The sequence below is a fragment of the Folsomia candida genome, unplaced genomic scaffold, assembly GCF_002217175.1.
Source record: "Folsomia candida strain VU population unplaced genomic scaffold, ASM221717v1 Fcan01_Sc016, whole genome shotgun sequence".
Taxonomy (NCBI): Eukaryota; Metazoa; Arthropoda; class Collembola; order Entomobryomorpha; family Isotomidae; genus Folsomia; species Folsomia candida.
In genome coordinates, this window is record NW_019091208.1 from 1,323,953 (window position 1) to 1,433,689 (window position 109,737).

General features: G+C 36.6%; 10 protein-coding genes and 3 long non-coding RNA genes across 21 annotated transcripts; 10 read left to right on the forward strand and 3 right to left on the reverse strand.

Moving 5' to 3' along the window:
- Positions 1–15,981: 15,981 nt before the first annotated feature.
- LOC118437793 lies at positions 15,982–16,823 on the forward strand. Its single transcript, XR_004836359.1, has 2 exons — positions 15,982–16,452; positions 16,538–16,823. It is a non-coding gene; the product is annotated as an uncharacterized LOC118437793 (long non-coding RNA).
- A 2,436-nt stretch (positions 16,824–19,259) lies between these two features.
- Positions 19,260–22,157, forward strand: LOC118437766. Its single transcript, XM_035857100.1, has 5 exons — positions 19,260–19,382; positions 19,524–19,616; positions 19,991–20,642; positions 20,946–21,489; positions 21,571–22,157. Exons 3-5 carry the CDS (start codon positions 20,602–20,604, stop codon positions 21,589–21,591), a joined length of 606 nt encoding a protein of 201 aa, XP_035712993.1. The 5' UTR covers positions 19,260–19,382; positions 19,524–19,616; positions 19,991–20,601; the 3' UTR covers positions 21,592–22,157.
- A 410-nt stretch (positions 22,158–22,567) lies between these two features.
- On the forward strand, positions 22,568–31,729 carry LOC110856472 (UDP-glucuronosyltransferase 1A1). The gene is made up of 4 exons (XM_022104952.2): positions 22,568–23,466; positions 26,490–26,718; positions 27,307–27,529; positions 28,936–31,729. Exons 1-4 carry the CDS (start codon positions 22,639–22,641, stop codon positions 29,018–29,020), a joined length of 1,365 nt encoding a protein of 454 aa, XP_021960644.2. The 5' UTR covers positions 22,568–22,638; the 3' UTR covers positions 29,021–31,729.
- Positions 31,730–32,686: 957 nt separating this feature from the next.
- LOC118437784 lies at positions 32,687–37,985 on the forward strand. 5 transcript variants are annotated; one of them, XM_035857140.1, is made up of 6 exons: positions 33,124–34,253; positions 34,331–34,552; positions 34,612–34,684; positions 34,753–34,958; positions 35,028–35,187; positions 35,269–37,985. In XM_035857140.1, the coding sequence occupies exon 6, from the start codon at positions 35,432–35,434 to the stop codon at positions 37,349–37,351; it is 1,920 nt and encodes a 639-aa protein (XP_035713033.1). In that variant the 5' UTR covers positions 33,124–34,253; positions 34,331–34,552; positions 34,612–34,684; positions 34,753–34,958; positions 35,028–35,187; positions 35,269–35,431; the 3' UTR covers positions 37,352–37,985. The 5 variants fall into 5 exon arrangements, with proteins under 5 accessions (XP_035713035.1, XP_035713036.1, XP_035713033.1 ...); XM_035857142.1 differs by having other exon boundaries at positions 32,687–34,552; positions 34,654–34,684; positions 35,269–37,162; XM_035857139.1 differs by having other exon boundaries at positions 33,124–34,552.
- A 346-nt stretch (positions 37,986–38,331) lies between these two features.
- Positions 38,332–41,513, reverse strand: LOC110856473. 2 transcript variants are annotated; one of them, XM_035857147.1, is made up of 5 exons: positions 41,433–41,513; positions 41,307–41,359; positions 40,865–41,111; positions 40,574–40,651; positions 38,332–40,416 (listed from the first exon to the last, which is right to left on the reverse strand). In XM_035857147.1, the coding sequence occupies exons 3-5, from the start codon at positions 41,030–41,032 to the stop codon at positions 39,319–39,321; spliced, it is 1,344 nt and encodes a 447-aa protein (XP_035713040.1). In that variant the 5' UTR covers positions 41,033–41,111; positions 41,307–41,359; positions 41,433–41,513; the 3' UTR covers positions 38,332–39,318. The 2 variants fall into 2 exon arrangements, with proteins under 2 accessions (XP_035713040.1, XP_035713039.1); XM_035857146.1 differs by having other exon boundaries at positions 41,307–41,445.
- A 6,266-nt stretch (positions 41,514–47,779) lies between these two features.
- Positions 47,780–56,170, forward strand: LOC110856474 (copine-8). Its single transcript, XM_022104954.2, has 9 exons — positions 47,780–48,451; positions 51,141–51,346; positions 52,137–52,336; positions 52,901–53,239; positions 53,524–53,641; positions 53,713–53,965; positions 54,247–54,282; positions 54,354–54,477; positions 54,552–56,170. The coding sequence occupies exons 1-9, from the start codon at positions 48,381–48,383 to the stop codon at positions 54,879–54,881; spliced, it is 1,677 nt and encodes a 558-aa protein (XP_021960646.2). The 5' UTR covers positions 47,780–48,380; the 3' UTR covers positions 54,882–56,170.
- A 441-nt stretch (positions 56,171–56,611) lies between these two features.
- On the forward strand, positions 56,612–61,886 carry LOC110856572 (glucose dehydrogenase [FAD, quinone]). The gene is made up of 8 exons (XM_022105056.2): positions 56,612–57,242; positions 57,632–57,840; positions 58,779–58,980; positions 59,050–59,175; positions 59,650–59,768; positions 59,927–60,097; positions 60,478–61,148; positions 61,521–61,886. The coding sequence occupies exons 1-8, from the start codon at positions 57,092–57,094 to the stop codon at positions 61,663–61,665; spliced, it is 1,794 nt and encodes a 597-aa protein (XP_021960748.2). The 5' UTR covers positions 56,612–57,091; the 3' UTR covers positions 61,666–61,886.
- A 3,136-nt stretch (positions 61,887–65,022) lies between these two features.
- Positions 65,023–67,161, forward strand: LOC110856592 (tripartite motif-containing protein 5). 4 transcript variants are annotated; one of them, XM_022105078.2, is made up of 3 exons: positions 65,023–65,501; positions 65,603–65,949; positions 66,051–67,161. In XM_022105078.2, the coding sequence occupies exons 2-3, from the start codon at positions 65,800–65,802 to the stop codon at positions 67,029–67,031; spliced, it is 1,131 nt and encodes a 376-aa protein (XP_021960770.1). In that variant the 5' UTR covers positions 65,023–65,501; positions 65,603–65,799; the 3' UTR covers positions 67,032–67,161. The 4 variants fall into 4 exon arrangements, with proteins under 4 accessions (XP_021960770.1, XP_035713107.1, XP_035713108.1 ...); XM_035857214.1 differs by having other exon boundaries at positions 65,023–65,488; XM_035857215.1 differs by having other exon boundaries at positions 65,023–65,462.
- A 4,174-nt stretch (positions 67,162–71,335) lies between these two features.
- LOC118437803 lies at positions 71,336–72,668 on the reverse strand. The gene is made up of 3 exons (XM_035857182.1): positions 72,358–72,668; positions 72,189–72,279; positions 71,336–71,558 (listed from the first exon to the last, which is right to left on the reverse strand). The coding sequence occupies exons 1-3, from the start codon at positions 72,472–72,474 to the stop codon at positions 71,344–71,346; spliced, it is 423 nt and encodes a 140-aa protein (XP_035713075.1). The 5' UTR covers positions 72,475–72,668; the 3' UTR covers positions 71,336–71,343.
- Positions 72,669–73,241: 573 nt separating this feature from the next.
- LOC118437815 lies at positions 73,242–74,813 on the forward strand. The gene is made up of 3 exons (XR_004836381.1): positions 73,242–74,200; positions 74,282–74,385; positions 74,523–74,813. It is a non-coding gene; the product is annotated as an uncharacterized LOC118437815 (long non-coding RNA).
- A 10,737-nt stretch (positions 74,814–85,550) lies between these two features.
- Positions 85,551–86,898, forward strand: LOC110856595. Its single transcript, XR_002548580.2, has 4 exons — positions 85,551–85,663; positions 85,760–85,890; positions 86,219–86,439; positions 86,775–86,898. It is a non-coding gene; the product is annotated as an uncharacterized LOC110856595 (long non-coding RNA).
- Positions 86,899–93,104: 6,206 nt separating this feature from the next.
- Positions 93,105–98,184, reverse strand: LOC118437750. The gene is made up of 11 exons (XM_035857077.1): positions 98,147–98,184; positions 97,930–98,056; positions 95,429–95,488; positions 95,236–95,349; positions 95,005–95,165; positions 94,841–94,931; positions 94,599–94,776; positions 94,350–94,528; positions 94,103–94,262; positions 93,897–94,027; positions 93,105–93,811 (listed from the first exon to the last, which is right to left on the reverse strand). The coding sequence occupies exons 1-11, from the start codon at positions 98,182–98,184 to the stop codon at positions 93,500–93,502; spliced, it is 1,551 nt and encodes a 516-aa protein (XP_035712970.1). The 3' UTR covers positions 93,105–93,499.
- A 4,412-nt stretch (positions 98,185–102,596) lies between these two features.
- Positions 102,597–103,659, forward strand: LOC118437858. Its single transcript, XM_035857251.1, has 2 exons — positions 102,597–103,141; positions 103,599–103,659. The coding sequence occupies exons 1-2, from the start codon at positions 102,839–102,841 to the stop codon at positions 103,644–103,646; spliced, it is 351 nt and encodes a 116-aa protein (XP_035713144.1). The 5' UTR covers positions 102,597–102,838; the 3' UTR covers positions 103,647–103,659.
- Positions 103,660–109,737: the final 6,078 nt, after the last annotated feature.

Below are 109,737 nucleotides of genomic sequence, written 5' to 3' on the forward strand. Positions count from 1 at the left end.
TTGTTATTCTTTTGTGCAGAATTACTTTCTGTTCGAATTAATTATTGTTTTAAAAAGAGGGTAATTTTGGACATTGTAGGATAGTTGACTTCACTTACAAACAATTAGAATTTAAATTTATTATATAAAGAGGAGCACGCAAAGTTTGACAGACATCACATTTTTGTATGTGGGAAGGAAGGTCAAACACAGGATTGTTGTCATTCATGCATACATAAAAATAATACAGGACAATGTGTCTGCAATGATCACACGCAATTAGTTTAACGCCCATATCTGCCTGAATTGGTCACCTTTTTGTTTTTCAGTAATTTTTATTCACAACTTTATTGTAAAGAATTACGCTACGTAATTCCTTCGTACCTAATTTGCTTACATTCGACTCGAATTGACTATTATCCTACAAAAACGTCACTTCCTTTTACCTAAAAATTGGAAAACTATTGGTTGGAATTTGGCCAAATTATTTTTGGAAAAGGGGCACGTTAAGTTTGAGAGATGCCAAAATTTTATAAATGGGAGAGGAATTTAAAAATTTACCTTGAAAAGCGATACGAACCTTGATTTTGGAAAGAATAAAAATTCCGAAGATGGAAACGCTTATACCATTATTACGAGAAATTTACGATAAATAACAACAAACGTACGTTTAGTTGTGCTATAAACTGTTAAATTACAGTCAAATTTATTTTTATTTCGAAAACCGATCAAACCACTTAGGATTTTTTTCTTAACATCGTTTTTAACTGTTAAGTATGTACATCTAAAATACGTTCAATATTGAGAATTGATATTAGTTATTAGAGTGTATGAGTTATATATATATATATTATAAAAGGTTTCTTAATTCTTCAATTTTGATTTTAAAATCTACAATTATTAAGCACCACTGCACCACTGTTGAAAGATTTATTTCCGAACCAAAATTTAATCCCGGACAGAGGTCAACGCCGACGGTTTATGCGGCGGCGGCGGCGTGAAAATGTATACATAGTAGTCGGCGGCGGCGCGGTGATCCAATTTCTTATGCGGTGCCTACATACATAAATAAATTACTAAACGCTAAATAGGAAGGATCTAAAACACGCTAAATTAGCATTGCTAATAATCTAAAACCTACAATATTCTACAAATTCTTGGTGAATATATATATACCGTAAAACCCCTATTTATAGCCATATTCTAATTATAGCCGGTCTCCAAATATAGCCGGGTCTAGAGACCAAGATCTTAAAATTTTACCCGGGTCTCTAATTATGACCTGTCTTATCTACATCCCGTCCAAAAATGCTGCACATTCCGTGAATTCCACGAATGAGGTCAAAATTTATAAAACTTTTAATTTCATTTGACCAAGAATGCATCTAGTCATGACAAAAAGTGATCTTATAATGTTAAAAATTAGCGCGGAAAAAACTTTTAGCCAGGTCTCTAATTGTAGCCGGGTCTGTGACACCCAGTTTTGGATTTCAGCCCGGCTATAAATAGAGTATTTACGTTATTTTTATTAACTGTTTTTTCATGCACTTTAGACAAGTTTTATAGCAAAATTGAACATCTTATACTTGACTATTTTTGAGGTGTTCATTAAAACTGTGTCATAGATCACGGTTTTTTCATTTCTCGCAGTTGGTTGTTGTATCATTTCTTACATAATTTTATGATGTACCCCTATTTTAGGTAACCTAACCTAAATTAAGGATACCTATTGTAAACATGTTTAAACTATGTAGGTAATAAGTCTTTGCCCCTTTGTATTTCTTGCCTGAACCGTCAAGTAGTCAACTTGAATTTGATGGTATCTTAAATGTGATCTGGTAAACTTCAATGGGAAAATTTTTAAAACATCAATTTTCAAAATTAAACAAAAATAGTATTTTCAAAAAACTTTAAAAATTTTTTAAGAAGTTAAACAAAAATATAAAAAATACACTACGTTAAAAAATACATCAGATTTAAATGTAAATCGGCGGCCGAATATTGGCGACAACGAGATTTTCACGGCGGCGGCGGCGCATCAAAACGGTTCCGCGTCTGGCGGCGTATAATCGGCGGCGTTGATCTCTGATCCCGGAGCGCCATTTTATGTGCCACTATCCTTATAAATATGTATGATTAAAAAAACAATCAAGGCGGCCAGCTTCTCTTTGGACAATTTGTTTTGAAGGCAAGCACAATTATTTCGCTCAGCTAGCCTAAAATAATAAAAATTTCAAAAACATATTTACGCTATTCTCTGGCAAGGAGTCGTCAGCAATATTCTTATCGGTAATTAAAAGCACTCATTACGGACTAGCAATGGAGGCGCAAACCATGTTCAGCGCAGATAATTTTTTGACCATGTTAGTTTGAAAGAGTAAGTCTTTAGAAACAACATTTGGTTCGGCACTTGCGCAGATGCGCAAAATTCAGCACATTATGGGCGCCACAAGTTCGCAAAAACGCTTGATTTTTCGTGCAGTGTCCAGCGCGAGCTCAACTTTTTTTCGTCTCACTCGCTCACTCTCTCACTCCCACGCGAGGACATTGACCCCTCACTCTTCACATTTTTAACCATACATTCCGGAATTATTTCGCACAATTTCGTAATTTTATAGGATTTTTTTCTCATTATAGTTGAACAAGGGTTAAAAATTATTTGGCAACAGAAAAAGTGATCTTTTTGACTATGAGAAAAAAATCTTACAAAGTTACGAAATTGTGTGAATAATTCCAAAATTGTATTGTTAAAATTTATAGTTAAAAATATAACAATTCGACATTATTTATTGATGATAAATGCGAGTGGTGAAGGGTTGAGGGGTCAACGTCCTCGGGTGGGAGTGAGAGAGCGAGAAAAAGTTGAGCAGCCCAACTTGAGCTCGCGCTGGACACTGCACGAAAAATCAAGCGTTTTTGCGAACTTGTGGCGCCCATAACGTGTTGAATTTTGCGCATCTGCGCAAGTATCGAACCAAATGTTGTTTCTAGAGACTTGCTCTTCCAAGCTAACATGGTCAAAAAATAATCTGGGCTGAACATGGTTTGGGCCTCCATTGTAAGAACCGACAAAATTTTTAAGGTAAAATTATCCCAGGTTGAAGATTCGTTTGATATAATTGATCTTGTAGTGATATTTTGGTGATAAAAGTATTGAAATTGAAACAGAAATGTTGAGCAGAAGTCATGTATGTATGTATATTATTATAATTATTCATACATATATTATCATTTTGTCAATTTATTATATCCAAATTCCTTAGATTCTTCTAGTATGTACTTTGTGATGTATAAGTTTTTCATGCAAAAGGTAAAATAAATAAATTTTAGATCAATACCAGGCAGTACTAATATGTTGTATCTGTGTACATATTTAATACCGTCCGGTTGCATGATTACATTTCGTAATATTGATTTATGGTCATTCATGGCAACGAATATAATACCAAAGGGTATTATGTGTCACTGCCGTGCTTAAGTGATTCAATACCAAGTATACCAGTACAAAATCAATACCACAAATTTCACATCCATTCCGTGACGGTATTAAGGTAAAATGATACCAGTTGACTTGAAATCTATACCACAAGGGTAGAGCCACATATATATGAATACCGCCTGGTATTGACCTGGTATGGATTTTTTTATATGAATGAATGAATGAATTTATTACAATCCTTTTGAGGCCGCTTACAGGCCCATGAAGGTACAATTATATACGAGCGTATGTATAAGTTAACATGGATTTTTCTATATAAGAGCTCTTTATTCCTTGATCAATTTGTGTCAGATAAGTCATCTGCCTGGACATATTCGCTGTTGTATTGAATATTACATCCCTTGATTAAAGACTTTATCCCTATCCCTGTCAATGTTTTCGTCCCGATCAGATCAGAGGTCGAGAAACAGGTCGAGTTACCAGTCCAATCTTGGAAGGCGTGGTTACGTCCAGTGGACCCATAAATCTGAGCGACATCGTCGTCATAAATGTTGCATTCTTGCAAATCACTGTCCCATCCAAAGAAGTCGCGCTGATTGTCCATGGATTTGTATAATTTGTCCCGTTGAAACCGACCCAACTGGAAAAATGTTAAACTAAATTGTGACCAACTGGCTTGAACTTTAAACGCTTTGGGAGAAAATTCTTTGTACATATTTCGTATATTTCTGAGCAAGTCTGTAATATTATGGAAATATGGTATGTATGTATACAGGGTGGTTTAAATGTCAGGTTACAATTTGAAAAAATCTCCATTAGTTACCGAAATTGTGCCTCTGAAGTTCAATATTTTAAGAATTTTGTCATCAGTGTTCCATAAGTTTTGAACCCAAAAATTTATATAAATCTCAATCCCAGATCCGTAACTAATGGAAATTTACGCATTTTTCCCACTGAAAAATTCTCCATTGTAACCTGACATTTAAACCACCCTGTATAAGAGGTAAACAAAAATTTTTAGAATATTACAGGGTAACAAACAAAATAAAAAACAAAATACAAAATAAAGAATGGGTTTTAAGGCTATAAAATAATTCGTACTATCCTCTGTAGCAATAAGATTTCACATCGTCCAACAGAGCAGAGTAATGCGGCGAAAGATCAGGCATTTTTGTCCTAATGTAATGGTATTCCCGGTATAGTCAAGTTCCGTGTAGAATGTGATTTCATGCTTGAAACCAAGTGCAGAGTTGAGGACCGTGGCGAAGAAAAATAGCTGAAGAAACATTGTGCCTCTGTGTTTTTCGGAAAGATTTATCTAGTAATAAGTTTTTGCAGAGCAGAGCAGATGGTTTTTATACAGGTTTCCGATCACGTCATTGAAACCAGTGTTCCGTTTTGACGCGTTAAACTCTTGGACGATTCCGATGTGTGTGTCATTAAAATAAAATATTTTACTTATTTTTGTACACGTTAAACTGTTAAGTACTTTTTTGCAGGAAACAGTTCCCGGATTTTGTTCGAACGTCTTTTTTCGCTGTTTTAGTCGAAAAAGTTCCCCCGATGAAGGAAGCCATGCTACCGACCAACAATCTGAACCTGGACTTATTGCAGATGTAAGATAATGTTCTTTTTAAAATATAAATTGAGGAATATACACACTTAGAAAACTGGTATTAAATCATTACCGACCGGAGCACATACATATGTGACTCTACCGGGACTTGTGGGAATTACCATTCAGTAATATGGCGGTAATGAAAATTTTACGACTCAGAAACATTTACTACCAATCCAGTAGGAAATTATTACCAAAACAATACCATCGCGAAGTATCTATGTGACTGTACCAGATTTTTAACAGTGTAGAAACGCCAATCAAATATATTTTACATCTTTATTTAAATATTTGCCATTGCTACTAAATATTTTTATTGATTCACGTGTCCCAGGTAATTCCTCATGTCTGCAAATTTCTTGGGATTTCCGACATAAAGCAGTTTCGGCTAGTCTGTCAGGCCTGGAATTATACTGCCAGCCCCATCCTAAAGGAGCGGACAATGGTCGTGGTTCCACTTTACGCGGAAAACGATGACCCCCGAAAAGATGGCGGCATCGTCGAAAGACTTAAATTCTGCTCGGGCAATGTCCATCTGAAGACTTCACTTCCACTTACAAACATTCGGGAACTAACAAATCCCAAAATCCCGGATTCCGCTGGAAATCTAAAATCTGTTGTCGTGGAGTATTTGTCACCACCGCAAGAGTGGCAGAAGGAGCTGTGTGAAATAATGATACTGGGTTCAGCCACGACTTTACAAAAACTGAAGTTTGGATGCGTTTCCGCCGGTGATTTTCCCGCATTTGGTGGTCAGGTGTTCAGAAAACTGAAAAAGCTGGACATAAATTATGGCCAGCTTCCGGTAAAACCTTGCCGGGCAAGGATAAGTCGCGCTATTACGGAAAGGTTTCCAAATTTACAACGTTTAAAAATTGACGGCCGCTTGTATGTTTTGGCAAGTTTGGAAGTTGCCAAGGTGAATTGAATTCGTGCACACTTACTAGGTATACTATTTAGGTGGGTGGAGAGTTCAGATATCCCACTATATGCAAATATTGCACAATACACCGGTATGAAACAATATGCTGTGAGGACGGAGTCTATGGGCGACCCCATCCTCATCAATCCCCTCCCTCTCCCCCTACTTGGTCTCGGGAGCATGGCCAGACCACTACTTCGGAGAACCAAGCGTCTCCGTCGCCATTGCTCTCATCCTGGCTTCCACGCCGTCTTCTCCTCAGTCCCGCACCACCTCGACTCGACTACGCATCACACTTGTAGTCGATGCGCGACTCACCTCCAAACTTTCCAAAGTTCTGGGAAGATAATTCTTTGTCAATCTCTCTCTCTCTCTTGTAAATTCACACACACTCCTAAAGTACACACACACCCACTTAATAACTATATAAATTTCTATAACAATTAGTAGTGTTACAAACTCACCTGTTTAATAAATTAGTGTCGTTAGTAAAGAAAACTATAAATTGTGCAGTAAGGAACATTATTGGGTGTCATGGAATCTTCACAAGTTATATTCCTCCATATTGTGCACGTACGCAAAAACTTGGACAGTTAATACGCATTAAGCCCCATATTGTGCATCACGGGGAGTTCTACAAAAAGTGGTCCAGTAGAACCACTCCCCCATTCCCCCTTTTTGTGGTGGAGACCCCACCACGGGCCCAAGCAAAGCCAGAGAGGTCCCCTATCCGACTGTAAGGGTGTTCTCACCGTGGGACTTCGGTAACGACCCCCACCACACCCCAAAAGTGGACCATTCTGCCCACTTCCTCTTCATCATCATCCGGCCCTCTCTCAGCAGCATCATCAATTCATCTCCTCCTCCCTAAAATAATAAGAAGGACTTGATTAAGGGAATCGTGGGATCCCCGGAGGTTCCTGTACGAGGCATCATCCCCCGTCCCCCAGAGGCATAATCCCCCCGAGGACCCCGACCCTTAACAACAATCCCTTCATCTGGTGGACTGTCTAGTCGTTTCGCCCCCTCATCAAATCGCTTAACATCTCATCCGACTTCTAGAGGTTTGAGGTGAAGTACACAGTATTTTAGTTTTTGCCCTGATTTCCTAAAAACGACAAAAAAGAGCGTCAAAAATAGTCGTTTTTTGGTGAAATTTTGAAAATCTCGTAATGCCCCTAAAAGTAGAAAAATCGTGGTAATGGCAAATTCTGACATGCACCGTCATCCTGACATGAGTTTAGCTAGTTTTTGAGCAGTATTGTAAAATAATCTAAAATTAAGCTGGTTTTTGTGAAATTAATTCAAAAATAAGGCCGTTTTTTGTAAATCACTCTCTCAATATGTACATACGTGGCAACGTAAAAAAAAGTGTAATTTTGAGCAGTTTTCTGTACATTCATCCTGTAAATAAGAATTTTAACGAGAAAATAAGCAGTTTCAGTGTACATAAAAAATTTTATTCGAACTTTGAGACAATTTTAAGTGCACATCTGGATTTTATTCGAACTTTAAGACATTTTAAAGTGTACATTTGGATTTAAATCAACTTTTAAGGAGTTATTAGTGTAAATAGTGCAGTTTTATTCTAAAAATAAGCAGTTTTAAGTGCATCGTAGTAGTTTTTATTGTAAGTCGCAGTTTACTCCGTGGTCATTTGTAAGTAATTTTAAGTCGCATTCATCTAATTTTAAGCAAACTTCAAGTAATTTTAAGTCTAAATTAGTTGTAAATCATACGTATCATCACGTTAGCCCTGCAAATCATAAAAATAGGCCGTTTTCGTAGTTTTAAGCCGATTTTGTTGCATAAGGTGAACTTTAAGTAGGAAACTCCCTCCTTCGTCCTTGTCCTTGTGCGTCCTTCAAGTTTTGAAGTCATTTGGTTAGCGTCATCTTGGCAGTAGGCAAATGCAATCTTATCTCATTTTCTTGTAAAGCAACCTTCTCGAGTCCTAATCTAAATAAAATAAAGTTCTGTTCAGTTTTCAATGCTTGCGTGCATTGTCCTGCTTCCTAAAAATTAAGGCGTTTTGTTGCATACACATTTACATATGTACATGCATTGTGTAACAGAGTTGCATTGTACATACATAATCTAGTTAGGAGAATTTGTCCCTCCTTATCAAACAATAGTCATTGTCCTGTCAAATTAGTCTTGTCCTTCCTGAAAGTTAACTTTTGAGAATAGTTGTGCAATTTAAGTGAACTTTTATCTCGAGTTTCACATTTAAGGGAAAAATTTATTCCGTCTTTGTGGTGATTTATTCTAATTTTTCCTGGAAAGGTCGTTTGAGAGATTAGTGGTTATTTCCTTGAGTGATAAGGTAGTTGCACTCTAAGCGTCCTTTTTCCTTCTTCACTTTTTTGGAAAAATGTCTCGACCACCGTCTCCACATACCCCGCCACCAATCGTCCATCCTGTCCCTGCTGCAGTAAATCCTCTGAAACTTGTTAAGTACCTCCGTACTTATGATGGGAAATCCGATTCTTCTGAATTCATGGATCGACTTAATGCCGACTTAGCCGAATATAAGATTAGTCATGAGTGGATATTTAGAAATTTTGATCGAATTTTGGTAGGAGAAGCATTAGCCTGGTTCGATTCTATTTCTCCCGTGTGTAACTATCATGCACGATTGCCTCATGCCGATTTCTCTCGTCTTTGGAAAAATTTGAGCGACGAACTTAGGGCATTTTTCAACCATGACTCTCTCCTGAATTCCCATAAAAAAGCTAATAGACAATTGCGATATACGGATCAACTCGACCCTCAGTCTTACGTTACCCAGAAACTGACACTTTTGCGAAACATTGACCCAACAATGGATGATGACAAACGAGTAGAACAATTAATCAAAGGTCTCCCAATCCCCCTTCAAGTACAATTTGCTGCAGTGAACATCAATTCTCAACTATCAATTAATTTTTATGGAGATTCTTTTTGTGTCCAAACTTAGCACATGATGTAGTTTTTGGTACTGATTTTCAATACGCATACCACATTACAATAGATGTAAGGCGTAAAAGACTAAATTTTGGTGTTAGTGATGAAATTTTTGATCAAAAATGGTGTGAAAAAATCCCAATCTCATTTCACCCCATCATGGTAGGTAGTGATCCTAACTTATATACCACTGAAGTGTTTCAAAATCCCACTCCATACTTCCCACCACGATCCAACACACCACCGCCGCCTTCACAATTAACTTCTTTGTATGTGCAACCCAAAAAATCTGCAGAAAATCCCATTTTTTCGAAAAATACTGAAAATCCTCCTCCCCATGTTAATAAGAATAGGGAGCAAGTCAAAGTTAACGAAACTCGCCACTCCCTAAACCTATTGTAAACACTCACGTAACAGCACAAAACCCTCCTAAGCCGAAAAAAGCCGAGAAAATTCCAATAAAAACTCCAAAAATTGCCGTTTTTCCTCCCCATGTTAATCATATGGACGATTCCACAGCCGACAATACAACGCACAGCACGTTTTCCCTTCCAAATTATGATTTTGAGTCAATGCCGAGTACTATTACTGCCGAAGAAGTTGTTAAAATTAGTCGTACATGCTATATTAAGCCGAATTCCATGCGTAGAATAGACGTTTTTGTTAATAGTACGTATTCTGGTGATATTCTCATTTTGCCCCGTCGTGAATTAGAACGTAGCAAGCATGTAGCCATTGGAAAAACTATTATTACGCTTAAAAATGGTACTGGTTCTACTTATATCGCTAATTTAACCAACAAACCTGTAAACATATGTCAAAATACTCCTATTGGTAGTTGTGAAGAGTTTTCTGACTCACAAATTCGATGTAATCTAGACGATTTAGAACGTGTAAGGTTAGAATCACTACTTTCTATGCATAAAAATCCTGAAAATGAGTCTCCTGACGAACAAAATGACGAAAATAATGCCGAAAATCCTCCTCCCGAGTTCCTATCTCACGTTAGAACTGGTGAAAATCTTTCTTCCGAGCAGAAACACGAACTAGAAAAACTTTTGTTGCATTATTCCGACATTTTCGCATCATCAACTGAAGACGTAACTCGTACACATCTCGCCAAACACTATATTGACACCGGAAACGCAATGCCAATTAGACAGCGTCCATATCGTGCTTCATTTAAAGAACGACAAGAAATCGCCCGTCATTGTGCCGACATGTTAGACCGTGGAATCATCGAACCTTCAAATTCTCCTTGGGCATCCCCCGTCGTGTTAGTCGCGAAACCTGATGGTTCGTGGCGTTTTTGTTGTAATTTAATTTTAATTTCAATAATTTTTGTTGTAAAGTTGAATGAAGTGTCCAAAAAAGACAGTTATCCAATGTGTAGAATCGACGATGCGTTAGACAGACTTAATGGTGCTAGTATATTTTCAAGCATGGATTGTGACCAAGCGTATTATCGAGTCGAAATAAACGAAGACGACAAGGAGAAGACCGCCTTCGCGACCCCTGATGGCCTCTACCAATGGCAGGTCATGGCCTTTGGACTCTGCAACGCGCCCGCCACTTTTTCCCGCCTGGTAGACAGCGTTTTAGGCCGTTTAAAATGGACCATCGCGTTGGTATATTTAGACGACATAGTTTGTTTTAGTCGCAATTTCCCCGAGCATCTTGAGCATCTTTCCCTCATCTTTGACGCTCTCCGTGCCGCAAATCTCAAGTTAAAACCTTCGAAATGTTCATTTGCACAGCCAAAACTGTTATATTTAGGCTACGTAGTCTCCGCAGACGGTATGGAAGTGAATCCCCGCAAAACTGACGCCGTACAAAATTCTCCACCCCCATATCTCAAGAAAACGCACGCTCAAAAGGTGAAAGCTGTCCAGAGTTTCGTCTCACTGTGTTCTTACTATCGCCGTTTTATTCCTAACTTCTCTAAAATCGCCGCCCCGCTGAGAAAACTCACCGAAAAAGACCAACCATTCCGCTGGGACGATCACTGTGAAGACGCATTTAATAATCTAAAATCTAAGCTCGTAAACCCCCCAATCTTAGGTTACCCCGATCACGAATCTCCGACCGAAATCCACTCAGACGCGAGTAAATTAGGTCTCGGAGCAACTTTGGTGCAGATTCAAAATAATGTACCCCGGGTAATCGCATACGCATCACGTAGTTTAACTAAATGTGAAAAGAACTATGGTGCGACAGAGTTAGAAGCGTTAGGCGTAATTTATGCAATAGAACACTTTAAACCGTATATTTGTGGTCGTCACTTTACTGTCGTGACGGACCACCATTCTTTGTGTCATCTTCTCCGCATGAAAGACCCAAAAGACCGTTTAGCACGCTGGATTATGCGCCTCCAACCGTACGATTTTGAAATTCGACATATTGCTGGCCGTATTCACACGGACGTAGACCCTTTGTCCCGCAATCCCGTGAATCCCCGAACTCTAAATGTGACCCGTTAGAAATTGCGCGAGCATTTCTTTAGTCTACACACCGACAAATCTAAAAATACTAACTTTACGTTGAGTAAATTGGCCGATTTACAACGTTCTGACCCTAAATTAAGTCTCATAATGTCTCAACTTGACGAACTAAATCTCTTCCCAAACACCCCGAAGAAATATTAAAATCTAAAATCGCCGACTTTTCAATCCGCGATGGAATTCTGTGTAAAATAAGTTCCGACGAAGATACACCATTATTTTTACCCTGTATTCCCGCTAAATTAAGATTAAAAATATTAAAAGAGGTTCATGATGGAATAATAGGTCATTTAGGATTTTTTACGACGTATTCTTTGTTAAAATCGCAGTATTATTGGCCTAATATGTACACTCATTGTCATCGATATGTAAGGTCTTGTCAGAAATGCCAATTTTTCAATAGACGTAATTTTGTCACCCCTGGAGAGTTAAAGCCAGATCCACCGCCGAAAGTCCCGTTTCAACGCATAGGCATCGATTTTCAGGGCCCATTTCCCGTCACTTGGCCCCATCGTAACAAATACATTTTTGTAGCCACTAAACGTAGACCACTTAACGAGATATGTAGAAGCTTGGCCGACTAAAAATGTAGACACAAAATCCGCAATCTCTATTTTGCAAAAACACGTCCTAAATCGCCATTCTTGTCCCCTTGAAATTGTCTCTGACCGAGGTAGCTCTTTCACGAGTCACGAATTTAAAGAATTTTGTCATAAGAAGGGTATTAAACTAAAATTAACTGCCCCGTACAAGCCTGACTCTAATGGCGTCTGCGAACGAAAAAACGCAGTCATCAAGGGCATCATTGCAAAATATGTAAATGAATCTCACACCAATTGGGACCAGTTTGTTCCAGCCGCCGCCTACGCCGCCAATATTGCCGTACACAAAGTCACAGGAGAATCCCCCTTCAAACTCGTCTACGGGAGAAATCCCATCCTCCCGTCGCAAGTCGAAAATCCGTTCCTGATCGTGGAAGACGCCCAGTTCGAGCCAATCGCCCTCAGGACACGTCAGCGCGCAAATTGGGCAGGAGCCCGAGAACGAACAATTGCATTCCAAAACCTGACCAAAGAAAAATTTGACCAGAAACACAGACAAATTTCCTACCCCCCCGGAGCAAAAGTCCTCCGCGTTAATCACGACACCCGTGCCGGTCTCGTCGGCGGGTGTCGTGCCGAAATTAGAGAAATTTGGGATTTCTACAAAATTTATTAAAATGGTTAAATCAATTTATGCAAATGCGAAAGCTCAAATTAGAACTGCAGATGGAATTAGTGAAAGCTTCTCAATAGAAAAATCTGTACTACAAGGTGAAAGCCTATCGGCCAAACTCTTCACAATATTTATAAATGACTTATTTAAAAAACTTGATGAAAATGGTGTTGGAGGGATAAATGTTGGATTGTTAAATGTAAAATGCCTAGCCTATGCAGATGATCTTGTTCTGCTTGCCACAAGTTCATTCGACCTTCAAAATATTATTAACCAAGTACAATTGTATTTTAGTGCTAACGACTTAAAAGTAAATGTAGCCAAAACAAAAGTAGTTACTTTTCGAAATTCTATGAAAAAGTATATCAAACCCCAATTTTTTTTGGGAGATGGTGCATTAGAGACAGTTAAAAAATATCAATACCTAGGGGTAAACTTTTATGATAATTGCAAGTTTACTCAAACAGGTATAGACTTTATTAAGAAGGGACAAGTCGCTGAGAAACAGTTGCATTCTTTATTCTTTAAAATGAAATTGAAGACTTTACAAAGCAGACTCGCACTCTTTAATTCACTTGTAAAATCGGTCCTACTTTACTGCTCCCCTATATGGGGAATGGACGTTCTGCAACAGCTCTGTGTATTTCAAAATAAATTTTTGAGAAATATTTTTTATGTACCACAGAAAACACCATCATGGTTCTTACGGTTAGAAGCTAATGTAATGTCAATCGAGATACATGTAGTAAAAAATACTTTAAAATTCTGGGAGAAGATCATCTTTTCACCTCACTCCTCTCTTATCAGACAGTGCTACGAATCACTAAAACAAAACTCTTCTAAACCCAAGTCAGGTATTAAATCAAACTGGTATGATAATTTTAGCAATTTAATGATAAGATGGAAGAGTGAGGATTTGTTATGTGATTTACCTGAAAGCTATAATCTGGATAAATGTATGCAAAAATATATTAAAATAAATGCATCAATAGGTCTAATCTGTAGTGAATCTGTACAGCATGATATAAAATCTATGCAACAAAGTAAAGAAATGTCATATTATAATAAGATATGTACACATATTAAACAATTTGATTTTATGAATTATGACTTAGCGTGGCCTATAGTAAGATGCTTCATTTAATGTCGAGCAAATGTATCCCAAATTATATGTGGTAAATTAAATATAAAATTCGCAAAGTTAGAGTACTTTTATAATAAAATAGATGACCCAATTTGTAAACGGTGTGATTGTGAGAAGGAGGAGGATACTTTCCATGTACTATTCTTGTGCCCAAGATACAATTATTTAAGAACTAAATACCTGGGGAAAGTATTTATTAATGAAGATGACTGTGTAAACTTTCTATCCAACCCAAGCTCTGAAACAATGTTAAATGTATATTTGTTTTTCAAATGCATAATTGAAACAAGGAATGAATCTTGTTAATTGTAAAATTTTAGCTCTCTAGTTTTTAACCTAGCAATTAACGTTTGTAAGCCCATAGATCAAGACCATACATACATATGTAATTTATTTTATATAATTTATGATTGTAAAGGCCGCCGCCATATCAATCTATGAATGAATAAACTACTACTACTACTACTACTAATTTTCAGGAAACCTGAATTTCTGAATGAAGGAAAATATTTTAAAATACAAATTTCGAAATATCTACTAAAATATTTATGTTTAGAAAAATATTGGGTAAATCAGGAAAAGATGTACGAAAAATAGTCTAAATATGTATGAAACTATGTGAAATGTACGAAAACCCTAAAATATGGAAAATATGGAAAACTACCTATGTTTGAATATTTGCGATCGTGCGTAGATAGGATGTCAGTATAGAGTAAGAATTAAATGATTCGACAAGCAGATCCGCCGACTATTTCAAAAGTACAAATACTTAATTGGATTATGTTCCCCACATGAAACGAATTAAAATTTCCTTTGGGGGGGTTATGAGAATAATGGGAGATAAATGTGGTGCACATAGGGCACAGCATATCTATGAAATGGGTTGATGAAATTTCAAAAACAAAATTTTGTTACACTCTCTGGATCAGTACCCCGATAGGTTTTTCGAACTGAGGTGGAATTCCGACTTTGAGGGGTTTTTCACAGCGACGCAAAATTGACTCAGAAATTAATTTTTCGCTATAACGAAAAAGTATGACGAAATGTTCATACATTAGCTTTTCACCAATTTTTACTACATTGCAAATTATTAGTAGTAGAATAAAGGTTAAATTACCCAGAAAGTCGAAATCGACCTGCGTGACCTTTTTCGGGGATCGAAAGGTCACAATGTCAAAGGTCACATAGCCACATAAATGGGGTATCGTTGGAAAGGTATTGGCGAGAGGATTCAGAATATGTATACTTTGTGGGGTCTGAAACCACTCCCTGCAAACAAAGAGCCAAAAGAATATTTTTGAGTTTTTCCCATGCATGCTTCCGTGTTAGCTCCCAATCCACTGCTGTGTTAAATTCTGGACAACTGCCGATTTTCGTTCTTTGGCCTCTAGACTTGCAGGGAGTGGTTTCAGACCCCACAAAGTATACATATTCTGAATCCCCTCGCCAATACCTTTCCAACGATACCCCATTTATGGGGTAATGTGACCTTTGACATTGTGACCTTTCGATCCCCGAAAAAGGTCACGCATGTCGATTTCGACTTTCTTTGTAATTTAACCTTTATTCTACTACTAATAATTTGCAACGTAGTAAAAATTGGTGAAAAGCTAATGTATGAACATTTCGTCATACTTTTTCGTTATAGCGAAAAATTAATTTCTGAGTCAATTTTGCGTCGCTGTGAAAAGCCCCTCAAAGTCGGAATTCCACCTCAGTTCGAAAAACCTATCGGGGCACTGATCCATAGAGTGTAAAAAAATTTTGTTTTTGAAATTTACTTTTTTACGTACATACATAACCGGCGTCTGATAATTATATCACTAGTTTGTGTGTAAACACATAGTAGCGAAGTTTCAATATGGATCACTTTAATTGTTAGCATATAATTAGTCAATAAATAATTGCATCAGTTTGAAATTGTCGCATAGCAATTCTACATAGTCGGACCATAAGTTCCCGTGCATGCATTTCTGGTGATAAATCACAAAGTATTAGAGCTATTTGCTAAAAATTTTTATGGATGAACAAGATCTTGCGTACAAGCCCCTGGACAAAATCTTGAAAACTGAGTTATGATTTCTAAACAATATTAGTGCCTTGTTCATCCATAAAAATTTCTAGCCAATAGCTCTAATACTGTGTGATTTATCACCAGAAATGAATGTACGGGAACTTATCCCGTGCGTTTCTGAGACTTGGGATCCATTTGGGAATCTGAACAGTAGATGGATCCTTACGGATCCCTTATGATTACAGTATATTTCCAATAAGATGTGATGCATATATGCATTTCATGTAAAAAATCCAATTGGAAATTTTTATACAGGAAAATGACTGTTAGGTCCCCAATGGAATTGCTAACGTTAACGGGATCTGATTGGAACATACTTGCATTACAAAACTCAATATCCCATCTGAATTAATCATATTGGATTTAGACGAAAAGGCATGAAATATATCAAGCATCCCCGATAAATACTGAGCGGCATATTTGGAATTCACTCCTCGTCATGCTTTTTTAGTTTCTCTTTGGTCAGCCTAAATTACTCGCTCTGGTCAATTTTCTATTCTTTTAAATATACCTGCGGTGACATGACCCACGTATGTTGGGAGGACGAAAGCTATTTTGAATTCGGAACAACGTTCGAAGATGTATCGACGCTATCCGATTTAAAACATTAAAGGGTGAGCTTGATATTCATCATATTATTGATCTATATGGTTAAAAAAAACATGAAAAAACCTAAAAGAAAATGTACTGTTTTTATAGATTACACAACGGAAATTTTCGACCTGAAACCAAATACTGTTGAGTGGTTAACTTTTGAAAAGAAGCTTCACAATATTCCTGGGGATGCCAGAAAGAAGATGAATCGTCTCACAGGTCTGGCTGGAAATTCTACGATCACGTCGCCGGAATTCAGTTGTTCGAATTCCTATGATTCAGAAACGAGAGTTGAGGAGTACCTCAACTTGGTAGGGGAGAATTAAGAATAGTATAAAATTTATTAATTGGATTCTTGTATAAATAAATACATTGAAGTTTTAATAGTCGATATTTTGTTTTTGTTCTGGGATTTATTTTAAGATATCCAAAGGGAATTTTGATGGTTTTCATATATTATATTATCATACTGGATACTGTTCACCGATATCATATATGCCGAAGTGGAATTTTTCTGCTAAAATTTCGAATGGGAATCAATGGGTTCGTATTTGAGAAAAGTGATGGGGAATCCTTCCCATTTTCCCAACACTGTTTCCCATTGGGCTCTCCCTAATGGAAACAGTGGGAATGAACTGCACGGGATGGTCCGAGTATGTACCTGAGTTTAATTGGTACCCATATTTTTTTAATCGTGTAAGTTAACGTACCTCTTCCCTAAATGTTTGACATTATTTACAATCAATTGCATGAAGGAAAAATATTTACAATGCAGCTACATATGTACATATAATCGAAAAAGTTTCAAAATTTCCACACGACTTCTGCATGAATTATTCTCATCATTAAATAAAATTCCAGCAAAAACATTTCAATCTTTACAACCAAATAAATCACAGTTTTTAAAAAGGCACCACTTCAAATTTTTAACGTCTTCCTTGACCTGGAAACGCTCGCCAGGCGGCCACCCCATCACTCGTCCCAAGCTCCTTATGACACCTGATTTTTGAAATTGTTGCGTAAATAATTTTGGTTTACACAATTTTTGGGAAATGTTTTCAAAAATCTTAAATTCCTACATGCATACCTTTTACAGCTGTGTATGACATCATGATAGGCATCAGTCGCCGTTGCACATTCCTTTGAACAGAACATCGCCCCAGTAAAAATGGCCATACAAACGGCGCCTGATCCAAGTCCTATCATCCAATTTGTTTTTACCGCGATCGTGATGGTGCAGAGAATGGTGAGAAATCCAAGCAGAATCATGGTACAGGCGTATCTCGAGTTCATTAGATCTTTAGCCTCCTTATTCTCCATGACCTTGGTTTCCGTTTCCATGGAAATTTTACAGTACGGACATGTAACTAAGATTGGCTCTCGACCGTTTTGCACAATTTGAGAAGAAATTCCAACAAGTGCTTGGACCTCGTCTGCTGTAAAAGTTGCGGGTTGGGCGCAAGCCGGGTGAGATTCTATGTCGTACATAATCTAATAAAAATTATTATTGATGCTAGTTCAATTTGGTCTGGTCAGTTTGATCCCAAGAGAGATCAATTTGGTCTGGTTTTTTAATTAACCAGAATAAGTTAGGTTGACCAAATATGCCAAACCAAATTTCCAAAGACCACACTGACCCTACCAAATCTACCGGACACTAAAATTATTAACGGCAATTTAACAAATACCAGTACAAAATATTTATATACGTAGTCTCTCACCTTTGGGAAAGCTAGAAACTTTACGAGTGCAGTCTTCAAGGCAATGTGTGCGTATCTAGTAGAACAAAATTCAAACAATTTAAAGTCTTTATTTCGTAATACGTATTTACTTTTTAGCCTGCGGTAAGGCTTATGTAATTATCGCGGTGTCCGTTTGCCGTGTTTCTATCGATTACGCTCGAAAAATGTGTATTGTCAACTTGAAAATTTACAAAATCGTACAAAATGCAAAATAAGTTCGAAGATGAGCAAATTCGGTAAAAAAAATAAATTTTTATGTAATATGCCACCACACGGGACTCTGAATTTCCCTGTGGTTGACAATAACAACAAGTGAGGGTATTTCTTGATAATTTAAATCCGGTGATGCTTCCGTAAAACCCATTAATTTTAAATTAAAGTACAAATTATAGTTTAGAAATAGAAAGCTGGCATAGCTGTAACTTAGCAAAAAAATAAAATGACAAAATTTTTGTCTTAGGAAATTTTAGAATTTATTGTTCACGATACAACTACATACATAAGTATTTTTCGTAGAATTAGATGTGGTAATGTAAATAAACATGAGCTGGTTGGATTAAAAAAAATGTTTGCCATGAATGAACTTTTACATTTTGGTTAAATTTTGGTTGTTACGCGAGATATCGTTGTTTCGACAGAATTGGACTGTGAAATGAAACCTGAACCTATGAAAAACATATGTGCATTTTAGATATGCATATTTAGAGGAGACCTTGTTTAAAAACACTACACATTTATATAAGGACAAATAAGTAACTGGACATGGTTATTTACAATAGATGCAAGACATAAGGCTAATAAAACCTAAGTACTGGTAGCAAATTTGGTAGCAAAATCCCTACTTGTTCCAACTTCAGGGGGTTAGTCCATATAGTACGTCATCAAAAATTCTCGAGTTTAGCACCCGCCCACTCAACGTAAACATTAAGTGATAGGGAATTTTAACATGGGGAAGATAGGAAACCACCCACCCACTAAAATAATGACGTAAGGGATGGACGTTCCCTTGGAATATGCATCACAGAAAGACCGGCTGCAAACACAAACAAAGTTTCTTGGAACTGCTGATTTCTAACTCAATCTACGCAGTTACGTGCAAACATGCATATCTATGTTACTTATAATAAATTAATTTATTATAATTAATGGGGATGCAATTAATTCAGTTTTCGATCCCTGTGATTATGTTACGTGAGGGAGAGGAATTAGTAAGTTATAAAAACTTGAATATTATTTTCACATTTTTGCAATAACTATATAATATATAGTATTGTATATTATACAATTAATCGTATGTACGTCTTAAATTGTAAGTTGTAAAATAATATGATTTATTAATAATTTTACAGCAAGAATGTTCCACATCTAGTCAGGATAACGAGTCCATTACCAAACAGCTTTCTGGAACTCTGGAACGTAACCAAAGTTTTCTTATTCCAGATGTAAAATTATTACGTTCATCAGCACTTACATTGCCCGAACCAGGAAATATTCAGTAATGAAATTATGAAATCAAATTGTGCAAAACAAGCTATAAAATATTGCTTACACACACAATGTACTTTACAATTTCACTTATTATTCCAACAAAAAAAACATCAGCCTAATTTCAAATAATTTGACCCCCCAAGGATAAAACATTTCCTAACCCAAATACTTTCATGTACTGCACAAATGTATCAAATTTCACCTAAATTGGTAAATCCGGTGTGTGTAGAGACGGACGGACATGTACATAGCACACGCACATAAGCCCTGGTTCGGGTTTAAACAAATCCTAACTAACCATAACTATTTTTATAATTTTCTTTTCCAGGTACTTCCCCTCGTCTGCACCTTCCTCGCCATCCCAGAGATAAAGACGTGCCGACTCATCTCTAAATCCTGGAACTATGGCCCACGCCCACCCTAAAAGCCCGGACAACAACAAAAATTCCAGTCTATCCTGGATATTATACGGATGGCTCGGACGCCAAAGTAATTGAAGGTGGAGCAGACCCAACTTTAGAACGATTAAAATTCTCCCCCGTCAACATCCATCTGCTGCTTCCCCGTGTACGGGATAACACTCCGAAACCACCTCCCCCCAAAAATGTCCCATCACTCCCCAACCTCAAATCAATTATTATCCAGTACGCGCCTCATGCACAATGCATCAAAGTGAAAAACTTTTGTCACAAACTTATCCGCAGCTCGTGTCCCAAGTTGGAGGAGCTGACCATTCTTAACCACCACGCCCTCGACTTTCCTCCCCTTCGTGACACTATTTTTCCTAAGCTGAAGAGATGCGTTATCGATTACACTAGGATTTACGGGAACGTAAGAAATGAGTGTAGAACATACCATGAAATTGGTCACGCCTTAACGGTAGCCTTCCCAGCGTTGGAGCACCTCGAAATTAACAGCTACCAATTATACCAAGTTGTAATGATTCCAAAATTTCAAGATCTCGTATCAAAGCTTCCTGTGTAAGTGGAATATGTACACTTGTAAATAATCTGGTAATAAACATTACCGAAAAGCACAAGTATATGGTATGAGTCTACCAAAGTAGTGATAAGTTGTCCCGAGTTGTAATGCCTTGATAATAAAGTTTTACCATCATGGTAACGAATTTTTACTACCTGGTAAAATATTTTTACCAAATTTGTTACCGAGCAATCATTACCTGCGTGACTTTACCGGATTATTAAAAGTGTAGATATTATCTCGGATAGCATCAAGTTTTTGGGAAAAAATAATTAATTAAAACTTTATTAAAATAATTTCAGATCACTTAACTCATTATTTTTGAAGGGAGTCCTTGACCTGCCTTTGGCTATAAGTCTGCTCAAAATTCCTGGTCCTTTGAAGACACTTAAATTTCTAGATCTCAAATTCGATATCGACATCAGTGACGAGCTGACCACGACTTTCTATAAATTACTAAAGAAGCATTCCTCCACCCTGGAAGAACTTTGCATCCACATTTCATGGCTTTATGAGAGACCCCTAGAATGGAAGTTGCCCGCATTTCCGGTTTTGAAAACCCTCGTGCTCAGAAATGGTAATACGTTCCAAAAAGTCAAATTTGAAACATGCTCCGGTTCATTTGGACGGATCGATTACCACGCTTGTTTCCCTGCCTTGGAAACTTGCCGGGTGTCCAGCAATTCGAACGAGTTTTCCACCGCATTTCTCCCACCGGTAGGATATCCAGTCGTCGAGTCGGTGAAAAAGGTGGAGATGTACCAGGAGGGTCAAGAGGATCGCGAAGTAACTAAAGGGAACATTCGCGCCCGACTCTTGGAAAGTTTTCCTAATGCGAGAAATTCGGTAATTGGACATTTAAAGAAATTACTAAATAATTTTTCTAGTGAAATGTAGATATTTAACGGCTGAAACATATTTTTTCAGATAGAGGTTAATATTTTCTAATTCTGCTCCAAACTCTCACAGAAAGCAATCGGATTTTCTCAGGGTGAATAAATTGTACCGTAAATCAAAGCAGGGTCCTAAATATTTGGTACCGTCTATGTATACAGATGCATTCCCATCATCAGTCAGTCAAAGTCAATGACACCCACACCATGAAATCCTATAATACACACACACACATGTACTACTTACATACGTATCAACAAAATATTTATGCAACCCAACCTAAATTAAATAAACAGTAAATATTTTTACAAAAGACAATTATTTCTTTAGTAATCCAATTATAATTTACACACTGAGTCGCCTGATGTATGCTAATTTTATAGGAAATAGATATGTACAACAACCAAGGTCGTAATTGTTATTTAGTAATTTTAGGAAAGAACACATTTCTCCAACGTTTGCATACTACTAAAGCTTCCGACGTAATTAATTAATAGTCTTTTTACCCCTCATATATGTACATACACCCACTTAAGCCTAGTTTAAACTTCTGTGATTCGAGTGATCTTTTTTACTGACTGCTTGGGTGCTTTACTGCATGCTGTTAGTTAATCGCTTTAATTTCAAGGTCATCTTCATTACATTACTTAAGTATGTTTGTACATACACTCTAAACAAAATTGAGTAAAAAAGAGGATGACACAACAGTCGAGGTAAAATTTGTCCAAAATTGAGTAAAATTTGCCCAACGTTGTGCGAACAAGGTGCATCATCATCATAATTTTACTCAATGTTGGACAAATTTTACCTCGACTGTTGTGTCATCCTCTTTTTTACTCAAGGTTGGGCAAATTTAGTACAACTTTTTTTAGAGTGTATGTATGTCAGTATGATTCGTATGTATGTATGTAGGACGCTCTACTGCTAAGTACATATACTAACGTGTAATATATGTATTAAATGACTTAAATCCTTGAAAATCATTAAAGACACAATTATCCTCATTAATGCGTGACATGTTTCACTCGCTCCCAAATTTACATTCAGTCAGCCGTAGTTGAAGTGAAGTAAATTTTGTCTCCATACAAAAATCCTTTAAAAATGCAGCTCGCATATTTCCAAGTTTTTATTCCCACCTGTTTACTCCTCCTAATTGGCACCCCTGCACACGTGGAACCTGCCAAAATCCTATTCCTCATCCCCATGTCGACCCGCAGTGAGAAACACATGTTCTCCCCACTAATTACCAAATTGGCCTCAAACGGTCACAACTTAACCGTCGTGACGAACATTGCGGACAAAGTGGGACACGCCAACGTGACGGAAATCGTGCCCATTTCCGTCGACGAAGTGTGCGGAAGTGTGAGTGACATTGGAGCTTCCCAAAGTTTATTTTGGGACATTGTTTTCCTCGATATGAAGCCCTTAATGTCTCTAGTGGACAAGATTTACGACCATCCCGAATTTAAAACGGTTTTGAGGCAGAAATTTGACCTGATTTTTACCAACTTGTTTTTTGGACAAGCTTTTTACGGTGTAATGTACAAAAATCGGGGCCCCTTCATTCTCCTGCATAGTCTTCCGGTCGCCAATTATTTTCTGAAGGACTGGGGCCACGTGGCACCTCCGTCCCACGTGCCCTATCCGTTGTTGGAATTTACAGACAAAATGAACTTCCGAGAACGTGTCGTGAATTTTTTGGTGGATTGGGCCACATATTTCCACTCGGAGATGGTGGATATTCCATTGTTTGAAGAGGTTTATAGGAAACATCTCGGACGGGAGGTACCCTCGGTGAAGGAAATTCAGAAAAATGCGAGTTTGATGATGATGAATACGAATTATTTGACGACATATCACAGACCGGTTATGCCGGATGTGATTGAAATTGGGGGGATGCATTGTAAGGAGGCGAAACCTCTGCCGGAGGTATGAATGTTTATAAATTATATGCAATTTTTTGATGAAACTTTTGTAGACTTGAATTTAGGAAATTTATGCTCATATGGGAGCGTCCATGAATCACGTGATCGATTTTTGGCCAATTTTGACCCCCTCCCCCCTAGGTGACCGGTGGTGATAATTTCGCTACCCCCCCCCACCGGTCACGTGACAGGAGATGCTCAAATTAAATCATGTTGTCCGGAACAACAATATTTTTTAAATCATTAATCAAATTAGAGCTACACTACACACATGTGTAAATACCTATTTAATACGCCAGTCAGACATAAGTATTTAAGTCGAAGCAAGTTTCTAAATATGCAAAATGAAAATCAAATTTATATAACGTGCGTGTGGTATGCCAAGAGAGTTTATATATAACTCTCTCATGACATTTATTGGCATATACAAAAGTTTAAAAAACTTTTGTATATACTACTCATGTCACGTGACATCTGACCATCTACCCCCCCCCGTGATAATTGGTGACAAATTTCAGACCCCCTCCCCCCCTCTAATCGATCACGTGATTTATGGACGTTCCCTATGTACGTCGGATATGAATTAAATATGACTTTTTGCATTTATTGACCTATATTTTCGGAGAATGTTGACAGTCACGTGTTGGTCACGTGGGTCAAGGCATATTTTCTCACTAGCGTATAAGCCCGTCTCCCGCCGGGCGAGCGAAAATAAGAGCTGGAAATATCTGTCGGCAACGGAAGTAAAAGATAAATGGTGGAATGACAAATTCTGTGTGCTCGTGTCTGACTCCTACTCCGCTTCCACTCCACTCCGCAGTGGAGTCACAAACTTACAGAATTGTTGATTGTAGAAGTGACAAAACTCTGGATCCATGAACTCACTTCCAGTTCATTCCGCAGTGAAATAACCACCCAACATAGCTACTATTAGACAACCACTCCCAAATAAGCACCATCAGGCAACCACTCCCAGATAAGCACCATCAGGCAACCACTCCCAGATAAGCACCATCAGGCAACCACTCCCAGATAAGCACCATCAGGCAACTACTCCCAGATAAGCACCATCAGACAACCACTCCCAGATAAGCACCATCAGGCAACCACTCCCAGATAAGCACCATCAGGCAACCACTCCCAGATAAGCACCATCAGACAACCACTCCCAGATAAGCACCATCAGGCAACCACTCCCAGATAAGCACCATCAACTACTCCCAGATAAGCACCATCAGACAACCACTCCCAGATAAGCACCCCATCAAACAACCACTCCCAGATAAGCACCATCAGACAACCACTCCCAGATAAGCACCATCAGGCAACCACTCCCAGATAAGCACCATCAGGCAACTACTCCCAGATAAGCACCATCAGACAACCACTCCCAGATAAGCACCATCAGGCAACCACTCCCAGATAAGCACCATCAGGCAACCACTCCCAGATAAGCACCATCAGACAACCACTCCCAGATAAGCACCATCAGACAACCACTCCCAGATAAGCACCATCAGGCAACCACTCCCAGATAAACACCATCAGGCAACTAATCCCAGATAAGCACCATCAGACAACCACTCCCAGATAAGCACCATCAGGCAACCACTCCCAGATAAGCACCATCAGACAACCACTCCCAGATAAGCACCCCATCAAACAACCACTCCCAGATAAGCACCATCAGACAACCACTCCCAGATAAGCACCATCAGGCAACTAATCCCAGATAAGCACCATCAGACAACCACTCCCAGATAAGCACCATCAGGCAACCACTCCCAGATAAGCACCATCAGACAACCACTCCCAGATAAGCACCATCAGGCAACCACTCCCAGATAAGCACCATCAGGCAACCACTCCCAGATAAGCACCATCAGGCAACCACTCCCATATAAGCACCATCAACTACTCCCAGATAAGCACCATCAGACAACCACTCCCAGATAAGCACCATCAGACAACCACTCCCAGATAAGCACCATCAGGCAACTACTCCCAGATAAGCACCATCAGACAACCACTCCCAGATAAGCACCCCATCAAACAACCACTCCCAGATAAGCACCATCAGGCAACTACTCCCAGATAAGCACCATCAGGCAACTACTCCCAGATAAGCACCATCAGGCAACTACTCCCAGATAAGCACCATCAGGCAACCACTCCCAGATAAGCACCATCAGGCAACCACTCCCAGATAAGCACCATCAGGCAACCACTCCCAGATAAGCACCATCAGGCAACCACTCCCATATAAGCACCATCAACTACTCCCAGATAAGCACCATCAGACAACCACTCCCAGATAAGCACCATCAGACAACCACTCCCAGATAAGCACCATCAGGCAACTACTCCCAGATAAGCACCATCAGACAACCACTCCCAGATAAGCACCATCAGGCAACCACTCCCAGATAAGCACCATCAGGCAACCACTCCCAGATAAGCACCATCAGACAACCACTCCCAGATAAGCACCATCAAACAACCACTCCCAGATAAGCACCATCAGACAACCACTCCCAGATAAGCACCATCAGGCAAACACTCCCAGATAAGCACCATCAGACAACCACTCCCAGATAAGCACCATCAGGCAAACACTCCGTTGCCAACAAACATTTCCAGCTTATAATATAAGATATTGATCATATTTTCGGGTTATATTCTCCATTATATATCGGACTTTTTTCGTTCATTTTAGGTATGACCTTTGCCCACATTTTAAGATTTTTATACCAAATTACAATTAAATTTAAAATTACGAAAAAAAAAAAATTTAAAAAAATCAGTTTTGCCAAGTGGGAAATTTACAAAAATTTGCAAATTTTGCCTTTTACCATTATTATGTTTTACCATTATTAGCGCTAAAGGACTTATTTTATTAATAAAAACCGTGTACTACAATAAGCAAAAATAAAAAATAGACATATTTTGGGGATTTTTGCGGTCATATATTTTGAGGTTTTATCCATCATTCATATCCGAGGTCTTTTTATAATAATTATTTTTAAGGACTTGGAGAAATTGGTGGGAACGGCTGCAGCTCCGGATGGATTCATTTTTATAAGTTTCGGAACCGTGTTGACGGGTTCCAGTCTACCGGAAGGGATTAAGGATAAGTTTCTCCACGTGTTTTCTCGCTTGAAGCAGAAAATTTTATGGAAATGGGAGTCTGAAGATGGGGATAATTTACCTTCAAATGTAATTCGGAGGAAATGGTTACCTCAACAAGATATTTTAGGTATTGTTCTAATTAATTAATCTACATTAATTTAAGTGTGATTAATTACATGCATGGCTAAATTATTATTTTTTATACTGATGTATTTATTCATACCTGTTCACACTCATTCATTTATTGAGTATAAATGAATGAATTATTCAAAAAATGATTGAATAATTAATGCATATTTTGCTTAAAATTTGGAATGAATGAATAATGAATGAAAAATGTTCTTCAAGGTTTTGAATGAATGAATCTAGAATAAATATTTATTCAATTAATGTGTGCATGATGAGTGAATAAATAATTATATTCATTATTCAATTTTAATCAGAAGCTTAATAAATTCGGCAAATTTGGAAATTCGACCAATGTAGCAAATTTGAATAAGAAATGAATGTTGAATAAAGAATAATGAATCAATATTTCTCTTCAGATTTTGAATAAATTAATAATGAATGAATATTCTTCAAATTAGAAAAATGAATGAATTTTAGAATGAATAATTTTCTTCAATTTTAAACGAAATGATTTTTTGATTGATTGATTTATTTCAATGAATTTTTGAATGAATAATTATTTTTTAAACTAATGTATTTATTCAAGGTCACAGCAACATTCGTCTTTTCATTTCTCACGGAGGGTTGTTAAGCATGCAGCAAACGATCTATCATGGCGTCCCCGTCATCACGTTTCCCTTCTTTTTCGACCAGATGACAAACGCACGAGCGATTGAGGACCAAGGCGTCGGATTAAATATGAACGTTTGGAATTTCACAGAAACTAAGCTGGAAGAAGGAATTAACCAAATTATTGCGGAAGGGTCGAAGTAAGTAAAGATAGAAAATGAGGGATACGTAAAAATCTTTTTCGCATCGATCCCACCGATTTCCATAAAAATTATTACAAATTTAATTTTCGGTGGAAGGGTTCACGTAGTATAGGAATTTAAGAACTGCATGTAACCACACCCCCTTTAAAAATTGAGACAAGAAACTGGGAAAAATGAGAAAGCTAGTATACACTCGGTACAACAAGAATTAGGCCCCAACTTGCATTTGACATTAGAATCCCCCCCTGAATATGAACATTTCGATGCATCAAAAATTTCAAAATTCGAATATTCGCGGTTTTTTTACATACACATAAACCGTTAAAAAACTAATAGCTCCAGTCATTTCCCTTCTGACAACCTGATGCCAGATTTGTCTACGTCAAAAGAGCTATATTCTCAGCTTTTGTTGTCGGAAGGGAAATGACTGGAACCATGACTTTTTTGAGGTCAAAGTTTCCGTGGGGGCCATCTTGTATGGTAAAGGCCGTAACAAACTTATGAATATATATGACGCTTATGAATCATGCATTTCAGGCATGCAGAATTGCATGAAAATGCACTTGTATTGCATGAAGTCATAAAATCGCCCCAAATTTAAAACTTGAGCTTATCTGAATTTATAATGACGTTATGCACTCGAAAATTAGCGCTCCGGGGGTTATCAGTGTACTTATCAATTTTTCAGATAAGCACATTAAGTTTATCCAAATCGCTCCAAATTTAAAACTTAAGCTTATCTGAATTTATAATGACGTTATGCACTCGAAAATTAGCGCTCCGGGGGTTATCAGTGTACTTATCAATTTTTCAGATAAGCACATTAAGTTTATCCAAATCGCTCCAAATTTAAAACTTAAGCTTATCTGAATTTATAATGACGTCATGCACTCGAAAATTAGCGCTCCGGGGGTTATCAGTGTACTTATCAATTTTTCAGATAAGCACATTAAGTTTATCCAAATCACTCCAAATTTAAAACTTAAGCTTATCTGAAATTATTTGTTCATAATCATGGATCACCATGATTGTGTAAAATTTCATAAGCTAATAGTGTTTGTTAGACACTATCAGCAATTTTAGGGTTTCGACTATGCTTAGTCCAAGAATTATTTGCTTACAAATACTTCCTGCTGGAAAATCCAGTCATCAGCGAGGTAGCAACAACCTCGGACCCTTACCCAAGGTGATGTTAATTTAATTATCGCGGGATAATTAAACTAACATTCTTACCAATTAAAAACAGTCATTGAAAGCCATATGAAAGTTATATTATGCGATCTGCGATCATGACTAAATTACCAAATGATTTTAAATTCGAAGAATCGGGTAAATTTGAATAATTCATTTAAAGTATTTAATAATATGATTTAATAAATAAATTTATTAAAAAATATTATTAGGTCAGCCACCAATACCACCATTCGAAGTCCATCTTCGCCACCACGTCCTTCTTCTTTCTTGAGACTAGGAGGTATCACTTCTTAATACTAGCACCGCATAAAATAAAGGTCTAAACTAAGAAATTAACCTACTATTTACATATATACACTATTTACAAGTTTATACATTTATCGTTGAAATTGTTGAAAGAGTCTTCCTATTTCTTCCTGCTCCTCCATAGAGATGTTGATGGTCCTTCCACGTCTTGATGCTCTTGATGGGAAAATCTTCTTAATAATCTGTCCAATCTTGATGTAACAAGAAGCGTTTTCAGAAATATACGAAGTTCCAGATTTGGATTTGGAGGTGTTGGGTTTCCAAAATGTCACCTTCACCTCCTGTTCCGCGAGGTCCACTTCGTCGATGATTGCGACATACCATTGTTTCTCGTAGACACAAACAACCCAATCGCTGACAGAGCATTCATCGATGATGACCAGGGGAGGTTGGCCTTCGGATTCCATTATTTTCGTAGCCATCACCGTGGTGTCCCGAGAAACTTCGTAAAGGTGAATTTTTCCCGATGCAATTTCAATACGATGAGCTTGTTGAGTCCCCGCAATTGTTTTTATTGTCTCGTACCGGGAAGTTAAATCCTTTTCATCAATAATCTCCTGAATTTCGGAATCCGAGATGAAGATGTATTCTATTCCTTTGATATTTGAACTGCACCAGTTATAGAATTCTAAGGCTGTTGTAATCTTGGTGCCTTGTAGGGATGCAGTTCTTGCTCGACGTTTCGCAATTCCTCCTTGAGCATCTTGAGGTCCCTTCATATGAGCAGTTGCTCCATAGTTCCATTCAGCTATAATTCCGAAGTCCTTTAGATGATGGTATAAGTTACAGAAGTTTTTTCGGTTCTTATATTGGGCTGCAGATCCATCCGAAACGTAGTAGATCTTGGTAATCTTGATTTGGGCAGCAGCAAACTCAGCAACAAGTTTTGGTACGAGTTTGGTCTGGAATGCGTAGAAAGAGTTTGTGTCATGAGTGGTACAATCACTAATGACAGTTATGCTCTTCATCTTGACTTCTTGATTCACGTTCCAATATATCGTGAAGGGGTGGAGAGTGATTTGTTTATGGGAAAAATACTCAGACTGGACAGCATTTTGGATGACAGGTGAATAATTTTCAGAAAAATCGCCCCATATGACAATCTCACCTGGTTTGAGATTCTGGCGAAGATCCACCAGAAATTCATGCTGAGCTTTGCTGATGTAGTGATGTTTCATCATCTTCTCCAATTCTAAAGTTGCAAAGTCCAAGAATTCTTCGGTATCCTTTTCTTGAGTCACGTATTGGGTCCCATCGGTTGTTAGCCATCTTCGGTACGATATTGACTCGTTGTTCTTGAGTACTTCATTTTCTCTTAAAGTTGTTTTGAATCTTGTTGTGGATCCTTTACACTGAGCACATCTCCTGTAGTAGCAATCCTTGCCTCCGTTTTCACAAACTAATTGTGAAATTAAAGGCTTGATTGAAGAAATCTTGATAGCGTGGAACAAAAGTTTGACGTTCTCATGATGAATACATACGCAAACGTTGTGGTATCCCTTGCTGGTTAGCGAGATGCATTCTGGCGGCCTTAGCATCATAAAGGATGATTTCCCAATTTTCGAATCCGGGTGGTGGGTCTTGAAAATTTCGTAGAGCTCCCGCAGATTGCTTAAAAGATACCGCTTCTGCTTATGTTCTCGTTTCCCTGTTTCCTTGTTCTTTATGGATAAGAAGTCCTGTTTTCCTGGGTAGGCTCTAGAAACATCATCTTGATAATAGAAGTCCTTAATCCTGGATTTTGTCTCATCAGTAATTTTGAATCCACATTTTGGTTTTACGGGAGGAAGAATGGTGTTGGTTTCTGTTCGACGTTTTCGACTTCCCTGGACCAACCGCTGTCCAACGTCGAAGAAGTCTTTGGTTTTCTTGATACTCCAAGATGGCGGAACCAGGGTTAAAAGCTGTTTTTTTCGGCTTGAGAACATCCTTGCAATCTCAACTTTAAGTTATTCATGATCCACTTGAGATCTTCAGAATCTTGTAGAAGTTGTTGTTTATCTTCTTCTTCAATTGGCAATCCGACTTCTTTAAATCCTGTGGTGATTGTCTTGGCAACTTGCTCAAGTTCTCTTGTGACGAGGTTACCCTGTTGGATGAGGTTTCTTCTATTAAATGTTATTGCAGGGGATGAAGGAGAGATTGTCTGTTTTATATTGGTCAACGTATCGACCAATTTCTTCTTGGTGACAGGTTCTTCAAATGGGTCTTCCGACTCTTGTTCTTGAATTTCTTCAGCATAACCATGGCAAAATTTTGCGTCCTTGCATATAGCTTGATTTGGTAATAAACCTATCTCCTTATACTGGGTAAAGTATTGCTCCGCGGTAATGTACTTCACATACTTACCACTATACTTATCATTATGTTTTGGATGACAACATAGCATAGCGCTTCTTCGCCGACCAAAATACTCGATACATTTGGTGCAGATGCTGTTATCATTAAAATTAACTTTAAGATTGTACCCTGGAAATGTCTGCTTCATTGAGTGCAAAATCCTGTATTGCTCCATCTTGCTAACTAATCCAGCCACAGATTTATCTTTAGAACAAGTCCAGCCATGGTGGGCAATCAAGAGTCCAATATTGCAGAGTCGTACTATAAAATATAATTTAGCACTCTTATAATTTATTAATACTTTGAAATATTTTAATAATTATCCACGCTCTGATATTTTTTACCAAGTTTAATAAAATTTTCATTAATAAAAATAATTAACCACGCTCTGATATTTTTTACCAAGTTCAATAAAATTTTCATTAATAAAAATAATTAACCACGCTCTGATATTTTTTACCAAGTTCAATAAAATTTTCATTAATAAAAATAATTAACCACGCTCTGATATTTTTTACCAAGTTTAATAAAATTTTCATTAATAAAAATAATTAACCACGCTCTGAATTTTTTTTGCCAATTTTAATCAAATTTTAGTGGATATAAATAATTAACCACGCTCTGATATTTTTTTGCCAATTTTAATAAAATTTTAGTGGATATAAATAATTATCCACGCTCTGATATTTTTTGCCAAATTTAATAAATTTTTCATTAATGTTAATAATTAAACACGCTCTGATATTGTGTACCAAATTTAATTAGATTTTCATTAATGTTAATAATTAACCACGCTCTGATATTGTTTACCAAATTTAATAGAATTTTCATTAATATAAATACTTATATTTTACCAAATTTTATATGATTTTACCAATTTTAATTTTTTTCAACCATTGTTACTATATTTTTTAATTTTTCAAACATAATTTAAAAAATTACCTTCCACGTTCCGTCTGGTTTCTGCATCTTCTGCAAAAACAACCAAAAAGGTTAAAATATGGTTTAAAAAACCAAATTTAGCCAGCATGTTCCTCTCTTCTGATACCACCGTATGTAGAGGAACATACTGGCGGAGAAGACGACCCCCTAACCAACAGGGCAGGGGGAGTGGTACCAGGAACCCCACCCTCCCCAAATACAACAAAAAAGGATACATACCATGAATTCCTTGGGCGGGTGGGGTAGTATCCGGTGGTGGTGGTGATGATGATGATGATGATGATGACGACGACATGGTCGAAAGAAGGGGTGGCGGTGGTGGCGGGGGCGAAAGTGGGGGTGGTGGTACTGGTGGCTGATCCGTGTGGGAGGAGTAAGACTCCATGATGCACAATTTTTTTTATTAATTTATAAAAAACTCACACTTTTTTATTGCTTTAAAAAAACTGGAGAATTTGGAAAACAAACCAACTCGTGTGAAGATGAAAATCATCTGAACACGAGGTGGTTGAAAACCCGGGGTAACAAATTAAAAGATGCCACCAGCATCTTTATTTAATATATGTTGCATATGAATGCATTACATATTACATTAAATGAGATGCTCGTTGGTAAGAAAATGTTCACCATAAAATGTTTGTCAGAGAGAGACAAAGACTGGTGAGTTTCATACGCCCCTTCTGCGAGCGGGTAGTGACACCTGCGAGAATCAGCCTGAATCTCTGTCTCTCTCTGAAAAATGGAATCAGGGAAAGTTGTACACATCCAGTGGAATGCATCTAAATATTTTTCAAAATAATGATTTTTTTGCAAAATATGCAAACCCTGACAACGAATATAAAAAAAGTAGCGTCAGAACGATCGAAATGTCCTTTAAAATGACGATTATGCCGTTTTTCACGTGTGACTTCTTCCTCAAGGTCATGAGGTCAAAAATATTAAAGTTATTGAAATCGCGGTGAAATTTCCTTTAAAATGACCCCCATATGATAATTAAAGTTAAGTAAATTTAATTTTGGACCACACCCCTCGTGCTGTGGGAGTTAGTCCAATTTACCCAATTTTCGAAATGCGCTGAGAACTAAAGCTTAGTAACACAATGTCACTGCCGGTATCAAAATCATCATAACTCGGAATCAAAATTGTAACCAAGGCGGTTAAGTCATATATTGACCCCGCGGGGTTGATTTGACAAATTTTTGTTTAGAGTGTACCTGTCATATTTGCCGACAAATGTTAGATCGTAAAATCCATACGAAAAATACACATTTAACTAATGAAGATATCCTTAGTTACATATTTAGTACTTCATACGTATACATAGCCGATCAACAAAAATTATTACTTTTGCGTCAAAGTAACGCATCCATGGTGAAAATTTTTAACAAACAAAAAAAGGCGTGATTATTGCATAAATTTTGTGCTAAGTTTGGTGTGCACCGTGAGACACGCTAAATTTGCATTAAAAAACTGTAACCTATGGTTGAAAAATTATTGCACCCAAACGTGCTGAGATATTGCGTAAAAATACCGCACCAATATCTCGTCAATACCCACATTACATGAGGCGTTAAAATCATGCAATTTATACGCAATGAATGGTGGGTGCGAAGAGACAGGCAACGCGCGAGAGTTTGAATCTAAGAGAAGCGTGGTATTTCCTTTTCTCTCCCACCCTCGCAGTCTCGTAAATTCCCTGTTAATTTATCTGTTGTCTCAATGTCGCCAAAAAAATATTACATAATTGAATTCCCCCCTGATAAATTCAATTCAGTGCCTGTGGAGCTTGTTCCAAGTCACTGGGTTATCCCCGCAGAGAAAGTTTGTCTCTGGCCACCAAACTCTGGGCCAAGTATTAGAAATTTGATAAAAAACGGCACTGCTATTCCTGATGTCAAGTGGGGAAGAGTTAGCTACGCCAGGATTATTGGGAATTACGGTAAATAGCTATTTAATTCAAATTATGAGAAGTCATTCCAATTATTTTACATTTACTAACAAATATCATTATTTTAGATGATTATGAAGTTGCGACAAAAAAACTTCAAGTAGCCGAGGGCACTTCCAACTTGGAAAGTGAAACAGAACCAGAAAGCAGATTAAGGAGCAAGAAGATAATTCCCGATATTCAGCCCAGCAGCACACGAGGGGATGTAACGTCTTCATCCGATGAGGAGGATAGCGAAGCGAACAAAAACAGTCCTCCGTCTGGCTCACTTCTGGATAATTTGGAGCTGGGTAGGCTTATAATACTGCCACAAATATTTTATACTAATCATTATGGTGATGCTTTTTAGACCAACCATTGACCAACCTCTTTTGTTGTTGTAAATTCGCAGGAGTTAAATGATTTACGGCTGTTGATTTCAAGTTAGTACAAGCAAAATAATTTTATTAAAATTGATGTATTATGTTAACGCTTTGTAATCACGTTGCAGGGACAACGCAAAGTGTGCTAACTTTGTTGGAAAAACAGGCTGAAGACATTAAAGACATTAAGGCTTTACTGATTAATGTGAAACAAAGGCCGGATGGTAGGAAGGCTCCCAATTTCAGTGCCATTCCAAAATTACCCCTCGACAACGAGGTAGCACTGGCGGAGTTTGAATCTTGGCTCGAGGTGGATTCAAATCGCGAATTACTGGTACGATTTAATCGAGATATTTTACATGCATAATTAAACTTTAATGTTTTTTCTTATATTTGATACTAGGTTGAATATTTGACATTTTCAACTGCGACACAGATCGAGGCGAGCACTAGAAAAATCTTGAAAAAATTACTTACGAATGAATTTGGCAGTCGAATTAATTTTACGGGTAAAGGAAACAAGACATCGATGAAAAACCTAAAACTCGTAAAAGTCGTAAAAGGTGCTAAAATATATTCTAAAATGAAGAAAATTTTCTAATTGTTGGTCTCTATTTAATGTTTAATTGGATTGCAAATTTCAGAAACCGTGCGAAACGTCTTTACAGTTGAGTCCGTTCCCGATCCCCAAAATCCCAGCGGCCGTATTCCCACCGATGATATAATTCAAACTGCAGCAATGAATTGGTTTCGTTCTTCAAAAAGTAGGTGCAACGACGACGCTCCCTCGGGAATTGTATCATAATCATGGATCGAGATGGAAAATCACCGAGAAACATTAGGCGAATAATTGCAAAACGGGTTAGAGAGAATCTCACTCGTGCAAAAAACATACCTGCTATTAGTAATAATCTTGTAAATTTAGATATATGTGATTCTGTCGTTGAGGATAGCGATTCAGGTAGTAATATTAGCAATAATGATAGAAGCAGTAATGTTATCCATAATAGTGACGAGCCATTAGTTTCCGATTCACTAAGCGACAATGGTGTAGTAGAAAATAATAAGAATATTTTAGATTTAACACGGGACTTGAGGGACTGGTCGCTTCGACATAACATAACGGGAGTAGCTTTAAACGATCTTCTACGCATATTTAACTTTTATCAAGAATTTAGATTTCTTCCATTGGATAGTATGACATTGCTTAAAAACTCAATTAAATACTCTATGAAAACTATCGGTCAGGGTCAATATGCACACTTTGATGTTATTCAAAATATAAAACGGCAAATAGATTCCAATTCTATTCTTGCTTCTGGTAGCGAAATTAAATTAAACCTTATATTTAGTTTTGATGGATTGCCCATTTCTAAGAGTAACAGTAACCAGTTTTGGCCAATTCAAGCAAAGTGTGAAGAAAGTACGTACGGCGTATTTGTCGTGGGTTTATTTTATGGCAAGACAAAACCAGAAAGTATTGACGAATACTTGATGGATTTGATAGCAGAGTTAAAAAGTTTGCGAGTTGGGATTAGTTACAATAATTTGAAAATATTTTGTAAGGTTTCAAAAATAATAGCTGATGCGCCAGCCAGGAGTTTTTTAAAGCAATGTAAAAGTCATAATGCATACAATGGATGTGAGAAATGTATAGATCCAGGTTTCTGGAAGGGACGTGTAATTTTCAGAACATTCGATGGTCCACTTAGGACAGATCAAGATTTTTATGTTCAAGAAGATAAACACCACCATGTAGGCATTTCCCCGTTTACGGAGCTTAAAATTTTGATGATTTCTTCGGTTCCTCTTGACTACATGCACCTCATTTGCTTAGGTGTGGTTAGAAAACTATTTAGAAGTTGGGTAAAAGGTCCATTGCCATTTAAATTATCTTCTCGTGATATTTCAACTTTATCAAGTAAATTAGTATTATTTTCGCATAGTTGCCCTAAAGAATTTTGTCGTAAGCCGAGGTCAGTAAAAGAGTTAGATATGTGGAAAGCGACAGAGTTTAGAACTTTTCTTGTTTATACAGGACCCGTCGCTTTAAAAGGATTATTGTCGCCGAAAAAGTATACACATTTTTTAAATCTTTGCGTAGCAGTCACGATTCTTATAACTACCAAGGCGCAAGCAAATAATTGGAACGATTATGCACGACAGCTTTTATTGAAGTTTGTTAAAAATGTTCCCAATTTATATGAAGAAGAGTTCTTATCATATAATATGCATTCTCTTATACATATTAGTGATGACGCTTTAAAGCATGGCCCGTTAGATTCTTTTAGTGCTTTCGATTTCGAAAATAATATGCAAGTAATAAAGCGCTCGCTACGAGCTCACTATAAACCTTTTGAGCAAACTGTGAATCGCACTGCTGAGAGAGAAAATCATAAGTACCAGTCCCCTGTGAATTTAAATAGACACTGTATTATAAAATCGAACGGAAAGGATCATTGTTTTATATTAAAGGATGGGAAAGTAGTTGTTATAAGTAGTATAAGTAAAGATAAAAAACATATAAATTGTAGAAAATTCAAACACTCGGACAACTTGTTCACTTGTCCGTGTGAAAGTAAAATTTTAGGAATAATTAAAGTTAGCAAATTATCAAATAGCGTAACCATAATAGGTATTAATGATATTGATAAGAAATGTTGGTTACTCCCGTCGGATAGAATAGATGAAAACATTTGCATTCCCTTGTATAATATAACAATATAATTTTTGTTATGAAATAAATGATTTTGATAAAAATTAATAATTCGTGTTATTTGACTGCAGTAATTGCATGGAGTTTAACTGCAAGTTTTGCATCAAATTATTCGTTTCTTTTGCGCAATATTCTACGCTCTAAATTGCATTAATTTGACGGTTATTTCTACGCAATATTCTTGAGGCTAAATTGCATGAATATGACTGTCAATTCTATGCAATATTGACAGTTTATTTTACGTTAAATATCTAGTATCTTTTCACGGATTTTTGCCGGCCATCAGTTGCTGCAATTTAACTGTATGACTTTTGCGTAAAACTGATAGCTTTTGTTGATCGGGTATGTACATATGTGTACATATACATATGCATGTATGTATGTACTCTTCATCCATGGAACCTTATGGCTAAATACTGAGGATGAGCAATGTTAAAAATGGGGGTTTCCTATGGAGCTAGATTTAGCCCTGGCTCAAAGTTGTATCCATGGATGAAGTGTATGTATTTAATTGCTTGTGTAATATTACGGACAGGATCCCCAATATAGAGTACCCTACTTTACTTTAAATTAAGTTAATTTTACTCTGAATGATGTAACAGGCCAAATTACTTTTCGAAAAATAACCATAATTTCTAAGAGTGTAAAGGATGGTGAGATTAAAATAGATGTACCTTCTGTTCCTCGGTTGAAACCTTTTCTGAACAACAACAGGTGTCATTAATGTTGGAACTCATTTCTAAAATAATTCCTAATCAACAAACCTTTAAACGTGCAGAGTAAAAACAAATATAATTGCAAATTATTTCAATGCCAAACACTTTGCATGCTACATATGTAAAGGAAAAAAATGATTACGAAAACACTAATGCAAGTCTTTTACGTGTAAAACTCAGATCTCAATGAGACCAATTTTATTTTGTTCACCACAAAAAAAACATACCCGTATGCAAAAAAACTTATACAATAACATTGTGCACCAACGACGATATCTTGGACAATAGATTATTTTTATTTTTATCATTATTCTAAAACTGAATTGTTAATATTTCTCTACCCTAGAATTTTCTGCACATTTAATTCTTCTTCGCAGAGGACAACAATTTGTTTATCGTGTCCAGCGTGTCTCTCCCAACGTATAACCGCTCACCATATTTGTTTCCCACACCTCCAGCTTGGCCTATTTTATTCCCCTCGGAATCCAATACCATTTCAATCCTTGACGCTAAACTTGTGGCAAACTGGACCCAAAATTTGGGAAGGGCTCCAGACACTCTCCCCTCGTCGGCGTCATCTTCATCTTCCAAATATGAAATTTCTGACAGTGCCGCAACCAAATTTCTGTATTTTTTCACATCGCCTAAAAGTCCTTTAGCATCGGAACCAAACTTCTCAACCAGTTGGAAAAAATACGTCAAAAATATAACCTCCTCTAAGCAATTTTCAGATTCCTTTGTCCAATCTTCTAACAATCTGGTGCAACTATACAAGTTCGTCACCAGTCTAATAAACACGACTCCTACTTCAAAGTCTATCGGGTCTGAGGTACATGCAAATAATGCTGCTTGTACGATATCAGGAGGCCTCGAATTCATAAAATCGAACAAATTATACCCCATTTTTTCGGATATTCGAAAAAATTCCAACATGTAGGATAGAACGTTCTGCTCGAAATATTCTTCATAGTCTTCCTCCATCTCTTCATACCTACCAAGAATTGCAGTAAATCCTTCATAATATATTTTTTCTGTATCCTTATCTCCGTAAAAATTAAAGGTTTTAACATGACTGCCAAAATTATAGAGATTATCTAAAAATTGTTCCCCGTCGTCGATGTAATCCAGGTTGAAGAAATCTTGTAAGGATGTATTTAAAATGGTTGGCGAAATCCCAGCTTTTAAAAATAGCGGGAACAACTTGTTATAATCTGAGTGTTTGTGACAAATTTGTATAAATTTTTGCACAAGGTGGGGATCTTCTAGTTGGATGAATTTATTGAGAACTTTTTCAAAATGAGGTTTTTAAAGCAGTCGTCGTATTCGGTTTTAAGTGTTAATTGATCCAAAGAAATATCCAGCATTACCAGATTATTAGCAGCGTGTTGAAATTCGGGAGTTTTTTCCATATTGTGATACCTCGCTAGGAACAAGTAGGTCTGAAGTCGCCAAAAGGGAAAACCTCTGAGCCAACATCTATTATGGAAAATATTTTCACCCACGAAAAAAATGTACATGTCCACACTTGATTCATCGCCCGCGTCATGTTGCTTCCGCAACATTTCTAGTTCCGCGAGGTCACCCCATGTGAGATGAAATCGTACACCTTCGTCATCGGGGATTTCATTGTTTGCTTCGTCTTGTATAAATGTACGGTATGCTTCCTCCACCTGGGGGTCCGGACTTGTTAATAGTGTCAATTTTTCGATATTGGAATATTCGGGGAATGCAACGTATTGAGTTTCTAATTCTGGGGGTCCTTCGCGATAAGTAAAAATCTCGTGGAACAGAGTGACCTGATTGTCTTGAAGAACATCGTGGAGAAAATTGGAAACCGCGGAAGGTTTCAGATTCCTGTTCGAATATTTTACTACCTTTACCAGATCATGGGTTTCCTTCCATTCTTGAATGACTTGGGTAAGACTGGGCACAATATTTTGGATGGTGGGAGCTTCCGGTAGAAAATTGATTTTGGATTCTATGACCAAATTGTAGATTAAGAAAGTCCTACTTCCAGACAAGATGGGGTCATGTTCAAGTTTATTGAAGAATGCGAGACATTTGACATCGCCAGTGGGGATGGAGAAGTCAAATTCTTGCCTTGTTTCCTCATATCTGAAGCGGAAATTGCCTCCTGTATAGAGTGAGGGCAGCTGGAGGATGACATGACCAAAACTTTTATCCGATTCTTCATCTCTGTTGCGTAGTTGATTAAGCTCTGGGGGACATGGGGTTCCGGGTTTCTGGATAATTAACTTTTGCAAGGAAATGGATATGCGTTCGGTCTCCAAACCTAACTGAGCCTTAACCCCATTTAACATCCCTTCCTCCAGTCTTGACCAATCTAGGGGGTTAGTTGGCTGTCAGAAAAAAAACAATGTATTACAAAATAATTTAAATCCAAATTATTTTTTAGTAGGAAAATATATTTATTATATTTAAACGATAATAAATATGGATATAAGAATAATTAGTTTAATAATTGATCCAAAGTAATCATTTAGTAATCATTTGTACCTCAAACTTTGACGGCAATAATTCCTCAATTGTGAAAGTTCCTTCCGGTGATATTGGGAACTTCAAAACTTTTCCGGTCTAAAACGGAAAAAAGTGTTAGATAGTTTGATACATAAATTGCAAACAATTGCCGCATTATTATACGGGAGAATTATTGATTACGGAAATCCGTCATGAACAATATAATCATTTCAATTTACATTAAACCTATAAAATACCTGGTAGAGAATTAAATAGTGCCTCAAGTTGTATGAAAAACTTAAAGATAACTAATCATTATCATTTACATACCTCAATTAATTTTAGCTCAATTTCAATATCCGGCACATTTTCTCGTTTTGGGTCAACCACAAATTCCCCTGTTCTAACCAGGGTCGAGAATTGGTCAAAATATTTTAGTAATTTTACTGTGACCGGGTCCGCCATCCTAGGGATTTTTGTTGCCGGTGGGTAGCCCATGTTGTAATCAGGATGTGATGACGAGGATGATGTAGAGTTATCATTTTCAATATCATCCGAATTGCTGGCTTCTGGCCATCTAGCACGAATATATTTATAAACAAGAATTATTTTGAAGTATGTATAAGCATGATTGATGATAGGAATAACTATTTTATGCATTACATTGTCGATAATAATTGAATATAACAACGTGATATAAAATAAAAACAATTCATCCCCCATGAATAAGATTCTTTAACAGAGATATGTTTATAAGTAATAAATATCTTACCGAAAGTTATGTGCTAATTTAATTGATTGGAAACGAATATTTATGCTGGTTTACTAAAAAACCGAATGTTTTGTTATTATGAAGTAGGAATCAATATCTAAAATCATATGTTGTACCACCACTAACTATTTATGTCCTTGAAGTTATCCGAAGCCCGACGTGAAGTAGCCGAACATCCGAAGTAACGTTACCGTATTCGGAGTAAATGTGTTTTTGCCTGGATTTGCTCCTAGCATAGGATTCATTTACTCGTCATACATATGTACAAACTTATGTAAAAAATATGGAAACTAAATATTTGTACTATATGAAAAAGCTTTCTTTGGTGATGCGAAATCAGTGGCGAATATGTTTGTACAAAAGAAGAAAACAAGAGGGTTATTGTTTCTGGAGATATTTGCAAATTATTTGCACGACTTTTATGTGTAAAAAGCAGACGGCCGATATGTACGCATATATTTAGAACTTTTTCAAACCAAATCAGATCGTACTACAACTTCCTATACTGACAACCCATTTAAGCACGATCGCAAAAATTCAAACATATTTTACCAGATTTTACATAATTTCATATTTTTAGAATTTGTCGTGCATATACATATCTATTTTCCTGTATATTTCCTGTATTTATAAAAATATAAATATGTTCGTAGATATTTGAAAGGTCTTCATGCAAAATATTTTTCTTCATTCAGAAATTTAGGTTTCCACAAAATTATATTTCATACATACATATAGTAGAAAATTCAAGTTAAAAAGCATTATTTACTAGCGTATAAGCCCGTCTCCCGCCGGGCGAGAGATGATTAGATTATCAAAATTTCACCAGTTAAATATTTTGTATATATTTATTTTAAAAAAAACAATTTGACGCGAACGGAAGTGAAAGGAATTTGCAACGCAAGTTAGAGTGCACAATTAAATGTCACCCACTTGGCTCTGTCATCTCTGCCATCCCAGTCTGCCATATCTACCAGCCTAGTCTGCAATTGGCAATGGCAGTGCCAGTGGCAGTTTGTCTGGCACCCATTTGGCTCTGCCATCTTTACCAGCCTAGTCATTGGCAATGATCTGCATTGGCAACCACACCCAAACGACAATCCATCAAATAACTACTCCCAGATAACCACCACCAGGCAGCCACGTCCCGATAACCACTTGCAATCTTGTTTAGTGCAAACATGTGCACACTAAGCACAAATAGTTCATGACATGAAAATCTTGTTTAGTGCAAACATTTGCACACTAAACACAAACAGTTCATGGCATGAAACGACGATCTTGTTTAGTGCAAACATTTGCACACTAAACACAAATAGTTCATGACATGAAAATCTTGTTTAGTGCAAACGTGTGCACACTAAACACAAATAGTTCATGACATGAAAATCTTGTTTAGTGCAAACATGTGCACGCTAAACACAAACAGTTCATGACATGAAAATCTTGTTTAGTGCAAACATGTGCACACTAAACACAAATAGTTCATGACATGAAAATCTTGTTTAGTGCAAACATGTGCACACTAAACACAAATAGTTCATGACATGAAAATCTTGTTTAGTGCAAACATGTGCACGCTAAACACAAACAGTTCATGGCATGAAACGACGACCTTGTTTAGTGCAAACATGTGCACACTAAACACAAACAGTTCATGGCATGAAACGACGATCTTGTTTAGTGCAAACATGTGCACACTAAACACAAACAGTTCATGGAATGAAACGACGATCTTGTTTAGTGCAAACATGTGCACACTAAACACAAACAGTTCATGGAATGAAACGACGATCTTGTTTAGTGCAAACATGTGCACACTAAACACAAACAGTTCATGGCATGAAACGACGATCTTGTTTAGTGCAAACATGTGCACACTAAACACGAACAGTTCATGGCATGAAACGACGATCTTGTTTAGTGCAAACATGTGCACACTAAACACAAACAGTTCATGGAATGAAACGACGATCTTGTTTAGTGCAAACATGTGCACACTAAACACAAACAGTTCATGGCATGAAACGACGATCTTGTTTAGTGCAAACATGTGCACACTAAACACAAACAGTTCATGACATGAAAATCTTGTTTAATGCAAACATGTGCACACTAAACACAAACAGTTAGTCCAGTGGTATGTACTGCACTGGCTGTTATCGGAGAGTGGTTATCATGGGTGGTTATCTGGGGGTTGTCAGACAGTGATTATCTGGGGGTTGACAGACAGTGATTATCTGGGGGTTGTCAGACAGTGATTATCTGGGCGTTATCAGATAGTGATTATCTGGGGTGGTTGTCTGATGTTGATTATATGTGAGTGGTTGTCTGTCGAGGTTATCTCGTGTGGTTATTTGGGAGTGGTTGTAAGCGAAAAATAATTTTGTTTTAAATTAAAATTTTTGAATTTTCGCGCCATTCGAAATTTGACTTTCTCCACTTTCACTTCCGTTGAGGACAAATTCCTTGGACAGACATTTCCAGCTTATAATATAGATGTGCATATTTTCGAGTTTTTTATGCACCTCTTGCACAATGGGTCCGCGTAACTTTGAAACTCTGTAAAACAACTGTGTTTTGCACTAAATAAATAAATTCTAATAAATTAATGAAATGTATTTTTAACCGCCTTATTGATTGTAAATATATATATTTTGGATTTATTTATATATCCAAATGCCTGGATTTGGTCTACTGCCCCTGGCATAGGGGAATTTTTTTTCTCCATTTACTGGCTAGGTTCGGTTCGGAAAATTTTTAAAAAATTGCTGATTCGGTTCTGTTCGGTTCTAATTTTTTTTTAATTGCTGGTTCCGTTCGGGAAATTTTTTTAAAACATTTATGGGTTCGGTTCGCTTCGATTCCCCAAATTAGCAAATGTTCTCGACAATTTATTTATTTATCTACTAGTATTAAATTACCACTAGCAAAGTTTTCACACAAGTTCTAAATTATTTTCATCATGAAACAAATTCAAGCAAAAACATTTCAATTTTCACTACTCTAAGAAACCCAGTAATTAAGTTGTTACCAGGTGGGGGGTATATGTGACTCTACCGGATGGTACTTAATTTATGCATTATCGAGTGGTAGAAAATTAGTTACGAACTGGTAATATTTTCAAATTTCGCGACCAGGGTTATTACCGGTTTGGTAACAAAGTGTGTACCACTCAATAATAAATAAATTACCTTGCGGTAGAGTCACATACTTACTCCGCCTGGTAATAACTTAATTACCGGGTTTCTTAAAGTGTATAAAATAAATCAGTCTTTAGAAAAGGCACCACTTCAAATTTTTAACGTTTTCCTTGACCCGCAAACGCTCGCCAGGCGGCCACCCCATCACTCGTCCCAAGCTCCTTGTGACACCTTTTTTGAAATTGTTATGTAAATAATTTTGGTTTACACAATTTTTGAAAATGTTTTCAAAATTCCTACCTTTTGCAGCTGTGTATGACATCATGATAGGCATCATTCGCCCTTGCCCATTCCCTTGAAAAGAGCATTGCCCCTGTAAAAATCGCTACACAAATAGCGCCCGATCCAAGTCCTACCATCCAATTTGTTTTCACGGCGATAATAATTGTGCAGAGAATGGTGAGAAATCCGAGCAGAATCATGCTACAGGCGTATCTCGAGTTCATAAGTTCTTTAGCCGCCTCATTCTCCGCGACGTTAGTTTCCGTCTCCATGGAAACCTTACAGTACGGACATGTAACTAAGATTGGCTCTCGACCGTTTTGTGCAATTTGAGAAGAATTCCCAACCAGAGCTTGGACCTCGTCTGCTGTAAAAGTTGCGGGTTGGGCGCAAACCGGGTGAGATTCTATGTCGTACATAATCTGCAAAAAATATTAACGGCAATTTAACTAATATTTATTAGTACAAAAAATCGTGCCCTTGGGAAACTTAGAAACTAGACAAATACAGTTTTCCAGGCAATCTTTGTGTATGTAGAACAAAATTTATTTCTTTTATTTAAAATTTTATTTCTTAATAAATATTTAGTTTTTAGCCCGCGGTAATTAAAGGCTTACGTAATTATCACGGTGTCTTATAAATTCACCATAGTAATCATACATAATGCCAATTTATAATTGATGACAAACCTTACCTCGTGCTAAATAAGGCTGCAGTTTAGCTTTATCAACCGGCGTTTCGCATGTAAATAAGAAATGAAAGAAAACCACATGCAAAGATGTATGGGTGCAGTTGCATAAAACGGGGAATTGTTAGTTGGTGGTAACTATGTCAAGTGAATGCAGTCTTATTATAACGAACACTGTTCCATTCCCTGTGCTCGAAGGGAATTTAGTAAATACGGTCAGGTTTTAGTAGAGGCACGCATAAGCATGGACATCCTCGCACTCCACGTATGTAGGACTCGGAGGAAAGTGCAATAAAATTTTTGCATGGTTTTTGTGAGTCACAACCTGATTCGGGATTTCATTCGCGTATTTCATTTAGTTCTTTGTAACCATGCAATGCTACACGGGAGAAGCAGAAATGTAAGAAAGTGCATGTTTCCATGATATACATACATACAGAAACATACGAAGAAAAAACTATATGTAACTATGGAAATTAAATATTGTACAAAAGTGGAAAACAAGAAGTTTATTATCTATGAAGGTTTTTGCTAACCATTTTCACGACTTTTACATGCACTCTTAGCAAAACGGTATTGAATCATCACCAAACGGGGAGCCCACATGACTTAACCAAATTGTGATAATATTTACCCCACATTGTGATAAATCTTCCCCACAATGCAATGTGTTAAATCCTCACTATCTAGTGTTACGTTTACACATTGTGGGGAAGATTTATCACAATGTGGGGTAAATATTATCACAATTTGGTTAAGCCATGTGGGCTTCCCGTTTGGTTATGATTCAATACCGTTTTGCTAAGTGTGTAGGTATGTGTAATAAGAGGTATTCGCTTTGTAAGTAGACGTCTTTGCACATGTAATTAGCATTAACATGGTGTCTAAATTTAAATATGTAGGTAATCTGTAAGGCTTTAAAAATATCAAACAAATAAAAAAAATCTCTGCAAGTTTGCACATGCTAACCGTGCCTGGGAGAGTGAATTTCTTAAAAATGATGTTTATTTAGAGCTCATTTTTGAAGAGAATGGAAAACGGATCGTTAATTCTGTGGGGACTGGGTTTCTCCACAGACTTACCGATCCTTTTTCCATTCTGTCCAAAAATGAGCCCTAAACATCATTTTTAAGAAATTATTTTTGTGCCTGCGTCCCAGGCAGCCTTAAGTATTTAGTTCATGGTAATTTCGTAAATAAATAGCTGCATTAAATACGCATGTATGATTTCGTGGCATAAATTTATCTGAACTTACAATTAAACAAAGCAATTTAATTTACACAATTCGATGTGATCTGTATGAAAATAATTTAAATCCTGTAATGCTTCTGTATTATATAAAACCAATTAATTTTAAGTTAAGGTGCAATTTATAGTTGAGAAATAGTTTAGCAATAAAAAGTTGGCTTGGCTTTTACCCGTTTTAGCTTAAGAATTTGCTTAAGGAAATTTTAGAACTTATTTTTCACCATGTACCTTATAATGGAGGTCTCATAACGTGTGTTCACACATTTGGACCAGACTAGCGTCAATTGATCATAAATATAATTAGTATTTGGATTCATTCAAAAGTTGAAGTTTTTTAAAAATTAAATTTTCATGACAATTTTAATTCGTGTGAATGATTAGAAAATCCAGTTTGTCCCATCTTGTAAGTCAAAAAATACCACTGAAAATCTCTAAATGGAACTATTGACCCGATATGAGCATTAAAATTAAATGCTGATATACATGATTCGCTGATAAAAATGTTAAAAATTTAAATTTTGTCAAAGATAAAATGTACGTAAATGTACATATTTAGTAGAAGACTTAAGTATATAGAACACATTTTTTATGTGCATATTTTGGAGTTTTTGAAGTACATATTACATACATATTTTGAGGATGATGTGCAAAGGCTGTTGGCTATGATGCAATAAATCAATTATTATTATACATATTTTGAGGAATTTAAGTACATACATATCCGCCCACTGTTCATTAATAAGTACTATTAGAGATAAAAGAGGTACAAATAAATCTCTACAAAACGTACATAAATCTCTACAAAATCTCTACAAAACTCAACAAGTTTTGTTTGGAGCTGCAGCTCCAGTTTGTCGGGAACCCAGGCATACATACTTACTATGGTTATATTACTGCGTAGACTACATGTTATTCTTGTTTATGGGGCTATCCATATATTACGTCATCAAAAATTCTTGATTTTAGCACCCACCCACCCAACGTAAACATTACGGGATAGAGAATTTTAACATGGGAAAGATAGGAAAAACTAAACCATCCACCCACCCACCCACTAAAATGATGACGTAATAGATGGACGTTCCCCATGCATAAACATCACAAACGAACCGGCTGCACATACAAACAAAGTTTCTCGGAACTGCTGATTTCATTTCTGACTCAATCTACGCAGTTAAATACATATGTGAAAACATGCATGGTTCTAGTTAGTTAGTTATCCAGTTTATTCAAGTGTCAAAATCCCACGGTACAATTAAGACTTACGACGCGAAGACAAACACAACCTCTCAATATAAAATTAAATAAAGCCAAATTTAAACTAACAGTCTATTAAGATAATTAATAGTAACAAAAAAATGTTATTTGTTACATATTTTAAAGTAATAAACAAAGTCGTCGCTTCTCTTTTCAAGTAAACAACTAAATATTTAGGCCTGATCTAAAACAGAGATTTGGATTTTCTAAATGAACAATTTCTTGGATTTTCTAAATTAACAATTTCTTTGGAGACGGAATTCACACAGCGAGGAAGAGTAGTAAATACATATTAGAATTTTCATAAAGTTTACTATCATTAAATTCCAAATTGAAGCTGCTACAGAAAGTGTTCGAAACCTGTGGTTCAAGTGACAAATAAATAAATAAAGATATTTACATATGTGCATATGTGTCAATATTTAAAATTATAAGAAAAGGTTAAATTTAATTTCTATGGCGACCCAATTTACACCCGGAACCGGATCTGATCCTACGAGCACATTAGAAATTTCAATTTCGTGCAGGTTGCAATTGTTTATGTTCTGAGACAAATTTGGCGTACTCACGTCAACCTTCGCATATCTCGCATATCGAGCATAGCAACATAACTTGCAAAGTTTTGCGAAAAAATTTTCTGGAAAACCATGGCATTTTTTTCGCAAAGTTACCCAGCAATTGAGTATGTTCTTATTTCGCAAGATTATTTCGCAAACTCATCTTTACCATCGGCAGCAACAGAAATGAAAGAAATCTATGGAAACATTACCAAAATATGTAGGTGTTTTCTGTAGATTTGAGAGATAGGAGAGATTTGCGAAGTCATATTTTTCGAATTCCCTCACGACAGAAATATTTACTTTGATCTTCGCAAGTTTGGCAAATGAGTTGCGATACGAAATAAGAAGTTGTCGTGAGTACGCCCATTGGGGAGCGTCCATAAATCACGTGATCGATTTTTGGACAATTTTGACCCCCTCCCCCCCTTGGTGACCGTTGGTGATAATTTCGACCCCCCCACCGGTCACGTGACAGGAGATGATGCTTAAATCAACTTATGTTGTCCAGAATAACCATATTATTCCAGTGTTGTTTAAATCATTAATCAAATTTGAGCTACACAAATTTGTAAATAACCATTTAATGCGCCAGTCAGACATACATAAGAATTTTAAGTCGAAGCAAGTTTTTAAATATGCAAAATGAAAATCAAATCTATATAACGTGCGTGTGGTATGCCAAGTACCAAGAGAATTTATAACTCTCATGACATTTATTGTCATATCGTCGTACTAATTCATAAAAGACCTAAGTGCAGTCAGGGCCCGTGAGAGGGGCGGGCAAGCCGGGCAGTTGCCCGGGGCGCTGAGACGCCGAGGGGCGCCGAAAGGCGCCTACAAGTCTATGATATGATGCCAAGTTATTTATTAGCAATTTATAAGCGTAGTAAATACATTTTTGGACCTGATTGATGTAAAATTCATCTTTTGAATATTCCCTGAAGCAATGAGTGATATTTTTCAGTTGCCTTTGAGTAAGCCATCACTGGTGTTTGTAGCTTAGATTTCTGTGGTTCTGTTATCAAAACTCCAAAGCTTATTCGGAATTTTGCTCTTGTGGGATTTTTGTACGTCTTGAGGCAAATTAAAATAAACTTGTTTTAACTATTACGATAAAATTAATCAGTAATAATTAAATGTTCGGACTGAAATTTTGAACATTTTCATGCGTGACATGAATTTTTAAGACCATTGACATGTTCTCAAATCCTACTTAGATTCTTGAATAAATCGAATTTTTTAGCCCTGGAGTACTTGTTTTTAGAAAAACCTCGGTTCTTTTCGAAAGTTTCCTTTGAGTTTAATAAAGTAATACACTCGACCCCTTCATACAAAAGCACGTGCGCAAAAATTTAAATTGTTTTTCCCACACACAATGCGACTGTTTAAAATGAAAAATTCAGATTTAATTGGATGAATTTTATTTTATCAAGGTGCTAAATTTTAAAAGGTTTTCCAGTTGTAAACTCGTGGTTTTCAAAAGCCTTGAGCTTTTCGAATTTTGCTGCGTGTTAGAAAGTTCGAAAGCATGTTTCTGTATAAAAAATTGAATCCTTGATTAATGAAAATCCAACCTTAGCAAAATTTTAAATTAAAGATATTTTTGCAAGTTTATGAAATATCTAAAAGCAAATTCCGGCGAACTTTTAAATTAAAAAAAATATTGCAGACGAATGTCTAATACCAATGTCAAGTAACCAATCAATTTTTCGAAATTTTCAAATTGGAAAAGTTCCAAAATTTAAAAAGCCACATGTTTTGGCTAGAAAGCAATTTAAAATGAAAATATCGGGCTCAAATTAGCGAATTCTGAAAGAAAAAAAAAAATTGGGAATGCTTATTTTCCTACTGAAAAAAGTAAAATTGGTCCCATATGCATCTGGATTTTTAAATGTATATAAAAGATCTACATTTAGATTTCTCTCGCTGTGCTCGTTAAAAAATCGAATTATTAGTTCTTTGACGATTTTAAAATATGATTACAGCCTTTAGCGCCTTGGAAAAATTATTTGCATAGAATATAAGAATCACATTAGATAAATATGAAGAAAATGTGAGAAAATTATGAGAAAAATATGAAAAAATATGAGAAAAATCAGGGGCGCTCAAATATATTTTGCCCTGGTAATTATTTGGGGTCGCACGGGCACTGAGTGCAGTCAATGCTAAATTCAGAAAACACCTAGGTGCAGTCGGTGTTTAATTCAGAAACGACCGATGTGCAGTCGATGCTCAATTAAGAAAAGACCTAAGTGCACAGAAAAAAAAGTAAAAAAAGACCTATGTGCAAGTATGTATTTACTTATGGCTAAATCTTGCCAAAATGATTTTTCATATATATCGCGCGATTTAGCCATAAGTAAATACATACTTGCACATAGGTCTTTTTTTACTTTTTTTCTGTGCACTTAGGTCTTTTCTGAATTGAGCATCGACTGCACTTCGGTCTTTTATGAATTAGTACGACGATATACAAACGTTAGAAACTTTACTCTTGTCACGTGACATCTGACCATCTACCCCCCCCACCGTGATAATTGGTGACAAATTTCAGACCCCCTCCCCCCCTCTAATCGATCACGTGATTTATGGACGCTCCCTTAGTAACTACAAAAATAAATAAAACTATTAATTTTTTGGATATTGAACTTTACAGAAATCTCATAGACAAAGACACATTTTCTCGATCAGACCCAATGTGTGTGGTTTTCCACCCATCCCCCACCGGGTCGGGTGGGTGGGAGGAGTTGAAACGCACCGAAGTTATTTGGGACTGCCTAAATCCCGACTTTGTGACAAAATTAGTGATCGACTACAGATTTGAGGTTGAGCAGAAACTCCGTTTCGAAGTTTATGACATAGGTAAAAAATTATGTATTTTGAATTTGTCAAACATGACAAGAACGGAACTAATTTCTTGACTTGGTGAATTGATTAACAATTAACAATTCACCAAAGTTATAAACATGTTAAAAAAAGATTTTTATGTGCCTACAATGAGGAGGTGTGAAGTGGTTATCGCCGATATCGACCAGACTAATTTTAAGTTATACACGCTCAAAAATAAGTGGACCAGTATTGTTGCGTTTTCCTGAATGGGCATTTTTACGCTCGTGACGGAATTTAAAAAAGAATTCAGCCAAAATCCGGATTTTTAAAAACGCCGCAACTTTTCGAATTTAAACTTCCTTGAAAATATAACAACTCATTTTTCAAAAATCTAGAAATTTGATATTTTCATGCATATCTTAATTTCTTAAAAATGCTAAAAACGGCAATTTTTTGAAATTTACGATTTTTTTGAAAATAAATTTTTACAATTTCGGCAAAGTAATTTTGAGCAAAAATTGGGTTTAACTTTTGAAATCGGGTTAAAATTCGTATGGTAACAGTGGTTTTTAAAATAAGGATTTTTGCTGAAATGTTTCTTCTAAATTCCTCCACGGGCGTAAATATCCCATCCTGGAAAACTACTTTTAAAAATTTTTTGAAACAATTCTTATTTTTGAGCGTGAAAAAATTCGTCTGGTTGGTCGATATCGGTATGGCCAGCTTCTATTTCTTATACATGTAATTGTAACTGTTTAACATACATTAATGAGGATTTTAGTAATGTGGATTAAAAAAGAAATAATGCCCTCTCCAATTTCAGACTCACCCAGTTCAAACCTGGCTAATCACGATTTTCTCGGTTGTGTGGAAACCAACGTTGCACAAATCGTGTCCAAAGGCTTTAACGGGCTCACCCTCCCACTTCAGTTGGACAAAGGAAAATATCGCCAAATGAAAACTGCCAATACCCGCGGAACAATTACTTTACTCGCTGAGGAACTCGTACAATACAAGGAAGAGGTTAAGTAGTGAACATTTATTCCATTTTAACGTGCACTTGCACGAGGTTTGAGTTTTAATTGTTGTGTCTCAACTTTCCCTTCTTCCATATATTCAAATGCTTATTTTGAAAGCTATTCATCTCCGTGGGTTGTTACAATATGAAGATCTTAATGCAGCTAGAAATCGATAATTTTTATGTTTACAAAGTTAGGTGTCTAGAAATTTGATTTTTCTCTTCAATAACAAAATGTTTAGTTTTTACTTATTATTTTTCATCTATTCCATATTTATTTCCTCATAGAAGAAAAAAATCAAAACTCTACTGACGTAACTTAGTAAGCCTAAAAATTATTGATTTTTAGGTGCATTAAAATCTGCATATTATGCAGATGTTGGGTTTTTTCACAATATTATTGTGAAAAAACCCAAGAAGATGAATAGGTTTTAAAATCGCTATTTAGAAAGCTGAGATAGAAAGTTTAGAAAGGAAGAATAGAAAGCTGAGACAGGAAGTTTAAACTCAAAACCCGCATACAATGGACCTTTAGGAAATGTTCAACCAACCTATTACTTTTTTCTTAGGTAATTTTCAAATTGGAAGGATACTCAATGAGCGGTTCATACCTCATGGGGATGTTCAAATCCTCGATATTTTTCACCTTATCAAAAATAACGGAATCCGGGAACTACACGATTGTCTATAGAAGTCCAGAAGTTAAAGGTCCCAACCCTTCCTGGCCCCCTGTCACGATATCCATGCGAACCTTAGCGAACGGGGATAAGGATCGCTGTCTCCGAATAGAAGTTTGGAAGTCGGGTGTTAACGGGTATCATAAAAGCTTGGGGATTGTTCATACCACCGTTTCCAAAATGCTGGCAGACTTAAGACAAAAGATTTGGATCACTGGAAATAATGGGAAGGTTAGTAATTATTTAGGTACATGGTTAATCTATATTATAAGACAGAAATGTCTGTGCCGGAACGGAAGTTGAGATAACCACAAATCACCACCCGACAACCATCCTAAGATTACCTTCAGAAATTTATTTTTTTTGAATTTTCATGCCATTCGAAACTTGACTTTTCTTTATTTTCGCTTCCATTATCGAAAGTCATTTCCAGCTCAAAGTTCTCGCTCTCCCGGGGGGATACGGGCTTATTCGCTCGTTACATATATAACTGATTACTAAATCTTATCTTATAGGAATCAAAGTCCAGTATTAAGTTTACTCAATTAAGCATCGTTCCCGTCTTCACATTTATGGATTATATTTCCAGCGGGACACAAATACATTGTTGTTTCGCCATCGACTTTACAGGAAGTAATAAATAAATCGTTTGTTTATTACCAAAATATTTGTATTATTTTAATTTCAATTTAAAATTAATCTAGGCAACGGCGATCCCTCCGATGCACACTCCTTGCACCATTTCACGACGAGTGATCTACGTGGAAACCCGTACGAGCAGGCGATTCAATCTGTCGGTGAAATAATTCAGGATTACAACCCCACTAAATTATTTCCGGTGTATGGTTTTGGAGCAAGGATCCCTCCCCTGGGGGTTGTCTCGCACAATTTTCCGGTCACTTTAAACCCTTCTAATCCACATTGCAATGGGATTAATGGTGTCATTGAGACCTACAGGTTAATCCCAGTAATAAATTTGGTACACCCTTAGAAATGACTCTACCGCCATGTTTATAAATTTGCCAGTGATTACAACTGTCACCGACTAATTATAAAAATTTATCGACTTGGTATTAAATTATCACCAGAGCTATTAAATTTATATGTAATCAGTTGGTGACAAATTCATAACCACGGCGATATACGTACACATTTTGGTTATAATCGTAACCTCATTTCTAAGAGTGTGGAATTAAATTACATTTAATTTTTAAATTGTGCATTTGTCCATTTTGCAGAAACTGCATTAGGCAAATTCAACTGTTTGGACCAACGTAAGAATTTTACAATTTCATTCCCTGAATTCTGGGTGTATTCAAATTTAAATTTAAGCGTGGTTTTCCAGAAATTTTGCTCCAATTATTCGCGACATGGCAAATACAGCGAGAAGATCGGCGGATGGGAAACATTACCACGTCCTTCTTATCATTACGGATGGAATAATTACAGACATGCCACAAACTAAGGAGGTTGGACAAATGAAATTCAAAGGTTTTACAAATTCTAATCCTGATTTTCTACTTAATTTACCCTATTTACATAGATAATTGTTGAGGCGGCTGTCCTTCCCCTCTCGATAATTATCGTGGGCGTGGGCAACGCGAACTTTGACGCGATGCAAGAACTCGACGGCGACACTGTGCGGTTATCTTACCAGGGGAAACTTGCGTCTCGGGATATCGTCCAATTTGTCCCTTATCGAGATGCCTATTCCTGGCTGGCTTCCGTTTCCCCAGGGGCACTGACAACTTCCTCGTATGAAAGTACGGCCCGTCTGGCTAAAATCAGATTGGCGCAAGAAGTCCTGGCAGAAATTCCGGAACAGTTGACGTCATTTATGAAAAGCAGAAATATTTTGCCAGGAAACAATTGAAATTAATACTCAGAAATATATTTGATTATTAAACGTATTTGAAATATGCTTATTGATCAGAGTGTAAGTTATATTCGAAGAATTATTCAGCACGAAATGAAAAATCTGCCACAAAGTAAATATTGCCTAGAGATGTGCAGGGCCGGCATTTTTCATTGCCCGCCCTACCCTATACCCTACTTGGCCCTGCCCTGCCCTACCCTACCCTATAGGGTAGGGTAAAACTGAAACCCGGGCCTGCCCTACCCTAGAAAAATAAAGCCCGCCCTAGCCCTACCCTAGATTTTCTTTATCAATAAAAACCCTACCCTACCCTATAGGGCTTTGGGCCCAGGCCCTATTCATAATTGTTTATGTAAATCGTTTAAAGCAACTAATAATATTAATATATTATTAGTTCGCAATTATGATGATTAAAAAAAAATTATAATGCCATTAAGACTTCAAAAATGGTCTAGTAATTTTGTAAATCAAACTTAATTTCGTTAACGTTTCCACCGGACAAAAATGAACTTCTTGGCTCTCGTACTCGTGTGGTTGAACAATTCTTATATCTATGGAATTTGACGCAAGAAATTTAAGTCTTCTTGCAACTTTCCAAATTTTGTGTCGCCACACCAGTAACAAATCTCAACATGGAGTAGTCAATCTCCATAGTATAATCAATTTTAAGTACTTGTAACACAAGTGAATTAATACAGCAGAAAGATGACAAGATTGTCCCGCGTCTCATTTCTAATCGCCTGCTCGATGGTTGACTGCGTTATAGTAAAACGGAAAAGCCCTACCCTGCCCTACATCATATTGGTGTACATACAAAAAAGCCCGCCCGGCCCTATACCCTACTTAGAAAAGCCCTACCCTACCCTGCCCTTAAAAATTCAGGGTAATAAAAGCCCGCCCGCCCAAAGCCCTATAGGGTAGGGCAGGGTAGGGTTTTTTTATGGTATACCCTACCCTATGCACATCTCTAATATTGCCAAAACTGACTACGCCGGAGTGGTACAAAAAAGTCGCTAACTTAAGAAAAAATTCGCAAAAACTAAAATCGCATATTGATATATTTATGTAATCTATGGAAACAAAGCAAAGTTCGTTGTTTATTTAAATTGCCATTTTAAAATAATTTTATATCTGAATTAGCATTTACCTATGCTTATTAAATACAATTTAGACCCAAGATCTGGTTAGGTTAAGCGAATATTTTATATTTACAGTAAATATTTAACTTTATTCTAGATGATGCATGTTTATGGTACATAAATCGCAAATACTTTATAACGACTTAATATAGATATTTCAAACATGTCAATACACCATTTATTAACAATGTTTCATACATACATACTACAATCGTGCAAAATTTGGAATGAATTGAGCCAAAACTGAATAATTTAGAGATATTTATATCTCAAAAATGTTGCAAATTGCACACTACAAAGTTGTAGATGAAACTAAATAATTTAAGGCACCTTTAAAAATATCCATGCCGGATAGTTCAAAAGGCCCGAGTCGGTACTTATATAATCACAGGTTCAGGTAAGAATATGGTGTATGTAAATTTAACCCCATTACCTAAATGACCTTAAGTTAATTGCTCCTTTTAAAAAAAACGAAGACAATCGTACAATTATATGGACATTGCTATCACGCAATTTCCAGTCTACTCCTGTAATTTAAGGTGTTACATAAATATATTTACATATCTTAAATATTTTATTTAATACCGAACAAAAGGCATTGCCTCTCATAATTAATGTCCAAGATTATCCGTATCATCATGCGACGCGACACGCGTTACATACATATGCCCAAAATTAACATATCTTAGAATCCAGTCATCGCAAGGTAAAATACGCACGGTGAAAACTTAATTAATGACCTTAACTCATTACGGATGCAATTAAAATCACGCATTTATGCACAATCTCATTATTCTCAATACTCATACTCTTATATTTGATTCCCACCATTAACGTTAAGATTTTATTTATTCCTTATTTCTGCATTGTTTCCGTAGTAGATTACGGCGTGTGAATTGTTTTATTGTCTTAAGGTAGAGTCTCACTACTTGGTAATGAATCGGTTAATTATATATATTAAAAAAACGTGATCCTAGGAAGGTAATAAAAGATGGTGATAAAAACTCCAGTGCCACAGTTTTCTCCACACCTGGACCTGGATAAAGTGTTCATAAATCATTTAATTTAATGAATTTAACCAGTTTCGTATTTGCGGGGTTGCCCGTGATAATTCAGCAATATGCGGATTTTTACAAACAACGTGATTTGGGCGACACTTTAAGAAAACTTGAACCGGACTTTGGCTTACCGCAAATTGAGGAATATGATTTTATCGTGGGTAAGTAAAACTAATAGCGAATTTGAAATTATTTTGTGATTTGTAACAAATTGCAAAAAAACTGGGGCCAAAAATCAAGGTACTGGCCAAATTCTAAACAGTCCAAAATTATTTTTAAAATTATTTCCAGTCATTCTAAAGCAAAGATTCAATAAAAACTTGAATATCTCAAAATTTTCCAAAAATTCGCACATTTTGGTTTGTATCGCGAAAAAAGGACCCCCTAATTTTATTACGAATTCTTGATGTACACAAAATTACGCAAATTTTAAGCCATCAAACTCAAAAATCGTGGGAAAATGAAAAAACACTATTTCATTGTATAAATCTATCTTAAAAATAATTTTTAAAAGTGATGTTTGAATTTGTATTTTTACCTTTTTTAATAGTTGGTGGCGGAACGGCGGGAAGTATAGTGGCGGGAAGGTTATCGGATAATTTCAACGTGCTTTTACTCGAACTTGGGGGTGATCCGCCTCCCCCAGTTTATCCGGCTTACATCGCCTCCATCAACTCATACCATATAAGAACGCACCCCTCAATAAATGAGGTCTACAGGTCAATACCTCAATCGACTTCGGCGTTGGATGATCACGGGGTAAATGGAAATGAACTATTACTCTACTTCCAATCGGATATGACTCCGCATTTGCAAAAACGCACGGTTTAGCCAGGTAAAATTTTTTAGACTATATTGCTAAACCTTGCGATAATGAAAATGCGGAGTCATAGCCAGACGGCGGATATGTATGTATTTATAAGTTTTTGATACCAAATCAGATTCTACTAAAGCTTCGTATACAGACAACCAATCTAAGCACGATCGTAAAAATTCAAACATGGTTTTCCATATTTTAGGCTTTTCGTAGATACATACACTCTAAGAAACCCCGTAACTAACTTGTAAGTTACTACCATGCGGAGTATCTATGTGACTCTACCGAATGGTAATTAATTTATTATTGAGTGGTAGACATTTTGTTACCAAACCGGTAATAACCCCGGTCGCGAAATTTGAAAATATTACCAGTTGGTAACTAATTTTCTACCGCTCAATAATAAATTAATTACCATGCGGTAGAGTCACATAGATACTCCGCATGGTAATAACTTATGTAGTTACCGGTTTTCTTAGAGTGTATCACATATTTTCATACATATTTTGAGAATTTTTCGTATAGATGTGTACATATATTCCTGTATATTTCGAGCATTAAATAATTTAGTAGATACTTCGAAGTTTTTAATGTAACAATATTTTTCTTCATTCAGAAATTAATTTTTTTCCTCAAAATTATATTTCATAAATATAGTAGAAAATTTGAGATAAAAAACAATTTTTGTGCAAATTTTCGGTTTTTTAGCACATATGTTTGTACAGCAACATATTTTGCGGATTTTACGTACATATTCACCCTATGGTCATAGGTGAGGTTAGAATTTGGGCGTTAGGGTATCAAAATTTTTATCGAAAAGCGAAACTTTTTATCTACCTCCATTTGGGTCAAATGAATAATTATTTTTTATCCACAATAGATTGCAACAGTTCACGCCGGTCGAATGCTGGGTGGATCGGGTTCCCATAATTCCAACGTTTTCAACCGAGGCTCTCCCTTAGATTTTGATTATTGGGCGAAACTTCTGGAGGACGAGACTTGGGATTATAAACACATGTTGAAACACTTCACAGACACGGAGGACTTTGTGGGGCGACTGGTCAATGAGAAGGATCGGAATGGTAAATAAAAATGTGCATATACTTAAAATTTCAAAGTTAAAAATTTAAAGGTTTCTGTGTTTTTTGTAGACTACTACGGGCACCACGGACCCTTAGGGGTGACTGTGGACACTCCTGATTTCTTATCGAAGTGGAACATGGCAGCGCTGGAAGTTGGTTCGAACAACAGTGATCCCAATGCTTATCAAAGGCCGGGTAAGGGATTGCGATAAGGAGCCGTTCATAAATTATGTAACGAAAGACCACATCCTTCCTCCCACCCTGGGTAACATAACGCAAATCTGATTTGCCTACAAAAATTTAAGACTCAAAATGAGTGAGTAGTAGATGCTGCCGTGAGTACTTTACTTATTAGGATTTGATTGACGTTTTTATATAATTTCTGTGTTCTTAAAGAACAATGTTTAGAATGTTAAATATTTAAAAATTTGGACAACACAGACGGATTTAATTTTCTTAAATTTTCAAACCGGTTTTTACTCAATTACTGATTGTAGCCTATTTTAGTTTGTTTGACGTAACGCAGGACCTGGACCCTCAACCCCCTTCATTGCTTCTTGTAACGCAGCTCTAATACACCTCCTCATCCCTCTCCTGTTGCATAATTTATGAACGGTCCCTAATGTACAGATTGAAATTCGTTTTTATTAACCCGTTTACTTTTTTTAGCCTTTACTGCCCAATCTGTTTCCATTCGGAATGGGCTACGAGAAAGCGCGTACGAGGCCTTTGTCAAAAGGAAGCTTCAATCGCAACCCACCATTCACAGATATTCACTAGCAGACAGGGTAAATCTCCATAAATAATACTAAATTATTTAAACGAATTTGGGAAAAAAGGGTGCAATTTGAAAAATCATATTTATTAACCTTAGCGTATCAAATATTTCATCGCGAAAATTATAATTTGTAAATTTTAATGATAAAAGAAATTCATAAATTTACAGATTCTAATTAATGACGCCAACCAAGCATACGGAGTTGCCTACACTCGTCACGGAATTCCACAAATTGCTCATGCTAAGAAGGAAGTAATCATTTCAGCGGGCGCGTTTGGATCTCCAATTCTTCTAACTAAATCCGGCATTGGACCACGCGATGTTCTTCAGGCTGCTAAAGTAGGAACAAAAATATTTTCATAAATATCAGCTTTTGGAAAAAGCTAAGAGAAACCATTTTTATTTTACACAAGGATCTACAAATCCTTGTGTAAAAAAACAAAATTTTCTCTTAACGTTCATTTAATTACTAGGAAATGAAGAATGAATGAATGAATAATTCAACATTTCAAAATGAATGAGTGTTTTTTTTATTCCTTCATTTTTTCCCTTTGTTAACTACCAGGAATGGACGAATGAATGAATGAATTATTCATTGAACCAGTGAATAATGAATGAATAATTCAAATTGATACTCAAACTGAATGAATTTTGGATGAAGTAAAAAATATTTGAACCGGTATAAATACTGCTAAGAATTATAATACCCTTGCCTACAGATCCCCGTCGTCAAAAACCTTCCCGGCGTCGGAAAAAATCTCTGGGATCACGTCATGCTCATCCTAACCTTCCGTCGAAACGAGGCTTCCTACCACGACCCAGATTTCGAAGAAGCACTTCTCAAATTCCGAAACAAACCACTCCGCTCAGGTTACCTCGCCCAGCAACGGAGAACGCAAGCATTCGGGGTTTCCTCGCGTGCAAAATCCGACGGCGAAGGGGATTGGGGGGACGTCCAAATACAAATGATTGACCTCCCTTTCGTCGAAGAAAACCCGGGCGGGGCAATTTGGGAGGTGAATTTATCCCGGCCGAAAAGCGTGGGCGAATTTATCTTCAACACGACCGCTTATCTTGCGGGGGAAACTGCGAATGGGGCGTTGGGCAACAGCAACTTTAAGTATTTCAGTGATCCCACCGACATGGACGTGGTTATCGAGGGGGTCAACCTCGCCATCGAGATTATGGAGGGGACACAAGCTTTTAAATCGGGTAATTACAAACTGGACGAATCCTTTATTCCAAAAGCTTGTCAGAGTTTGGAGAGAAGATCGCCGGAAATGTGGAAATGCGTGTTAAAGAGGTTGGGAACGACGCAGTGGCATTGGGCTGGAACGTGTAAGATGGGCCGGAAGAGTGACCCGATGGGGGTGGTTGATTCGAAAATGAGGTAAGTTGGATTTTCTGGAAATTTTTTTATTTATTTGTATCCCACATCGACAATGGAATCGTTTTTCAAGCTACACCGGTTTAAACTAGCGAGTTATGTCAAAAAATCAAGCCAAAAATTAGGAGTCATTTGACCCTCTTATTTCAGTTGAATGGCCCCATTGACAAAAATATTGGAGGTTAAGTTCAATTTTTGTGCAAATTCAACGGAAAGATAAGTGTCATGTGACTTCTAATTTTTTACTTGATTTTTTGACATAACTCGCTAATCGATCCCGGTGTAACTTGAAGAAAGGTTCCATTATGAGAGGAGTCTGATTAATAAAGTTTGACAATTTATTGAATAAAAATTAATTTTTTAACATATGTTTAGGGTGTTTGGGATTGAAAAGTTGCGAGTCGTGGACGCGAGTGTGATGCCTAAAGTGACAAATGCCAACACGAACTCGCCCACCATGGCGATTGCGCAGAAAGCCGTGTTCGAAATTATGAAGCAATATGCACCACACCTACAATAAAGTAGAATATGTAGCTCAATTAGAGTTAATTTTAGCGAAAAATTTGCAAATATTTAACACAAATTGAGTTCATTTTTGTGTCAACGAAATAAATGATTAATTGTTATGCAATTTAATTTCTATGATATATATAAATGATTTGCGTAATGCGACATTGTTATGCATTGCATATAATAATGGGGTGTCTTATTATTACAATAAACATATGCTTATTATCACAAGATCTGGAACCCAGAATCGGTCATTTGATACATAAATTCGGTGCAGGTTGAGCTGGAAAAATAATAATGTCACTTTGTCACGTCACCAGTCCAGTTATTAGAACAATCCCCCAAGTTATGCATATTCAGATGTAAATAAAAACTTGTAATTCTATGGACCATAAAGCTTGAATGAATTTTTCATGAAATATTCATCTATCAAGCACAGATATGTATGGACGAAAAATTCGTTAATTATGTGTGAAAAGATGTACCCTAAAATATGGAAAATATTGAAAACTGTTTGAATTTTTACGACCGTGCTTAGATGGGATGTCAGTATACGAAGTTTTAAATAGTACCGATTTGGTGTGAAAAAGTTAGAAATATGTATGTACACACATATCCGCCATCTGGACATAACAAAACAAAATATTTTTCTTTTATTTCCATTTTTATTTCATGGATTTCATAAACATGTACGCACGTACGCATGCATTTGCTGAGTTTCATACAACATCCCCTTTTCAACAGAATATCTTTGTTCCACCCCAACATAACAGCCGCAGCCCCTCCATTCCACATACCCTTTTACCCTTCCAGCATAGACATTCCGACTGCCTGTACAATCTCTTTTTGCACCCCGATCATGTAAAATGATGATTTATGTAATCATCGTGTCCGTCACTCCGTCCGTCAGCCTGTTATCCGATTGAGGTAAAATGGTTGGAAATTTCTGATATATGTGGAAATATACAGGGTCGTTTGAATGTCAGGTTACAATGGAAAAATTTACAACGGGAAAAATTTGTAAATTTCCATTAGTTACGGATTTGGGATTGAGATTTTTATTACTTTTTATCAAAACTTATGGAACACTGATGACAAAATTCTTAAAATATTAAATTTCAGAGGCAAAATTTCGGTAACCAGTGGAGATTTGCGAATTTTTCCCATTAAAAAAATTTCCGTTTTAGCATGTCATTTAAGCCACCCTATATTCTCTATAATTCTATTAGATAAATCTATAATTCTTTTTACATGATATCCATAATTCTATAAGAAAAAGCTTCAAATCAAATTTAAAGATGACTAAAATGTTTTTGGTTGTTCGCTGATGGGGTTTTCTGGTTAATATGGCTAAAGAATAAGAATACATACCATATTTGCCCTATCGTTTTTTAATACCGAGGCATATGTACATGCCGTATTTTCATTTATTTACAATCTTGATTTATGACAATCTTGATAAATATTGATTTTCTTGAAAACGTCACAAAATACTGAAAATATTGAAAAAAAATTCGCCAATGTGAGATACATAAAGTTTTGGCCATGTCTGTGACAAATTGAAAAAAATGGTAAATCAGTATCATAACTATGTATGCAACTCATCTCGGGCTATGAGATGCTGCACTGGAGATTTTTTATCCCCAACTCAAGCACGTCTGTGAAGTTGGAACCGGTTATGGGAAAAATTGAAACTCGAGACAATACAGTGAGCTCATACATTTTTTGCACCTCACAAGATCGGCTTACATCCGCTGGAGTAAATGAAGTAATAAATCTTGCCATGACTCCAGTGACCTAAAAATGACCTAAAAATGTCGCCATGCCTCCAGTGACCCATAAAAACCACCTACATAGATCTGTCGCCATGCTTCTAGTGACTCGAAAATGACCTGAAAATGTCGCCAGGCTTCCAGTTTCCTTGAAATGACCTAAAAATGAGACGGAAACGCATTTGAAAAATCCTGCGACATTAAAAATAAGGCAATTACATACTCTATTAGTGCCGGCCGACCTTCATCCTGACAAAAAGTTTCTCCTCTCGCTATCATAAATTTCTAGTTGAGATTAGTTAAGATTTTATTTTGACTTCCCCAGGGCGGGATTCTGTAAGTCATATCCCGCATTTGGGAAGGCAAAATCAAATTTTAGCACAACTTGACAAGAAACTGAAAAGTGCGGGAGGTGAATCGAGATCTTATAGACTATGTAACTGTACATTACTTTCGATGTCGCAAGATTTTGTAACTGCGTTTCCGCCTCATTTTTAGATTATTTCTAGGTAACTGAAGGCATAGCGACATTTTCAAGTTATTTTAAGGTCACTGGGGCCATGGCGAGGGATTTAGGTCATTTTTACATCACCGGATGCATGGCGACAGATTTAGGTTATTAGCTCACCCTGCGTAGCATGAGAGCTATTGAATTTCTCTTGTCCGTCTGTCCGTCTGTCTGTTGACGAGTTTTTTGCATTAATCGATGCGAATTAATAAGTCCCTGCTCCATTATTACCGGTCTGAGGAGCACCATTGGTATCGAACAAGCCGTGGCGCAAATGGTGCGAATTAATTGTGCAAATAGATCAAGAAATGACTACAATTTCGGAATAGGTAGCACCGTTAGTATCGAACAATCGGTTATCCAAAGTGGTGTGAAACAATTGGGGGAATCGATGCAAGATGCACCAAAAGTGCAGAACAACTAATGAATATAATAAAAATCCATCAAGTCCATTCTTTAATAAGTTAATAGCACCATTGGTATCTAACAATTGAGAACTTAAAATGATGCGAAATAATAGGGGCTACTGGATGCAAAACGCACTAATAGTGCAGAATATCCGGGAGAAATAATCATACAATTTTGACATAAAATTTTCAAAATTATGTAGCCGGAGTGACGCTAATGTTGCACAGGTGGTCCAACTAATTTGAGCATGTGCTACATTTCTCCGTTTATATTGCATCATAGGTGCAAGAATATATAATAATTATGATCTATTTTGTCGGCTTAGTGTACTAGTGCACCTTCGCGAAGGTGCACTAGTATAGGACCGAAGCTTCAGTGCAAAGTTCTATCTAAATAATTTTGACAGGGTGAGCTACTTCTAACGTTACTACGGTTTATTTTGAGATGACTGGTTGCATAGCGACAGCTTTTGGTAATTTTTAGGTCACTGGAGGCATAACGACAGATTTAGGTCATTTTTAGATCACTCGAGGCATGGCCTTGGCGACATTTATTACTTAACTTACGGCATCGGATGTAAGCCGGTTTTGTGGGCTGTAAATAATGCATGAGCGCACTGTACTGAGTCTCAATTTTTCCCGTAACCGGTTCCAACTTCACAGACGTAGCTGAAGCCCAGTCCACTTGGCACCTATTAAGTGCATAAACATCTGTGCTTAAAATTGACTCCGTCAATAACTAAACATACAATTTAATTGTTTTAATCTGTATTCCACTTTTTAAAGTTTGAAAAGGAAAAAAAGACTCATTATAGATTGTTATCAGTGATGTCAGCAAAATTCCCAGAACTTTTACATTTATTTTCTTGTATCTGAATAATAACAAAATTTAACACAACAATAAACAATACTTATTAAGAACAATTATATAATGGAGCTAGTTAACGACTCCAACTTTAACAGTGCAGCCACACCACGCAGCCTGAATCCCCCAAGACCTCCAATTGCAATTTCCATCGCACACTCCAAACTACGTTATCAACACCAATTATTTCAACTTGCAAATTTAAGTACCCACCCGGAACAAATCACATCCACAAGTAAAACTGAAAGATCGACAGTAAAGTCGGATATTTCAAAAACATAGTTAAATATCTGAGTATTATTTTTTTTACTTAATTACTTTATCACCCTTCTGAACAATTGCATAATTTGTATAACACCCTCACATATAATGCTGTACGTATATATAATTTTCAGCTGCCTTATCAAAACTCCTCACCTCTATTGAAGACATCCACCAGAAGTTAAAAAATGACATTAACACCTTGGTTGGTCATATTTCCTCCTCCTCCGGTCTCCTCTCGGATTCGCAGAAACAGTTCTTTCAAGATTATTCGTAAAGACAGGTACTAATTGGAAGAGAAATTCGTCGATTTGCCACAGACCTTGCGAACATGGAAACCCAAGTCGGACAAAGTTCGCGCTTATCTAATTCTCCATGGAAGCAGACCCGGTGTCATTGTAAGGAAGAGATTAATAAAGAAGTAGTCTCTCTTATGGAAGCTGAATGCAGTTGTATGATTTGTGAAGAGATTTTTGTAGATGTAAGATACCCATTATTGAATTACATACTCCAGGCTCTCAATTTAATTAATTTTACCTCAAAATTAAATTGACCATTAACCCTACGCTTTCCTTTTTACAGGCCACTGTAACCCAATGCGGCCACACTTTTTGCGATCTCTGCGTAAAGAAATGGTACTGCACCTCGCCCAAGCAAGACTGTCCAATGTGCCGTCAACCCCTCGCAATAGGCACCGTCAAACGAAACGTGGAGGTGGACAGTTTTGTTACCCGATTGCATTTACGCCTTTCCGACAAAATCAAAAGAACTCGGAACAGTCTTCTAAAAACGCGAAGGTCAAACGTCTTAAAATTCAATGCCAAGTTACCCAACTGCCAATCCGTCTCTTTACCAGCCACGCCAATTACCTCTACTGATGAAGAAGACTTTCGTCGAATCCGAACTCAACTCCGGACAGAATTATCGTCTTCCCGTGACCACGACGCGCAAATCCCTACCGTCACCTTGGAGCTGGACAAAGTTGACGCTTCAGTCCAAACCGACGACCCTCCTTCCCAATTTGACTCTCTAAACCTTTCCTGCCCTGAATCCCACACAGTCTCAACTCTGGAGGAACTTTATCAAGTTCTACAATCCGAACCTTCCACAAGATTCGATCCCCAACCTTCTTCTTCCCTCCTCCCTACTGTTCATGGCCAAAGTCAGTATGGAGAAGAAGGAAATGACGATGAGGAGGTATTGATCCTCCCAACACCTAAAAAGATTCCTAAAGTTCTGGATTTTATCGACATTACTGACGACCACAGCGACGAGAGAACAAAACCAGGCCCTTCATCAGTCTTCGTCTCTTCCTCCGTTCAAAATAGGGCTGACGAACCTATTGTTCTAGAACCAGTTCCAAGCACATCCTCCAGTACTGCCGCAAACCTCAATTCTCCTCCGTACCAATCCTCAACCGTGGATTTATCAGCTCTTGATGATAATACTATTACTCCCTCCATTCAAAATCAGCAGTACCGTACCAACCGTGGTATATCGTGGTACCAAATACCAGGCCCGGGGCCCGCCGGGGCCCGGGCCGGGTCTCTTGCTGTACACTAGATAAAATGAACTTTTCGTGTCGACGATTTTACGAATAATTTATTTAAGCTTACAAGGGACACTCACAACCTGTCGTTTGAGTCCAGGGTACCCACCATGTTTTTTAGAATCTACTAGGACCCCAGATGAAGGATTCATTCATATTTCCGTGTAAAACTCATATTTGGCCCAATGGCGTGGCGCCAAACTTAAAAATTTGCATTTTCGACCAATTTCAAACCCCCATAACTTTTGCAGTTTATGTCGGATTTTTAAAATTGTATGCTTAAAATGATCAGAAAAGTCGAAATTTTAGATAAAAAAATAAAAATAAAAAATTTTTAATTTTTGAGATATTTTTAGCATTTTTTCGACGAACCCGAAATTTCGAAATTTTGCGAAAAGTTAAAAGCGATAATTTTGGAAAAAATTTCATAGAATACGAAATTTGAACTCCTTGTCATGAGTTTTGCCAAAAATTTTGAAAATCCGTCCAGGATTTCAAAAGTTATGGCGGTTTTAAAATCAAAACCATCAAATTTGGCGAATTTGGCGCCACGCCATGACGCCAAATATGAGTTTTACACGGAAATATGAATGAATCCTACATCTGGGGTCCTAGTAGATTCTAAAAAACATGGTGGGTACCCTGGACTCAAACGACAGGTTGTGAGTGTCCCTTGTTAGTTTTAAAGTAATTTATTTCAAACAAAAGAGTAGTATTGCATGAGTTTGATTAGTTAAATATTGTGTGAAGTTATTTTTAACTTCGTCAATTTTCATTTTATTGAATTACAATAATTACATATTTATAATCTGTATTTGTAGCCGACCAGAGCAATTTAACAATGCATATTAAATATATATGTAGTTATGCAAGGGAATCTAAAGTACTGTCCCACCAAGATCATGTGAAACTGGTCGCATTTGACAGATAATTTCGTGAAACTAACAGATTTAATTGAACACTTGGTTCTAATTATAAGCGAAATACGCAATTATGGAGCGGAGACGGTGCAGTTTTGCAGGCTCATATCCTAGTTTAACCAGGATAGAATGCCACGATATTAATGTAATATCGTGGCATTCTATCTACATATATGTGTATATTTAGAGCATTCTGTTTTCCAAGATTTGGGTACTGCATTTGACTAACTTTGATTTAGTTTCTTCAAAGCTTAATTTAAGCTGCTTAAAACAAATTAGCAAAACAACCTCCACATTTTGCAAATTTTTGAATTTATAGTTAATACAAATAAGTTAATACAAAACAAATAATACAATTTAAATAATTTTTCAATTATGCATTTTCTTGTTTGTTTAAAATTTTGTAATTGTCTACGTAATTTTTTGAGATTATTGAAATTTTGTGAAATTCTGAAACTTTTGAAATGATGATTTTGTCAATGTTATAAATAATTTGCAATTGTGAAAATTATTTCAAGTTTTGAACAAAATCTAAAAGATTATAAATCACGAAATGTACATTCGCTGGATCCAACTATAGATAATCTTGAGGTGGAGAATAGAGTTTTGCTCCTACGCTGTGAATTACTCATTTTTATCGCACTATTGCAAAGTAAAAATCTCCATGGGACGGAAAATTTATCTGTTATCTCAAAGCATAGTGAAAGAGACCAAAGTTTGAGGAGATTTGTGCTGTGCAATAATTGCGGAATAATTCATTTGAATCTCACGGTTCTATGATAAATTTCCAATTTCCTTAAATTCTTGTTGTCCGTATAAAAAGGATTTAGAATATTCTGAATAATTTACTTTAATGCCAGCGACGAATTTATTCCTGCAGACTCATATTTTTACATTGATTTTTAATCTGAGCATTTTGTTGGACTTGACAGTTATTTGAAGACAGAACGCTGGTTTCATAAAATCTTTTCAAAATTTTGCATTATGTGATTGCAGAAATCAAAAATGTATATTCGTGGAACTAAATGGGATGGGATTTTCGAAATTGCATTTTCATGGTACCTAATTTTAGTCCTAGAATTTTTTGAAATTCAAAAGCTGACAAACGACAAATAAATTCTAAAAAATTTTGACGGCAACTATGTAAATACATATGCCACAATACTGAATACAGAGCTAGAAATATGAAACTTACCTATACTTGTAATTAAATTTTCTATTTCAATTCGGCAAATAAAAAAATATTTGTATGAAAAGGGCGATATATGCATGAACTTTTAATTAACCTCTTGGTATTGTATAGCCAAAATGAATTAAATAATATCGAATATATTGAACTCATGAAAGGGCCCGGTGCTCAAAAACATACCAGGCCCGGTAATTTCATGGTACGGCTCTGAAAATCAGGCTGACGAACCTATTGTTCCAGAACCAGTTCCAAGCACATCCTCCAATACTGCCGCCAACTTAAATTCTCCTCTACACCGATCTTCGACCGTGGATTTATCAGCTCTTGAGGATAATATTATTACTCCTTTGATCGCCTCTCGCGCAGTTTCTGCACTTGTCGTATGTCAAAGTTTTGTTGCTCTGGCAGATACACCCGCAATAGTGTCATCCACCCCCACAACTACTTTGTCGTCAGACTCTTCTTCTTTGACCTTATCTTCAGCGCTTGAAAGCCCAAGCACATCCACCCCTCAGGTCCCCATCCGTCTTGGAATAAAGAGAGATTCAAGTGGAAAACTTCTTGTGTTCCAAAGGGAACGAAGCGAGCCACGGGTCAGAGAACAATAGCCAACTGACCCTTTTCTCGACTTGATGGCAATTATTTCAATTTACGCGATGTGAATAAACCCAATTCGATGAGACTGATTTGTATTAATTATTATTGAAGATATCAGGTTTTCTCGACTTGATGGCAATTATTTCAATTTACGCGATGTGAATAAACCCAATTCGATGAGACTGATTTGTATTAATTATTATTGAAAATATCAGACTTTTTTCAAAATAAAAGGTAATTTAAATAACTGGGTATTTCATTTCCATTTGTGTTGATTTCGGCAATAATTCAAATTATGACCGTACTCATGTCAAAGTTCGCATTTATTGAGCATTTTTGGCACGTGCAGGAATTTATTTTCGTGCTTAGGGTAACCAACCATTGAATACTATATGCTCGACAATTCGCGAATAATTTGGAAAATTAGCATTTCGTCATCTGAATTCTGATTTAAGTTCAAAAGACCTAAGTGTACATATATTGTGGACCCCCAATTTTAACTGCAATTGTAAAATAAAATAGTACTGTTGAAATTGTACTGTTGGATGTTTAAAATAGCTTTCACATTTCCACTGTTTCAAAATTATTTAGTCAAAATTGATGCAAACAATAACTTGCCGTTCATTCTTCATCATTCCATATTTTGTATTTTCATTTCGAATTTTGAGATTTCTAGTAATTTTGTCTTTGGTGTGGTCCTAATCATAATAAGCAATTTGTAGCAGTAGGTCGTTAAATTTCAGATGAGCAGTACTTCTTTAAAATTAAATTAATTATAAATGCCCTAATATTACCTTCTGAAAAAGTAAATGTAGTCTCAATTTCAGACTGGGTTAAGACTCTGAATACAATATCTATATTATAATCTGGAAATGTTTGTCTGCAGCGGAAGTGAAAGTAATTTTCCGTGACGGAAGTGAAAGTGGAGAAAGTAAAGTTTCGAATGGTGCGAAAATTCAAATTATTTAAGGATCTTTCTGAATTTTCACTTTGGTGTTCGTTGCTTTCCTTCCGTTGGCGGCAAAGACTTTCCTTTAGTAAACATCTAAAAAAAATATAATTTGTGGAATTTCGAGTATCAAATCAATTCTCGCCCGACGGGAGACGGGCTTATACGCTAGTTAGATATATGCAAATTAAGTTTCGAAATTTTACACACTTCTTAAAAGTCTTATTAAATTTAATTCAAAATTTAATTAAAAAAATATTAAATTAAATATGTATGCACTGCATAAATAGATTGCTGCTACATAAGTTTAGTTCAAGACAAAGTATATACCCAAAATAAGGTAGTAATAAATCATTACCATGCGGAATGACTATGTGGCTCTACCACGTCGGTTACGATTTGTAGTAGAAATGGTAATAATAAGTTCAGGAAAATTCAAACTTAATACATAATGGTATTCACTTCCTTAATATTTGGTAATGAATTTGAATTTCCCTGAAATTGTTATTACCATCTCTACGACAGATCGTAACCGACGTGGTAGAGCCACATAGTCATTCCTCATGGTAATGATTCATTACTACCTTATTTTGAGTGTAAAGTTTGACCATATTATCGGGCTATTCATACTCATTGAAATTTTTTGGGAAAATTTTTATTAAATTTTATCATTAAACGTTACTATTGCTGGGAATATTAATATTAATACTTATCCCGTCCCCACCAGCAGACACGCACTTTCCAAACCTGTCCATCTGATACCCCGTGTCACAAAGGCAGACCGTGTTGCATTTTGAATTTACGACACACGCCGTGCTAGACAAGGTACACGGAAAGTTGGCACGAATTCGGCACCCCCCACCGAGCACGTCGATGCCGAGTAGTCCTGCACATCAAAAAATTATTTGCAGGGATAAAAATAAATTGGGAAAAATTTAGCACGTTCTGTTAATCTATATCATAAGCTGGCAATGTTTGTTTGCAACGGGAGTGAAAGTAATTTTCCGTGACGGAAGTGAAAATAGAGAAAGTTTCGTTTCCCTCGCCGACATTTCCAGCTAATAATATAGATACAATAAAAAAATTTATCCATGGAATTAAATATGAACAATCGTACTTAATTTTCACGAAAATCAGATAAGCCCGTCGCCCGGCGGGAGACGGGTTTATACGCCAGTTGATAATAATTGTAAATTGTTTAGTTTTTAAGACAGGAAACATGAGATAATTGATTAATTTCAGTGGAAAGTTTTTGAAAATTTCAAAATTCCACGTGTAAAACCTGCACTCTTGAAAACCTTGTTTTAGAAAGTTATTCATAAAATTGCCACCGCTCGGTATGAGAATTATACCGAGCCGTAGAATTTACCAACCGACATGGTAAAACTAAACTTTAATTCTGAGCATTCCGGTACATATAACGTGTCACTACCATTTGCTAGAGTGATACAGGAATACCGCTTGGTATTATTTTAGCACCGGTTTTCTAAGAGTGTAAAGTAAATAAAATATTTACCAGTCTGGTACACAAATCCGACCGGATTGCAAGCACATTTGGACCCCAGACAGACCAAATTGTTGTCCCAATTGCATGTCTCGCTTTCCTTCTGTTTGACATAAATAGCCAATCATTAATTAAATACTGTACGTATAAAGAAAATGCAAATTTGCCAAAAAATCCTAACCGCAAAACCCAACCCGGCCATGAGACTGGTCACACAATCTTCCCCATACTGACGGGTCCCATACGTGGGCAAAATAAAAGAAATTACAGTTATGACTTTCACGATAAAACACTTCATTCTTGAAATTAAGTTGGCTTTTTTAGCGTTAAGATTATTCGAAAAGTTATGCTTTTATCTCTAACACGACTGTTAGTAGAATTGGACTTGTTATGTAATATCTACGATTTAAATTTTTGCTTACTCTAAATATGCAAAACAAATTAGGAATGAGAAGCTTCAAGAACATGTTGTGAATATGAATGCCTTTGAAGAAGAACTGATCATGGGGAGCATTCTACTATAAATGTATGCACATAGTTTACATATCTAAATATATCCATTTATTAAATAGCTTCAGCTACTTTATGTAGGCGAAGACTTTGTCTGTCTGTCGGTCTGTCTGCCGGCAGCATAACTGAAGAACAGGTGGAGATAATCGTCGTCATCATACATCCTATCAACCTTTGGGGTCAAGCTAACCACCCCCCTTGGCGTCAGGGGGTGGTCGGGTGGTCAAAATGAGATTTTCACTGAAATTGAGTTTCTAAGTAAAGTTAAGTTAAATTGAGTGTTTTCGAGATGTCGGGGAAGTAGTCTGAAGCTACTTCTTTATATGCGTTTACGACTGTATATTTATTTATGTGTCTAAACGTATTTTATTTATAAGTCTAGTAGGTATGCAGGAATACCTACATACATAGCGATGTATGTAAATCTGGAAAAATAGGCCTTCTAACTGTAAAGGTGGTATCATACGACCTTTTCAAGCTTCCAATTCTCAGAATACATATATGAAAAAACATATTTTCACCCTCGGTGGGACCAGTCTGCCTCTCACCTTTCCACCTTCACTATCACTCGTTATTCTACTGATCATGTGCGTATTCACGGCAACCTTCGCATATCTCGCAAATTGAGCATAGCAACATAGCTTGCCAAGTTTTGCGAGATTTCGCTAAATTTTGGCTGGGATTCTTTTCACAAATTTACCCAGCAATGAAGCATGTCCTTTTGGCAAACTTATTTCGCAAACTCATCCTCACCATCACCAGGAACAGAAATGAAAGAAATCCATAGAAACATTGCCAAAGTATATAGTTTTCAGTAGATTTTGAGTAGATTTTCGAGATTTTCTAGAAGTCATATTTCGCGAATCCCCTCACAACAGAAATACCTTGACCTTCGCAAGTTTGCTAAATAAGTTGTCGTGAGTACGCCCAACATTTAAAGCATTTATTCCAGTTAACAAGAAATGGGGCCAGATAAGGCCATCGAGGATGAAGGGATTAACGCTATGAATTACTATTATGGATTTCTCGTCTCTTCTTTTCTACTCCATCAATTGACCAGTTTCACCATCTGTTTCGAAGAACACATGTTCTGCGGCCACGTCCAAGCTATTTTGCTGGAAATGAACGCTGGCTTAGTTCTGCTTATTTATACGTGTCGGGTCATCGTACACTGGGTGACGAAAAAGTGTAAGGAAATTGATTTTCAGAAATCTTTGAAAAATAACGATGGATCACTTACATATTTATCTAAGTGTAGAGAATATGTATGTATTTATTACAGCAAAAGTCTTCGTAATGAAAGTTTTTGGTAAAAGGTTGCAGAACTCCAGGAGTTTTGACCTTTTAATATATTTCTTAATTACGCAGTATCCAAACGAAGAAGACGCCGTCGCGATGTGAGCAATTCTGCAGGTCGAAGTTATGAATTAGGAAAACGCTTCAATCATCAAAAGTACCCAGAGGTCGTAGATGCAACCGATATTGTGCAGTATTTAGGAATTTCATCTACACAGGTACATAAAAGTCATATTAAGATATTTTTAAGTAGAAATTATAGTTTTTTTAGCGATGATTTGGTGCTTTTAATTTCTCAGAAAACCTTCATCTAGAAATATCTCAAACGTTCTAATGAACTTTAAAAAGTCCCACAGTTAATCACTCCTCGTCAACTACATAAACTATGTCCCACCGCAATAAGGTACATAAGTTAAGACACTAATTAACCACAGTATAAAATTTTACGACTTGTTGTCCATTACAACAGTAACATGTAAATATGCCAAATTAACCAATTCGTCTTCAGTCAATTTAATTTTTTTAATTTTCTAATCTTAGATAACCTGCCACACGAAACTGACAATGCAAGTCTTTTACATGTACAACTCCGATTTGGATGAGACTGGCACCAAAAAATCAAGCCAAAAATTAGGATGAACATTTGGTTTGGCACTTTTTATAATGCTCAGGTTATGACGAGAGATGACGTGACGAAGTGACGAAAACGGGCCCGTGCGAGCCCCATCTCACCGCTTCTCTCATCCATTGCTCTCTGACCTCCTCATTGCTCCTCTCCTCCTTCTCGCTCGCTCGTTTTCACAACTTCATGCGTTCTACATTTTATGACATTATTTTTTCACTGATTTTATAGACTTGTTGTTGCAAATTATTTTAAAAGTAGTGAAATTAACAATGGATAGTATTAAGTTTCTATCAGTCGCTAATGAATTGGTGCGTCTAATAAAAAGTACATATTCATACGAAGAAAAAATAGCAAATTTGGAAGAAGAGGAAATTGCAGAATTATTGTTGGAAAAATTACACGATATCACTCACGAGTTTGTATTTATCGACGAAAATGAGAATGGTAAAATCTCCTAAGAGCGTGTAACCTTAGCAGTTTTAAATATTATTAAATATATACAGGAGAAGATGACAATAACAACGAATCCAATGAACCGTACATAGACCAACATGGATCCGAGCTAAAACCGTCCGAAATCTCGCTGCCGTACAAGAAAAGGGCCGTGGAGGTTTACGAGAATCGCAAAAAGTGGAAATTTTCAACCTTTAAACAACAGTTCTCGAAAGTTCGTAAACCACACTACTTAACGAGGTGGAAAAAGCATATTCAGATGGGAGGAACAAAATTTGAATTATTTATGCACATTGAAAACTTTGTAAGTCATCAATTTAGGCTATGCAGAGAGCAATTCCTCCCCGTGCATGATATGGATTTAAAGAAATGGGCTATTGTAAAGGCGTCTGAATTTCCCGGATTCGTTTTTAAAGCATCGCATTCTTGGTTAAACGTCTTTAAACGTCGTAATAAAATAGTCTCTCGAAAAATTCAAAAACTTGTTAGCTTCCGCGAGGTAAAAGATATCGAGCAAATCCGGAATGACGCAGAATACTTTCGGAATCAAATAGTTCCCATGCTGCAGAACTTCAGCCCCGACCAAATATTCAATACAGACCAAACAGGTTTCAGATATGAGATGACTTCAACAAGAACTTTGTCAAAAAAGGGGGAAAGGTATACGTTCGGCTCCTGCATGTCACCCAAAAATAAGTACACGCATAGTTATACCGTTCAGTATGTCATATCGTATGCCGGCGAAATATTGGACCCATTGTTTATATGCCTGCAAGAGGTTGATGGCAAATTCGGCCCCCGAATATTGGATACAATGCTTTTGGCCCTTAATCTGTACGTGACTTGTACAAAATCTGGGAAGCTAAATCGGAGCAAAGTCGAAGAATTCTTGGACGAAGTTCTCTTAAAAAATCAAACTGGCAATATACTCTATATTCAAGATAGATGGAGTGGTCAAACGGACAACACACTGTACACATCCAGATGCACGGAAGAGTTAAACATCGACGTAATGTATATTCCCGAACATTGTACCGACGTTTGTCAGCCCACCTATTTCCATCGTCAGTTAAAGTACTTGGCCAGACAATTTTATGCTTTCGAAACTGTGCATCTTAGAAAACCAAAATCACCCATACAATTGCGGACCTGAAATGGATTATTGAAAATGCATTCCCTAATTCAATTTTTGTTGTCAGCTCCCGTCTTTAAAACTATGGTTAAATACTGCTGGTTTCTGAGTGGAATATGGGATCAAGGAGATAAGCCAATTTTTCGCAATGCTAAGGAGGTGTGCTTTAATTTTTCAAATAATATGAAATGTTCATCTGATGGTTGTACCGAATTGGCTTTCATTCAATGTAGTTGGTGTAATTTGGTGTTTTGTTTTTATGAATTTTTTTGTGATTACCATTTAATGTATTGTACATCTGGGCCATACAAATAATTAAATCTTGTAGCTAATGTACGAAATAAATCTGTTTAAATTCAATTATAGAGTTAAATTGTTAAGCGAGAAAAATAATACCAAATTTGTATGCTAAAGTAAAATGTAGAACGCATGAAGTTGTGAAAACGAGCGAGCGAGAAGGAGGAGAGGAGCAATGAGGAGGTCAGAGAGCAATGGATGAGAGAAGCGGTGAGATGGGGCTCGCACGGGCCCGTTTTCGTCACTTCGTCACGTCATCTCTCGTCATAACCTGAGCATTATAAAAAGTGCCAAACCAAATGTTCATCCTAATTTTTGGCTTGATTTTTTGGTGCCAGTCTCATCCAAATCGGAGTTGTACATGTAAAAGACTTGCATTGTGAGTAAAGCTTAGCAAGTTGTCAAATCAAAGCCTCAACTACTAAATTCATACATGCATATGAACGACAAAGAATTGGCACAATTACAAATTCAAAAACATATGTAGAGATTTTATACATGTAATCGTTTTTTTGAAAGTATATTTGGGGGTAATTGTGAACTAAGACTTTATGTTAATACATTTTTGTTAGTGTGAAATAAATCAAAAATAAAGAAATTTTTGCAAAGCATGCTTCAACAATGTATTGATTTTCTGGGGCTACTGTACATGCACTGAACGGCCGGAATATATATTAAGGGTGTGAAGTTGGGCAATAAATGTTAAAAAATCCCTGAATGTTTTGATATTATGTGCATACCCCCCACCGGATATTTAATAAATTAAATTAAACAACCACTATCCCAGGAATAGATCCAATTTATTTAATACAACCTAACACCATAAGTTTACAATCAGTCCTCGTTCACCTTTTCCAAAAGCATACAATTTTATGGAATGCTTTTCTGAAATCGGGATTTACATACCCGTAGATACAAGGATTAAGAAAACTATTGGAATATCCAATGGCTGCAAAGAACGGTAAAATTACTGACGACGGACTTTCTCCTTCTGGAAGAAATCCCGTAATTGAATAACCCACCATGAAGGGTAACCAACTGAGGGAAAAGGCCGCAATTATAATCCCCAACATTTTTGCGGCACGACGATTCCTCCTTAGCACGGGAACCGCATCTTGTACTTTATTCCCAGCTATGATACTTGTTGATCTCGTACCTGTTCAAAAAAAACTTTTTTCATTCAAAGTTCAGTCATCCCGATTTCTGACTGAAGATTTTCATTTTCCTTCAAACTCATTTCATTTCACTTCATCTGAGTTTATTTCTTATTTCGCCCCATGTATTAAGCATAGGGTGAAAAATCCCTTCATTCACAATCATTCATCTGAAATGACTGAATCTTTCACTCATTTTCATTCCAATCACAGGAAATTCATTTTTATTCACTATCATAATCCGTCATATGAATGAAAGTGAACAGGTCTTATTGATATTTTTTAATTTAATCTACCTGGAGGATCGTACCCAACCGTTGTAGCTTCAGAAATTCTACTGCATTGCTGCATTTTCCATCTGTTTTGCAGTTCCCGGTAGATGGCGACGTAACTTGATGTCAAGAGAATGACTGGGATAAGATAACAGCCAATGACACAGTGGACAATGAGTTCTCGAGACATGTTGGACACACAGATCCCAAGTTGCACACTCCGGTCGCCGATAGCTTCCCAATCTCTCATTGGTGGAAATATCGGCCAGAAAGAAATTATCCAAATGAGGCATATCCTCTTCAGCAAGAAAGGAAAAGTTCGTCTTTTCCCGTAGCTGACTGTATCATGAACCGCGTAATAGCGGTCGATAGATATTGCAAGAAGGTGAAAAACAGAGGATGTACATAGTCTATTCATAAGTCCCCGCACAAGAATTTCTCGTGATAAATCCCAAAGTATTAGAGCTATCGGTTAGAATTTTTTATGGACGAACAAGGTACTATCGTTCATCCAGAAAGTACTGAGCAAGGGAGGTGACCTGATATGCCGCATGGCCCACTTGAAGTAGATTCCCTGGATACGGATAGCCACACCGGCAGGGGGTGTGACTTTTTAAATTTTAACTATACCACTGAAATCTAGCTAACGTCATAAGCAGTTTGATATGTCACACGACCAGGTTTAAGTTGATTCACTGCATACCAACGGCCACACCCCCAAGGGGTGTGGTTTACTAAATTTTCACTACGTCAGTGATATTCCACCCGGCGAGCTGAGAAAATTGATATGTCACATGACCAGGTTTAGTTAGATTCACCGAATACTTATAACCCCACCCACAGGGGGTGTGGCTTTTTAAATTTTAACTATACCACTGAAATCTAGCTAACGTCCTAAGAAGATTGATATGTTGCAAGACCAGGTTTAAGTTGATTCACTGCATACCAACGGTCACACCCACAGGGGGTGTGGTTTACTAAATTTTAATTACGTCACTGAAATCCCCTTGGCGAGCTGAGAAAATTGATATGTCACATGACCAAGTTTAAATTTATCCATTGGATACCAATAGCCACACCCACAGGGGGTGTGGCATATTAAAATTTGAAACACGTCACTGAAATCTCCTTACCCGCCTGAGAAAAATGATATGTCGCATGGCGTGCATTGGTAAGGTATTGGCAGAAGCGCCGATAACCACACCCCCTGTCGCCATGGGGTCTACGACAATAGAATGTCGTTCACATAGCGGGCCTTGGTAAGATTACGTGTATTGGCGACGTTGAATTTCGGAAACTACGGTGGGGGGAAATTTTTTTACTAAATTAAGTGTGTTGATTTGACATCTGACCACCCCCACAATGACTCCAAAGCAGGGGGTGCGGCCTACTAGTCGCTGAATATCTGACCTAACTATTTCCGCCAAGAATTTATCCCCAGCTCCGTCGAATCCAGTCGTAAAATTTAAAAATCCGATAAAGAAGTGTTACTTGTTTTTTGACCTTGTGACCTGGATTTCGAGGGGTGGGGCCGAATTTGAAAAATCTGAAAATATATATTTCTCCCCAAGGTCCAAGGTATCCAAAACGGGCGCCATTGTGAAAATCCATCAGGAAATGACCGTGCAATTAATTTCGAAACTTTACATGTTATAGCTTATGGAAAGGTCGGCCATTTAGCCTTTTGGATTTATTAACATTGGCCGATGCTCAATACTTTTAAGATGCACCATAATATGGTTTAAAAATCATAACTTCTTTTTTAAGATTTCCTTCAAGGGCTCATACGGAAGACATAAGTCGGGACGACGGCTAATCGGTCGCGGCACGCACCTTTTTCATGGGAAAGTGTTCATGCCTTTCAGAAAGGATGCCTTCAGTGGGGATCCCTTGATTGGACAGATATTTGCTCTACGGACGTCTGACATCCCTTTACGTACGCGGAAGTAAATAAAAAGTCACCAACATGGTGTTAAAGGGAGCGAGTTGGCTGGAGAAAGGAAGTCCATGTTTTTCACCGCAAGTAGTAAAAATTCAGGTCAAGAATTATTTTCAGAATGCTCCTGTGCCAATGGTTAAACCCCTGGGCCATGAACTATTCGAAAAATAACATTTGACTTTCAACAATGCTCTGCTACTGATAATAGAGCAAAAAATTGTCCAAAACTGCCTTAAGTCGAGTTTTTGTGAATTTATTTCGTCCATGGAACGACCTTCAGCATTTGCAGACCTTAATCCCCAAAATTGTGACCGGTGGTAAAAATCATAGATACAGATATGTTCTATGTCTCATAAAAGCGTTAAAGGCCTGAGGTCATACTTACTGAAGATCTGGACGCTTTTCCCATGAAAACCGTGCGTGCCGCGATCGTGCAGTTTTCGTCACGACTTATGTCGTTTGTATAAGCCCTTGGAGGAAATCTTGAAAAAGAAGTTATGATTTCTAAACCGTATTAGTACCTTGTTCATCCATAAAAAATTCTAACCGATAGCTCTAATACTTTGGGATTTATCACCAGAAATGCTTGTGCGGGGACTTATGAATAGACTATGTAGGGAGCAACCATGCTAACAGGTCGTATATTTGGCACTATAATCTAAACAGTCCAGAATAAATATTTGTCGTACAATTCCGGATCACATCATCCCATATTTCATTCCTACCTGTTCACTTTCATTCATGTGACTGATTATAATAGAGAATGATAGTGAATGAAAATGAATTTTCTGTGACTTGAATGAAATTGAATTTTCTGTGATTTTAATGAAAATGAATTTTCTGTGATTTGAATGATAACGAATGAAAGATGAAGTCATTTCTGGGAAGTGACTTAATGAAAGGATTTCTCACTCCTTTCATTAAGAAATGAAGTCAAATCACGTGAAATGAATGAGTTTGAAAGAAAATCACTGATTGTGAATGAAAATCTTCAGTCAGAAATCGGGATGAGTGAACTCTGAATGAAAAAAGTTATGTATGATTTCATGACCTACCCCAAGGCCAAGTATTTGTCACAAGTTCTCCCACCATTGTGGGAGTTAGTAATATTCCAATCAACAGATCCGTACCAGCTAAGGAGAATAGATAAATATTTTGAGGTTTTCGTACCGGCTTGTGAAACATCCAGGCGAGAAGGACTAACCCGTTGGTAACGACGGTCGCAAAACTTACCATCGTCAAAGCGACTATTAGAGTAATACGAGCCTCGACGGATAAGTTGGACATTATTAAATAGCTGAATAAATTCCAGCAATTATATGGCTAACTTAAAAAAATAGTTAAATATTTCAGTCTATTCCCAGCAGTGCAATTGATTTACACTAATTGAATAAATACAATTTGAATTTCGGAATTTATTTAATGCTTTATTCGGAGTAATTTGTTTGGATTTATTTGTAGTTTAACTTACTAAAATGTACACGTAAAATGTATCCTGTGTAGTCAGTCATGTTAAATAGACGAAACTTTATGAGGTTTTTTTTAAGTATGAAGTTCATAATTATAAACCAATTAGATATGTATTAGTGTGAGTACAATAACCAGAGGGCGGATATGTATGTACATAAATTCCGCCAAGTGCTTATAAAACCTGAAAATTATTATGCACATAAAAAATGTTTTTTTAACTTGAATTTTCTACTATTTATGAAATATAATTTTGAGGAAACCTTAATTTCTAAATGAAGAAAAATATTTTTTACATACAAAACTTCGAAATATCCAATAAAATATTTATATTCAGAAAAATACTCGAAATATAAAGGAAAATATGTATATGTATGAAAAATCTTCAAAATATGTATGAAAATATTTAATAAATATGTACTAAGACCAGGCCCCGATTTAGGGGCGGGCAACCCGGGCAGCTGCCCGGGGCGCTAAACTCCTGGGGGGCGCCGGAAGGCGCCAGGGTTTACACTAGATATAATTGAATTTTCCTGTTGTAAATTTTGAAAATCTTTTCTTGGAGTTTTTATGTTTATCAAGTTTAGACAAGTCATTGGGACAGTTCTGATGTGTTGATGCACCCAATTGTTGTGTTAACCTCTACTTTGCTCAACATGTAAATTCTCTAAAGCTTATTTTAAAAATAATAGGCCGGCAAAACATTTAGAGTTTACGTTGCGGAGCAAAATAAATTGTATGATATAACAACTGCTCTATGTCGCATTGGTTACGTCTTGAGAGTTTAGAAAGATTGTGGTTTTAAGTAATTCATTCTGATTTTTGAGAAATGTCAAAGAGGACTCACTATGCAGGTCTTTCACATGTAAACATCGAATCTCCATGCGACCACAAAAAATAAGCATCACCGCACTTTTGCGTTTTTCATAATGCACTACTATGAGCGCTTGGCGCGAATTGTAAACTGTTTTCCAACCGAACCCTCGGTTTTTCAAATTTTGTTAGCGCGAATCCAAAAATTCGAAAATATGCGTTAACAGTATGATTTGCCTGGCTTATGAAAAACCCAGTTGTCTTCAAATTTTCTAAGAATATTACATGAGGATTTTTTATAAATGAAGTAAGGCAATCTGAAGGGACATGTTTTCAAATTTTTGGATTCGCGCTAAAATTAGAAAATTTGCAGAATTTTAAAAACCGAGGTTTTGGCTGGAAAACAACTTAAAATTCGCGCTCAAATTATCGCCTTATGGAAAATGCAAAATTCAAAAAATACAGGGACGCTTTATATTTTTGGTGAACAAAATAAAATTGGTTTTATGTAGTTTGCACGTAAATGTCAGCTTTTTTGAAGGCATATTTCCAATTGTGGTTTCGGTTTGTCCCCAATTTTAAAAATAATCACGAATAAAGATGTAAAAGAACTTCACATATAAAAAGGTAAAATTTAATTTCACTTATTTAAACGCTGTCCAAATCACCGTAGTAAAATTTCTGAAGTTTTAAATTTGCAAAATTTAGACTAACAGTTTTGAAGCGCTGTAACTCCTTGGCCCCCACTCATATTTTTCTCCAATTTTTGGAATTTAGATCTAATAAATTTCGTTGTATTGCTAATTACATTTCCCAAAATTGAAAGGACATTATATCTGAAAATATATTTACCAAAACGTCATGAATATAGAAGCCTATGTAATTTGACAAATTTTTCCGTAACACAATTTAAAAAAAGTTTTATACGTCTAAAACGACGCTAAATCATTCCTGACCAAAATTTACACCAAATTTTAAAATGGCGACAAAGGTTATAAGGTTCATTTGCGATAAACAAAAAGCGAGCCACACCTCCGAACGAGTGCACCACACCGCGAACCAGACCACCAGAAGTCAAGCGACCAGTTTTCAATCAGATTTTGTAAGTGTGTACTCCAGAAGAGGAAATTTTGAAACTTGGTATTTTTACATTATGCACAGGTATATTATGCATGGACGTGGGAAATTCTAAACAAAAATTATTACCCGTTATTTTTCTGCAGTAAAGAATTTTTATCAAAGAACTTCGTGACTGACTGGTAAAGGTATCTAAGCTAAGCTAAAAGTTTGCTATCACATTGTATATGTCCATTCAAATACGGCATGGGTAAGAATATTTTTCGCAAATATCTGATTGAGAAAAAAACCACATGCGAGCGCCGACGGCGCGAGCGGCTAGGGGCGCCTAATTTCTTTGCCCAGATAAGATTTTAGCTTAGATCGGGGCCTGACTAAGACCTTAAAACATGTTTGAATTTTTGCGATCGTGCTTAGATGGGATGCCAGTACACGAAGTTTTGGTACGATCTGATTTGGTATGAAAAAGTTAGAAATACATATGTACATACATATCCGCCGTCTGACAATAACTATTAAAATGTCACACAAGAGCGGGTGCTAAATAAGATAAGCTTGTAACAAGTTACGAGTTAACAGGCAAAAAATATAACCCGGTGGAATATGAATGTCTTGAGTGTTGCAATATCTACAAATATGTATGCCTAATTAACACAATTAATTAGTTTCAGATTGTAATTATTTATTCATAAAATAACAATTACGAAAGACATATGTAGTTGTTGTTTGATATTTGTGATTACTTGCGAATTAGTTGGTTAACAGTTCAGGGGCCGTCCATAAATTACGTAACTAAAGGGGGGGAGGGGGAGGGTCTAAGCCTCCAATGTTATCGTTCCTACATATGTTACACATGTTAAAGGGGGAGGGTTATGGAAAATCGGGATTTTTGAGTTACGTAATTTATGGACGGCCCCATATGGAATTTTGATGGAAGAATATGGTAGATACTTCTAGGAACAACACACCCATGTAGGACACACCTACCTCGTGAATTAGCACTTACTAAATAGTTTAACGTGACACAACATAAAAAAAATTCAGGTACAAGGTTATTTCCTTCCATCTGATTGTATCTGCGACGAGAATACGTAATTATTAAGTAGCTTCAGCTACTTTATGCGAAGACTTTTTCCGCCTGTCTGTCTGTCTGTCAGCAGGATAACGGGAGAACGGATAAAGATAATCAAAATCGGTTTTCGCATCATACATAGGGGGAGGATCCTATCAACTTTTGGGGACAACCGGACCATTCCCACTTGGCGCCAAGGGGTGTGGTCGGGACGAAATAAGATTTTTAGTGCAATTTGATCAATAGACGGCATAGAGTGAAATTAAGGGTTCCGGAGTTGTGCCACACCCCCACGTCACCAGGGGGTGTGGTCGGGGCAAAATGAGATTTTTATTAAAATTGAATTTATGGATGAAATTAAGTGTTCGGTTAGGTTCAGATTCATTGATAGATTTCACCACCATGAACTATTTATCCTTGATTTTCGTTTAATCCGTTGTATGTGGGTCCACTCCCATTTGGACAAAAACTTCAAGTTATTGCATGCAATTTCAGTTTATTCTTTGTTTGCCTGGTGGGGGGGACCCGTTTGGATTATTCAGGTCATTTTTCATCCTTGAAAAAAATTTTGTTCACACATTGCCACGAATATTTTCTCCAGCACTTCTGAATTTCGATAAATCTTTTAAACACATGGGATTTCTCGTTTCCAAGGTGAATATCTCAATGCTATCATCCTTCTGATTATCACTTATCTTCACTCCACTTATGGTAAAAAGTTAAAACAAAAATACTAACTGGATCCATAATTACAGCTGACTTTGTGGCGAAAGAAACATGTGATCGAATTAAATCAACACCCTTTATATGGGGAGATATATATATACAGATTATATGTGTGTTTGCATTACAAGTTGCAAGAATAAAAATGTAAACACAAGTCAAACATTATGCATATTTATGGACATAGATATGTAAAAACAATATCCGTAATGTAGGTTATAAGCATTCAAATACAAAGCTATTAATAATTTTCCCCATATTGCATTTTTTGGTAGCCGTATATTTCCATATGTATTTACTAGCAGATTACGTAATCAAGAACCGTGGTGCGAAATCATCATCAATTAATCTACTTACGTTACGTATTAATCTAACTTACGTGCTAATACATCACATAATAAAAATATTTAGCACAAGCGTGACAAAAAAAGTAAATTAAACTCTCAATATTTTTCATTTAGTAAATAAAACCGTAGTAATTTCGCAGTGTTAACGAAAAATGGAGTTATTTATAATGTCGTTCCTCCCATAAATACTCAACAAGTTCTAAGACTCTTCCTTCATAGATCTGTTAGCTGTCAAGACGGAGAGATTGATTTCCTTAAATTTCCATTTTAAAAAAACTTCAGTGTGTCGTGTTGACATAGTTCGAGTGAGGTATAAATATGATATTTTACGTTAAATTAAAAAAAAACTGAATTATGTCCTTAGAGGTTGTAATTATATTTTAAATTTGAAAATTGAATTTCATAGGATTGCGAATATGGCAATATTTTCGCGAAAAAGGGTCGCTCCATTCCTCTTCACACCCCTGTTCTTCCATTCACTGGATGACGGAGTAGTTTGTCTTCAGATTCGGGCCTGGATGGAGAACGACTTCCAAGGTATATTTACATATGTATTTAGAACGAATAATATTTTTTGTCGTACATTTACATAATTCCCAAATGTTATTTATCAAATCTTTAATCACCCGGGTGAAAAACTGAAATGATTTTATGCAGAAAAATTTATTCCGAAACAATTTGTCCGTAAAATATGCATAATTGTGCTAAACCTTTCTGCAGAATATATATACCTGTCAGAAGTTTTAGGCAGAATCGTTCATAATTTTTCTGCACAAACCATTGTTCCGGCCACTTGTGTAGAATTATGTCAAATTCGACATACGATTTTCACCCGGGCAATCTGATATAAATGTTATATGTACAGGGAATGAATTTGTCCCCCAAATTGATCGAACCGGTGTTTGCATAAACGTCCCGGACGCGTTCAACGATCAAATCTCCTCCCTCATTGCGGACGACTGTGTGCAGATCTGGCGAGATTTTGGCTGCGTTGGAGAAGGGAGGCAGATCGCGCAGACGACACAAGTTGCCAGATTGTCCGACTTTAACTTCAATGATGTCACCTCGTCAGTTTCTTTTTGTTGAGTAAGTTTGCTAATAAGGAGTTCCAACTTTGTACAAGAAAATCGATTTTTTCGCTGTCACAAAACGTTCTTTTCCCAATTCCGCGTGCGATTTCGAAATTTTGTCAAATATTTTTGCGTAAATACAAAATCAATGTTAAGAAAATTTTATTTTTGGACCAACAGAGTGAGCGGAGAGCGAAATCGTATGTGGAATTGATAAAAAAGTGCTTTGGGAAAAGAACGAAAAAAACAATTTTTACAAAGTTGGGAGTCCCTAATAACAGGATTTTTTCGCAATATTTTGAAATATGCATGTATGTAATTGAGTAATTTTTTGTAATCCTCCCGATTTAGTCACAACCTTTCTAACGAAAGTTGAAGTACTCTGACTTCCAATGACCAGTGTTTAAATTGCTAATATGTCCGTTTTACTTTCAAAATTAGTTGGCAAAAATAAATAATAATGATGATGCAAAAATTTAGGGTTTCATGCTAATACTTATTTACACAAAGATAAATCTGCTTAAGGTCATCATACATAATAAATAGGTGAAATGGGTATACAGCCGGTTTCTCCAGATTTCTCTTAAGAAGGGCAGAAGTAATAAGTGACTAACAAACACAAGTCGTCAATCAATTTAACTTCTATTTATTAATTCTCAACCAATTTACTTTACAAAATTATTGGAAGACTCACCACTTAACTGAATCACACTCAAGACAACAGTGTGCTCGCCCTAGATATAGAGTAGAATAGATCAGGCCACTCCCTGCCAAATTCTAAAAAGTCGACAATGCTTTTGAGGTTAAACTAAACCCTGCCTATGTCTACCAACTAAGGCTTTTAAATGAAAAACAACAACAACAAAATCTCAGCCGATGTGACTTAAAATTAAAATGGCTATTTCAATTAATTAAGCCTTACAATTAAGTTTTATTACATTCCAAAAACCTTCCTTCATTTTCACAATGTTGTTTTCCAGATAACCCTCAAACTAAATTGTGAATCCAATACTTAATTCTCCCCATATATCTAAACCTCACAATCTCTCCGCACAAAACTAAAGCACAAACAGCCACACAAACGCCACAAAGATAAAAACCTGGGGTAATCTTAGAACTAAAATCTAACTTTGAAACCTTCTCGATCCTCGGATGCGTCCAATTGCTATAGTGACCCAACAATTTTTCAGGTTTCCACAACTTGTACAAAAATTCCCAATGCCTCAAAATTCCCGACGATATCATTACCTTAAGACGCTTCTCTGCATAACTTTCCTTCATCGGAGGTATCAACCAACCAAAAAACGTCTTGAAATAAGCGTCAACATTTCCACTAACAAACACTATCTTTCTCTCATTATCATTCAGAAAACTCGTTATTTTCCCGACATTCTCCTTCGTCTCGATCAAGGTAACCTTTTTACAAGACGATAAACCTTTTACGATCCTATAACTGTTCTCGGCATTATATTCTACTGGACGAACGGGAAAATCCTTTAACGCACTTTTGTTAAATGACTGCGGATGCGTAAAATTTGAACTCTCCGAAAACGTCCTCCGTTCACTAACCTTTGTAAAATTACTATCAAGGCCAAAGTGATATAGTAGCATGGGGAGCAAACCTTTCGCCTTTTTCCGATAATTCGGCAGGCGTTGGGACTTTGCAAGAACTGATATCTTAAGGCTTGCAAGGATTAAGGAGTAGAAATATCTGTATCGAAAATAATCTGTTAAGGAATTATCATAATTCCCCAGAAGTACGAACGGCATCAAAATTTGGACTCCCGGTACATCCATTACCGTCTTCCAGGGGGATTGGTACTTCGTGGGGATTATCATTTCTATCGTGAACACAGTTTTGTACCAATTTGTTAAAATCGTTCCTACCAAAAGCATCCAAACCGCAAATTCCATAAATCCCAATCAAATCGTGCTTTCCTCTAGGACTTTTCACCTCGAAAATTGTTCTCGACAGGACAGAGTTTTCCAACGATATACCAAGTATGGTGTATAACCCATTAGAAATTGATCTTGTGCGCAACGCCGTCAATATTGTGATCACCATGGCGAAACTTATTCCAAGAAATGTCCAACTTGCCCCGTCCAACGGATTAGTTAGCGCGGAAATCATATCGAAACTTGCCTTCACATTATAGCATGATGCAAAACTGTATTTTTTAACGTCATAAAGATGAAAACTAAACCCTCTAGTGGCCTCCGAGCCGAAACGCTTGATCCGTGGAATGAAGTAAAGCGACGTTGCATTTCTTAAGTCGTGACCTATCTCGTCCTGCAATATCCAAAACGAGACAAAATCAGACATACTGGTTGACCTTGCAATTTCACGATGTTCCTCAAGGGATAGGTCACGTCGAATAGAAGAAGTGCGAAAGTTATTCATATGTTGATAGACTAATTTCTTGCGCGAAGTCCAAAAATATTTGTTCAACTTGACCACAGTTTTACTAACCTCGCCAAATTTATCCAAGCAATTTAACGGCAAACAGTCAATCGTGTACCAATTCTGCGATGAATCAACTCCAATTGGCTGTGTTTTTATGTAATACATGTTAAAATAATGCATTCTTAGCGGGTTACTACTTTCTCCCGTTAGATTATTCAAATCCACGATTACAATTTCTCTCAACGAGAGATTCAGTAGCACCTGCGCATGTCTTAAAAACTTCTGAACCTCGAATCTTGCCATTGTTGCCATCCAAATGAAATATTGTGCCGGCCAAAACGCCGGAATGAAGCAGGGTATCAACATAAAGTTCCCTTTCGTAGCTAGTAATCCGCTTTTTTCGGGAAGAATGGCGAAAGTGGCCCAGCAAATAGGAACACGATTGCGCCTGAGCAGAATGAAAGATAATTTGTTCAGCATAATATTTTCCTTGCCCGAAGTGTAGCCTTGATATTCCAGTAGGACAACAACTGGTCGTGCCGTGAAGGATGGGAAAACAACGTTTTTTGGCGTAACAATTATTATCGTGCAATCGTAAAATGGTTCCAGATACTTGGCAGCTTTGGCTGGAATTATGTTTTTTCTACTTCCTGCTATTGGATTCCCAAGGACCAGTATTGCCGCTACGACTTCTAGTAAAAGCAGGAAAAAAAACGGACTGTTGGAGGAAAATACATCGCACTTCGACAGCCTACCAGAATATATGTTATTATGTACGAGGAATCGTGTTTCAACTAAATGCTAACAGAAATTCCGTCTAAATTAATATTAATAAGATACAGATATGTAAGTACAATTTATTTGCTAATAAGTTTGAATTCTTAGACAATTATTATTCAATCCCGGAATTGATTAATTTTCCGACGTGACTATTTATGTACTACCAGCACCTCAGTTTAAGACAGACAATTCTAAATCGTTACTGCTTTCCGGTCAAGGCATGTCTTTCCACATCTAATTAAACACTTTATAAAATAATGTACAAGATAATCGTTCCAAATTGGCTCAAAAATTTAGAAAGTTTTTACTTAAACCCGGTCTTCACATACTCGTGGAGCAAATTAACGAAACAGATTAGAATGGTTTAGGAACAAAATTAAACAGTTTATTCCACAAAAAATTTTCGGAAGCCTGTCATCAAAGAATTATACAAATTATATGCTTTATGCATGTCTATATGTAAATCCGTATGTGTATAATAAAGGAAAATTTTACAAAGCGCGCAAAATAAGTACCGGAAAACAATTAAGTTTCATACAATATGTATATGGAGCACGGTTATTTAAATCCGATATCCGTTATAAAGCAATTTAAGTACAACAAAATTTAAATATGTATGTACACGTGTTTGTCTTTAAATGTTATAAAGGGTGTTAATAAAGTCCGATCCCATGCATTTTTTGGAGCGTGGTTGTTACAAATTCAGCTGGAACTTTTGAACCAGTGAAGTTATTTATTTCAAATTTTTACCATGGGAGGAACAACTAAACGTGTAAGTCATGAGCATCTTAGAGTTGAGATACAAACATTGCATCAGCAGGGGCTTAAACCTACAGAAATTGTGCAAAAATTGGGCTGCAGCCGCAGAACTGTTTGGAAATGGAAGAATAAAAATTTTGTCCACGACAAAAAGCGACCAGGGCGACCCAGAAAGGTGTCACCTACCACAAAAAGAATGATTAAAAACAGACTTTGCAAGAAAACCGGTAGTTCATTACGTAATTGAGCAAGGGAGTTAAATGACTCAAAACGCTATAAAGAGAAGAAGAAGCAAATTAACTGTGTGACCGTGCAAAAATTTGTGAAAACTACGAAGTGGGGTCACACAGCTTACAAACTAACCAAAAAAACCTCTCATGTCACAAAAATATATCGATGACCGTCTGAAATTTGAAGAACTCCTTCAGAAAAGTGCCCATTTGAGTGAAAAAAGACTTGGTGAAGAATTGCGCAGTCACATCCTTTGGACTGACGAATCTATTATTGAACTATATCCAAAATTGAACCAACAAAATGTTCGTTACAGGACAGAAAACAAATCGGATGTACCATCAAGAGCGATCCCAAAATTCGGGCTTAAAGTTATGGTAGCGGGTGGATTTTGTGCACGTTGCGTGACCCCTCTACATATCATACCAAAAGGCCAATCAGTCAATGCAAAGCATTATATGGAAAAAATATTACCTATCTATTTCGATAGCATGGGGAACAAGGAAATATTTCCGAATGAAAGAAAAATAGTTTTCATGCAGGATGGTGCTATAGCCCATACAGCAAAAGCGAGTTTGAGTCTCATCAAGACGCAAGTTTCAACGGTCTGGAGCAAGGGGGTGTGGGCCGCTAACGGCCCAGATTTGAATCCCCTGAAGAACCAGTGGTCCATACTTAAGGAAAATGTATACAAAGAGCCACAACCCCGGACGAGGGAAGAGCTAGTAAAAAAAAGTTCAAGATGTATGGAATTCGATTTCCAGAGGCACATTGGAAAAATTAGCACAGAGCCTTAAACAAAGAGTTGAGGGCATGGTTAAAGTAAATGGTAACAAGACCAAATACTAAGGTAAATATGTCGAACATTTTTTGTAAGTATCACGGGTAGTTTTTTTTATACTAGCCTTCACTTTTTTACAGGAAAAATGGGATCGGACTTTATTAACACCCTGTAGGTTCACAAAAATTGCCCACGCTAATACAAATATACATACATATTCACAGATAAAATTAGGGATCGCGGACTAATTGCTGTCGATTTAGTCATAATTCCTCAAAGCATAGCTTAAGCAGTAGAGACATGTATGTCAGCCAAAGAGAGAAAAATAAAATAAAAATATTCCAATCATAGTCATGTAAATACTTAGAATTATGTTTATGTACAATTAGCAATCAATCATTAAATGTATGTACCTTCCTGTGGTGGATGTAGTCCTTGTAATGATTCATTAATAAGTAGTTATTTTAATATTTCCTTAGAATTATGTACATATCAACAGTATGCATACATACTTTCAAACCGTATTAATCTTGTTGTCACAAAATTGTTTTCCAGCTTATACGTTTCTATTCAGATTAGTATGAGTCACCCTTTGAATATTTCTCCGTCGTATGGACTCTGAAATGACTGACTAATTCGGAAAAGGTGATGAACTTCATGGCACAAAAATAGCATTCCTTTCTCTTCACTCCTTCGTGCACACGTTTGACATGCGTTGTGAGGCAGGACTGTACTAAAGTTTGGTATTCGCACTTTTCACATGATAGTGGGATCTGGTTTGTTGCGTGCTTTGCCGCCACGTGGTACTTCAAGCCGGTTTTGCTCCTCAGAATCTTGTCACAATAGGTGCATCCATAGTTAATCGGAGCTCTGTGGGAGCTAGTGATGTACAGTCCAGTCTCACACAAAAAAGTTCTGGGACACAGGTCGCATTTGAAAACTTCTCGAGCAGATTTCTCCTGATGGATTTTCTGAAAAAGATTAGAAAAACTTTCAGAAACAAATTGCCTAATTTCACATCATTTACTTCCATTCCAAATCACGGTTTTGAAATTTGCACAACTATTTCGAAATTTTGCGAACAATAATCAAGCTTCACTAATCCTATTTAATGAAACTCTTTATTAGCTCGTCCTGCGTAGCGTGAGAGCTATTGAGTACATACTGTCCGTATGTATGTCTGTACATCTGTCTGTCTGTCTGTTAATGAGTTTTTTTTTCATCAACTGATGCTAATTAGGATAAATACAATGAAATAGGGTTTTTTACATCTTTCAACGATTTTCAAGTTAGATAGCTTAAAATTTGCGTAAAATTGAGTAGATTAATAATCCGTAATAAAATTGGGGTGGTCCTACAGCAGTTTTCGAGATCTGAGCTAAAATGTGCGAATTTTTTGCTAATTTTGAGAAATTCTAGTTAAATAGGACCATCCAATTTTTAGGAAATTAATAGCACCATTCGTATCAAACAAGCGATAATACAAAATGGAGCCAAAGAATTGATGCAATACGCACCAAGAGTGCAGAATAAACTACGGAAATACATTGTGATCAACAAAATCGGGAAGGGACCATGTGGGTATATTTCCCCTGCTAATTTTCCACCATTGGTGTAAAATTGCATCAAAATTATGCTTCTGTTCTGTCCGCTTATTGTCCACCGTTGGTGCACACTAAGAAAAAATGTACAAATTTTGCCCAACCTTGAGTAATATTTTGATCAACCCTGAGGAAAAAAGTGATGGAAACAAGTCTTGGTTAAATTTTCCTCAAGCCACTTGAGTGATTCATTTTGACCAATGTTGAGTAAAATTTGATCAACTATAATGAGCGTTCTCTACTATTGAATTGGGCAAATTTTAATCAACTTGCTGACAAAAGTTTACTCAAATGCTTGAATGAATTATGCTCAACTCACTTGCAAATTATTTATGCAATTAATTGGATGAATTTTAGCATAATATTGAATTAAACTTCAACAACGTCTGATTAATTATTTTTTTAGTGTTTTTATTCCGAATTAAATATTCAATCTTATACAAAAACGAATACTGATAAATTTAAATACATGAACACAATTTAAATTGTAACTAATTATTACACATACATGCAAAATTAATTAAACAATAATATGAGATCCTAAAGCTAATACTGATGCAGGTGGAGATACAATTTCGTTTATCTGGTAGACCGTGTGATCAAAGAAAGACCAGACCGGGTAACATTCATCGGGGAACTTAAGTTTTAAAACATGGAACAACTTAAAACATAAATCTACGGCAGAAATTATCGTCGGCGACTTAATTAATTTTCGCTCAAGCATAACGTAAACATCCTTAATTATAAGGTTTGCCAAATCTCCAACACAAACAACAAACGGTTGACGTCGCTCCGATTCATTGGCTTTGAACGACTCCAAATCAAAAGTTTTCTGAATTGAGTCAAACAAACGCGTATTTAAGAAAATTATACAAATTTTGCTTCATGTTATACATATTAAACAATATTGCACTTACAGATACAAATTGAATAAAAAAGTCAGCAGCCGCCGCAGCTGATATTTTGACTTTCTTTGCTCCTCTCTTCTTATAAGCTGATGTCGAGGTCAGATACGGCAACATCACAAATGCAGCAATTGTAATCTCATCTAAATAATTAATTGATTAACTATATAAATATATATTATTGCAAATATTAATTATCTAACAGCTCTGACACTTACCCAATGATAATGTTGAAAACATTTTTTTAATTCCTGACTCAGCTATTGCTTTGGTTTGAGACCTCTCGGCGAATTCGCAAATTTGTTTGGCGATGCTAGGCCACTTCCTTAGCATAATTTCCGATTTCCCGGGATTCAATCTTTCAAAGTCCTGGTCAATCTAAGGAATTTTAAAGGAGCAATATCAATGCTAACTTTCAAAGCTAACCATTTATTATTTTATTTCTATTATCCATATTATACTTACCACACCAGATGTCTCAAGAAGATGTGGCCACTCTTGTAAAGTGTTACTCAAATTGGTTGTATTTTTTAATTCTAGACTTCGCAAATTAAAGGTGTCCTTCATGTATTGCAGCACCTGAGATGCAGGTGATTTTGAGTTAGACAGCCAGGATTTCATTTCGTATTCCTCAACAGTAGGATCTGTCAAATATTTGGATTATTATTTATAACAAAAAGGTATACAACAATTTTAGTTTGATGTTAAATTTACCATTAGTAATAGAGTCGAGGACTCTTGGCTTCTTCCGAATTGAAATACAGTTTTTATTTCGCAAGTATTTTAATCGGTCCTCGATCAATCCTGTCGCTGGAATATTTTTGTAAATGATTCGCCCTTTCTGGTCCATTTCCTCTGTGTCAATTGACTTGGCGTCACTGTAGAATAAGCTCTGCAAAAAATATATTTTAATATTCATACAAATTATGTTATAGATAAATATAATTTGGTTTTACTTTAATATCAATCTGCTGCTGTTCGGCGAGGTGCCCAAACAATTGTGAGGAGATGCACTCAGCTAGATTTTTCTTAACATGGCGAGGTGGACTATAAATAAAATAAATTACTATACCTACTAACTAAAGAATCAATTTTAACATAAATGTATGTAGACACTTACTAGTTGGAATAGTTTCTGATGAGATAATTCACTGTGCGCCTCTTAATTAAACTTTTGACTTGGAACGACGCCGTCCCTTGGCTAATAATTAGTTGCGACATTTCCTGTCCTTTGGCCGTACCTTTTTCACGATCTGATTGGACTATAATTTCTTTAACATTCTGAAAATACACGAAATTAATTAACTAATTAAAATTATGTGACCATCCAAATTGTTACTTCGTTACTCACAAATAACTGATCTGACAGTGACAAACATTTATCGCCCTCAGAAATGTTTACGGAGCAAATAGATTCTTGCTCAAAATTGTTATTGGATTGTGAGCATGTTTCTTCATTATTAATCTAAAAATAGAAACAACCAATATCACCATACTATATTACAAAATTACAATATATGAAACATATAAGATGCCTTTCTTACCAGCACTAATTTGTACATATTTTCCTCGTCTCTCGATGCCAGCTGCTGTTCACTGGATTTCTATTATTGTACAAAAAAAGCTAAACAACAAAATTAATTTAATCCTAAAATTAAATTAAAATTAATTTATGCTAAAATTAATCTAAACTAATTCTATCGGGCAAGATATTACGTCATACTCCGAGCTCGTATTTGCCACAATCAACGGGTGCTCCAAATCTAATAATTCAGGTTTAATTATTATTGCCGTTTTTTTACCAGTTACTTTAAAGAGATAAGAATTGTGAAGCAATTCCACGCAAGTAATTGGAGAAACACAAATATAAACTTGATCATCGTGCACAAAACAAAGTTCAACTTGGCAGAATTGAAGCTGATTCTCATTACTCCCTAGAATGAAATATTTATGACGAGAAATTATTGTACCTTTCGCACTTACAAACTCGATTGATAAAATTATTTCCTCGCTACCTATATTTAGTAATGAAAAGTCAAAATTTCCTTTTAATTCATCCAACCTTATTCTAACTCCTCCACCAAACTTAATTTGCATAATTCCGTCACCTTTCGAAGAATTAATGGAAAATGCCATATTCAAAGATAACCGTTTTGCCACAGATTTTGCTATATTTTTGAAGTTGTAAGAATTTTTCCCCACAATTTTGCTGAAGCGATGCTTTGCTTCCAACTTCATGCACCAAAAATTTTTTAACGGACCCAGCTGCTCAATTGCGTGAGGGTAGTGTAAAATGTGGTGAAATTTTGGAGTTAGATTATTACCAGTCAAATTAATATAGAGCTGGTGGTGATCAGAAATTAAATATCGCAAAAGTGATACACCTTCACGGGAAATTAACGGTGCCATAATAATTCGTATAATTCTTCTTAATTTCAAAATTAAATTTAGCATTTTGTCATCGTCAAAATAAGCCAAAAAAATTGCCGGAAATACAAGAAAAAAGTTTTTCATTTCTGATGCAGAGAAACAAGATTTCTTTTCATCACAAATAAATTGTTGACTTATTTCAGGAAATTTGTTTACTTTATGACTATTCTTTTTGAAACAGGTAGAAATCTGATGATTAATTTGTTGCAGAGTAATTTTCTTGGTCTTTATCAGATAGTCCAATGCTAATTTTAACTCAATTATGCATATTCCTTCAAAAAAATCATGCATAATATCTGGGGCATAATTTTCAGTGACATGAAAATAGGAAATTTCATTTAAAATTGACCCCTCTCGTATCCCGGTTAAAGAAATGTCGCCAAGCACCAAATCCGAGCTATAATTAGCAATATTCCGACGTAGTGATATCTCTTCCTCCACAGCGGTTTGGGTAAAATGCTTGTTACCTTTACAAAATCTACACCTGTAATTAGCATTAAACCCTTCCGTGTATCCCAGTAGGGAATGTAGGCCTAAATTGTCGCCACAAAACTACGTGTGTGAATGGCAACTCTAACAAAATATCTTGTGGATTAATTACAGACAATTTTTTAAATTCATCGACCATTGGTTTCAATATGTTGTTGATACCATATTCCTTCAATAATTTTGACTTTACAATTAAAAGAGGAAAAATGCTTGACAACTGAGATTTGAAGTGAGGTGGAAAGTTTGCAATTATAAAATAAAACATTGCCAACTTATGTATTTTAGCCTTGGCACCAAGTGGATTGCAAATTTCTATATCGTCGTAGTAAATTTGCAAGCAAAGGGGATTTCCGTCCAATTTTCTAAAGTATTTTCCAGATTTAAAATTTAAGAAAAGATTGAAATTATTACTGTCGTCTAACACAAAATTACATACAAGTTTATAATGAGACAATATTATTGGCAAGCTTTTCCGCAAATCAAAATAATACATGAAATCAAACTTTTCTATTACCGACCCAGCTGCCACATCGAATTTAAAATGTGACCCAAGTTTAATTTCGGTTGCCTCACTATAAATTTTTTGATCTTTCAAACTCTTCTCAATTAAATATTGAGAGCAGTTTGAGTTATGAAAAGGATCTTTTAGTGTACTCAGCTTAATTAGCAAATCATCTTTCTCAGTGGTATTATTAACAAAATTTTTAGCAATATCGACAATGCTATTTACTAGAGAATTTGCAGATGATAAAATTTCAGCTGACTTTACTAATGAAATTGAACCCGACATTTGTAGTGTTTTGACAAAAGCTAATTTATAGTCTGTAGTAATCTCTGCCAACAAATTAGGTCCAATTTCCTCTTCAGTAATTTGAGAAATATCCTGACGTATAGCTAGATTTGAATTTACTGATCTACTTCTATTCTTTGGACAAAAGAGTTTTACATGATTTTTAAGTGTCTCGGTGCTAGTAAAAATTGTAGAACACAAAGGACAATTAATTCTAGCCGTTCCTTTACTAATTTCGTGAAAACTTATTAAATGATTCCAATATGTATTGAATTCTTGGAAATTTGATTTGCAAATGCTACAATTAAACAGTCGTTTATTTTGAAGGGTACTTACGGCGGCGACTTCCCTGATTGCATTAATAATTTTTAGCCTCCGTCCAATTGATGGAACGATATCAGCTAAAAGACGCTCTTCAAGCGATCCGACTTGGCAATCTGGCAGTTTGCGTCCACGTCTTGATCTGCAAGATTGAAAAAAAATATTATTAAATTAATTAATACTGATTTACAATTAAGTTTTACCTTTGAATGTTGCGATGAGTTCCACCAGCCCTGCAATCTCGAGAACTTTTTCAACAAAATCACCCATTTTGGTGTAAATTTAATTTTGCAACTCAAAATGGCAAAATTAATTCTTTTTGACTGGTTCTGTTGGTCTCGTGCTTCCAACTGACAAAGACCGCCGCACGGGCTGAACCACCACAACATTTGACTGAATTTTGCTCAATGTGTGGTATGATTTTGCTCTCTTAATGAGTAAATTCTCCCCAGATTGAATGAGCGTTAAACAGCCAACTGAGTTGGTCAATACTTCCCCAATGTTGTACAACAATTACTCAGGAATTTATGCAAAGTTTTTACAACATTGAGTAAAATCATGATAACTAAACTTTTGAATAAAATTTGTCCAAGACTGTGTAAAATAAATTTTGTACAAGCTAATTGACTATTTTTTATACTTCATTATAGCAATATCGTCGTCCTAATTCTAAAAACCCCTAAGTGCAGTCTCATCTTAATTTTAAATAGCCCTAAGTGAAACTGCTTCGTAATTTTAAAAAGCCCTAAGTGCCGTCCCTCGTTAATTTTAAAAACCCCTAAGTGTATTTTCGCATTAATTTTAAAAAGCCCTATGTGATACATAAAAACGAGTAAAAAGCCCTAACTGCAATTCAAATTTAAATTTCAAATTATGCATAATTATTCATAATAAGATGTGATAAAATACTATACATGTGATAAACTCATACTGTGTGACGTTTTTTATCACAAATTAAATTTTGAAATTAAATTTTGATTCTGCCATTCTTAGATGTTTTACAAAGGACGCTCACGAAATATAGTGGACTTTTTTAATTCTCACCTTCACTGTCAAATTTCCAAAATTTTCTATTTGTAAAAAAATTCAAATGAAAAAAATAGAAATTTTTGAGAAAAATTCGAAATTTGAGAAATTTTTCAGAAAAATTCGAAATTTGAGAAATTTTTCAGAAAAATTCGAAATTTCTGAAATTTTTCAGAAAAATTCTCAACTTGGGAAATTTTTCAGAAAAATTCGAAATTTGAGAAATTTTTCAGAAAAATTCGAAATTTCTGAAATTTTTCAGAAAAATTCTCAACTTGGGAAATTTTTCAGAAAAATTCGAAATTTCTGAAATTTATCAGAAAAATTCGAAATTTCTGAAATTTTTGAAATTTTTGAGAAAAATTTGTAATCCTAGTAAGAATGGCACAGGTAAGTTTAATACATATCTTCAAAATTTAATTTGTGGTAAAAAAATTTCACACAGTGTGAGTTTATCACATCTATGTATAGTATTTTATCACATCTAATTATGCATAATTTGAAATTTAAATTTGAATTGCAGTTAGGGCTTTTTACTCGTTTTTATGTATCACATAGGGCTTTTTAAAATTAATGCGAAAATACACTTAGGGGTTTTTAAAATTAACGAGGGACGGCACTTAGGGCTTTTTAAAATTACGAAGCATTTTCACGTAGGGCTATTTAAAATTAAGATGAGACTGCACTTAGGGGTTTTTAGAATTAGGACGACGATATATCATCAAGGTTGAGCAAATTTTCCACAATTTCGTTTTCCTCAAGTGGTTGTATACATCATTATTTAGCGTGTGCATAATTTTATATAGGTAGCAACTTATGCTGTACAGGGTGGTTTAAATGTCACGTTACAATGGCAAATTTGTGAATGGGAAAAGTCTCCAAATCTTCATTAGTTACAAGATTTGGGATTTTGATAATTTTATCAAAACTGATGACAAAAGTCTTCAATGTCTCAAAATTTTGATAACTAATGGAAATTAACGAATTTTTCTCATTGAAAAATTTTCCCTTGTAGCGTGACATTTTAACCACCCTGTATTAATTTTTATATGTACCTGATGCCTCCTGAAATGATCCGACGTTGAGAAACTCCTCCCACAGGTGGGACACTTATAGCTTTTTTCTTTTGTATGCGTATCAATGTGGCGTCTAAGGTTTTGCCTTTCTTTAAATTCCTTCCCACAAAAGGTACAATAAAATCGAACCGGATTCTCGCCGTGGTCCTGCTTAAAGTGTGTTGCAACGTATGCCTTGTTCTGAAATGTTTTCGAGCAGCCCACAAACGTGCAAGGGTGGCGGGGTCGTGTCCTCTCTGGGTGCATTCTTTTCACGTGAAACTCCACGTCACGTGGGGTTTTAAAGGATTTTCCACATCCCACAAATGTGCACGGGTTGCGGGGAATTCCTCCCTCGCTGTGAATTCTTGTCATGTGATTGCGAAGATTTCCCAGGCTGCCAAATTCTCGAGGGCAGATCTTACACATTGGTTTTTCCTTATTTCTATGCGTATATGACATATGTGTCGTTACAACTCTGTGATTTTTCAATGTTTTACCGCAAATCTGGAAATATTTAAGGAATTAATTATTTTTCAAGGTAACAGTGGAAAAGAAAAACTCACGATGAGTAGGTGTGAGATGGTTATCGCCGATATCGACCGGACTAATTATAAATTGTTCATACTCAAAAATACATACATAAGTTCACCCATACATAAGTTCGAATATTGACACAATTTCCAACTTTAAGCCGAATTTTTGCTAAGAATGATTTCCCTGAAATTATAAAAATTCATTTTTTAAAAAGTTTCAATTTGTAAAAAATTATCATATCACTTTAAAAAATTCAGAAATGGCATTAAACCATCAAATTTTTTAAATTTTTAATAAATGAATTTTTACAATTTCAGGGAAGTCATTCTGAGCATTAAGTTTTGATATCGGGTTAAAATTCGAAAAGTTACACCGTTTTTAAAAATCCGGACTTTTACTGACATTTTTTTAAAATTCCGCCACGGGCGTAAACATGGCCATTCAGGAAAATGAAAAAATAGGTTCATATGTATTATTCCTGAGGGTGAACAATCTAAAATTAATCCGGTGGATATCGGCGATAACCACCTCACACCTCCTCATTGTTTGCTTCATGTACTTACTTTGCAATTCACGTGAGCATTTTCATCATGCGTGAGTGCGTGAAGCTTTAGATGTTGTATCGTTTTGAAACTTTTGGAACACTGGGAACAGTCCATAATTATCCTGTAAGACATGGAAACATACTGAATTACTTTCGAAATTAACTAAAAATTTATAATTTTTATAAGTTGGTTATGTATATGGAATGAGTCCATTTAACATTTATTTAAAGTTGTCTTAATTTCCTGAGTTAAAAAATGAGTTTGGTTAGGTTTGAGTAATTTGCAAGTGAAATGTTAAATTTAGTAGGTCCAGAAATGGAATAAGAATAGTTATTTTTATAAATTTTATATGGAATTTTCCAATTTTTTTGTTTCCTATTCCGCCTCCGAGTAAACGTGGGGGAGATTTAGAATCAATGAGTTCGGAATTTAATTTGTAAATATTGACTTATTTCTTATTTCCGAATCGAATAATATTTTCAAATAATGTTTTCCAAATTTCGATTTTTCAAGAAGAAACACGCTAACATGTATTTAGTTTTGCTGAGGGTTTCAATTGACAGTAGATAAGAATTATGACGACCTTTCAACACCAGGTTAAAGAAAATACTAATTGGAGGAGAATACTTAACTCAGGAAAATTAAGGCTGAGCCCAATCATGTATTTGCCCACTATTTCTACCAACGTTACATTTATGAATTTAAGCTAGTGTAAAACATATGCCTTAACTAAATATACGCTCTTGCATGAAAAGGACCTGTTGTTAAGTACTTTGGGGCCGTTCATAAATTACGTAAAGCAAAAATAGCGATTTTCTAGACCAGCCTTCCACCCCTTTAACATGTGTAACATAGGCACGATAGCATTGGAGCCTTAGATCCGCCCGCCCCCCTCTTGCGCTACGTAATTTATGGACGGCCCCTTTCAAGTATATATTCTTTTTATAGATTTCGACCTAACTGGTAAGGGAAACTTTGTTAATCCCATTTAACCCAAAATAACATAAAGTATGCAAATGGAACTATCTGCCAATGCGCAGGTTTGGCGGAGATATTTGCATAAAAAGAGGAGAAAACGTACCAAAAGGCTGGCATAATTTTCATTTTCCAAATTTCCTGCGCATTTTACCCGCTTTGGACGCAAATATCTCCGCCAAACCTGCGCATTGGCAGATAGTTCCATTTGCAAATTTCATACTAATTATATTTGTGATCGATTGACGCTAGTTTGGTCCAAATCTGTGAGCATATGCTGGGAGACCTCCATTGTAAGATACATACCTGTTCATATTCATTCAATGATACCGAAATGAATGAATGACTAATTCAACTTTTCACAATGAATGAGTTCATTTTTTGCCCCATGTGAAATACATGGGCGAATGAATGATAAATGAATTATTCATTGAATGAATGAATAGTTCAAATTGAATTTCCAAGGGAAGGAATTTTGAATGAAGGAAACAAAATTGAACAGGTATGCTAAAATACTTATATAATTTCAGATCATTTTCTTCCCTTTCATTGGAAGGTGATCTCAACGCGGATGGGCTCGAGGTTCTCCTCAAAATTCCATCTCCTTTAAAAAAACTGGACTTTGAAATTCAGTACGATGCCGAATTTCAAAAAGGAGACTACCACCCCGAAAACCTGTACAAACTTCTGCACAAACATTCCCCCACGCTGGAAAAGATTTCCATTCATTTCTCTACCGCCTTTGATAAGATAAGAAAATGGAAATTCCCCGAGGTATTTTAGGCCATGAAAGTCTTGCAGATAAGGACGGGAATGAATAACAGGATTTCATTTGAGCGTCGCGACGGCGGGAAGTTTGATTACCGCAAGAGTTTTCCGGTCTTGGAAAGCTTGCACGTGTGTTCGGATTCCTGGGATGGTTTTCCCAGTGTGGAGCAGTTTCTTCCAAAAGGTGGTTCTGGAGGGTCCGAGTCGGTGAAAAGAGTTGAGATGATTGTTTCCTACGATGTGAAAAGAGCGGATGACATGGCAGCCAGGACGGATTTGTATGATCGATTGGTGAAATTGTTTCCCAACGGGGCAGATAAGGTAGGGAAATCAAGTTAATTAATACTTATAATGCGATGGTGTGAAGTGTAACCCTCCTATTTGGTTGAAATTTTGAAATTATGTGGTCCAAGTCAATACAAGGTACGTTTCTTAAGGCAGTTTGTGCGATGGTCGGAATTATTCAAAATATTTGAGGGTAAAGTTGAAAAAGGAACGACTTTTACCAGGTCGTGGAAGCAAACTCAACTTCAATTCCCTTCCAGTGCTAAAAAATCGCATATTTTCATTTTTTGCGATCAAATAGTATGGTAAATATTGACTATCGCACAAACCACCTCAAGAAAAGTTGGTTGTATTGACATGGACCACGTAATTTCAAAATTTCAACCAAATCGGAGGGTTACACTTCGCACCATTGTATTGTAAGTATGTATTTACTACAACAATTATTTTGAGGTGGGAAAAACCTTTATTTATTTTTTATTAATATTTTCAGATCACAATTACTCCATTTGATAATGAGAATTTTAGGTGGGTTGAATGAATCCTGAAGCGAGTTAGTTTATAAGTGTTTTAAATAAGTACGTATATGCAACCTGTGTCATGTATAACTAAATAAAACAAGCTGATATCAAATTGTTTATTATGCAAAGTGTATGAACCATTCATTTAAGTATTAATTACAAATTGATTAAATCTTTATATACAATCATGAAGGCACATTGTCAGAAGTATGATATTAATTTCCTGATACAAAAGTTGCTGCCATTTGGTCTGAAAATCATACCGATCAACTGGTAATTTTTACCATTCCGTACTAATTTGCTACCCATGTCGGGATTCATTAGGATATGAAGTGAATGAAACGTCAAATACTAGAAATTAACCAATATTAATAAACTGAAAGATACAGTATAGGCGGAAAGTCTTTCCACCCTCAAACTTTTTTCACTTAAAGCGTTATATTGTTAGAGAAGTTAAATTGGATGAACTGCAATTTTGCACAATTACTTACCATAATGCAAGGTTTTCGGAACCGTACTTTGGATAACGGCGTGGAACAGCCAATGACGCGGTGGGACATTATGTAAAATTCGTGCTGGAAAAAAGTCTTTTCACCCTTTGAATTGTTTAATATTTTAGTGTAATCTTCAAAAATATCCACCAAAATCGCTCAGTACCCACTTGAGAATTCATAATTGTTTGAAAAATAACATTTGTATACTTTTGAACTAATTGTTTCCTAACAATATTGGCTCACAGTGACTGAAAAACGCCACTTCACCGCCCTTGGGCAAAATGTCGTAACATTGTGGGATAATGGGCTTCGACATCAAAGAATTTCTGGTTAACTCAATATGGAGCGTCGACATCAATTTCGACCTGTTTGGATCAGATTTGATGACTCAGATCCGGTGACGACAAGAAAATGCACACAAACCTGAGTACTGTATTCTAACCACTATGGGTTTACTATAGTGTATTATTAAATTTTCATAAAAACTATTTAGTTCGCATGAAATTGTCCACTAAAATTAAATAAATTCACACGCACGCACATATAAATATGTACATATTTATGTACACCAGTACAGATTTCTTAGGATTGGTTAGTGGAAAATTCTTAGGAGTATACCCCAACTGGACATCCCCGAATTTGATTCTCTTAGGATATTTTGTAGCACCCGATGAGATTAGGAAAAACTGATGGAGGTTTTATCTCGTTGTCCCCAGTTGAGCCGGCCACACCCCCTTGAGTGTGCACCCCATAATTAATTATTTAGCTTAAGGAATAGCTTACATATTGGCTTAAAATTGACTCACTTTTATGCCCCTCTGAAAGTAAAAATGATCTCGCTGGAAGATATTTTTAGACTGATGGTGATTTTTATTAAACAACTTGGTTTTAAGGTTTTGACAGTACATAGGAGACATTCATACATATGTAATAATATGTGGTCAGAAGTGACCATACAAACTACGCAGAGTTATGCTCAAACGAAGTGTCCCTTCTAATGAGGCGTAAAAACAAAAGGACCCTTTTAATCCCTTGTCCTGGGAAAAAGGTTGGAAAATGCTCAGCCCTCATAAAAGTCGACAAACTAAAAATTGATAAATATGGAAAACTTTGTTAACATGCATATTTTAACATCATCCCTCAATTTTTAAAGTTCAATATCGGCAGTTTCCACTGGATTTGCCCTAACCGAAATTACATTTGGCCGGCTTTTCAGAAAAAGGAAAACACAAAGAGTGGCTTGAGCAACTATTATTAGTATGCAAAGGGTTAAGATCCATTCCATTGTTGATCAGGCTGGTTCATTGCTTGTGTGGTAGTGGATTGACCCTCCTTCGTCAGTGGAACCATTGATCATCAGACTGGTCCAGTTGAAACTAGGCTGCAAGTGCCAGTTGGCTTTCATCGTGAATAGTGGGTCGACTACCTCTTGGTGAACAAGGCTGGATTCAGTTCCTGAAAACTCAATATCATTTGTTTTAAAATTAGCATTCATTGGAAGGATGAACACGCTAGCAGGGCATTGTTGCAGCTTCCTCTCAATGGTAATATTGGACCCAGGGCAGTAGATATGATATTGTCCATGGTGTAGTTTGATTTGTACAAAATCCCATGGTCCAGCAAGGTTCTGGTCATAACAGTGGTCTATGTCAAAGTGATTGGAGTTCTTTGTTTTCGCTGTTGGCGTGCATCCTCGAGTGGGCGAAACAATTAGGTCGGGGGTTGTAGGCTCCTTAACATTGATGGAGTATACGCAGTCATCTTTCGTAGAAAGGATGGCATTATGGGGTCCCTTGTACTTTAGAACGCAGGTTTCATTCTCCCTTTCAACTTTGAGATCGAAGGAGTCTGCCTCGATGAGTTGCAAATCTTTGTTAATTTCAGTTGCAGTGAAGTCCACATACAGCTTGGTTCTGTCATCTGATATTTCGCACTTTTGAGATTGTGCGAAGCTGACTGGGCAAGCATCACCACAGGGTAACGTGAAATTAAAGAAATCCATTAGTGGTGCGTAAACTTTTCCTCGCCGCCACTGTCTTGTTGCTTCTCTAATTATTTCTCTACCTATCATGAGGCGACTGGTAAGGTAGGCAATTGCGAAATTGGTGTCAATGGATTTTCCCTTGAGTTCGTCGTGATCAAGCTGATGTAGCTGAAGCTGGTCTAGTGTAGCATTTAGGCTAACCTTAAGCTTCTCAATCTCTCTTTCCGATATTTCCACGCGACGTTCCAATTCATCCAGCATCTCTCTTTGTTCCGCTACTGTTCCTTGCAAAGCAGAGATTCTTCCAGTTTGAACAAACGAATTGATTGCTCCACCAACTGATAAGCCGGCTACAAGGACAGTCACACCAATTATTACTCCAACTGCAAGTAATGGGAGGACTCTCTTCACTCTTCGTCCAATTTCTCTAGTATGTCGCGAATTAATATGATCGGAGAATTTTCTTTTAGGGCACATTTTTTCTAGCTCATCCAGGAACATTTCGTCGTATATTTTGTTACATTTCTCGGTTGCATAGGCACTTAAATCCTTATGTAGTAGATCCTGTGTTAAAATTTCGCACGGGTTCATGAATTTGACGAGCAAGTGGACTTGGTTATATCCCGTTGTAACTGGGATTGGACTCTTTTTCCATAGTAAAGGGATCGCATTCTGATGTGTCACCCCACAAGCTTGCGTAATAAACATAAGAAGGATGGTGAGCAGGCTCATCAGTGAGAAGTTGGCTTGGAGGGGACCTCTCTTTACTTTAGTTGGGTTGTCCTTGCTCTCCTTTGTCTCATTTCTTTCCATACTGAGATCGTGTCTCATCTTGAAATGCTGGGTCTTCAGTAGTGGCTTAGTTAATCCATCTGCAATTTGTTCACTAGTATGTACATATTCAATTGCCAACTGTCCTGTACTAACTAGCTCTCTTGTGTAGTGGTACCGGACATCGATGTGCTTGGATCTTGAGTGCATCTCTGGATTTTTGACCAATTTTATTGCACTCTGGTTGTCAACATGAATTATTGTTGGGGACTCTTGTGGGAATCCTAATTCTTCTAGAAATCGTCGTAACCAAACGGCTTCACGCGCTCCAGAAGCGAGAGATATATATTCACTTTCCATTGATGACATTGAGACAATGGGTTGCTTTTGGCTTGACCATGAAATAACGCTGTCATTTAGCATGAAGACAAAACCTGTTGTAGATTTTCTATCCATCTTGTCGGAAGCATAATCTGCATCTGTATATCCCCTGAGAATCATATCCTCACACGGTTTGTATTTGATTCCGAGTTCCTCGGTGCCTTTTAAATAGCGGAGGACTTGCTTTGCAGCTTTCCAGTGAGTTTCGTCGTATGCGTGCATAAACTGATACAGGCGGGACACTGCATATGAGATGTCAGGGCGTGTGCACTTGGCTAGGTAAATTAATGATCCAACGAGCTGTCGATACGGAAGGGTCTCGTTTATTGTTGCGGCTGGGACGAGTTCTCCTGCATGAGGTTGCATCGGCACATTCGTCGGGTTGCACTCCAGCATATTGTACTTTTCAAGCAGGTTACGGATGTAAAAAGGTTGTGACAAAAGTAAACCATCATTTCCATCTCTGATTATTTGCATCCCAACATAGGCTGTGGGCTCCATTATCGTTATTTCAAAGTAGGATTTGATTGCATTGATGATCTTCTGCACGGCATTTTTATCTTTTCCAATGACCAGTGAATCATCCACCCATAAGCTGAGATAAGTGATTATTGCATCAACATCTCCAACAAATATACAGGGATCGCAGTAACATGGGTGCAAGTCGAATTTCTCGAGAAATTCGGTGAATGTTTCATTCCAGGTTCTTCCAGCCTGTTTCAATCCATATAAAGCCTTGATCAGGAGGCACACGATGGAGTCATCTCCATTGTGGAAACCCTCAGGTTGTGACATGTATATGGTCTCCTTTAGAATCCCGTAGAGATAGGCTGTCTGGACATCCAGCTGTGCGATATGCATTTCCTTTGCTGCAGCTATACTTAGTAGAAGTCTTATGGACTCGTACCGAGATACGGCGGAGAATGTCTCAAAATAGTCGACGCCTTCTTTCTGTCTATGCCCTCGTATGACAAGCCGGGCTTTAAATCGATCAATTGTTCCATCCATTTTACGTTTAAGCTTGTATACCCATTTACTGTCAAGCAATCTTGCATTGGCTGGCCTCTTCACGTATTTCCAAGTCCCATTTTTCTTATGACTTTCAATCTCATCTTGCATTGCCTTTATCCATTCTTCCTTCTCTTTAGACTCAACGGCTTCTTTATAAGTTGAAGCTTCTTTGTCTGCATAAATGGCATGAGCTTGATATCTATCTGGTTTCTTAATTTTAGCTCTGTCTCTTAAATTGCGAGTGGTTCCTGATTTTTTACTTGTTTCAGGCAAGACAACACGTGTCGTCCCTTGCGATGGAATGCGAGCCGTGTAGTCTCCTTTTTCAGTTTTAACTTGGACTTCTAATTCGTCACCCATTTTCTCATTGTCAGGTTGTACTGGCTGTGGGTCAACTTGATCAGGCTGTGGGTCCTCGGGATCGTATTTCTCCTCGTCCGTCCATTCTGCATCATCTTGTGCATCATCTTGTGCATCATCTTTTGCATCATCTTTTTCAGATTTGGATTCATCAGGTTCTTCTCTTTCTTCTTCGCCATGTATCATTACTGTCGGTTCAAAAGCTTCTTCGTGGAAAGATACATTTCTTGCCTCAACCACTTGTCCGGACTCGTCGTAAAGACGATATTTCTTGCTCTCTGATGCGTACCCACACAGGATAAGTCGCTCACCCTTTGCTCCCCACCGTCCTTTTCTGGGCTGGTATATGTGCAAATGCTACGCTACCAAAGACTCTCAAATGACGGAGTGAAGGTTTCTTGCCAAATATTGCTTCAAATGCGGTTATATTTGGACTTTGCTTGTCCAGTATTCGGTTGTGGACGTAGACGGTGGTGGCAACGGCTTCAGCCCATAAAGATTCGGGTAATTTAGCTGCCAGCAGAATAGTTCGAGCACAGTCTTTTAAAGTTCTTATTTCACGTTCGGACCTCCCATTCATTTCTGGATTGTAGCTGACGGTTGTTTCATGAATTATTCCCCGGTCTCTGAAGTATGATGCCAAAGTAGAATTACAGAATTCTCCACCATTGTCTGAACGGCATATCTTGACCTTTCTTCCTGTTTGATTTTCCATAAATTCAATGTAGCATTTGATACGATCCTTGGCTTCGTCTCTGCTCTTGAGAAAATATACAGTGCGGAAGCCAGTAGCATCGTCTTTCAAGAGTAAGAAATATTGAGCTCCTCCCAGGGATGCAACAGGCATTTTTCCGGCTAAGTCCATATGGACCATTTCTCCTGGTTTTATCGTTGCATTTCTTGTTGCGGCTGGAAATGGCTTTCGAGATTGCTTCCCAATCTCACAGTCTTCACACATAATTTTATGTGACACGGCCTCCAGGTCAAATCCACGAACTGCGTCTTTCTTGATGGAGTCCACCACATAGTTCATATTAATGTGTGTCAAGCGTTGATGCCATAGTTTAGCATTAGTCACGGGATGCATGTATGCAGCAATAATTTGTGAAG

Excerpts from the sequence above, each read along its gene's own strand:
- LOC118437766 (XM_035857100.1), top strand. The coding sequence starts at position 20,602 with ATGATTCCAAAATTTCAAGATCTCGTATCAAAGCTTCCTGT. Across the intron at positions 20,643-20,945 it reads CTCGTATCAAAGCTTCCTGT|ATCACTTAACTCATTATTTT; the intron begins GTAAGTGGAATA and ends AAATAATTTCAG. Across the intron at positions 21,490-21,570 it reads TTCCTAATGCGAGAAATTCG|ATAGAGGTTAATATTTTCTA; the intron begins GTAATTGGACAT and ends ATATTTTTTCAG.
- LOC110856472 (XM_022104952.2), top strand. The coding sequence starts at position 22,639 with ATGCAGCTCGCATATTTCCAAGTTTTTATTCCCACCTGTTTACTCCTC. Across the intron at positions 23,467-26,489 it reads AGGCGAAACCTCTGCCGGAG|GACTTGGAGAAATTGGTGGG; the intron begins GTATGAATGTTT and ends ATTATTTTTAAG. Across the intron at positions 27,530-28,935 it reads ATTATTGCGGAAGGGTCGAA|GTCAGCCACCAATACCACCA; the intron begins GTAAGTAAAGAT and ends AAATATTATTAG.
- LOC118437784 (XM_035857139.1), top strand. The coding sequence starts at position 35,432 with ATGGATCGAGATGGAAAATCACCGAGAAACATTAGGCGAATAATTGCA.
- LOC110856473 (XM_035857147.1), bottom strand. The coding sequence starts at position 41,032 with ATGGGCTACCCACCGGCAACAAAAATCCCTAGGATGGCGGACCCGGTC. Across the intron at positions 40,652-40,864 it reads TTGAGCTAAAATTAATTGAG|ACCGGAAAAGTTTTGAAGTT; the intron begins GTATGTAAATGA and ends TTTCCGTTTTAG. Across the intron at positions 40,417-40,573 it reads TATTGCCGTCAAAGTTTGAG|CCAACTAACCCCCTAGATTG; the intron begins GTACAAATGATT and ends TTTTTCTGACAG.
- LOC110856474 (XM_022104954.2), top strand. The coding sequence starts at position 48,381 with ATGGCGACCCAATTTACACCCGGAACCGGATCTGATCCTACGAGCACA. Across the intron at positions 52,337-52,900 it reads TCGTACAATACAAGGAAGAG|GTAATTTTCAAATTGGAAGG; the intron begins GTTAAGTAGTGA and ends CTTTTTTCTTAG. Across the intron at positions 53,966-54,246 it reads GGTGTCATTGAGACCTACAG|AAACTGCATTAGGCAAATTC; the intron begins GTTAATCCCAGT and ends TCCATTTTGCAG.
- LOC110856572 (XM_022105056.2), top strand. The coding sequence starts at position 57,092 with ATGAATTTAACCAGTTTCGTATTTGCGGGGTTGCCCGTGATAATTCAG. Across the intron at positions 57,243-57,631 it reads GGAATATGATTTTATCGTGG|TTGGTGGCGGAACGGCGGGA; the intron begins GTAAGTAAAACT and ends CTTTTTTAATAG. Across the intron at positions 58,981-59,049 it reads CAATGAGAAGGATCGGAATG|ACTACTACGGGCACCACGGA; the intron begins GTAAATAAAAAT and ends TGTTTTTTGTAG.
- LOC110856592 (XM_022105078.2), top strand. The coding sequence starts at position 65,800 with ATGGAAACCCAAGTCGGACAAAGTTCGCGCTTATCTAATTCTCCATGG. Across the intron at positions 65,950-66,050 it reads GTGAAGAGATTTTTGTAGAT|GCCACTGTAACCCAATGCGG; the intron begins GTAAGATACCCA and ends TCCTTTTTACAG.
- LOC118437803 (XM_035857182.1), bottom strand. The coding sequence starts at position 72,474 with ATGAAGTGTTTTATCGTGAAAGTCATAACTGTAATTTCTTTTATTTTG. Across the intron at positions 72,280-72,357 it reads TGGCCGGGTTGGGTTTTGCG|AAGGAAAGCGAGACATGCAA; the intron begins GTTAGGATTTTT and ends TATGTCAAACAG. Across the intron at positions 71,559-72,188 it reads CGGATTTGTGTACCAGACTG|GACTACTCGGCATCGACGTG; the intron begins GTAAATATTTTA and ends TTTGATGTGCAG.
- LOC118437750 (XM_035857077.1), bottom strand. The coding sequence starts at position 98,184 with ATGGGTGATTTTGTTGAAAAAGTTCTCGAGATTGCAGG. Across the intron at positions 95,166-95,235 it reads CACTGTCAGATCAGTTATTT|AATGTTAAAGAAATTATAGT; the intron begins GTGAGTAACGAA and ends GTGTATTTTCAG. Across the intron at positions 94,932-95,004 it reads ATCAGAAACTATTCCAACTA|TCCACCTCGCCATGTTAAGA; the intron begins GTAAGTGTCTAC and ends TTTTATTTATAG.
- LOC118437858 (XM_035857251.1), top strand. The coding sequence starts at position 102,839 with ATGAAAGTCTTGCAGATAAGGACGGGAATGAATAACAGGATTTCATTT. Across the intron at positions 103,142-103,598 it reads TTCCCAACGGGGCAGATAAG|ATCACAATTACTCCATTTGA; the intron begins GTAGGGAAATCA and ends TAATATTTTCAG.